We start from the raw sequence: 139376 nt of genomic DNA, 5'->3' as shown, positions 1-139376 counted from the left end.
TCCGCAAACTTTTAAATCGAACTGTCCGAATATTGTGGTTATCAATAAGTATATCACCTATTCAGAGAACAAACAATATTTATATCATGGAAAGGGTAAATAATGTGTGTGGCAAAACAAAAGGAAACAAAGTAAAATCTTGAAGTCAGGAAGAGAACTTTAAAAAGAGGGATCTGAGACATCGAACTAATAACCATAATATAAATAGTCTACCAGATAATGGGTCATAAAGGCGGAGAAGCAATTTAATAAGTGTCGTCTTTCCACCTCCAGAAGGTCCAATGAAAGCAACCGTTTCTCCCGCTTTGATGTGGAGGTTCAATCCATCCAAAACAAGAGGCATGTTGCTCCCATAGGCAAATGAGACGTTACAAAATTTCAACTCCCCCTTCAAACAGTTTAAAGGAATGGCATCATATGTCTCAATCACCTATCATTAGAAATTGAAATGCTCGATCCATTAATTGAATTGGTAGAAAGCTCATCAAGAAGGAACAAAACCACATAGATGACATCTTTATGAAATAGGACCACAGATATGGAAGAGCATTTCAAAATTTATAAGCAAAGATGACTTAACACCACAAAAATGATAGAACATTCAGACATTCGTTTCAAAAAACTATTTAAAATGAACATTTCAACAAAAAATATAACAACGAATTTGAGATGGAAATTGAAGATCATATTTGAGACGACAGGAAAAAAATAAGTGTAAATGCATCGGAAAATCAACAGAGGGAACGAACTAGTCTTTACGAGTCATAATCTGAACATTCATAAAAGTAAGAAAATGATTTTCACAAAAGTTACTAGTCATAAACTCGATTGCCTCCAGTAAAAGCTCACAATGCAATTATTTATCCAATATATTATAAAAAACAATAAACTGAAAGTAAATGTGTATTTCTAGACATAAAATTAACATCAATTAGAAATTTACCGTAGGCTTGAACTCAATCAACTCAAACAAGCGTTCAATGGCAGGTTCACCTTCCTTCAACTCATTGTACGCCTTTCCAATTTTCTGTATAATTGTTAAAAGAAAATGGAAAATCAAACACAGGACTAAAAAATTATATACAGAAGCTATTGTCATAACATAGTATATCACCTGAACTGGTTCAATGAGAAAACACAATGACGTGACAAATGAAACCATGCTACTACTACTAAATGAACCTCTTGAAACCACCATCAAACCAACACAAAGCATTGACAACGACACAAAATATAGAGCTTGTACAACATGAGGTACAAAAGCCTTCATCTTCTTCTTCTTTAGACGTTCATACAGGTCAGTGCGAGCAAGCCTCTGAAACCTGATATTCTCACGAAACTCTGCGCTGTTAGCTTTCACAAAAAGAAATTCTGGGAGGACCTATTACATTATGACAAAAATAACAAAAACTTAAGCGTTAGTCTCTCAAGGTGAATCCACAGACATGATTTAGATTAAACTTTCACCTGTGAAAAATACAAATTGAGTATGATTTTAGTGAAGCTATACCTCATTTAGATAGGATGAAAGATTAGCAATGCTCAGACTTGCCATTTTAGAAATTCGGCGTTGTCTCTCACCAAGATATGCAATGACAAGAGCTATGCATGGAATAACCTAAGATCAGGTAAAGACAATCAGACTCTCCATATGATTCCACTGAGATAACACAGCAAAGAAACATTCAAAACAAGATGATCCGAAAACTCCTGCTTTCTTTTCAATTCTTACCAAGGCTGAAATCAAGGATAGGACAGGGCTAATAGCTAACATTTGGGTCGCCATTGCTGACAACTGCAACAGACTGGGTACTACGGTCTGTAATATAAATGAAGCTACAAATAAAACTAAAAAGTTAAGAACCAAATGATTAAATTTCCATATCTAAAACATTCAATTTATACCCGTTAATTCAAATTCACAATACATGTAGTTAATTTTCCACAAGCTGAAGTTGAAAGAGAAATGTACAAAGAGAAAGATATTAAACTCGATTACACTCACATTCAAGAGAGAATACACAGTATCCGCCACATCCGAGGCCTCCGCAGTGATCCTATAAGCAATATCGCCAGAAGAAACACCAGTTCCACCTTCAAAAACATCCAAATCCATTGCAAGAACTCTCTCGAAAACACGAACACGGATTTCGTAAATGGCATTCAACGCTGCATCCCATATGAAGGCTTCTTGACAGTAACTCGCAACGAACCGAGCAAACACCAAAATCCCCAAAACCAGACTCTGATCCCACAACTTGATTGCATCGACCTTATCGATAATCGAAGAAAATTTCCCAATCTTAGGTACGATTAGAGATAGAGAGAAAACGGAGACAACACTACAGAGCCAACCAGCAAGGATATGGTTACGCTGAGAGAGAATATAGGGAATTAGGGTTTTGAAGGTGTGAAAAGTGCGAAGAAGTGGGCGATGCGATTGGGATTGAGAATGTTCGATTGTGGGGTTAGAGGAATTGATGGATTTGAATGGTAATGGCTTAGTATGGATACGAAGATTTGGGATTTTGGATTCGAATCTAGAGGCATGAAGAGAAATTGGCTTGAGATTGTAGAAGAGAATCTGAGGATTTGAGAGAAAGGGAGAAGATTGACGAGCGAGGAACATTTTTCCGTTGGAAAGCGCGCGAAGAAAATGAAGACAGGTTCTACGTTTTCAGGACTAGCTTGTGCTTCAAACGGGAAGGACGCGAGGAAAGCAAAAAAATTGGTATAAATAACCCTTCTAATTTTCACTTTTCACAAACAAACAAACCCATTTTGTAAGAATTTGTTATGATCCACAATTATCTTTTAAATTAAAGAATTTACTAAAAAAACAAAAACAAGTAATTCTTGTCTTTTTTAGTGTTCTCAATAACTTTTGAGAGGGTTGAATTCAATACCATAGCAAAAATAAAAATTGTCTTTAAAAAAACATGATGTTGATGTATGTAATGGTTTGTTTTCTCATACATCTATAATTTGTTTTTACAGTAATGAAAACAAAAATTTCTTGTATTTTATCATGTTTCTTCACTTGAATGTGATTGTCTGTGCATATAAAATTCTAAAAATGTTTTTTTTATTTTTATCAATGTGTATTTTTTAGAAAAATCAAAATGAAGACATCATTTTATAAATATGTATCTTAGATGGCAAACGATAATAAATAAAGTAAAACATGTGTCAAAGTCAAATTATCAAATTTAAACATAAAAATAATTAATATGTATGATTAGATTTTTAGTTCGCAAGAGACATACATTAATCCATTCTATGTTTTTTTTATTTATTTAGTACAAATTAAGCAACTAGAAGTAAATTAAAAAAAACACCAACAATATAATTCTCAAGTAGGGTTTATATATATTTAATAGCATAAAATTATGTAACAACATATATAAAAAAAAAATCTCTCTTTCTTTTGATATTCTAACAAAAGAAAACCTTTTTCTCACCATAAACTTTTAATTTAACCATTTTCCCATTAAACAACACACACGTCAAACAAAACAAAAAAGAGAAGAAGAAAGAAAAAAGACGATTAAGAGTGAGGGAGGATCGAGCAAAGTTGAGAGAAAAACGAATTAGTTTTCACGCAATTTCTTAACAATGGCAAAGGCCGCCACCGCTACGGCAGCGATGATTCCGGAGACGATGAACGTTGTCTTCAACGTCTGCATTGCTTCCTTCTTCTTCTTTGCTCTCTTCCGCTCTTCTTCCGCTGCTGTTCTCTTCTCATGTTCCTGAAATATGCGTGACGACACATTATTATTTTTCTCTTATTCCATAACCTTTTCACTGAACTATCTTTGCTATTAAGAACTTAGCTCAATGTATTTAATAAAATTTTCAAATCAAGAAAACAATGCATCACTCATCTTCATGTACAAAAAAAAAAAAAAGTTGGCTTGACCTTAGCTTCCAAAGATGTAGCGACTTGAGAGGAAATGGGATCGACTTCAACGTGCTTGTTATCTCCTGGATTTAACTCTCTCTCCACGTCCACAGCTGGAAACCCTTCCCCGTCTCTTCCTTGGCTTCCCATTCTTTTTCCTTTTTTCTTTTTTTCTTTTCTTTTTTTCCCTTTTTCCTTCCTTTGTTTTTTTTTTAAAAAAATGCTTTTTCCCTTTTTCTTCTTTTTATTTATGTTTGAGAAAACAGAAACGAAAACCAAACTTATTGGCTTCGGTCATTATATTCACTTCCATGTGAAAGGGTCACAGTGACACGTGGAGACAATCTAGTGGTTCGATTTTAATTAACTACCAATCAGGAACTACTTTCTTCTATTAACCGTCAACGTCCCGTGAATGCCGTACGGATTTCCCTGTTTTGCTGTTTTTCGTTATAATATTAAATTTCAGTAATTAAAATAAATATTTTAAAGCTTTTTTTGGATTTTTTATTTTATTAAGTGTGTGGACGAATAATTTGATGTAATCATAATTAGTTAAAAATTTGAGAATATTAGATTTGATAATTTGATTTATTATACCCATAAACTTTGTCATTTTCTTAAAATTATCTATTGTCTCTAAGTTGATATATAGATCTTGATCTTTCATGGAAGTTTCAGAACTATTATCCAAAAATAACTTAGTTAGGATTTTGGATAGAAATTGACATCTAAAACAGATGTGACGGTAACTCAAAGATTGTTGGTCCCCTTCGTTTTCTTTTTCTTCCATCCACAACTTAATAGAGTAGGTAGTTGGTCAATTCATAATGTATGTCAAATTCGACATTGAACTTAGATCTTAGGTTTAAATTATTAAGATGTCATTTAATAGCCATTTGATTTTTTTGTTCTCAAAACTTTTATTTAGTTTCTTTTAACTCTAGTATAGATTTTGAAAACGTCACAAGAAAGTAGATAACAAGATAAAGAATAAAAAAAACTTGATTTTCAAAAGCAAAAAATTAATGCTCATCAAATAGAGGCATAAACTAATCAAAATTGAACTGATCCAGCAAAATATAAAAAAAGTGAATCTGGTAAAAGAAAAAGGGTGAGAGGTTAGAGACCAATGAGTAGAGTGTTGAGCAGTAGGAATTAAAAAGAAGAGGTAGAAGAAAAGAATATGTTAGTTAGGGCTGTCAACAATACAAGGTCAAGAAACTGCAACAAGAAGCACATTTGAACGTACGTATAGATAAAACTCATACACACCATTTCAACAGCAACAAAATCAAAAGGCCATATTTTAAACAGTTATCACCACTCCCCACCAGCATAAAACGAAAGAGAGAGAACCACACGTGATTCGTGTAATATCGTTCAGTTCATTCAACGCCAAGCTTCAGCTAGCTCCGTCCTCGAATTCAATCTCCCGACAATTCCATTTTTCTTGCCTGTCCTTTGTGTAGCACCTGTTGTGTAAACCTTCACTGACTCATTCACCTTCTTGGTGCCTTTCTTCAGATTCAAACTGTTCGATCGATCAAGGTTATTCTTTCGACAAATTTGAGCTGTCCTGACTTGGCTTGCGAGACCCCTCTCCTGTTCTTCATTTACCAAAGAGTTTATTTCTGATACAATTTCGCAGGGACAGTTAGCTAATGCCTGGCTTCCTCCTGGAATGATGTTTTCAATGGAAGACAGAAGACTTTGTGACCCAGTTTTAGCGGTACAATTATTTTCACTTGGATGAAGAGGGCTCTCAGAAATAGGTTCTTCAGTTACAAATACTTGTTCATCTTCAGCTTCGACGTTCTCGATCTCATTTTGTGCGTCTAGATAAAACTGCGATGCACTTTGGTGACCGTCCTCGTCTGATGGATTTATGCGCAAGACAGGAGCCGACTCAACAACCAAATCTTCTCTGTCCTTTAGTGTCTTCTCAATGAGAGTTTTGAGGAAGTTCATCACTTTGACTGCATACATCAAGGCAGTTAAAGGATCTGCCATCTGCAAGAATAGTTGAGTACTATTACACATCAAATTGCACGCTCTTTCTATTATGTTGTCATGAGCAAATCAGAGCCTCGACCATAAGACCACAAATGCGATTAGGCCCGTGTGAACCAAGAACAGGATTCAATGAATAATGATAAGGGCAGCGTGTCCAACCACAGAATATTTCACATAAGATAATGGTCTTTTCAGAGCATAATTACCCAGCCTATTATGATTTCCAAGTTCTTGACCTTTCCATCCTCTAATAACTAAAATTATAGAGATGTGATCCTATCTTAAGTACAAAGAAGGGATTGAGGAAATGCCATACTCACTTGAGTCATATTGGGGGCAAAAACCATAGCAACATTACGGGCATTCATCTTGTTCTGATGTTCAAACTGCACGACATCAGCCATTAAGTTTACGGCCCAATCAAGAAGTGCAGCTTCTGTAGCGGGAAGGAGTCTTGCAAGATCAGCACATTCTTCTTCGGTCTGTGCCTCCATCACCTGTTCTGGTGAGAGGGAATCCAACACACCAGTTGGCAGTTCTCGAAACCAGGCCTACAATAATTTCTCAGTCATCTCAGTATTTTTTGTTTTTTTCTCCTTTCTATTCACTATGTTAATTCTAAAAGACAAGATGAGCGGCCAATGCATACAAGAGGTGAAAATTTGATAATCAATCATAAGATGACGGTTACCAACTGTTAATGATAGAAAAATTGTCATTAGTCATGAACCATGTAGTACCTTTATGAGACCTGCCAAGCAGTGGACATCAACCCCATCTGGCACCACACCTCGATTTAACTGGTCCCGAACAAATTCCTCTTGGCTGTTCCCAGCAGTAATCCTGAAAATTCCTTCTGCCTACAGGTTTAGATCAACAAGTCATTTTCTACCCGAAATTGTCAAATGACAAGGAAAATATAAATGAATAAAATAATAATCATAATAATATGAAAGCAAGAACATTGTAGATACCTCCAGGCCTCCTTGAGTATACAAATGTTTTTGCATTAACAGGAGTATCGTGGGGACGCTGTTTCCTCTTGAATCAAAGGAAAGCTGCATCGACTCTGTAGATACACCGAAAACATTTGCACTGCAAATAAAAGCTTTCATTGTCAAGAGGAGAAATACAATTTATATCACTGGTAATAATAGTAGTTTTTGTAAGATGAAACAGCAGAAAAGGAAGAATCGGATCTAGCTTTCTTTCCCACAACAGCAACCTAGAAAAAATTTCTACCTCAATAGGAACTCATTAGAGAACAATCACAGTCCTAAAATCCCAAAGGAACCACACAAAGTAAAAGACTACCTTAATAAGCAAACAAAGCACCAAGCTAAAGGAATGCTTATAGAAAACTGTGTACAAGTATTTCAGGTTTTAAACAATATGGGTACAATTTGTAATAAGGTAATTCTGCACAGGCAGAAGTAATAAGATATATTCCCTTGTGAAAAAGTGAAACATCTTATGATCTCAAAGTTAATCTTTAGATTATGTAAAGCCAATAAAATACAAAACATTATCACAATTAACCACTAGACAATTAAACTCTTGATTGAAAGTATCAACTGGCTTATCACCAAGCGAAGTTGAATTTAATACAAAATCATAGATTGTCACTAAAAGAGAAAATGTTATATAGCGATTTAACCACTCTTCCCTAAGCCAAGTTCATACAGTTTACATCCATCTATAATTCAATTAAAATCCAAAAAGAACAAAAGGTTTGTTCCCCACCCCCCCCCCCCCCCCCCAAAAAAAAAAAAAAAAAAACCTCCAAAACAATTACTGTTCATAAATAACAGAATAGATGATAAATAGACAAATCTTCATCAATTTTTCCAATCATTCAGAACGATTCTCTAGCTTTACATTTTCATGGTTCATGATGCAAGGTTTTGACACATCTTCATCAATTACAGACCAATCTTTCATCAATTATTCCAATAATTCAGAATGGTTCTCATTCAGCTTTACATGTTCATGGTTCAAGATGCAATGATTTGACACAAAGGATTAAAGCAATATGAACACAATTTGAGGTCAAAGTTACCTGAATCAAACAACCCAAAACTCAAAACCAAAACACATACAGAAATTCTTCCATCACATCCAGTATCATGTCCACAAAATCACGAATAGAGAATCAAAGAAATTTACAAAACCAAGACATGGGTTAGAGATAAAAGACCTCGCACTAGGAGCTCTTCTAGGAACTTCAAGCTCAAACTCAACAGGCAAGCCAAGGAAGCCATTGAAACGATCAAAGGTAACATGGGCAACATGCCTAACATTAGAAGGCCAACCAATTTCCATTGAAGAAAGGTTTTGTGAAGCAGCTCTAGCGCTTCCACTACTAGTACTTCTACACCCAATTAAAGACTTCCTAAAAGCAGCAACCAAAAGTGTCAATAGAGACAGCTGATCTCCCTCTCTGTCCCTTTCTTCTTCTTCTTCTTCTTCTTCTTCTTCTTCTTCTTCTTCCTCGGAACCCAAATGAAATTGAAGACAATGGTTTATGGTGGGACTGTTAATAAGGGTATGTGGGTGTGAACCATCATTGGCTGAGGAAGAACTTGAAGGTGAAGGGAAGTGAGATGGGGATCGTTGGAGTACGTCTGTCATTTTTAAAGAAAACCCAAAAATCAAAAAGAAAAAAGTAAAATAAAATTAGTTGGGTTGAGAGGGAAAGAGGAATTGGTCTTGGATTATTTTGTTAACCCTTTTAGAAAGATTAATTTGGGTGTAAGAAAAAACTAAGATTTGGGTATGGAAAAAGAAGAGTTGGATTGAAGAAAGGGCTTAGGAAGGTAAGACGTGACTATCATCACTTCTCTCTCCTTTTCTTCTCTCTCTATATGATGTTTTTCCTTGTTTTAAAATTGTTTGTTCTATTGGCTGGCTTTGGAGGAATGAAGAAGCAAGCAGAGAGAGAGAGAGAGAGAGAGAGAGAGAGAGAGAGAAATGGTAGTTGAAGAAGAAGAAGAAGAATAAGAAGAAGAAGAAGAATAAGTAAAAATGGAGCTTTAGAGAGAGAATGAAGGAAATGTATATGAGTAGAGAGAGAAACTTAGATTTTGAATTTTTTTTTCTAATGTTTGAAAGCCAACGATTTGCAAGCGAAGACGAAAAAGACCTGTTTCGTTCTGAGTAGTGGTCGTCTTCTCCTTCCTTTGGCTTCCTATCCTCTTTACAAACTTCCACACCTCTCTTGCTATTTGTGTCCATTCCACTTTCCTTTCAAACTAAACTTAGGATTAAAATACCATTTTCGTCACTTGCTTGTTCTTAGACTTTTCATTAATAAATTTTAAGTTTAAATTCTCAAAATTAATTTTTTATCGAAATCGATTAAACCATAATAATAATTTTCATTATAAGATTTCTCGATAAAAATACTATAAATAATAATAAAAAAAAGTCTTTAAAAACTTTTGTTTTATGTCAAATAAATCAACAACAAGTTCTACCATTTGAAAGATCATTTTTATATCAATATAAATTTAGTTAAATTAAAGTTAGCAAAGATTTTAATTACGTTTAGGAACTAAATTTTGTAATTTAACATTAACTTTATGTTAAAATATAAGTTTTAGTGGACTTTCTTTAGTAAAAGAAATGTTGTTTGGGAATCCTATTGTATTGTTGTTGGCATTTGTGTTTGTAATTGGTGTCCTATATTTTAGGGATATGCTTGAATTGGTATGTTTAGTACATTTATGAAATTGTTCGCTTTAATCTATTACACGTTATTGATTTATGACTTTTTCGGTTACTATTTACTTTTAGAATCATGGAAGAGGGATGGACTCACTCTATATTTGACCTCTCGTTTTCTAAATTTGATACTCTTTTATTATTAAGATTTGAATTTAATTTCTACGTAATAACATTTTTGTTTTGAAGGTTTTAATTTTATTTTTTCCTTGGAGTTTGGAAATTATTTATAAATTGCATGTCTAAGTAAAGTTAACTATTAGTTCACCTAAGAGAACAACGACATGATAGTCAAAGTATGTATTACCTAGATTTTGGCCTAGTTTGCAAACATTAGGGATTGATAAAAAAATCAAATGCACATCGCTAAAGATTGAACAATTGACTTTTGAAACATTAAAGACAAAAATTAAATTTAATTCAAATCTCACTAATAAAAGCGGTTAGTTTTGAAAGTTTAGAGACTAAAATAAAGACTAAGTTGAAAGTCTATGGACCACAAAGGTATATATTTTGTTCAGCTATAAACGTGTTTCATATCTCAATAAACAATATAGACGAACAAGTATTTGGATTTGTGATCAACAAGTAGCATAAGACATCCACACTGTGGTGATCTTTTTGCTATAATTTGTCTTCCATTGGACATCGTAATAATAATGATGGTTTAGGAATCAATTAAATATTTTTAAAAAATTTATATACCTAGTAAATACAAAATAAAAATTTAAAAACCTATATCAATCTATTAAAAATTACATCATTCAAAATTAAAATGAGATACTTCAAGGTTTCATTGCTCAAGTTTGCAATTAATTCTTAAATCTAATCGAGTTCAATTAATTCAAATATCATTATATTAGTAAATCGTAGGTTTAAATTAATCAGGTCAGATTAAAATTAACATATTATTCAATAACAAACATTGGTGGTAAGAATTTAACTAATGTATAAATACCAAAGCAAAATTTAGAACTATAATGAACAAATAAAATATTTTTATTTTTTTTAGCGATAGAAAGGGGCAAAGTGTAAGGATTGACTAAAAAAGAAGTTAACATTTAATGATAATAATAATAATAATAATATTTAGAAAAAGGTTGTTTGTTTCGAGAAAGGATTTTGAATGATGTTTGTGTCTAAATGTAATGGTTCAAGCAATAAGTTTGTCTATCCATACGAACAATAATTAAATTAGGTCGGAATTTAGTGCAACCAATCTATTATTAGAAGAGATTTTGCATACTAAATTTAATTAATGTGAGTTTGGCTGAATAATACAAACAACTATCTAAATTAGAACCATATGTTTCAATTAAGTTAAAAAATGTTTGTCAAAACATCAACGTGCATGGTAGATTGAAGTTTTTAGCATCAATATACATAATCTATCAGTTAAAAATTCGATTACTTTACTTACTATCTAATTTGAATGAGAGAACAACTTAATTGTTAATTTAAATATATTTATAATTTTTTTTAATTTAATAGTATATTAATTAGTATCGATATTTTATCAACACTCCGATCGATATATCTAAAAAATTGAAATTTCAATATTGATATATCTTAATTCTTGGTTAAGTCGGACTTCTCTCTATCTACCCTACTCTTAATTCAAGTAATTCTTCTTTGATCCTGTATGTACCTTCGATAACAATCATATTTTATTTTAGTTCTCAATATTAAAAAAAAAAAAAAAATTGACTTCGTTACCTCACAATAATTTCCCTATTTGGTCAATTTTATTTTTTAAAAAAATCACATTTTAAAATTACTTTTCTAAAGAATAAATGATTTGTAGAAGTAAAATTGAAAAAAAGAAAAATAGAATGTGAAAAATATTATAAGAAAAGAAAGAGAATAAGTGTTTAAAGTTAGAGAAGAATGGCAGGTGGTGACAAAGGGAGATGAACATAATTACCAATCCGAAATAGACACGTGTCCATAGAACTTGTCTTACAACGATGTCTTATCTGAATTTAGGGGGTGGGATCCTCTGCTTCCTAGTCCGCTGGTTTCACATCTTGACGTCACATCACAACCTTCCATCTCATCAACTTCCCTATCAATCCGTGCCTGCTGGCTACTCTAATTAACATAAACTCAATTATTTGATTTGGACTTTTTTTTTTTCCCTTTTAATTTTCATTCTCTTTCTTATTAATAAAAATATTAAATGTGTTTGAAAATTAGGATGTCTCAATCAAGGATTCAAGATCAGTTTTTAATTCTATGTGTGCTTCTCTACATTAATGGACTATGCTCACTTTACTCTTTAAAAACTATTTGTTAAATATTTTACGTTTCAAAACTCAATAAATATATATTTTAGGTAACTTATAATTTTATTATTTTTTTAATCTAGGTGAAATTTTTAACATTTTGATCATCGGTAAAACACAACCTAATTAATCAATGTTTTTTTCTAAAATAATTCTTAAATAAAAAGAATGTTGTGTGGGAGATGGAGTAAAATTAGTTATTATTTATCTATCAAAATTGTTATCTAATTTTTCTCATCATTAACAATAAAAAAACATTTATCCATTTAGGATAGCCACTTGAAATTTTAGATATTCTTTTTCCAAACAAAAATTATAGATAGTGTATGGAAAAACCTTCTTCTATTGTTTTAAAACACAAACAAGATTTTGCGACAAATAATTCTAACAATTTTCATTTTTTCTTTTTGAAAAATTTTAGCCTTCTTAACATTTGTTCTCCACACAATTTAACGAAAAGAAGTAAAGGAGGGCGAAAACGAGGATTGAGACATGTCATACTTGAAAATTCTTATTTCTTAATATCATAATACATATTTTCTTATTGTTTTAGATGTGACTATTCATATATACACTGAATTAACTAAATAAAAAGTTTAGTTTCATATTGAGAAACAATAATCTTAGCAACCGGATGATTGGTTTAGTTTTATTGAATTGAAATCATAAATACCTATGCCAATCCTCAAGGCACAATTTCTTTTTTTAAAAAAAGCGCCAAATTAATTTGATGTTACGATCATATCAATATGCAAAATTTTCAATATCTTCTCGTGCATTAGTAGACAAAAGCATATCTAAATATTTTTAAGTCATACGCATCCTTATTTCAAGAGAACTTAAAAAGTTACACGAGCAAAAGTTTGGTACATGAACATTTGGTATGATAATTATTTTGTGGAAGGAAATGATTAATTCAATAATACACAACATTATAACATAAATAATCAAGTTTGCTGGGCTGAGGTTAATTATAAAGGTATTTCATAGGGTTGTGATGTTGTAATCTAATTTCTTTTAGTAGGGTTGTTGATTAAGAAGAAGGGGAAAAGGTTGAATTTTGTTTAATTGCATTCTTTGGTTACACTCAAATTGAAGCAAAGTATAATTACTCTCATAATTAGGTAAACTTTCACTTAATAATTGTCGTCATCTACTTCTCTTGGTATTGGCAATCTAATGGTTGATCATGTTATTTTCACTCTTTGCTTGTGCCTATGAATTTGTTTCTTTTTATAGTGGGTGAACTTCCATTATTCACTTCACCTTCTTTTTCTTTTTAAATATATATTTTAGGTTAAATTTTATTAATTTTCATTAAGTTAACTAATTTTATTGTAATGTGCTTTATCATTTTTTCGAAAAAAAGACAAGTTTCAACGTTGGTTTGAAGTTAATTTTCTAACGAATTTGAATAAAATAATCACCATTTTAAGAAAAGAAAAAAAAATTTATAGAAGGAATACGATAATTTTATTTAATTTAAAAGTTATTCATGAAATTTGAGATTTATTTGAAATATAAGGTTGATATAGAAAGCAGAAATGGAATGAATACTAAAATAGTAATTAACTTTACTAATATTTTATATAGATTTGTTGTGGAGAAGATGATTGATAATTCCTTTTTGTCACAACAAGTTTTGTTTTTTTTTTTTTAATTGTAAATAATTAGTTTGATTATGTAATCTCGGAAGTAAATATTTCATGTCAGTCAGAATAATATTCAAGTTGACTACAATACTTGTCATAAGTGTATTCGCTTACAAATGTTGATATCCTTTCTATTTGTTGCATATATCTCTCGTAATTAAATAGATAATAATGTAAATGGGTTTATGTTCAAATGTAAATGGAAAACTCATCCATATTTTATGAATAATAAACGCTCATAATTTTTAAAAAAATATTAAACTAAACACAATAAAAATACAATCTTGAAACTTGTGAAACTATAGCAATTGAAAATAGAACTTTATGAACCAAATGGTTAAAGAGAGAGAAGAAAGTAGCTCCGATAGTTATCAGTGACGCCGACGACAAAATGGACTTTTACACTTTATCCAAAGCTTCCACATTCTTGGGTGGAATAAACCCGTTGAACGATTGGACGATTTATAATCTTAAATTACTTACCTTTGTTTCAAATTTAAATTTTACCCTCACTTTTTATATATTATTTTTTTCACCCTTTTTCCGTTGTGGAATTTTGCTTTTTGCTTTCTTTGGAGGTGGGGGGGATTTACTTTGCTTTTCTATTTCTTAAAAACTATTTTAATTCCACTTTCAATCATTGCAATTTAGGAACTAAAACAAGCTTAATTTTGCTGTTAAATTTTGATTGCCCATTTTAACTCTTACAAATCAATTACACAATATATGAATAATATTTATCTTTGTAAATTTCTAATCCTCTGTATCGGAGTAATTTTTAAAATCATTATCGTCGTTTAAATTTACAATGTTATATATAGACATTTAGTCACTCGTAATTAATTTAATATTTATTTTACATTATTTGTAGTGCAATCTCATATCATTAAAATTGATTTTGAATGAGAATTTATAATTTTAGAATAAACTTGAAAATGATAAAAGATAATTCGTGACCACAATAACGATATTGATCACGAAAAGAATTAAGAATGTTAAGTTGAATTCTAACACTTGATTTTTTTTTAAAAAAAAAAAAACAAAAAGAATATACTCGATTGTTTTAAGGGAAATATTCAATGTTGAGCTTATTTTCCACCTTCTAAACAAAAAAGTACTAAAAGAAAAGATTCCTAGCCATCATTATTTAATAATATAGCATTTAGATATTAGAAATATATGAGTACATGCCAAAAAGTATATATATATTTGGAAGCTTTTGAGATTGTTGAGTTGTTGTTATAAAAAAGATACTTAGATGTATCTTCATTTTTGTTTTATATAATAAAAAGTTGTGATATCTCTATTCTAACTTTTTCTTACTTAAAATAAACATGTGAGTATACAGATATTTGAAATTTTAACTACTTAATTAATAATAAATAACAAATAACAATACACAATAAATAATATACAAACAATTCTTAAAAGACATTATTTAAAAATACATTAATGTTGGAAAAGAAAATTGTGTTGTCACGTTGTGGGATTCCATTTGTATCTCTGTCAAGGTGAGGAAGAAGCTCTACAAGACAATTTGGGATCATCTTAGTGGAGAATCATTTAAAAAGATTAGATCCATTAATTACTTTTAATTCGATTACTTTAGATCTTTTAAAATAAATTTAATACTTTTTTTTTTTTTTTGAGAAATAACTGAAATGAGAGAAATAGATATAAAAAGGGAGAGAAGAGATTGATTTTTTTTAAAAAGTGTTTCAATTTTTAGCTTAAGTATGCCAAGTTTTGTTGAGAGAAAAATTCTAATATATTAATATATTAATTGAATTTAATTTTGCAAAAGTGCAATTTTCATTGAATTAATTAAACATCGTTTCTTTGACTAAAATTGGTAGACGAGTTTGAATGTAAATAAAAATGGTCATATTTATCTAAGTTTGGAAGCAAATTTAATGAAATTAAAAGTTTGAAGAGTTGAGAATTAATACAACTTAATTAGATTTTTAAAAGTAGAGTTGTCACAAATATGATACAATTAATTTTAAAATGTAACTAACTGTGTTTTTTTTTTTTATAAGTGTGTTAAATTGAGTATGGATTGATAAATAAGATATTAATTATGGATTAAAGGTTGACAAATCTTTTCTTTACTCTTATAGTTATTGAACTAAATATCTTTACCAAACTAACGTAGCTAACAATAGAATAGTGTGTACATTAAATAGAAATGCTTCTTACAAAAATACAATAATTGCAATTTTAATTGGTTAAAAGTAAAATAAGAAATGTAAAAGAAAAAACAAATGGGGTGTTGCGAGAATCTCGAACCCGAAGCGAGAATCATACCACTAGCCAAACATCCACTCTCTAAAACGTCAAATTACTAGCTACCTTAAATATCATATGTGTTTTTTGATAAGAAAATTTTCATATATATACTTTATGTAGTTACATTAAAGAAAATATATTATCTCAAAAATTTCATATACATTTCAAAACCATTGTGATCAGCCAGAAATTCAATTTGAAAAAAAGTTAGTCCTTGAAGGAATGTGATGATGACTGTAAAAGTGCAGTGATTCAAGTTTTTGTTCAAAAGTTATCATCACACCATTTCATGTCTTCAAAATTGTATTTAAATGATAATTGAAACATCGATCTTAAAGCTATAGTAAATTGAAATGTGTGTAATAGACAACGATCGGGATAATTTAGCGTATACTCATCCTTTTCAAAGTAGAAAAAGATCAATTTAAGAAACAAAATTGTTATGTGACAATTTTTTATTGGACAATTGTCTAAGCTATATAGTTACGAGTATTTAAATAATCTAACAATTCGGACTACCAAATCCAAATTGTAAGGATTGGGTTGGGTTTGTTTTTATTTTGGATTGGGTTAAGTTGAACTTTTTATGTTTTCTTTCGGGTTGGGTTAGATCATTTTCTTAAAGGTGCAATATGAACCCAACCCAAAATTTATAATATGATAATTCATACATATTGTTATGAATTTTTTTAAAAAATTTGTAATAGATATGTTGAATTTTGATATTTAACATTTTAAGTTTTATTTGAACTTTATGAAATTTTAGTTATTCAATTGTGTTGTAGATAGATTAAATACTTTAAGTTAATAAATAATATACTTAAAAAAATTGTAAAAAAAATAAATAAAAGTTGCGTATAAATATCTGTTTTATCACTCACATTTTATTAGACATCAAACTATACGAACATGTAGTCAACAAAGAGTTTAATTTGTAATCATATACGCTAATTGAAATTGACTTTGAACTAAGAAAACTATTGGTTATATTTTTATCGATGGGGATCCGAATAACAATTATATTCAACTAAATATCTTTAGTACGTTGATGAAAAAGATATGTTTAGTCATGAAGTTGTAAAAATATAATAAGAGAATTCAACCATGTGGCTAACACTATTCTTTATAATTATCTTTTTTAACTAAAGTGTGTGAAATAGTAACAAGAAGACTGAGCGTCCTATTAATAATTAGTGATAAGTTCAATTTTTTTAGAAAATATATTTTGTTTGATTCTTAAATTCGAGTGAAAAAGTAATAACAAAAACATATAAGTATAATAATCGATATTTATAAGTTTAATTTTTAAAATTAAAATTAAATAAATATAAAAAATTAGTTATTAATCATACTAGATAAGTAGATATACTCTAACTTAACAAATTTTAAGTATTAATTATGAATATTAAAAAAAAAAAGAAAATAACAATTATTATTTAAAATAAAAAAGCGTAACCAAGACAACAACGGTTGCAACTAGTATCTTGATAGTGAAAGATGGAAAATGACTAAACGACCTTTTCATTATACTTACTACTCCTTCTACATGTGCTAAAGGTTCAAATCTTTGAGACTATAAGAAAGAAATAAGTCATACAAATTTTAGCATTTTAATTTTTTTGTTCTATAATACAACAATACGATACTTACACATTGAACCTCTGACATCTAAAAAGAATGATCGTGCGTATTATCATTAGTATAAGCTCATTGAAAAATTTCATATGAATGAAAATTACTATTTTTTTTCATAAAGATTAATAAAACTTTCATATATATTAATTGAATTTAATTTCGAAATTTTATTATTACGACATCTTAATCCATACAAATAATGTAATTTTTATTGGAAGATTTATTAAAAATATTAATAAAGCTAAATTATTTCATAAACTATTTTTTAAATAAAATTTTAATTTTCTAAGATAAGTTTTCCCCCTCACTTTAAATTTTAACTTTAAATAAATCATTTAGAATGGATAATTTATAGTTAATGTCACACTTTATAACTTAAGAAAAAGAGGCAAAAAGTCCAAAAGGTTTTTTTCCAATAACAAACTATTTAAATAATGTTCTATTTATTTTTGTCAACTCAGAAATAAGCATCTAAGGATATCTATCCAGCAGTAATAAGCATCTAGTGATAGAGATGGTACATACCATCAAATTGAGATTGCAAAAGATAGTAGAAAGTGAAAACATATAAAAGTTCAAATGTATCCCACTAGTATTAAGTCTCCAAGTTATTTGTGGATTTTTATATCCCCAACTTGATAGGAAAAAAAAGGCCAAAATCAACGAGTAAGAAAACCCAACTTTATAGTCAAAAGCAAATAGATAATGGTTGCACAAACTCGTTGATTCCTCATTCTCTTACATAACAAAACGGTAGCAATTCAATTTTCTTAAAAGAAAAAAAAAATCAAATTCTTTTGTTACATGACACTTTTTTAATTAGACAATTTTTTAAATAAAATGCATAAAGATATGTGTAGTTTAGTTAGCACTCCAAGAAAATTCAATAAGTTGTAGAGTATTATTAAAACACGAGGGAAAAAACGTACGTTGAAAAGTGAATTTCAAACACAACCACTAGACAAGTGATAGAAAAAGGGGGTTGAAGTGGAAGTGGATGATTCTATTTTCACCTTTTGAAGGACTTTTGGGGAATAAACAATGAATGTTCATTCAGAAAAAAAAGAGGAGAGATTCAAAGGAATGGTTGACAATGGGATCAACTCCAAGAAGAAGATGACAAAAGTTTAGGGCTTAATAAAGGGTAGGGTGGGCCTTAATCTTAGGTCAAATATTAATGGGTCAATACTTCAAAAGGGACAATTACCTTAAAAGTCTGCTCTCTCTCATGTAGTTTCCATCATTAAACCATGAAGGTATCATCAAAAACATCATGGCAAGGAAACAAATAAACTCCATGTAAGGTTGAAGTTGAAATTCATGGTATTAAGAGCGTTTTTTATAAGACAACTTGTATCTAGGTTGATGCGTTATATTTTCACTATAAAATTATAGGTTTGAATATTTTCATTCCTTCGATAAAGTAAAACTAAAAAAGGAGGCACCTTTTAAAAAATTGTTTTTTTTTTAATCTTTTGTAATATAAAACACGTTTTTCTTCCGTATAAAGAGGTAGTGAAACGATCAAATCTTTTAACTTGAATTAGATATTGGATCTTTTTTTTTAGTACAAAAAAGATCTAAGTAGGAGGATTTGAACAAGATTGATAAATTGATTTTTTTTAAAGAATATCAATGAAGTAGGTTAATTTATAAGCAACATAAATAAATAAATGGAGTAATGACCAAATGTGATAAAATTTGCAAAATTGGAATATTACGAAGCATATGCATACATAAAAGTTATAAAAAAAATAACTTGAATGTCAAAATGAAAAGAACATCAAGGCCCATGCTGTCCACTAAACTGATATTGTTTTGAATTATTTATCAATAAAGCATAAGCCATGCATTCATTGGCTGATTTTCTTTTTCTTTTTTTCTTTTATCCTAAATAATATTGCGGGAGCTTTGAATTTATTTCTTTCATATATTTTTAAAGTTGTTCAATTTGAGAAATATATCAACTTCGTCAAAAATAGCAAAATATATTACTGATAAGATCGAATATGAAATTTTATTACGTTTTATAGATATTTTATGTAATTTAATTTTGACCGTGTACTTAAATCATGGATATTATTATTGAAATATATATATATATATATATATATATATATATATATATATATATATATATATATATATATATATATATATATATATATATATATATATATATATTTTGTTTCAAAGAATTTTATTTAGGAAAAGTAGGAGATTGTACATTTGACAGTTCTTAATTGAGAGTGTGTATATTTAGTTATGCATAAATATCTAAGGCGTATTTAATTATGTTCAGGTTTAAATGAACCAATCCATACTAATTAACCTTCAAAGATAGTTTTATAAGATCAGAGCTTTTAGTCAATTTTTTTATTCTTGAATATTTGGATCGGAGTATATTTAATTTCCACAACAAAACTTACAAATAAATTTATAAAAAATTATTAAAGATGATTTTCTTTATATATAAAAGAAATTATAATATTTATAAATAGTAAAACATTACCATCTATCTATAATAAAACGTGATAAACTATTATTTGTTTCTATCCTAACACACACATATATATAGTTAAATTTGTAAATATTTTGAGTAGTTTTATTATTTAAAATAATTTTTCAAAAATTAAACTCTAATTGAGATAATATTATAATTCTACTTTAATATTTTTCTTTTTAACATTTACAATAATTTTTCTATATCGAAATATATATTTTAATCCAATTGAACTAAGCTCAAATTAAGACGATCTTGCTCAAATTAAGACGATCTTAGTAATGTTAATACTATATTTCAATGTCTAGTAAAGATAATAATATAACTTTTGAATGTTTATAAACGTGGAAATAAGTAAAGATAATAATGTTTAAACCCGTTGATGGATAGTGCGTTGAAATCACATATCTCTTTTATCGCTAAAATATGTGAAAAGAATTAAAATATTAATATTTAAAACGATTAATCTTATATACTAAAGGAGGGTTAAATCGAGACAATTTTAAAATTAAGACAAACTAACATACATTTAATTTTCAAGTTGGAACATTTAGGCCACATACGTACTTAGACTAGAGAGAGCCCCCCTTGCTCTTTTGGTAGAGCAGGAGGCCATTGTAGTCAACTCACTCAAATATTTATTACACTCTCAATTAACCATGAATGCAAGATGGCGATGGTTAAAATATATAGACTTATATAGCAACATATAGCTTATGATAAATTATATGATCTCAGCAACAAAAATTTGTGTTTACACATATATATATATCCAATTGTAACTCGACATGTGGCTCGAGTTCATAAATACATTAGAAATTACTAAAGAGTAGTATACTAGACTTATGACGGAATTACTAATTACAAGAAAAATGAATTATGGGGCTTGTATTGTTGAACCTATGGAAGAGAATTTTAACTAACATGGTCTAATATATACGATTATTATTGAGAGTAGATAGATTTTGATTCAATTTACAATTGTTTGTAGATAATATTTGTTCAAAATAAATTTTCATATTATACCTTTTAAATATCCGCTGATTAACTATATGTATTACATATATTGTTTCCTTTTATGAATATAGTCAATAGTGTATACTAACATAACCTATAATTAGTTTGATGAATAAGAGTATGTATATAATAAAAGGTGACTGAAATTAATTAATATAAGGTTCAAAAAGTACCCACCAAGAGGTTAGATATTCATCTTTTTGTCTCTTTTCTTTAAAGTGTTTAAAACTCTAATAATTCTAATTTGCATTTAACCATTTTTGAAAAAGTCAATAGCTTTAGATAGTTAATCAAAATGTTTAGCTAAATATACATTAAAAAAGGTGGGGGGGAAATAATGGAAAAACATACACACACAACATTATCATATGTATCTTGTCAACTTGCTAAACAAAAAGTCAATGAAAAAAAGTGAAAGCTTTATGTTCTCCCTTCTCTTCTTACTTTCCATTATATAAATTTCCCCCACAATTTGCGAATAAAGATGAAAACAGAAACACCTTTCTCTTTTACACCTTCTCAAGAAAAAAAAAATGTTGAAGAATAGGGTGCCATCTTTGAAGAAACTAGCCAAAGCGAGTGGGGAGCGACGACCGGATGATTCTCTACTAGCGTCGGAGATGGAGGCGGGCGGGGGACGATGTCCAACACCGAGGGGGTGTGTGGCTTTGTATGTGGGAGAAGAATGCAGGAGATTTGTGGTACCAACTAGGTTTCTTTGTCACCCACTTTTTAGGATGGTGTTGGATAAAACCTACAAGGAGTTTGGATTTAATCAGAAAAGTGGTCTTGTGGTTTCTTGTAGTGTTTTTGCTTTCCAAGAGATTTTGAACACTATTGAAGCTAATCATGGTAGCTTCCACTTTGGAGAACTTGTTCATGAGTTCCTTTGATCCAAGGTTTATGGGTTTTTTTTTTTTTTTTTTTTTGTTAGTTTTTGAGTGGAAATATATAAAAAGAAGTGTATACTTTTGGTAATTTCCACTTTGGTTAAAATACATCTAAATCTCTCTACTTTTGGTTTTTTTAATCATTCTTGGACCCATATATCATTAGAGTTTGGAAGTTATTAATAGTATGTATTTATGATGCATACTTTCTTTTAGTTTGGGTTAAAAAATGATGAAATAGAAAGATCACAAAATCGTAAATATAATAAATAATTATAGAGGTTTCAAATAGTTTTATCGGAGTTAAAAAGGTTATCGACCAAAATATTGAATTGTTTTAAGACCTATCATTGAGATGTTATATAGTTTAGTTTTGTTATCATCCTTTCAGAAAATGAGGATGATTATATTTCTTTCTCTCTCTCTCTCTCTTTTCTTCTTTTCGTTTCTTTCTCTTTATTGGTTGTTCTTTTCGTTTTTTCTTTTATCTGTTGTTTTTACATCTTCAAATAAGAATCCCAATTCACATTTAAGCTCAATATTAACATTTTTTTAAAAGAAATTTAAATATAAATTTAATTAAGTATTTAAGTTTACATGTATTGGTTTCAAATGAAAACAAAAATATGAATATTGATAGACTAAATGTGTAATGTCGTAACTATAAATATTTAATTGAATTTAATTAAGTTTCTTCGTAATAATGAAATCAACTGTATAGAATGTATATTTTTCAATTATTAACACACCATATTATCTAATTAGCTCACAAATAAAATGGTGTGTTATAAGGAAATGTAGAAAATAAATATAAAATAAAATAGAGTTTGAAACCTTGGGTTAAATTATTATATATATGAATAAAATTGATTGGTTTGAATTTGATGCGTTTAAATAGGAATAGTTACGATAAATTTTTCAATAGAATATTTAATTTATCTATATAATAATTTTTAAATGTCTTATTCAATATATCTCATAAATGAGAAGATTTGAATTCGAGACCTCTTGTTCTCAGAAACATATATACGGCTGAGCTCACGGCTAGCCATTACTACCCCTCTGAAATTTATTTTTTATTTTTCTAGTTATGGAGCAAGAGAGCATCAATATGCATCATAAAATTACACAAAAAAAAAAAAAAAAGAGGCACATACACATTTCCAAAATCAACCAAAATTCTTAGCCTTCATTTACTTCCACGGCACTATTCACCAGAATTTTCTTCATCTCATCGAAAATTTGGTTCATTTGATCTCTGGAAAACAAAGGCGACGGGTACACACAAGCACAGTCCAACTGACCATCACGAATCGTGTCAAATAAGGCGATTGATGGCCCGACACCATGTGCAGAGGCATAGCCAATGTAGTCATTTAGGCCGAGGTTCTGGTGCCCGGGACCGGAAGTTTCGATGATGGGGTCTTCAAAGACCGAGATGAGGGCCGTTCTCATGGATGACGATGGAGTGAGGCTGGGATTTTCAATGGCTTTGCACATGAGGAAGTTCAAGTCAGACATGTCTGAGAAATGCTTGTTGTTGTCTTTGGCATTTGAAAAGGAAAAATAGCATCGGTTTGCCACTTCCCATAGTTTATCTTCAGCTGATATGTCATGTGTATTCAGAATGGCAGAGTGATAGAATCCTGAAATGTATTTCAGAAACAAAAAACAGAAACCAATCATGAGTTTCTATTCAATTTAACTGCTTCTATGGTTGTAAAAATGAGAATTAAGGTCATGTTCGATAGTTATTCGGTATTTTGTTTTTAGTTTTTATAGAGATAGCACAACGAAGAAAAACACTTATCTGTGGAAGCAGTGTTTATAAACATAATTTTTATCGAAATTGGTTGAATAATAATTTTCATTTCTGGAAGAGAAACATAGCAAGTAAAATCTATTCTAAAATTTATAGTGAAAATGTTAATAAAAATAATAACTTACTAAAGATGCTTGAACAACATTTGAAAATACAGAAAATGAAATTAAACAACTCCCAAAATATGGGAACCTAAATGGTATTTTATCCTACAACACTTTTAATTCAATAATTGAGAGATAAGGATTTGATCAACCTCCAACCTCTGCTTCAACCAGTTGAACTATCTTCCAACTGGCAAAAACTACGACGATTATAAGCTTAATCTACAGGACAAATTTTTTCTAGTTTTTGACACAGTAGCGTTCACATGGCACACTAAGAAGCATAAATACAAACACGAGAAACATATGCGACATGTACACAGCGAGACTCCTTTCTTTGAAGAAAACTGAAGTTTTCTCGTTCTTTTCAACATGCAGAGGAAGTCGAATAGAAGTAGATTAAATCGAGCGATATTCGGGAGGGCGAGATATTTCAAGAGTCCAAAAAAGAGAAGGGAGCTGAATGTTACCTAGATGGTGGCTTGTGAGGGGAGGGTCAAGGAGAGAACGACAATCGTTGAGCGTAACAACAGCATATTTCTCTTTCTGGTAAGGAGGAAGATGGTCCTTAGAACAACGAGTAGCAATCAATCCAGCAGCTGCTAGAGCTCCACACAGCTTAATGCCTCTCAATTTGCACCCCTTCAAACATTCATATCAAATCAGAAAACTCATACTCGTTTGTTAACTCTTTAAATTTTGAAAATTAAGTTTACAAATACTACTTATACAAATAAAAATTTAAAGGTTTCTTCGATAGAATATCTAAAAACAACAACATTTTGAAAACAAGTACTCTTCAACTACAATTTCCCCTTCCTATTCCACTATTTACTTCAAACACATCCTAAATGTTGTTTTTGACAGAGAGTATAAAATTAAGTGACACTTTTTTTATATAATTTAGCTTGGAAAAACAAAAGGATCAAACAAAAATATCTTTTAAAATTGGAGAATGAAAAAGTTTTTTCTTTTAGTTTTTGGGTAAAAGAAAGTAGATCATAAAAACACGCAAACAAAACAAAAACATTACAAATATTTAAAAGAAAAAGAAAAAGAATTCTTTTTATTAAATAATAGGTCGAGCATATTATAAAATGGATGACTTTGCAATAGAAAATAAATGCTTTATTATTTCGAGGCGACGTGTCGTCCCCACCACTTTGCACTTTACATCAAATGTACAAAGCCAAACGACAGTAGCTCCATGGACATCTCACACTACTAAACCTGACTCCCTATACCTAACCACACCATAATAAGACGCAAATTCCTTTCTTAAAATAATAATATCCTGTCTTGAGTCAAAATTAAAATATTGAAAAGAAAGGACATTAAAAGACAATTTACAATAAATGAGCGTTGAAAGATTCCATCATATGATTGTTATTATTTTCTTGAAACAATATGATTTCCCTTTTTTAAGAAATATGATTCTTTTTAGTTGAAGTTAGCAAATACAAATAACATATGCAAACATTTCAGTGATGTAATTACGACTAAAATGTGATTTCCCTAAAAAACAAAAATTTATCCTAAAGTTTATAGTTTCCAAAATTCAATAGAAAAATGACCATCTAGTCCTCGGACAAAGAAAGCCACATTACTTTTTTTTTTTTTTAAAAAAAATAATACATTATTTTTGTGGTAGAGAATGAATATCAAACTTACTACTAAATTTTAAAAAATGATAAGATTTCAATGAAAAGAAAAGTAACTTTTTTAATATAATAGAAGATAAGAAAAAGACTTGAGAGCATTATTATTGTTTGTCCTATTAATTATTCTCTAATATTCAATTCATTCCGGAAATATTCAAAGTGATTAATAAAAAAATTATTTAGGAGAATATTTTTTGTGAATATGCCAAAATTTAGGAGATAAAATAAAACATTAAAATGAAAATTTTAAATTCATCCGCTAAAGTTCTCAAATTTTAGTAGAAATTATAAACATTTTCTTCCATCTTTTTTCCCTTCAAACATTTGCTAATTATTATATCTAAAAAAGCTGTAAATTCATCGAGTATTATAAGGTAAATTATATATTCATGAAAGAATTTGAATTCCTACCAATAATAAAGGCCTAGCATAATTTTTGTACAACGAAAAAATAGACTAAGATTGATACATGTTAATATAATATATAATGCACAAGAAGGGCTAAATTCAAGCTTTATAAATAAAATAAATATAAAAGTAAATGAAAAAAAAGTAAAAATCATTTCCAAAAGTATGATAATAATTGTAAATATACTCTCAAACTTTCAATTCCAAAAATTGAACTTCGTACTTGTATATTAGTTGAGTCCCAGACTTACATAAAAAAACAATTTAATAAATCTTAGATTCGATGTTCATTGTTTAGGATCCAATCTTCGTAATAGAAAGTTTAAAGATTTAATTTCAACCATAACCTAAGTTAAGTTTAATTATAATCCTTTGCTATTTGTCCAAACAAATGGTACAAACTCAAAGCGTTTATTTAGCAAATTGGTTATAACTTATTAGTCTCTATTTGAAAAAAAAAACCAGAAAATGGGGAAAATACTAAAAATAAAATCGTAAATCAATATCTTTTTAGATTTAAAAAAAATCGAAATCTGTTTGGGTTTTACTATATATAGTGGGTCCCACTCCTGTTATCATGATTGATATACTCATGTAAATTAAAAAAATAAAGAACTCCCAACATTTTCCCGAGAAAATGAAGGAAAATTTGCGTAGAAAAGCCAAAGAAGAAGAAGAAAGAAAGAAAGAACTTACAGCGAGAAGTTTCTGAGTTTCATCGGAGTTCATCTTCAACCTAATCATCTGAGAAAATCTCTCCGAATTCGGATCTTTGAATTCCATATTCGCTAACCGGAACGAATTCAACGAGTAACCAAGCATGTCGAAACCACGCGCCCAAAGAGACTTATTCGCTTTACCGTTAGGGATTAGATCTTCAATCCCTAATCCAATCTCACCATTATCCCCAATCTCAAATCTTCCGCCTTCAATTTCTCCTCCGTCTGCCGCAAGCACTAGCAATTCTCTCAACAGTGCCGCCGCCGCAGCACGATCGCATGTCGCCGTGTGGAGGCTGAGGAATACCGCCCATTGGCTCTCGCTTACTGTGTAGACGGTAGCGAACATTACGTCGGTGTCGGAATACGACGGATGGGTCGGATCGAACCATATAACGCGGTTGATCTCGTGCTCGTGGATCTTGTGAAAATCGGAGACGGAAGGGTCGTCGGCATCGGGATGAGAGGCGATAGCGCGTGCAGTGGCGGCGAGGTCGAGGATCTGGAGATGGAGCGACGGAGATGCAGGGATGAGGAAGGAGAAATCTCGTCGTAAAGGATCGTGGTGGATTTTGGAGCGAAGGATTGGGTGGAGATTTTGGAGAGTGTGGAGGGAGGATTGGAGATGGGGAATATCGGGAGGTTTTGAGAGGAGTAAGCCGAGGACAGTGGTGCCAGTGCCACCGGGGACGGCGCGACACCAACTGTGTTCGGTGCCACCGACGGGACGGGATTTGGACTCTCCGGCGGGAGGAGGAGGAGATTGATCAGACATTTCGGAGGTGGTGACGATGGGAGTACAGAGAGTGAAGTGCCGGCGTGAGAAATCCGATCCCTTCGAAGAAGAAGAAAGGAATTTTGGATGTTTAAACGACGTCGGGTAGGGGGTTTTAGTCTGGCGTTGCAAGAGTCACATGTTTTTTCGTAATTACGTGTACATAAATTGTCTTAATTTTGTATCTCTTTTTCTTAAAATCTTTAGTCTATTTTATATATATATATTTTTAGTCCAATTGTTTATTGAAAATCGGGTTATTAATAATAATAATAATAATAATAATAATAATAATAATTTTTAATATAAAATGTAAATATATTTTAAAATTCTAGAGTGAAACATGCTAAGGAAATCATTTTTAAAGTTTGGAAAAAAATAATCTACAATAAGATTTTTGGGAGTAAATAAACTATTCGAAATATATGAACCGGACATATTGAAATAAAATTTAAAACAAAACACAGGATAGGAATGAATGTATCCTCTAGTTTTATATAGTCATTTTTTTAACTGTTTCTTTTGTATTGTGTATCACTCCAATAACTAATATTATTATTTGGGACATTTATTTTATGGGTATTTCAAGCAAAATATTGAATGGGATTGAGAGTTCTTTCCTTTCATGGAATTATTTCTTTGTCTATTTACCAATAAATTAGAATTAACAATAGGGTTGGAAATCTAAAATTAGATCTACCCGTAGATAAAATTGGATTAAAATATCAATTTGCGGTTTTTCTAGATTTTTTTTTTAATTTGGTTAGAATTCAATTCTTATATTTTAAAAATTGTAAATTATCGTAAGACTTGAAAGAAAAATAGACTTAATTTTTAGCTATCGAATCATGTCTTAGTTATATGTTTATTTTAGCCCCATCGGTAATGTCTACTTGAATTGCTCTTAGAACAAAAGATGTTCATAGGTTGATGTCCAAGCGCTATGGTTTTTCCACTTTCTTAAAATACTCAACTTGAACTTGTTCCATTTCTTCTTTCTTTTGGAACAAAAACAAATGAGAATTAGATTAGAAATTTGTTAAAACTTCAACACAAGAAGGAAATTATATCCCATGTTTACGAATAGAAATTAACCAATCTAAATAAAATTAGACAACCACGAAAAGGAAACTGTAGAAATTAAACCTGGGTATGCATCGTCCATTCCAATCTGAACTTTGACTAAAAGATGAGCCATCCAACAGAAAAGGCTTCATCAATCCATTTAAAATATCAATTGGTGTAAACTCACAATCAGAGAAAACTATAACATTATGATCCAGCAAGACCTATTATCGACCAGTAACATCTACTTGATTCAATATCATTGTGAATTTTTAAACCATCTGTTTCTCCATCTTTGTAAAGAGTACATATCCTTCAAAGCTACGTATTACATTGATAGTCAAAATAGAACGAGTCTTAGTAAATATAGGCTAAAATATTTAAAACAATCTATCTATACGTTACTTAATTGCAACAACACGTCTCGAAAGTGAAATAGTATTTAAACCCTTTTTTTCGTAAATCACTTAATTTAGAAGAATAATGTAGTGAAAAAAGAAAAATAAAATATGAAGTTCCTAAAACACCCCCCAAAATCCAAACCAATCCTTCATCCTTTAACAAGAAGAGTCTTAATGTTAGTAAGCAGGGCCTCCATTTGGTCCCGAGAGTGCAATGGAGATGGATAAATACACGCACAGTCTAGCCGTCCATTTCTAACGGTGTCGAACATGGCAGCGGAGGGCCCAATGCCATGGATGGAGGCGCAACCAACATAGTCGTTAATGCCAATATCCTTTTGCATTCCACCTGAATTGTCGAACACCGTGTCTTCGAATATAGTCATTAGCGACGTCCTCATTGCACCCGAAGCCGTCAGGCTCGGGTTCTCGATGACACGACACATCAGAAAGTTGAGGTCCGACATGTCGGTGAAGTGCTTGTTTGAATTCTTGGAAGCCTCCACTGTTGTGGAGACTTTCTCCGCTAGCTCCCACAGGTCTTCTCCTCCTTTTATGGTGTAAGAGTTGAAGATGGCAGCATGATAAAATCCTGAAATTTCCAAGGGTACTTTAAGTCTTTTTGTTATAATAATATTTGAATGTTCAAAAATAATTTTTTCTTTACATCACAATTATAACTTCAATTAGGCCTTATTTAATAACGATGTTTACTATTTTCAAAAACAGACATAAATACCAAACGTGCCTTAATTTTCCTTTTTGAAAAACTAAACTAAATTAAAAAAGGGAAGGAAAAAAGTGGAATCCCTTATTGAATAGACCATTTTAATTTCCAAACGTCGATTCAGAAATCGTAGTCGTCGTATATGTAATTAATATTCATAGCTACCAAAAGAGAGAGTTTCAAAGAAGGCAAAGAATGCGACATTAAACCTTGTAACTAAAACCCCCAAAATATCATAAAAGTGGAAATAAATATATGAAATTAAATTGGCCATTTCCTTTTAATGAAATGGAAATAATAAATATTACGTACCGAAATGGTGGGAGGTCAGCGGAGGCTCAAGAAATCGCCGGCAGTTTACTAGCGTTATGATACCGTACTTCCGGTGGTGGCGGTCGAAGCCGTGGCTGCCGGAGCTGTGAGCCGCCATCAGCCCCGCCGCAACCAACACTGAACTCAATTTTATCCCTCTCAATTTGCACTCCTGATCGTGATTTTGGGTTTCGGGAAAACAAAATATTAAAATGGTTATTCAAAGAGTATTTTTAGGTTTAATGCGGAAAATATTTAGGTTGCATTGCGCCTAATTGTTTTTAGTTCAATTAGTCGTCAAATCAAACGGCGGCGTTTAACAATTTTTCCTAAATAATATATTTTTAATTTTTTCGTGTTGTGTAGTTCGCTAGAAGATGAGTATAATTGAAGTGGACAACAAACAGATAAACAGATAATTGTAGTTTAGATGAACCAAACTATTGTTTCTTAACTAATTTGTTTTGTTTTTCTATTTTAAATTTTTAATACATTTGAGAAAAAAGAACCAACAATTTCAAAAGTTTAAATGAAAAAAACTACTAAAACCACCTACAAATATATCATAGTACATGTATGATAAATCACGAGCTCTCGTAAATAGTGGTTTATTGCAATCTATTATAGATAGATTGTGATATATTACTAAATTTATAAATATCTTGTCGGTAGAAAAATGCTTGATTTTGTCATGATGCGTAGATACTTTGTCCATTTTATTACTTCTTACTAAATGTTAGTAGATATAACATTAATATAAGTGGGCTCGACTTTATATCTAAAAGCACTTTAACCTAATCCACACTAAATAAAAGGAGAATAATTTTTTTCAGAATTAACATATATATTGATATGTAAGAAATCTTTTAGGGCTGCAATGTTTGTTTGGTTGGACTTAAAATATATATATATATATATATATATATGTTTCTTAAAAAACATTTTTATTGAACTTTTTTTATAAAAATTCTTTAAAGTATATTAAAAAAAAATTCTTTTTCGTATTTTGATTAATGAAAATATTCGAAAGAAAAAAAGGAGTCACCAATGGGTATAACGCAACGTTTTTAAGATTTATGTTTTATAAAATCCTAAAAGGATTATTTTGTAAGCAATCTAAAAATAGAAATATTGAAAACAACGTTTAATGAAAAATCAGAATAGAGTCCACATTATGGACAGGATGATGATGATGATCTCTAAAGAGAAAATGGTAGAACTTACGGAGAGAATCTTGTTCGTTTCGGTTTGGTTGATCTGAAACCTAGCCAACTGCGATCGTCTCGCAGATTTTACATCTTTGAATTTCAGATTCGTTAATCTCAATGAATTCACAGAGTGGCTAAGCATGTTCAATCCTCTGGCCAACAATGGCTTCTTCATTAAATTTCTAGGAACAAGTTCCTCTAATCCCCGCTCCACTTCCCCTTTTTTCTCTCCGCCACCACGTCCATCGCTGGTCATCAAAACAAGCAGCTCTTCCAGCAACGACACCGCCGTGGTCCGGTCGCACGCCGCCACGTGTAGTCGAAATATAGCGACCCATTTCCCTATCCCAACTTCGTACAAGTTAACAAACAAAATATCCGCCGCTGCGTCGGAGCCGGAGGAGTTTAGGCTCCGCCAGGCGGTGTTGTCGTTGAGTTCGCGTTCGAGGAGAATCTGAAAAGGGGAAATGGAAATGTTACCTTTAAGAGCATTTTGATCATTAAGGAGGATTTTGGAGGTTTCTGGAATCCCGAAAATCTTAAGTTGAACGAAGGGAGTGGGAGAAGTAAGGAAGGAGAAAGTGGAAGAAATGTGGTTGAAATGGAGTTTGGATTTAAGAACAGGATGAGAATTTTGGAGTTTGTGAAGGGCGTTCTCGAGACGTTGAAGACTTGGAGGTTCGGTGGAGGACAATGCTAGGATTGCGATGCCGGTGCCGCCAGGAACGGCGCGACACCAGGCGGTTTCGGTGGAGGAGGCTAGTCGACGTCGGGTGTCGGAATGCTCCATATGGGAAAATCCGGGGGCCGGAGAATTTGAAGGGGGAAAAGAAGGAAGAAGTTGTGTTTTGAAGAAGCGGCGGGTTTTGATTTTGTGCTGGGGAATTTATAGAAGGTTATAAAAGCTTTTTTTTTTTTGTTGGTGTGAGTATTAATGGCGGCTCATGGTTGTAGTTATTTCAGCTTCAGTATTTTTATTCAACTTTAAGTAGTATTTCTATTGGATGTTTGGCACTTTTTTTATATTAGAAAAAAGTCTATTATTTTTTACTTTAGGAGTACAATGTTATTAATTTATTATTTTTTTAGTTTATGAGCACACTATACTCTTTCACAATATGTAATAAATATTGGAGAGTAGTTTAGGAAGAAAAGAAAAGGTAGTAATGCACTTTGGTGCATTGATGCGCATTTGTTGCACAAATGAAATATCAAAATATGTAGATAAATGAGTGACCAAAGAGTAATCTGCAAATGTTGATGTAGTCTAAGATGCAATTAAGTTCTTTTTTTTTTTTTTTTTTAATGGAAGTATGGTTTGGAAATAAAAACAATACATAAATTCGAGAGTAGTGATATTTTCTAAAAAATAATTTTAAAACTCTAAGAAAAAAAAAAGACAGATATAGAAAGTTTAAAAATTCATAATTTAATCTAGATTTTCTTTAATCAATTTAGTTTTTTTTTTTTTAAAAAATAAGCTTTTGTTATTGATTTGTTAATTTATACGCATGTACAATGTCATGTAAATTGTGCAATGTTTAAGATTACAAGGTTGAAGTGAGTTGATTTTCAGCATAACATACATAATAAGTATTTAATTGGTTGACAGCTATCGACTTTAATTTTACTTCACACAAAATTTAGTGTTTAAGAATTCATTCTAAACTTTCTAGAGGACCCAATATTAAAAAAATAAAAAAAATACAATAATTAGATTTAATTTGAAACGTTAATTAAGAACACAAATTTATCATACTTTGATATAATTTTAAAAGTTAAATTATCAATTTATTTTGTTTTCTCCGAGTCTTCCAATAGTGATAAAATCTGTTTTTTTTTTTTTTTTTTTTAAATTTATTTACTGTCAAAGATTGACTACGTGATTACCAACAATTTAGACAAAAAAACGATAGAGAAAATATGGACCAAAATTTTTCACAAATACATATAAGATGATATATCATTAAGATTGTGAGCGAGTTATACTTGAGTGCATTTCATGATTTAAAAAAAAAAATATATATTCGTCTTTTGATTACTTCATTTAAGATTCAATGAAATCAACTTGAATTATGAAAGAAAAATAAAATAGAATTGGGTCCATATAAAAATATTGGTGGAATATCATCAATTTTTGCATATGGTTGAGTCTACCCTATATATTTAAACTCTCTCAAATATCCAAGGAGTAAAAGATGTTTTCCAACTCTTCTTTATTCATCCCAATCATACAAACACAAACACACAAACAATAATAATAAAAAGTTAATAATGAGATAAATTATGATTAGACTGCAAAGAAAATTGTACGTTTTATAATAAAATTTTCGAAACGTTGTACATATTTTCCATGAAGGAGGGGCTTATAGCTTCTGTTGGATAATTTATGGAAGCTTGTAAAAGCTTTGCTTTGGTGTGAGGATTATTAATGGCGGTTCGTTGATGCGATTGTTTCTCCAGTTGGGCTGGGAAAAAAATTTAATATTTGTATTAAATATTAAAATAGTATTTCTATCCAATGTTTGATATTTTTTCTTGAGCGATAAATATTATTTTTGTACTTTGAAAAAAAATATATCGTTTTAATTTATGAGTTCAAGATATATACTGTTTTTTTCTTTTAAAAAAGGCTTTAAATAACCCTAAACCCTACTTGTTGAATAGTACTTTTCTTGAGAGAGTAATAAATGGAGTACTACTATCACCTCAAAATAATAACAATGAAGTTAAAAAAAAATACTGTTGGTTTCATTTTACTCAATTAATGGGTCATGTTTTTAACAAAATTGCAATAAAGAATTAGGGTTCATAGTTTGATATATTTTGAAGATATTTTGTCATTTTTGACAATTCTTAGGGTATTGTTGCCTTTGCAACAACAAAACTCCACAGTCCATATTAATGACTCTAACACTCCACTTATCTTCAAATCTAAATCGCCGCCCCATTATTAAGCTTTATTCTTTAAACGATCTTTTTTTTTTTTCTATCTTGAATTTCTTCTCCCATTTCCTAATTTTGTGATAATTTCGCATTGTTCTCAATCTCCTTTTATTGATCTTAGAATTTTCATATTATTTTGCAACAACCATGACAAAATATATCGTGATGTGTTTAGTTGACAATTCAAATTTATTGAATTTAACAAATTTGTATTTAACATATAATTGGATTATGTTTTTGAAATTTATATTTGAGTTCTGCAATTTTTTTGAAACGAAATTTTTTGTTTCATGGCCTACACATATTTTGAATCTTGAAATTTAAAATAAATGATTATAGGTAATTTTTGATTACGTAACACAACAAGCGAGTTTAAGAAGGTCATGTGTTCAAGTTTCTAACATTTCTCTAAAGCTCGATAATTAGATTTTTTGAGGTAGACTATACTTTATTATTGGCGTGTGTTCTTCCAAGTGAAAAACATCGAAAGAGGTAAAAGAATTTGACGAACAACAATAGAAATTCCAACAAAATGGTTTGTACACGATAATGTCCTGTATAAGTTGTTGGAAAAAGGTATTGAGTGAGTTCAATCTACTAATTAATTATGAAAAATTAGTTTTACTCAAAACTATGTTATTCCCGTGTCATGTTCATGTCAGTTATGAACTTTGGGCCAATGCATTATTGTTCAAGAAAATTGTATAACCTAAGCCTAGAGGTATGCATACACATTGCTAGTAGTACACGATCAAGCCAAGCTACATTGATTACGTACAGTATTCTGATTCAAAAATAGTTTTTATAACTAACGAACGAAGTTAATAAAAGAGTAATGATCAATATTATTAACACTAGGTTTAGGTTATATACTATGTTTACAATCGTTATGACTTAATGAATACGTTCATTCAATCATAAATATTTTTTTTATGTATATATTTTTCATTTTTGGTATTTAACATTTATTTCTCATATCTATTTTAACATAAACAATACATTCTTATTAGTCGTATTTTAAGAAAAGTAATAAAAGAAAAGAAGTGTTTTTTCTTTAAATCACTGTGTTTTCATGGAAAAGAGAATTAAAGAGAAGAAGAATATAATCCATGGGGTCAACTTGGTCGATTGGTAAAATATGTTTTAATTATATCTTCCATTGAGGAAATAAAATATTTATCATCGTGTTTCGAAATGGTTGACGATTTGATCCTAACCTTCTTCGTAAATACTAAACTAAAAGAACATTAAATAACGTAGATTATTTTTTTAAAACAATGACAATTAATGTATTAACTAGAATTTAACATGCATAGGCTATACTAAAACAATTATAATAAAATACCAAAAGTTTACATATTATAGAAAATGTGAACGATTATTGAATATAGATAACTCTATTTAACACAAACTCAAATGTTTAGCCTGTTTGATAACATTATCATTTTGTGTTTATTATTTTCTGTTTGATGTTTCTTCTCTTTTACGATATATTTTAAAAATATAAGTATGTTTGATAATTATTTTTATTTATTAATTTAAAAAATAATAATAATTTACTCTTAAATTTGATTTGTATAGATTGTTTGGTCATTGTACTTTTAATTTTATAACCATTTAACTTTTAAATATATAAAAATTTAGTCTATAAAGTAAACAATTCATCACAATTAGATGCCAATTATTACTATTATTTTATGATGTATTTTAAATTTATAAAATATGGATCCTCTAATTAGCTTATCAGCCATTTAATAATAAAAAAAAATTAAATGTTAAACAGTAATTTTTGACAAAAAGTAAATTATTAACCGATTAAAATTAAACGAAAATGTATTTGAATTGACAAACCTACGAAAAATACACCAATTAAATCGTTGCATAGGAGGAGGGCGAAGAGAGTTAGGCAAAGAAGGCAAGATAATGGCCTCGATTGAAGAGCAAATGGGAAATTGACATCAAAATAGTTCCATCCCCGCAATTAAATTTCTTTTGTCTTTGTCTTTTATTATATTTATTTTTGGTTTAAGTATACAAATTTGTAAATAATATTTAATAATAAAAAGGGTAAAAAGAAGAAAAAGAAGAAGAAAAAGAAGAAGAGGAAACCATTTAATTCCATGGTACGATTCGGCAGAAAATAGAGTGCCCAAATCGCGAGATTTGCTCTTTTGCATTAAGGGTAGCCCTGCCCGCCTCTATATAGTTATTGATATTCGGCATCGGGCACGCGTTTTATTTATATGGTCAAAATTAGGCACTATAATGTTCTTCAATTCCTAACGAAAAATAATGGTGGATGAATATATTGTAATGTGCTTCAATTACAAATGTAATATTTATTTTCTTTATTTTACGTTTACTAAAGTATATTGTAAATGTTTATAATTTGATTGTAATCGAGATGGTTTACTTTATATTATATGATATCATTGTCTTCTCACCATAACGGTTGTCATTATCATTTATGGTCAATTGATAATGGTAATAATAATAGTAGTATGTTTTAGATCTTCTACTATAATGAACGATTGAGTGCCACATAATTCTCAAACACAACCTTGTTGACCATTTTTTTAGCTTCGTAATTGGACGACATTAATTTGTTAATTATGAATAAAAAAACTAAGGTTCATATTTTACTTTGAAATTAAGAGTCTAAGTTCGGTTTATTTATCGTGGAAAAAAAAGAGTACAAGGTTAGAAAAGTAGAATTAAGAGAGGGGTTCAAGAAAATGATCCAATCAAAGATCAAACCTCTCATCGTTAATTCAAGCATAACAAAAGCACGTTTCATCTTTCCTAAACAAAAAAAAATCATTTTTTTTTTTAAATTTAAAATTTACATCTAATTTAATTTTCTTAAATTTAAAAGTACATTATGGAATTTTCAATCCGTATCAAATAGATTCTTATAATTCTCTAAATTTTTATTTTGTATGTAATAAAACCTAGAGCATTTAATGTTATGTTTAATAGACAATAGTATATTTGTGTATATTTGTCTTAATCGACAAGTGTTACATCCCAATAAAGAAGAAGTCCTTGGGCCACTAGTCGCGTTCATCTCCTACCAAGCTAAGAGCATCCACAACTTTGTTTTGGGAACAAATAATATGTGTTTGAAACCTTGAACCTCCGTCAAAGATGCCAACTTGAACACTTCGTCAATATACGAACCTATTTGGTCATCTTAATTGAAGATAGGTTCATCCTCAACTCTGTGATTCGTTTTTTAGTAAGGATTTTTACATTCGATGGAGAACATAAAGAGATGCTTCTATCGTTCAGTGTCTTGATCATTTTTTTATTCTATCAAATCCTAATTTTTCAACTTATCTTGATATATATCTTGATAATAAAGGGTTGAAGATACTTACACACTCTTGGAAACCTCAAACCCCCACGTTTCATTCTTTTCTAGCAAAAGCAAAAAAGATGGGTTGTGAAAGAGTAGATACTTTACCTAACTTACATTTTTATTTGAACTCAACTATATGGTTGAGGGAAAAGGTTATCATTTTTATTGAACTTATTTGTTTAATAAGAAAAAAAAAATAAGGCAGGAAGATATATATATATATATATATATATATATATATATATATATATATCTTATAATAATATTTCATGAAAATGAGTTCTTAAATTCTACTACTACTTACATTTTTTCAAAACGAGCAATTACGTACATATATAGTCCACATAGATGTTTTTAAAAAATAGCGATAAATTATTTAACTTATTTATAAATGTAGCAAAATGTCACTTTCTATTTGTGATCAACCATGGTAGATTTAGATACGCATCTATAAAGTAAATGAAACTGAAATTTATAGTAGAAAAGATAAAAGATGATGTAGCTCACATGGAATATTTAATGAGTAATTTGACCTTTATACACGAAAGCTCGTGAATGAATGAGATGATAAATGAAATAACTTGACTTTTTTTTACCTATGTGTTTTATTTTCTAACAGCAAATAATTGACAATATGTTCATTAAAAGCTTGACAATAGAAGCCTCTTCCTTTTTCTTCTTTCTCAAGAGAAAATAAAAGTAACAACTTCACATGTAGTAGGGTTAAAATTGTCATCTAACATGCAAAAACGACTTTACTTTAGCAATAACTAACTAGCATACTTACTCCATCACTTTAAGTTAGTAGTTCGATTATCTGCCATCTCTATATATATTATATTAAAAACAATATGATTGTCTTATATTTGTAATATTAAATTAAAAAAGTGTAAAAACTATGTTTGATGAATATGAATTTAGTTACAATCACACACTTCTAGAATGGAAGGTTGTAATTTCAATTAAATTTTCAAAATATATGATTGTTACAAAAGTCATAATAGCAATTTTTTTTTTCTAGATCGAGTAGTTTAGAGTATTTAGAACAATCGAAGGAATTTAGTCCACTTAACCGGGAGTCCTTTGATGAAATAACCAAATTACTTTATTATGAATTTCACACATTGGAAGTCGTCTTTCAATTCCCCTCATTCCTTTGCTTCTAAAGTGTAGTTAGGATGCTCCCACGAAGGGTCGTTGACGTTACTTGATATGATCAGTTCATTTAGGGGTCCATATGGGATGGATTAATGAAACACAATCTTGGGAAGCTAATCATACACTACATCCCGAAGCAGAAAAAGGCGTTGGAAGAACAACCGTTGGGAAAGACCCATTGTCTCGATGCCAATTTTCACACGCCGGGCGAATGTCCTTTTTTCGATGCCGTGATATAGAAGTAGGGAATAATAACTTATCCCGATACGGCATGCAAGCATCGAAAACTATCAGACGAAAATTATCGAACGTTAATTGTGTTAGACAGATATTCCTGACGCATCCTTCATGACATCAGGGAATCCGTCGGGAGTAAGGGGATCTCTCGACGTTTCGTGTTGCATCAGGAGTTCCCCTATAAAATTGATGTTTTAGTTCTGTGAAACAAAAAACCGAAACAAAAGAGAGACAAAGAACGAGAGAACGATTTTACCGACGATCGAGGAGAAGAGAAGCGCCTAGCCGTTGCTGCCGTGAGCCTGCCATCGTCCCTCTCTCGCCGTCTTTCACGGGCGAACAAGGCTGCTAGACAAAAGTAGGCTTACAATCATAGCAGCTGGTTAAAGTCATTTCTACAATGACAGCACGAGCTCACTGAGCAAAGAGGGGAGCCAGTCGATCGTGTGAAATTGTTTCGACAGACACACGTTCGAGATGAGACGTTCGTGTCGCAGACCGCAGAGGGTGCACATGTAAGTTATCCAAGCAACACTTCTACCCTTATTTGTCCTCTTTGATAATATATTTTTGACTTGCTAACTTAGTTTTTAAATTTGTTGCAGAATCAAATGCTAGAACTCCAGTCTCAGTCTACCCTAAAGGGTAGTCAACCACTCTCTGGGGATGAGATATGCGAGACGGTTTTGGGTAGACAACTGAGTTACTCAAAAGGCCTTGGTTGGGGACCCAAGCTGAAGGCCTGCAAGATGATGAGTGCAAGCAGTTTCACGATGTCATGTCCGCAGTCCATAGTAGAGCTTCAATTATAGGCTAAGCTTGATCAAGCTATGCAATGGATTGAAGAGCAGACAAGAAATCACAAAACATTAGTTTCAGAAGTGGAACAAATGCGGAAGCTGATAGAAGACATGACTCGGGCACAACAAGGACCACCACATGATCCGTAGCTTTGCGGTACGTATATATGTTTCCATTATTCTTAAGTTTTTGAAATGACAATATATAGTGATGATATGGATATATATGTACTAAACTTAGCCACTTTTGTATCATTGTAGGACCCGCGGTGTAGAATGACGTACGAGGCTCGTTAGAAGACGTACGATTTTCTTTGCACTTTTTTGTATTATGAACATTAAATTTTTTGTATTATTAAGGCTATTACATTTTTTGAATTTCTTTGTATTATGAATATTGATTTTTTTTTGTTAAATTTTTGTTTGTATTTTGTAATTTACTAATTTATTTTGAATTTTCTTTAATTTAATCCAAAACGAATGTGAATATTTCATGAAATAGAGACTCATTGACAAACATTATAGGAAAATATTTCAGGAAAAAAAATAATGTATTTAAAATATAAAAATTACATATAAAAAATATTTCCTGACGTAATACAAAAATCGAGAATATGTTGCAAACGACACGTCGAGGATAGTTATTCAAGATGCATGGACGATGTCGGATTGGGAGTAGTTATTCCCGACGCATAGATGACGTTGGAATTGGGGACGTTGGGGATTACTTATTATCGACACCATCAAAGACGTCAGAAAAGACGACATCGGGAGAAGGTTATTCCCGACGCCTTGTTGATGACGCGTCAGGAATTGGTCTCCCAATGCGTTTCTTCCGACGGTCGTCTCGACGTCCTTTTCTGTATTGGGAATTCTTTTTTCAACGTCTTTAGCACTTTCGCCGACGTTTTTATGTGTCGGATGTCTCCTCACTTCTTGTAGTGATAGAATGATGTAATTGTATCTCTTTTAATTGAAGGAGGTCAACCTTGTCGAGGGCATTCGATAGTTGTTCGTTTTTTAGTGTTTAATCCATTAATTTATGCCAAGTATTTAAAGAAATATTGAGAAAGTAGACTTAATCTCAAAGTTAAAAATTCAATTGAATCTTAATAAATAAAATGTGACACCCACTTCTTTAGTGTATATTAAATTTTGAAAATGATTGAAGCAAACCCATAAATTCTTTTGGCACGATGCACATGTAATGCTTTTTGTTTTTGTCGCTTACCCAATTCAATTTTTTTCTTTTAAAAAAAATCTTCAATTCTTGAATAATTTTAACATTTTTTTAATTAAACCAATATAATGATTTTCACTTTCAACCTTTCAAATTACTTTTTAAAGGATCTTTAAATAAATCCATTTTCTCACCTATCTACCTTTTAATTCGGTGAAAAATAATGGTGAAATTATAAGATATCATAGACCAATTTACAAATTTAGTAAGCAAAGTTGTGTAAGACATCGTGACAATGACATCCAAAAGGACGATCAATTATTACCATTTAATAACTTATTAAATACTAGATAAGAAAATATAAAGAGAGATTAATAAATAACCGTGAACAGAAATATTTATAAAATACAGAACAATTTTAAATTTTATCAATGTTTCGTCATACAATTGATTTAAATACCTTTAAAGTCAAATTTTAAATTTAGTTTTAATAATAATAAAAAAATGAAAACTTAATTAAGTATAATTATCTTTAAAAAAAAGATATTAATACCAAAGACGAAACATGAACATTTAACAAAAATAAAAAAAATTCAAGATTAAGGGTATAAATTTTAAAATCTACCCACCAAATTAAGAAAAAAAAATAATTTTAATGACAAAATTTCAATATATCAAAATTCAGAGACTGAATTAAAATGAAAACCAATAATTTTAGGAATAAATATATAAGATTTTGAAATTTAATAGGTAGAAATGTACGGAAAAAAGAGGCCAATAATAATACCAGAATTGAACCCGAGAACAGGACACGTGTAAATAAATAGTTGGGGGGTGGTACAACACACCCAAACAACTTAATGCAAATACAAACCTTTCTACTCATTTAATTTAATAATAGACCATAATTCCATGTGATATCTACTCTTTTTGATGAGCTTAGAACCTCAATATTCTAAGCTTACATTTATTGTGCAAAAAAAAAAAAAAAAAAGCTACTTTTGGGATGTTGAGGGTATGTAATAAAAAAGAATTTTTCTTTTTAATAATGTATTTTTTTAAAATAATGTTAAAAATAGGATAGGTGAAGAAATATTTATTTTTGATCCAATATTTTTCCTTCTACCATATTTTTCATATTACTTTTTTAAAAAATACATTATTTGAAAAAAAAAATTTGTAATCAAATTCGTCTACTAACTTGGTATTCATATTTTTACATGTTTGGCATTGATTGTTTTATGAAAAAAAGGGTTAAATTATAAAAACACATTCATCAACTTTGTAGATTATGTAAAAAAAAAAAACTCATCAATTTTCAAATGTTTTAAAAATATTTTTAAACTAAAAAAACGATTCAAAAATACTTTTACCTTAGTTTTAAATGGAAGTGGTTAAAATTTTGTTAAAAAAAAACTTCTATAAATTATTGAAAAGTTTAATAAACACTCTTGAACATAATAAAATAAAAGAAAATGAAAATCTTGGATCGATTCAAATTTTACTCTAATTTTCTCATAAACAAAAAAATTAAGTTGAAACATAAAATTATACAAAATCTTACAAAATTCTAAAACAAAAACTTATCTTTAAAATAGCCAAATACACTTTATTCATTTGACTAGTTATTGTTTTAATATATTTAAGAGAAAATTTTCATTTTGAAAATGTATATGTGAAATTTTATGTTTTAACCAAGGATTAAAATATTGATGTCGATGGGTACATCGAAGTTTTAATTTTATGTAAACGTTGATAGAAATATCGATGAAATTTTGATTTTTCTATGAATATTACTGAAAAAAATATAAAAAAAAATGACTAAATAATGTTTTATTACTTTCAAATAGTAAATGTCTATGTCATATTTATATTAGTGTCATTCGATCTTTATTTTTATCTTATTTGTAAATTTTTCTAAATGTAATGAAAATAACAATTCACCTCTCATATTGATATAAAACCCATAAAAATGTAAAAATATTGATAGAGATATCAACATATTGATGAGATTTTAATACTATAGTTTTAACTTAAATTTTTAGTTTTTATTTTGTGTACTAATAAATTTGGTGTAAAAATTGGATCGATAAGAGTGTTTTTTTTAACCTTTTATTTTTAAGTTTACTAGTATTTAGGAAACTTCTAGTTCATGTTATTTTTTAAACAAAATTTTTAACCATTCCATCTAAAACAAAAAAGCTAAGAATTTTCTTCTTTTTTTTAAGTTTGAAGACATTTTTTAGACATTTGAATTTTTTACTAAGGTGAGGTCATTCTTTACGATTTAGAAAAAAATAAAAATAAAGTATAAGTAAAGTAAGCAATAAAATGGATAAATATCTCATAAACAGTAAACATATTAATTAACTCATTTAATAATTAAAAAATCTTTAACATTTATTCTAATATTTTCATAATTGTTTTAAAAAAAAAAATCAAGAAATCCAGTGACAAAATTCAAACGTTGGATGTTTGTTAGTAAACAAGAAGTTTATGGTTTGAATATTGTATTAAAAAGGAGGTGAATATCTGTTTATAACTCAAAACTCTAGGAGTTGTATTAATTTAAATTACAAACTAATAATAATATAAATTTAAACCATGAAACTTTGTTAGTGTATCAATTTACACCATCCTTTACATTTCGTTTACGAAAACGTCGTATGAAACTTACCGTTGTATCACTTAAACTATTGCACTCACATGAATAATGAATGTAATTTTAAACATATTTCTCTTTAAAAACCGTCTATGCACTTAGTTTAATAGTCCATCTTAACAAATTGAAATTTGAAGAATTTCACGTACATGAATGATTTTCAAGTGTAGCTATAACTAAAGTTATCAACCGACGAATTTGTAAAATTTAAAAATTTAATTGTCTCGAATAATAAGTTTCACACGATGCTGGTTAAGATTAAATTTAGATGGATATAAAATAAAAGTTTGTAATTTAAATAGATAAAACTATTAGTTAAATGTTTTAATCGATAGAGTACCAACATTTAGGGCTATACATTTGGTATTTGCCAAGAAAAACTATCTATAAATGAAACCATTAGGCATTGGTCCAAAGGCTCTAAACAAATCGAATGCTAAAGACACTATTCCCTTTCCCTAACATTGTTACCAATTTACATCAATAGCCTTTTCTATTTAAATAAAATAAATACTCTTCCATTTATTGATTTGAATACCCAACAAATCTCTACCTACACAAATAATTCCAGTATATGTTTTGAATTGATTTTCTACGTGGTTAAAAATTGAATATAAATGTAAAATGCAAAAAAAAAAAAAAAAAAAAAAAAAAAAACTTTATGAACAATTTAAAAAGTCAATCAAAATCTACAATTAAAGAATTCTTCTATTAATCTATTTATTGGGGAGGCTCAATGATGAAATATCTTTATTTATTTTAAAATCATCTTTTTAATACCACAAAAACGATCGATTGAATTGAACATTCGAAACCAAATGGTTATCGAATTGGGACATTTACATGAGGTGTAATAAGAAAAATTAATGTTGGGATAATCAATTTTTCTTTAATCACATCACAATTTTCTAACATGATAAATGTTATAAAACAATTGCAACTTATATAGAAATTTATGAGAAAGGTTATTAGACAGTTCCAATAATGGAAATGACGTTGATAAATGTAAGAGATAGAATTACATGAAGGAATGGAATAGAAACGTCAAATTCCTCAACTAAATTTTCATCATCTTACTGTGTAACAAAATAAATTTGTTTGTTTCATCATCTATACTCTCATTATAAGTAGATTTCTAATAGAACATTCAGCATATTGCAAATAGAAAAAGTGGTTTTAAGTAAAACTTCTTATATGTTTGACCTAATATTTGTTTTGGAAAGAGTTTCTAGACAAAGACGAAGAAAAAAAAAAAGTTTGGGACAACGTTTTGTAAATGGCATTATAAAGTTTGCTTCTGCTTGTGCAAGCAAAGATGGCTCCAAGGCAACATCTTCTGTGCATGTTGCCTTGCTGCACACAGTCTTATGTGTGGCCAACACCCTTACTCTTGCATTTTCTGAAAGTTTAGAGAAATGTTTTCTTTTTTAGAAAAAAACAGAAGTTCAAGAAATTTGATAAAGAGTTCGTAAAAGAAATTGAAGCGACATAACTTTTAGAAAATGCTTTTGGATAGAACTTTTAAAAGATAGATTTTGCAAATATATATACACACACATATACATATGTTCTGGAAAGAGTTTCTAAAAGAAAAGAGGAAGAAGAAAAAAAGTTTGCGAGAATGTTTTGTAAATGACATTTTATTAAGGTTTGCTTCCGTTTATGCAAAGATGACACCAAGACAACATCTTCTGCGCACGGTGTGCACATGTTGGCTTGCTGCTCATTGCTTCGTGTATGGCCAACACCCTTACTCATGCAGTTTTTTGAAAGTTCCGTGAAATGTTTTCTTTAAAAAAAACAAAAACAAAATGGAAGACAAAAGTTCAACCAAAATATTTTGGAAAGAGTCTGTCAACAAAATTTTAAGCGAGAAAAATTTTAGAAAATGTTTTTGGTTAGACCTTTCAAAAGAGAGACTTTGCAATATATAAATACACACACATATATACATATGTTCTGGAAAGAGTTTCTGGAAGAAAAGAGAAAAAAAAGCTTGACACTGTTTTTTGTAAAGGGCTTTTTAAAGCTTGTGCAAAGAAAATATCTGAAAGATGTCAAAACAGGCGAGAGAATGTTTTGGAAAGAGTTTTAGAAGTCCTTTAAGCTCTTTCCAAAAACGAAATTGAAGAGAAAAAGTTTGAGGAATTAGTTTTCAAAAGTTTTACTTGAAAACATTTTTGCAAAAACAAAATTGAAGAGGAAACTCTGGAATTCGTCTTTTAAAATAGTTTGTAAATAAAATTTGAAGAGAAAAAAGTTTGGAAAGGTTTTTTGTTTAATGAGAGTTTAGGCAGAGATAAAAGTTTGAGAAAATATTATGGAAAGAGATGTTGAAAGTTTTCTTTAAATCCATAAATAAACCAGAAAAAGTCTGCAAAAAAAAAATTTGAAGAGTAGTTTCAAAGCAAAGAAAAAAGGACAGAAAAAAGAAGTATGTGAGAAAAATGTTTTGAAAAATACTTTGTAAAGAGATTGTAAATATAACTTGCAGAGTCTTTGAAAAAATCTTCTGGAATGACATTTTAGAAAAATGTACAGTCATTATATGATTAGTAAGATGGAAAAAGATAGTGCACACCTTCACAGAAAAGAATATCATTATGTAATCACATTAAATAAACAGTTGCGTAGTTCTTCATCCTCCTAAAACCACAATTACTCAAACAGTAACAATCCACCCCTTAATAAACTGGAAAACCAAAGAATGTTGTGTGGTTGTGATAGTTGGCTATGGACTTATCACGTATATGTCGGAAGGAGTATTTGGTAATGATGTCAAAAGAAACATTAGAAAAGTAAATTGGCATTACCTATTAAAGTTCACATGAATGCAGGATTAAAAAGAATTGCATTTAACAGAACCTAACTTAAAGCTCGCAAGCAAAAATTCGAAAGTGGAACAGTTTTACCTTTTGATTTGGTCAAGCCTTGCTCCAAAATAGAAAGTCACAGAGAGCAACCAAGAGATAGCCACAGAAATAACTATGTACAGCAACAAGAGACGGCCAATATTTTATGATCATTTCATCTCTTGAAAGTTGGTAAGGAACCCCTAGAAACAGAGAAATGAGATCCACATCAACTACCAGGGTCAAAAATTAGTGTGCATTCTCTTTGAAACCTTTTAGTTTATTGGGATAAAGTTATACAGCAAAATGTGGTCCACATCAGCTATTAGGTGCAAAATTTAATTTGCATCTCTCTTTGAGACCTTTTTTTTGCCGGGGCGAGGGACAAAGGGAATTAAATAGTTCCCAAATGCATTCCTCAGGCAATTATCCACCAATTAAACTTATGTATCAACACGTAAAAGCAATGCATTAACTTACAGCTTAATAGCTTATTAGAAGCAACAGAGTCCAAGATCCATGTGGGTTTTACAACTGGGAGTCCACGGCTGAATGACCTGAATTAAATAACCAATAAAAGGAACTATCCTACTTCTTCACCAAAAACAAAACTAGTGCGAGTTTTTTCGATGAAGATAAATTCTGAATCAAACCTGGGATTCTTTATTTTACTGTCTGGTAAATTACTGCAAATAATATGAGAAACACTACGTCTTGAAAAATAATTCACAAATCTTCCACCGTACTTCAACATATAACCCCGCAATTCCTGAATTTTAACTTGTAATTAGTAACAATTGCCCACAACACATTCTACAGTACTGTCATTCAATTGAAAATAATAATAGATATGAATATGGACAAGCCTAAAAAGGTGATAATTTGTAATCACGAGGATTCCTTCTTGAAGGAAAGATAAATTGCTAAAACTGTGCTAGGCCCCCAATACTATTCATGTATAATAGAAGAAATAAGAAGATACATGAAGCCAATGAAGGGGGAACACGTGGGAGTAAGGAGAATAGCCATGAAGCCAATGAGGAGAGGCACGTGGGGGAATAGAGGAAAGCAAGGAGATTGGGGACCAGCAGGTGGGGTCCACAGTTAGTTAGAAGTGGGGAATTAAATAGAGTAGAGAAGAGCAGAAGAGATACGGAGATTTTGGGGTAGAGAAGAGAGAGAGGCTACAGGCTCCTTTGCGAAGGAGAGAGCAGAGTCCAGGTTCCTTTGTTCTTTGTTTTTGTTTACTAGTGTTAGGCCGTGTCTTTGAGTATTTCCAGATTGTTAGTGTGTTTTGTATTTTCAGCTATATTGGAATATTGCTATTGCTTTTGTGATTAAGACTTATCGTTGAGCATTTGATATTATATCAAAGTTTGGGTATTTTGGGCTGTACTTATTTGTTGAAGTTAATAGAACAATGAGGTACCAGCTGGTATCTTAACATTTGGTATCAGAGCATTAACCTGGGTTAGCGAACGTCGATGGCCAAGTTGGTGGAAGAGCGATTAGAGGCCGTGGAACAAGGAATGCAGAGGGTGCCAGTCATCGAGGAGAAAATTGCGTTGTTGTCAAAAAATATCATTGAGATGAGTTCACAAATTGATAGTCAGTATCAACAGCAACAAGTAATCCTGAAGTACATCGAAGGGATCATCAAAGACGATGCGTCAGGAAAGAAAATGGAAGAAGGGTCGACTAGCCAAGTTGCGAAGGTGGAACCCGAGCTTCAGGCGACAGCGACGGAAACGAAGGAGGGAGTTCAACGGAGGAGGAGCGGACGCACGATCGAAGCAAGTTTAAAAAAGTAGAGATGCAAATTTTTGATGGAACGGACCCTGACTCATGGCTGTTTAGAGCAGACCGTTACTTCAAAATACATAACCTAATGGATTCTGAGAAGCTCACAGTTGCAGTGATAAGTTTTGATGGACCATCTCTTGAATGGTACCGATCACAAGAAGAGCGTGAAACGTTTAAAGGCTGGGAAGATTTGAAACAGAAGATGCTAGTGCGATTCCAGGCTATACGAGAAGGAACATTGGTAGGCCGATTCTTAACCATCAAATAGGAGATGGCAGTTGAGGAATACTGAAACCATTTCGACAAGCTGTTAGCGCCGATGGCTTTCCTACCCACAGTGGTGGTGGAGGAGACTGTGAGATTCCTTACTTCTATAATACTATTTTGACTACTTTAATGGCAGAAACAGAGGCAGCACTCTGTAGTTATATATTTATAATGCCAAATAGCAGTAGATACAAGATGACGAAAGAAAATAACAAGGAAATAACAACAGAAAACAATAAAACATATCCTCAATCCTCTAAAGACTAGGGTAAACCTCCTCAGCTGCCAAGGGCTTTCTCATCATGAAACTCATAATATTTTTCCTCCCTCCCCTGATCCCTTACCTCTAGTATTTATAGGACAAGCTCCTAAATAAGACAAAAGACATTATCCTGTCGGGCCCACATGCTATTCCACTAACTCACTTTCCTTCAGGCGGGTGGTCAGATTGAAGTTGTTGCGTTAGTTGTTGGAGTTCTTCATCTTCCTTAACTTCTTTGGTGACTATTTCCATATCCACAATGCCTGATGTTGACATTGTATTCAGCTCCGGTAAGTTTTCAACCTTGGGAGTGCTTCGGCTGCCTTATTTTGTAGTCCGGGTTGGTACAGAATCTCAAAATCATACCCCAAAAGCTTGGTTAACCATTTTTGGAACTGTGGTTGGATCTCTCTCTGTTCCAGCAGAAACTTCAAAGCTTTTTGATCCGACATAATGGTGAACTTTCTTCCCAAGAGATAATGCTGCCATTTTTGTACTGACAACACTACCGCCATCAATTCTCTTTTGTAGATCGATTTGGATTGAGCCCTTGGCGATAGCTTTTGGCTAAAGAACGTGATGGGGTGGCCATTCTGTGATAGTACTGCTCCTAATCCGCTACCTGACGCATCAATTTCTACCATGAAAGGCAGGGACCAATCGGGGAGTGCCAGTACTGGTATTGTGGTCATAGCCAGTTTCAAATTCTCAAAAGCAACGGTGGCTTCTTCATCCCATTTAAAAGAGTTTTTCTGCAACAATTTGGTCAAGGGGGCTGCAATTTCTCCATAACCTTTGACAAAACGTCTATAATACCCAGTCAGCCCTAAAAACCCTCTTAATCCGGTTACATCCTTAGGTTGGGGCCATTGTAACATGCTGTGTACTTTATCTTGATCGGCTTCCACCCCTTTTTTGGATATGATATGGCCTAGATATTGTATTTGGGAATGGGCAAACACACATTTTTTTCTATTAGCATACAACTGGTTATCCCTCAATACTGCAAACACCATACCTAAGTGCTTCTCATGCTTAGTTATGTTTGAACTATAAATGAGTATATCATAAAAAAAACCAGTACACAGCGTCTGAGGAATGGTTTAAATACCTGGTTCATGAGGGATTGGAAGGTGGCCGGGGCATTCGTCAGTCCAAATGGCATGACCAGGAATTCATAGTGGCCCTCGTGTGTTCGAAACGCCGTCTTTTCAATATCCTCTTCTTTCATTCTGATTTGGTGGTAACTAGATTTTAGGTCCAGTTTTGAAAAAACTGTGGCCCCGTGTAGTTCATCGAGTAGCTCTTCAATCACTGTTATGGGGAATTTATCAGCTACTGTTATTTTGTTCAATTTTCGGTAGTCCACACAAAACCTCCATCCACCATCTTTCTTTTTTACCAACAACAGGGGACTTGAGAAAGGGCTATGACTGGGTCTGATTATCCCTGTCTGTAGCATATCTGCCACCAGTTTCTCTATCTCTTCCTTTTGAGCATGACCGTACTTATAGGGACGTACATTGATAGGTTTTTGTTCTGGTAATGTGAGGATGCGATGGTCTATATGTCTCTTGGGTGGTAAGGTTTTTGGAGTGTCAGGGAGGGATCACCCTTGAGAACCACATTGCTTTCCCCATTCCAAAACACCATTGTTAATGAGGGCCAATGGACTTTCATGGTGCCAGTCGTATCTAACCATTGCATTCCCAAAACTACGTCCACTTTTCTTAACTCTACGGCTAGGAAATTAGCTACAACCGTCAGCCCCTTCAGTTGGATTTCATACTCTTCGGCAAATCCCCTCCCTCTTACAACTTGTGCCATCCCCAATGGTAACCCCAAATTGAGTGCCGCTGTCCATGGGAATCTTCTTCTCCTTGACCAACTCATAATGGATGAAGTTGTGGGTTGCCCCACTATCGATCAATACGATTATCTCCTTTCCCTTGACTTCTCCCCTCAGTTTCATAGTTCCTTTGGTTGTCAAACTGGTAATGGTTCGGTATTCGACCACAGTTTCTTCTAAGTCGTCCACCTATTTGAGTTCCACTTGCTCGGCCTTTTGGACATCTGAATTTTCCCCTTCTTCGGCACTTTCTTCTTCATTTAGTATAAAGAGCATGAGCTCCCTTTTTTCTTTAATCATACAACGGTGCCCATGAGAGTATTTCTCATTACACCTAAAACAGAGTCCCCATTCCAGTCTTGACCTGAACTCTGCATCCGAAAGCCTTTTAACCGGTGGTTCCCCCTTGTGGTAACTTCCTTTTAGAGGTATTGTAATCTGTTTCATCTGGAATTCATTTTTTTGTATGTTTCCTTTTTCGTTGTTCCCTGGGATCTTAGTGTTAGCCGGTTCTCCTCCTTTAGACTCATGAATTCCCAGCTCCGCTCGTGACAATTTGAGAGCCAAATTGCGATCGTTCACCAATTGTGCTGCCTTCATGCATTCTTCTAATGTCTGAGGGTGGCGACTAACCACTTCCGCTTGCAATGCTGGCTCTAATCCTATCAAGAAGGCGTCCTGGAGTACACTCTCTGCCATGTGAGGGAGGGGTGCTGAGTAGTTCACGAACTTTTTGACATAATCAGTGTAAGATCCATCTTGTTGAATCCTTATAAGTCTGGCCCCCAAACTCTTATGTCCGGTATCCCTAAAGAACTCAAACATTCGGGTTTTTAAGTCCTCCCATGATTCCACCTTCTTATGGTTGTGACTCCATCTATACCAATCTACTTCATCTTGTCTGAAGCTCACCACCGCCACCTTCACTTTCTCAACTTCCGACAGATTATTAATTTCAAAAAAATGTTCTGTACGGCATACCCAGGACTCTGGATTTTCTCCCAAAAACATGGGCATCTCCAACTTCTTGTACTTGCTTCGATCGACTGTGCTTGTGTTCACCTCAGTTATCACGTCTAACTCTTCCATTTTGCCTTTGAGTTTCATGACGGATCCATCAGAGGTGCCTGACTCTTCTTTTTTCTTGTAATATTGGCTTTCTCTCATTTCTTTCGTCAGCCTATCCATACTTTTTTCATTTCGAGTATCATCTCCTTAAGGCTCAATACTTCTTTTTCCATTCCTTCCAGCCTTTCTTCCACTTGCCGCTGCGCCATCAGTCTTGTAATTATTCCCAGCTTGTCGTGGCTCTGATACCAATTGTGAGATTCCTTACTTCTATAATACTATTTTTACTACTTTAATGGCATAAACAGAAGCAGCACTCTGTAGTTATATATTTATAATGCCAAATAGCAGTAGATACAAGATGATGAAGGAAAATAACAAGGAAATAACAACAGAAAACAATAAAACATACCCTCAATCCTCTAAAGACTAGGGTAAACCTCCTCAGCCGCCAAGGGCTTTCTCATCATGAAACTCATATATTTTTCCTCCCTCCCCTGATCCCTTACCTCTAGTATTTATAGGACAAGCTCCTAAATAAGACAAAAGACATTATCCTGTCGGGCCCACATGCTATTCCACTAACCCACTATCCCATTCTAATTCTTTCTTCCATCCAGGCTGTCCTGTGGGATTACATTCTTGCCCTTTCTTTTATATACAGTAATAATAGGAGGCCTGATAGAGACCTTCATGAACGGGCTAAATCCTTGGCTGAAATCCGAAGTAGAAACCTTGGAGCCCATTGGACTGTCCCAAATGATGAAATTGGCTTTAAAAATTGAGAATAGAGAGTTGATCCAAAGGGAGTGTGGGCTGGTCAGCACGTATGACACCCAACCCAACCACAAGAATCCACAACCTCTGAAAGGGAAAGAGCAGTCCAAAAATGTGGCCCCAACATCCGTAAAAGAGTTAGTGACCGCGGGTAATTGGCCAATGCAGACTATCACATTAAGAGAGGTGGCGGCGGGAGATAACCGTCGAGATGGCCCGACTAAACGGTTGACTGATGGTGAGTTTCAGGCTCGAAGGGTCAAAGGATTGTGTTTTCGGTGTGGAGAGAAGTATTTTGCTGGTCATAGGTGCAAAACCAGGGAGAACAAGGAGTTTCGAATGCTGCTGGTTAAAGAAGGGGGAGAAGAACTGAAGATTGTGGAGGAAGAGTATTTTGATGCTGAGACTGAGATTAAGCAGGTGGAAGTTCAAAATGTGAAAAACCTGAATATTTAGCTATCTATCAACTCAATGGTGGGACTAACCAACTCAGGAACCATGAAGGTCGAAGGGAAGATAGGGAAGGAAGAGGTAGTGATCTTAATCGATTGTGGGGCGACTCACAACTTCATTGCCGAAAAGCTAGTGACCAAGCTGGAATTGATACCACAAGAAACGCCTAATTATGGAGTAATATTAGGCCAGCAGTGAAGGGCAAGGGAGTTTGCAATGAGGTGGAGGTTTGGGTAGGTGAATGGAAGGTAAACGACAGCTTCTTACCACTAGAGTTAAGGGGAGTGGATATCATCCTGGGGATGCAGTGGTTATACTCCCTGGGAGTAACCGAAGTAGATTGGAAGAATTTGTTGTTGTCCTTTTGTCACCAAGGCAGAAAGATCACCATTAGAGGGGACCCGAGTCTCACCAAGACTAGGGTGAGCCTGAAAAATCTGGTGAAGTCATGGGAAACAGATGACCAAGGATTCCTGGTGGAGTGTCGTGCCATGGAAGGGGGACCGATGGGGGAAACCACACAGGAAGACGAAGAAAGGGTAGCAGTGGAGGCTCCCTTGGCTGCTCTAACGGAGAAATTTGCCAGTGTGTTTGAATGGCCGGAGAAACTTCCCCCCAGCGCAGCGTAGACCACCATTTCTATCAGAAGAGTGGAACAGAAGTAGTAAATGTACGACCCTACCGATATGCGCATCATTAGAAGGAAGAAATGGAGAGACTGGTAGATAAGATGTTATCCTCTAGCATGATATGATCGAGCAAGAGCCCGTATTCAAGTCCAGTGTTGCTGGTAAGAAAGAAGGATGGGAGTTGGAGGTTCTGCGTAGATTACTGAGCCTTAAATAATGTAACCATTTCGGACAAATTCCCTATCCCAGTTATAGAAGAACTATTTGATGAGTTGAAAGGGTCCAACATGTTCTCTAAGATAGATCTCAAAGCCGGATACCACCAGATACGGATGTGCCTTGAGGATATTGAAAAGACGGCTTTCAGAACCCACGAAGGCCACTATGAATTTTTAGTAATGCCATTTGGGTTGACCAATGCTCCATGAACCTTCCAGGCCTTGATGAATAATGTATTCAAACCATATATGCAGAGGTTTGTTGTATTTTTTGACGACATTTTAGTCTATAGTTAAGGGTTGGTTGAACATGTGCAGCACTTGGAGGTGGTCTTAGGATTGCCGAAGGAGAATGAGTTATATGTGAACCTGGAGAAATGCAACTTTGCCAAGCCACGGATCGGGTATTTAGGCCACTTTATATCGGAGAAAGGCATAGAGGTGGACCCGGAAAAGATCAGGGCTATCGAGGAATGGCCGGTACCCACCAACGTGCGGGAAATACGTGGATTCTTGGGGTTGATAGGGTACTACTGGTGGTTTGTAAAAGACTACGGTACTATGGCCGCCCCCCTGACCCAGCTGCTAAAGGCAAGAGCTTACAAGTGGAATGAGAAGGCCGAGGCCGCTTTTGAAAAACTGAAAATGGCCATGATGACACTTCCTGTGCTGGCCATGCCTGACTTGCCATTTGAGATCGAGTATGATGCCTCAGGGTTTGGAGTGGGGGCAGTCTTAACTCAGGGTAGACGTCCAATAACATATTTCAGCAAAACGTTGAGCATGAGGGATAGAGCACGACCAATATATGAAAGAGAGTTGATTGCAGTGGTTTTCGCGGTTCAGAGATAGCGGCCGTATTTGTTGGGAAGAAAATTCACGGTGAAGACAGATCAACGGTCGCTGAAGTTCTTGTTAGAACAACGCGTGATACAGCCTCAGTACCAAAAATGGATCACCAAGCTACTGGGGTATTCCTTTGAAGTAGTGTATCAACCGGGCTTAGAGAACAAAGCGGCTGACACCCTGTCTAGAATCTCCCCCACTGTGCACTTGAACCAACTCACAGCGCCGGCCATAATAGATGTGGAGGTAATCAAGGAAGAAGTGAGAAGAGACACCGGGCTGCAGGAGATCGTGAGATTGCTGGAAGAAGAAAAAGTAGAAATCCCACATTACACGCTCCATCAGGGGGTGTTGAAGTTTAAAGGAAGGTTAGTAATTTCCGGTGCCTCCTTCTTATTACCAACAATTATGCATACGTACCACGACTCGATCTTTGGGGGTCACTCGGGCTTTCTGAGGACGTATAAGAGAGATATGGGCGAACTGTATTGGAAGGGGATGAAGAACGATATCAAGAAATATTGCGAGGAATGTGTAATATACCAGAGAAATAAGTCCTCAGTGCTGTCTCCAGTAGGGCTGCTGATGCCCTTGGAGATACTGGACGCGATATGGAGTGACATCTCCATGGATTTCATTGAACGCCTGCCCAAGTCAAGAGGATGAGACGTGATTCTAGTGGTAGTAGATTGACTGAGTAAGTCCGCCACTTTTTACTACTTAAGCACCCGTATACAGCCAAAACTGTTGCTAAAACGTTTGTCAGAGAAGTAGTGAAGCTTCACGGATACCCCAAGTCTATAGTTTCATAACAGAGATAAGGTTTTCCTTAGCCATTTCTGGAACGAACTATTCCGGTTAGCAAGCACCAAGCTGAATCACAGCTCATCTTACCACCCCTAATCAGATGGGCAAACCGAGGTAGTAAACAAGAGTGTGGAGGCATATCTAAAGTGCTTTTGTGGGGAGAAGCCGAATGAATGGAGCCAATGGATACACTGGGCAGAATATTGGTATAACACCACTTATCACAGCTCCATAGGAATTACCTCCTTTCAAGCCGTTTATGGTAGACTTCCCCCACCACTGATCCAATATGGAGACATGGAGACACCAAACTCCAAACTTGACCAGCAGCTAAAGGAGAGGGATGTAGTGCTGGGAGCGCTTAAGGAACACTTGAAACTAGCTCAAGAGAGAATGAAAAAGCAGGCGAATAGGAAGAGGAGAAAAGTGGAATTCCATGAAGGGGACTTGTTTACCTCAAGATACGACCATATCGGCAAGTGACCCTTAGAAAGAAAAGGAATGAGAAGTTATCCCCGAAGTACTTTGGGCCTTATGGGATATTAGAAAGAATAGGCGAAGTTGCATATAAGCTGGAACTTCCAGCACAGCAGCCGTACACCCTGTTTTTCATGTATCACAACTGAAGAAGGCTGTGGGAAATGGTGAAATGGTGAAATGGCTCAAGCGCTCGACCCTTATGTTAATGAAAATCACGAATAGATAACGCAACCAGAGGAAGTATACAGTTACCGCAAGAATTCGGCAACCAAGGAATGGGAAGTGTTGGTTAGTTGGAAGGACTGCCACCCCATGAAGCCATGTGGGGAAACTGTGCGGATATGAAGTATCAATTTCCGGAATTCCACCTTGAGGACAAGGTGGATTTAGAGGAGAGTGGTGCTAGGTGTCACAATCGTAACTTCTCAACACGATTGTGCGGCATTTGTTTAGCTCGATCAACAAGTCAGCCGTTCGAAATTCGGAATCCGCGGACAAACTCGCGGTACGATGTAGCCTCCCTCCTCGTTCTTGAGAAAATGTTTTTATAAAATGGGAAAGAGAAATTAAATAGTTGAAAACATCATAAAGAAAGCATTGAAGACTGTCAATTGCAAAGAAAATAGCTTAACTTGCAAAGAGTGCGACAAGGCTTGGGCGGGGGTCGGACTAGTCATGTACCCCCTATAGTACATATTGAGATTTTTGGCCTTGGCACGCTTACATATGAAAAAGCCGAAATGTCACACTGTGACTCAGCGACACCTAAACGAAAAAATTAACCTAAACTACTTTCAAGACATAAAGATAAAGTGATTGGCCATCGGTAAATAATACCTTGGACGATTATGCCCTTGACACTAGGCCCCCAATACTATTCACGTATAATAGAAGAAATAAGAAGATACATGAAGCCAATGAAGGGGGAACACGTGGGAGTAAGGAGAATAGCCATGAAGCCAATGAGGAGAGGGCATGTGGGGGAATAGAAAGCAAGGAGATTGGGGACCAGCAGGTGGGGTCCACAGTTATTTAATAGTGGGGAATTAAATAGAGCAGAGAAGAGCAGAAGGGATACGGAGATTTTGGGGTAGAGAAGAGAGAGAGGCTGCAGACTCCTTTGCGAAGGAGAGAGCAGAGTCTAGGTTCGTTTGTTCTTTGTTTTCGTTTACTAGTGTTAGGCTGTGTCTTTGAGTATTTCCAGATTGTTAGTGTGTTTTGTATTTTCAGCTATATTGGAATATTGCTGTTGCTATTCTATCAAAGTGTTTGGGTATTTTAGGCTGTACTTATTTGTTGAAGTTAATAGAACAGTAAGGTATCAGTTGGTATCTTAACAAATTGCTTAAAAACTGGAAGAATGTAAGTGTAAAATAGTAAATTTCAATTCATACAGTTTTAAGGCCTAAGCCACAATTTTATACATCAACCGTTTGGGAAGGATTTGAGAGCTTCCTAATCTCTCTGCACTTTTCTGACGAGAGTTCTATACCAAAATCATTCAGCAAAAAGATACCCTTACCTTCCCATACTACACTTGGCCCCACTCTAACAAACACATTCCTAAGAGCCCACACAATTGGAAAACTACCAACTAACTTTCAATCATTCTTACTTTCTATTCTTGCCTCTAGGGGAATACACCTTTACTAAGCGGGTTTATCATACCTTTTCAGTAGTTTTACGTTTACATTCACACCTCAACTCAAAATTCTTAGTTAGCCTACCTGACCGGAAGGAATCGTGAAACCGTCAACAAAGATAGACACACCCTGAAATATTTGATTTCCTGAGTTCATACCACTATATGAAGCACTTGAAGCATCAAGGTTAAACTGATTCTGCAGTTTTCTGTTCTTTTCTACCATATAACTGGGTTCAGATCAAAGTAGTTGAGGGAGAATTTCAATAAAGACACCACATAAGTTTGAATCACGACATACCAAAAATCCTGAACAAGAATTAAGAAGCTAAAGTAATTCAACTATAAACCATTGATAACGCCCCTTCAAGACACAAAAAATCACTTAAATTCATGTAGAATTAAGAAGCTAAAGTTACTAGAAAAACGGTAATTCAACTAACCAAACTTTCTTCCAAAGAGCAAAGGTGAAATTCAAATTACCGCTATTTTCCTTACAATTTAACAATTAAAAACATGTCAAAAAGAAAAGAGAAAAAAAAAAACCCTACAAAATCTGAAAGGGGAGATTTGCGAGAGGATGAAATGGAATTGGTTCGCCATGCAACAAAAACACCTCCCGATAGCACACGAAAAAAACAAAAATGGAAGACGAAAGCTTTGTAAAATGTTCGGTTAAAGAAAAATAAAACAAAAACAAAATGGAAGACGAAAGTTCAAGAAAATATTATGGAAAAAGTTTGAAAAAAGAATTAGAAGCAAGAAAACACTAAGAAAACGTTTTTGGATAAACCTTTTAAAAGAGAGATTTTGCTAATATATGTATATACACACACATATACATATGTTCTGGAAAGAGATTCTAGAAGAAAAGAGGAAGAGAAAAAGTTTGACACAATTTCTTGCAAAGAGCTTTTTAAAAGTTTGCTTCCGCATGTGCAAAGATGGCACCAAGGCAACACCTTCCGCGCACAGTGTGCATGTTGCTTTGCTGCACATTGGTTGTGTGTGGCCAACACCCTTGCTCGTGCAGTTTTTCGAAAGCTTTGTAAAATGTTCAGTTAAAAAAAATAAAACAAAAAAAAAAATGGAAGACGAAAGTTCAAGAAAATATTATGGAAAAAGTTCGAAAAAGAATTTGAAGCAAGAAAACAGAAAACACTAAGAAAACGTTTTTGGATAGACCTTTTAAACGAGAGATTTTGCTAATATATATGTATACACACACATCTATACATTTGTTCTGGAAAGAGTTTCTAGAAGAAAAGAGGAAGAGAAAAAGTTTGACACAATTTCTTGCAAAGAGATTTTTAAAAGTTTGCTTCCGCATGTGCAAAGATGGCACCAAGGCAACACCTTCCGCGCACAGTGTGCATGTTGCTTTGCTGCACATTGGTTGTGTGTGGCCAACACCCTTGCTCGTGCAGTTTTACGAAAGCTTTGTAAAATGTTCAGTTAAAAAAAATAAAACAAAAACAAAATGGAAGACGAAAGTTGAAGAAAATATTATGGAAAAAGTTCAGAAAAAGAATTTGAAGCAAGAAAACAGAAAACACTAAGAAAACGTTTTTGGATAGACCTTTTAAATGAGAGATTTTGCTAATATATATGTATACACACACATATATACATATGTTCTGGAAAGAGTTTCTAGAAAAGAAGACGAAGAGAAAGTTTGACGCAATTTCTCGTGCAGTTTTTCGAAAGCGCTATATAGTTTTCTGTTTCGGAAAAAAAATAAAAACAAAATGGAAGACAGATGTTCAAGAAAATATAATCGAAAAAGTTCAAAAATAGAATTTCAAGCAAGAAAACACGAATAAAACGTTTTTGGATAGAGCTTTTAAAAGAGATTTTGCTAATAAATATGTATACACACACATATATACGTTCTCGAAAGAGTTTCTAGAAGAAAAGAGGAAGAGGAAAAGTTTGACGCAATTTCTTGCAAAGAGCCTTTTAAAAGTTTGTTTCCGCATGTGCAAAGATGGCACCAAGGCAACACCTTCCGCGCACAGTGTGCATGTTGCTTTGCTGCACATTGGTTTGTGGCACCCTTGCTCGTGCAGTTTTTCGAAAGCTTTGTAAAATGTTCAGTTAAAAAAAATAAAACAAAAATAAAATGGAAGACGAAAGTTCAAGAAAATACTATGGAAAAAGTTCGATAAAAGAATTTGAAGCATGAAAACACTAAGAAAACATTTTTGGATAGACCTTTTAAACGAGAGACTTTGCTAATATATACATACACATATATACATATGTTCTGGAAAGAGTTTCTAGAAGAAACGACGAAGAGAAAAAGTTTGACACAATTTCTGGCAAAGAGCTTTTTAAAAGTTTGCTTCCGCATGTGCAAAGATGGCACCAAGACAACACCTTCCGCGCACAGTGTGCATGTTGCTTTGCTGCTCATTGGCTTGTGTGTGCCCAACACCCTTGCTCATGCAGTTTTTCGAAAGCGTTACATAGTTTTCTGTTTCGGAAAAAAAAATAAAAACAAAATAGAAGACGGATGTTCAAGAAAATATTATCCAAAAAGTTCAAAAATAGAATTTCAAGCAAGAAAACACGAATAAAACGTTTTTGGATAGAGCTTTTAAAAGAGATTTTGCTAATATATATGTATACACACACATATATACATATGTTCTCGAAAGAGTTTCTAGAAGAAAAGAGGAAGAGGAAAAGTTTGACACAATCTCTTGCAAAGAGCTTTTTAAAAGTTTGCTTCCGCATGTGCAAAGATGGCACCAAGGCAACACCTTCCGCGCACAGTGTGCATGTTGCTTTGCTGCACATTGGTTGTGTGTGGCCAACACCCTTGCTCGTGCAGTTTTTCGAAAGCTTTGTAAAATGTTCAGTTAAAAAAAATAAAACAAAAACAAAATGGAAGACGAAAGTTCAAGAAAATACTATGGAAAAAGTTCGAAAAAAGAATTTGAAGCATGAAAACACTAAGAAAACATTTTTGGATAGACCTTTTAAACGAGAGATTTTGCTAATATATATGTATACACACACATATATACATATGTTATGGAAAGAGTTTCTAGAAGAAACGACGAAGAGAAAAAGTTTGACACAATTTCTTGCAAAGAGCTTTTTAAAAATTTTCTTCCGCATGTGCAAAGATGGCACCAAAGCAACACCTTCCGCGCACAGTGTGCATGTTGCTTTGCTGCACATTGGTTGTGTGTGGCCAACATCCTTGCTCGTGCAGTTTTTCGAAAGCTTTGTAAAATGTTCAGTTAAATGAAAATAAAACAAAAACAAAATGGAAGACGAAAGTTCAAGAAAATATTATGGAAAAAGTTTGAAAAAAGAATTTGAAGCAAGAAAACACAAAAAAGATGTTTTTGCATAGACCTTTTAAATGAGAGATTTGCTAATATATATGTATATACACAGACATATATACATATGTTCTAGAAAGAGTTTCTAGAAGAAACGAGAAAGAGAAAAAGTTTGACACAATTTCTGGCAAAGAGCCTTTTAAAAGTTTGCTTCCTCACGTGCAAAGATGGCACCAAGGCAACACCTTCCGCGCACAGTGTGCATGTTGCTTTGCTGCACATTGGCTTGTGTGTGGCCAACACCCTTGCTCGTGCAGTTTTTCGAAAGCTTTGTAAAATGTTCAGGTAAAAAAAATAAAACAAAAACAAAATGGAAGATGAAAGTTCAAGATAATGGAAAAAGTTCGAAAAAAGAATTTGAAGCAAGAAAACACTAAGAATACCTTTTTGGATAGACCGTTTAAAAGAGTAATTTTGCTAATATATTTATATATACACACACATATATACATATGTTCTGGAAAGAGTTTCTAGAAGAAAAGAGGAAGAGAAAAAGTTTGACACAATTTCTTGCAAAGAGCTTTTTAAAAGTTTGCTTCCGCATGTGCAAAGATGGCATCAAGGCAACACCTTCCGCGCACAGTGTGCATGTTGCTTTGCTACTCATCGGTTTGTGTGTGGCCAACACCCTTGCTCATGCAGTTTTTCGAAAGCGTTATAAAGTGTTCTGTTTCGGAAAAAAAACAGACAAAATGGAAGACGGATGTTCAAGAAAATATTATAGAAAAAGTTCGAAAATAGAATTTCAAGCAAGAAAACACGAATAAAACGTTTTTGGATAGAGCTTTTAAAAGAGATTTTGCTAATAAATATGTATACACACACACATGTATACATATGTTCTTGAAAGAGTTTCTAGAAGAAAAGAGGAAGAGAAAAAGTTTGACACAATTTCTTGCAAAGAGCTTTTTAAAAGTTTGCTTCCGCATGTGCAAAGATGGCACAAGGCAACACCCTTGCCCGTGCGGTTTTTTGAAAGCTTTGTAAAATGTTCGGTTAAAGAAAAATAAAACAAAAACAAAATGGAAGACAAAAGTTCAAGAAAATATAATGGAAAAAGTTCGAAAAAAGAATTTGAAGCAAGAAAACACAAAGAAAACGTTTTTGGATAGACCTTTTAAAAGAATGATTTTGTTAATATACATGTATACACACACACACATATATACGTATGTTCTGGAAAGATTTTCTAGAAGAAAAGGGGAAGAGAAAAAGTTTGACACAATTTCTTGCAAAGAGCTTTTTAAAAGTTTGTTTCCGCATGTGCAAAGATGGCACCAAGGCAACACCTTCCGCGCACAGTGTGCATGTTGTTTTGCTGCTCATTGGCTTGTGTGTGGCCAACACCCTTGCTCATGCAGTTTTTCGAAAGCGTTGTGAAATGTTCAGTTAAAGAAAAATAAAACAAAAACAAAATGGCAGACGAAAGTTCAAGAAAATATTATGGAAAAAGTTCATAGAAAACAGGAAAACTTTTAGAAAATGTTTTTGGAAAGATCTTTTAAAAGATAGATTTTGCAAATATATATGTAGACACACACACACATATATACAGATGTTCTGGAATGAGTTTCTAGAGAAAAAGAGGAAGAAAGAAAATTTGACACAATTTCTTGCGAAGTTCGAAAAAAGAAATTGAAGCAAGAAAACACTAAGAAAACGTTTTTGGATAGACCTTTTAAAAGAGAGATTTTGCTAATATATATGTATACACACACACACACATATACATATGTTCTGAAAAATATTTTGTAAAGAGTTTGTAAATATAATTTGCATTGAATCTTTGAAAATACCTTCTGGAAAGACAGTTTAGAAAAATGTTCTGTCATTAATATGATTATTAAGATGGAAAAAGTTATTGCAAATCTGCACAGAATAGAAAAACAGTTGCGTAGTCCTTCATCCACCTAAAACAGCAATTACTCAGACAGTAACAAAGTTATTGAAGGTAAATCAACCTTAATAAACTGGAAAACAAAAGAATGTTGTGTGGTTGTGACAGTTAGTTATGGGCTTCTCACGTATATGTCCGAAAGAGTAATTGGTAATGATGCCTAAGAAACATTAGAAAAGTAAAATTGTATTGCCTATAAAAGTTCACATAAATGCAGGATTAAAAAGAATTGCATTTAACAGAACCTAATTTGAGGGAAAGCCAGCAGCTAAATAAACATAGCCTCGTAGCTAGTAGCTTTTAATTTTCTCCTCCCTCTACCGTACATGACATTAGAGAACTCCTGAAACCAATCACACCATCCATGATACGGGAAAGCTAAATAAACAACTTACTTGATAGACGCTCGCCAGGGTTGTGCAAAGCCTCCTCACGAAGGAACTCGTCAACCGAATTGATAGCATCCTTGGAAACCCTATCGAGAGAAGAAGAAGCCGAAGCAACGAAGCGGATGAAAAATGATACGCAGGAGCAGCATCGGCAACAGGGTGGTCCAAGGATTTGGAATTCTTCTTAGGGGGTGAAAGAAGGGAGCATCAACCGACTCGTGGCTACGTCCAAATTGGCGACCTCCCATGACTCCGGTGCTCCAAGACATATAAGATAAGAGAATGAAGGTCCCCACGACAAAGAAGAAGGAGGTAGTAAGATAACTTGTGGATCAGAATTGCATTTTCGAAATTAGGGTTTGGAGATTGGACGGAGAGTGAAGAAGAAAACTGAAGAGAGAAATTGGCCAACGGCATTATTTTGTTTTTGGAAAATTATAGAGAGAAATTGGCCAACGGGATTATTTTATTTTTGGAAGGTTGAATTGTTCAAAGACGTTGCGTGCATGTGCCCGCCCACAACAAATATCCAATATATTTGAGATTCATTTATGGTTCGTGTGTTAAAGTTGAAGTCTCGAGGTCTTTGTTGGGCCTCGTGGGCCAAAATTCAAAAACAATTTGAACCATCCAATAAAAATTGCCATAGAAGCCGGGTGAATTGGACCAAGCATTATCTTAGTTATTAGGCTATGTCTTCGAACATGGGCTTTATAACCTCAAGGCCCAATTTCTAATTTGTCATTTCCCCAAAAGGTTGGGGGGCAAAACAGACATTAAACTCGAATAAAACAGCGTAGATCGAAAGTGATGTGAGCCGTCGGATCGACATTCCCCAACTTCTATCCGTCGATCTAGTAGACGGTAGACACATAGCAAAGCGGCTCTCAAAATTCAAATTCTTCTCCTCAATCCCGCCTGTTCTTATTTTGGAGCGTCAGAGAGAGAGAGAGAGAGTGAGAAAGAAGACGCCATTAGAGAGAGACAACCGAGGAGGAATCAGAGCAGATCTGGTTTTGAAAGTGAAGAAACTCCTTTGTATTTGTTCATTTCTTCTTGATTCTCTGTTTCTCGCCGCCGATTGAAGGATGTCTGGTCGTCACGAGAAGGAGAAGGGCGTCAATGTTCAAGTCCTTCTTCGTTGCAGGTATCAAAAACGATTATGGCTTTGATTCTTGGTTTTTTTTTTTTTTTTTTGCTTATTTTCTCTGATGATTTTGTTGGATAGCTTTTGAGAATATCGTGTTCGATCTTGTTGTAGGCCTTTTAGTGATGAAGAGTTGCGAAGTAATGCACCGCAGGTTGTTACTTGTAATGATTATTCTAGGGAGGTGACTGTATCTCAGAATATTGCTGGAAAGCATTTTGACAGAGTTTTCACTTTCGATAAGGTACTCATTTCGAAAGTGTTGATATTTTGCTTCGATTGTTTTTAACATTCAGGAAAGAAAACTCAGACAGATGAAATTTATGGTTCTTGTTTTTAAATTTCTTTTGAGAGGAGCATTTCTTTGACGTAGTAAGTAGTCCGTACAAATCTTAAATCAATTTATGGTTCTTGTTTATTTGTTGATTCAGGTTTTCGGTCCTTCAGCTAAGCAGAAAGACCTTTATGACCAAGCTGTAGTTCCCATAGTTAATGAAGTATTGGAAGGCTTTAATTGTACAATTTTTGCTTATGGACAAACTGGTACAGGGAAAACGTACACAATGGAAGGGGAATGCAAACGATCAAAGGTATTTTGTTGAGTCATCTGATCTTGGTGGTTTTGGTTTGATGCTCATTTTGGTTGATTTGAATTGTTAATTTGACTTCGTAATCTACCAGAGTGGTCCAAATGGAGAGTTGCCTCCTGAAGCAGGAGTTATACCCAGAACCGTGCAGCAGATTTTTGACACCCTAGAGGGTCAGAATGCTGAGTACAGCGTGAAGGTGACTTTCTTGGAGCTGTACAATGAGGAAATTACTGACTTACTAGCTCCAGAGGAGATTACGAAAGTTGCTTTGGAGGAGAAGCAGAAAAAGCAATTGCCCCTAATGGAGGACGGCAAAGGGGGTGTTCTTGTGAGAGGTCTGGAGGAGGAAATTGTTACTAGTGCCAGTGAGATTTTCAGCTTACTTGAAAGAGGATCAGCTAAGCGTCGCACTGCAGAGACATTGTTAAATAAGCAATCAAGGTAGTATCAAAGGATGGTTCTAGGCTTTTAAGTTTCCTATTGACTTGGCATCGTCTTTGTCTTTGGTAGTTTCCGTAGATATATTAACAGTTTTAAAATGGTAATGTTCTTTTTGTGTTTCAGTCGGTCACATTCTCTCTTTTCCATTACAATACACATTAAGGAAGCAACACCAGAAGGCGAAGAACTCATCAAATGTGGGAAGCTAAATTTGGTTGATCTGGCTGGATCAGAAAACATATCTCGTTCTGGCGCCCGAGAGGTAGCGTTCAATCATTTTCTTTGTTGTTAAACTTAAGATGACATCCACCATGCTCCTTATTCTTTGTTATGATAATACAGGGTCGTGCACGAGAAGCTGGGGAGATCAATAAAAGTTTACTGACACTGGGGCGTGTGATAAATGCACTTGTGGAACATCTTGGGCACATCCCATATAGGTTAGCTGCTCAGTATTAGTGTTTTGATATATTCGTACGATGTTTAGTCTCTCTTTCATTTTACATTATAGTAATTTCCTACTTCAATGAACTTCAGGGATAGCAAGCTTACACGGTTACTCCGCGATTCACTTGGGGGAAGAACCAAAACATGCATCATTGCCACAGTTTCCCCTGCTGTTCACTGTCTCGAGGAAACCCTGAGTACACTAGATTATGCACACAGGGCCAAAAATATTAAGAATAAGCCAGAGGTTCGTCCTTCATTTCACTAAGCATCTATAAGTGTACTTGTGGTCTCTTGATTTCTGTTGTTTTTTGTTTTTATCACTAGTTGAGTGTGCGAAAGACAATTAAATGCTTATCCAGGAAAACTCTTGTTCTGAATTTTGTGGCAAATTGTTAGCTTTGAGTTTGACTTTCGGGTGTCATTTGAATTCGAAGAGTTTAGGTTGATTCTTTCTCTGCCAGTTTTAATCTTGTGTTTCTTTTTCCTGCCATTGTATTAGGTCAATCAAAAAATGATGAAATCTACCTTGATCAAGGATCTCTATGGTGAAATTGACCGTTTAAAGGCAGGTGAGATGGTTTGGATTTGGTTTTGATGTGTTTTTTTTAAGGAGTTGGATTTTATATTACCCTTCTGGTAACGGAGAGTGAAACATTGTCATTCTTTTTCCCCAGAGGTTTATGCCGCTCGTGAAAAGAATGGTGTCTATATTCCAAAGGAACGATACCAACAAGAGGAGAGTGAAAGAAAGGTTGGTCAAGTCTTTACTGCATGTAACATTTCTAATCATCTGTTGGTGTTTCTGGAATCTTTCTCATATTTCTCTTTTATCATGAAAATCTTCAGAAGTCTTCCTAACTAATATACTTTCTTTCTCTTAGGCAATGGCAGATCAAATTGAACAAATGGGAGTAACAATTGAAACTTATCAGAAGGTGACCCATTATATCCGAGATTAATATTCTCATTTTCCTTTTTGCCTTTGTTATTACTAATGGCCAATGTTTCAAACAGCAACTAGAAGAATTACAGGATAAATATAATATTCAATCAGTACAGTGCTCTGATTTGAGCAAGAAACTTGATTCTACAGAGGTGAGCTTTACCTACTAGCTGTGATATTTCATGTTAGCTCTTCAAGTAGCTAATTAGTCACTTTGATCACTATAGAAAACTCTATGTCAAACTCAAAAGTTGCTATCAAGCGCCGAGGAACAGTTGAAGAAATGTCATTATTACCTGAAGGAAAAGGATTTCGTTATTTCTGAACAAAGAAAAGCAGGTGCTTATAAATTTCTTCTTCATCCATTTTGATACTTATTCCAGTGTAAAGCTTCAATTTGAACATACAAAACAGAAAACGCTCTGGCTCATCAAGCATGTGTTCTGCGGTCCGATCTGGAAAAAGCTCTTCAGGATAACGCTTCATTATTTATGAAAATCGGTAAGTTAGCGGTATGGTGTACAGCTAGTGCCATCTTTGCTACTAGCTGAAATTGGCTAATTTATTTTTCAATATTATAAAAATATAGGTAGAGAAGATAAACTGAATACGGAAAATCGAGCAGTGGTGGATAATTATCAGATAGAGCTTACGCAACAAATCGGCTCTGTTTGCAATATTGTCTCAACGTCCTTGTCTCGACAGAATGAACATCTTCAATGTGTTGAAAACATATGCCATTCGTTTTTAGACAAACATGAAAAGGTATTATAAGAAAGTGTGAGTCCTGTCAAATATTTTTTACAAATGGTAATCGACATTTTTTTTTTTTTGTGTTGAATTGAACTTATCATCTTGACATTTCTTATTGTGTTTTGTTGTCTGTAGGCAATAATAGACATGAAGAAAAAATTATCATCATCGAGAACATTATATATATCTCATATTGAGGCTTTGCAAAATGTTGTTCGTTTGCACAAAGCCAGCTCAAATGCCACTTTAGAAGATATTTCCTCTTTGGCATCTTCTAGTGCAAAATCCATTGAAGAAGTACGTAGATAGAAAATTGTAAATTATTTATTTTTATTCAGTGCTCTTACATGATCGGTATATTGTACTCTAGTTTATAGTTATCCTTTTTATATGAAAAGTTACGATGAAATGACTTGCACTGAGTTGATATCTCTTGCAATCAGTTTCTGACAACAGAGGCTCGTGAAGCATCTACGATACTCGACAATCTTCAAAGTACTCTTTCAACTCAATCGAAAGAAATGGCTCTTTTTGCAAGGGAATTAAGACAGGTTCTTCCTTCTCTTAATTGTTGGCTGGCTGTTTATTATTCCGTGGTGGATTCTTTTTACATAGTTGTTCCCGTCGTATTTATTCAATTTCACAGTTTCCCCCCCTTTTTTTGTGAATTTCAAATCCAACAGAGATTTCACGTCACTATTGATCAAACGAAGGATATTTCGGAATATATTGAAGAATTCCTCTCTAAGTTGACTGAGGAATCAAAGAGATTGGGAAATCATGCAGCTGAGGCTGAAGAGATCCAGATGAAAAGCATTGCAGAATTTCAAAAAGTTTATGAGGTCGGGCATACATTTGATTGATGACTTTGAACAGGTCTAGGTTGAATTCTATCTAACGTTTTGTTTTTTCTTACAGGAGCAATCAAGATCTGATACGGAGAAGCTTATAGCTGATATGACCAAATTGGTATCTTGTCACATTCGTCGCCAAAAGGAATTGGTAAGTTAGTTATGTGCAGGAGGCTCACTTATAGTGTGAATTTTCAGTAGGGAAATAGACTCACTTAATGGTTTATGCTATAGGTCGATGCAAGGCTCATTGGTCTTCAAGAAACTGCCAGTGCGAACAAGACGTTTTTGGATGGATATATTTCCTCCATGGATGGTATGGCTACAGATGCAAAGCGAAAATGGCAGGTGTTTGCAACGCAGACCGACAGTGAGACAAGAGATAGTGCTGACTTCTCCGCTGCTAAACATTGTCGGATGGAGGCGCTCCTGCAGCAATGGCGAGTTTTTAGTCCTTGCAATGTTTTTGGGGATTATCCTTCTCCCGTTCTAATTTGATTTTCCCCACTTTCTTGTGCTGCAGCGTCGGGACTACTGATTTGGCTCTGAAACAGTGGAACAAAACACGAGAGTCTTTGACTGAGATGGGTAATAAGCATGTTTCGGATGTGGTGTCTGCTGTGAGGTTAGACAATAACTAAATTTCTTAACCTGGATCTTTTCATGCTTTTGAGATTTTGTTTTCTATCAGTGATGTAATTCTTCATTTTACTTCAAACAGAGGTGCTTGTGATAGTAACGAGCAACATGATACCGAGTTTACTTCTGAGCGTTCTGCAGCTGAACAAGACATGATGACGAACATTGAAGATACTCTTCAACATGTTGATAGTGAGTCGATTATCTACTCAAAAGTCATTTTATTTGAAATCGTGATACTTATTCGAGTTGATGTATTACAATATTGAACCTAAATTTGATGTGAAAGTTTTCCCTTGTGATAAGAATCCAGCTGTATAAATCCTATAATTGGCTTAAGTTGACCGATTCTGTAAGTTCTCAATGGTATATTTCTTGTATTAATAGTGTCATGTTTGTTTATGTTATCGTAGGCATTTCTAAACAAGAACGTGGTTCTATCTCTGGTATATTAGATGCTGTCAAAACTCATACAGAAACAATGGAAGCTTTCCGGACTGATCACTCTTGCCAAGTTTCTTCCATTGAAGAAAAAGCAAAAGAAACATTTCGGCAGCAATATGCGGTAAGTGATTTTTATACGCATTGAAAAATATATGGTTGCTTTAGTGAGAAGTTGAATGAACACAAACACTCTTAAATATTTAGGTTATATTTGGATTGACTTTCTAAGTACTTAAAAAAAAGTTGTGGTTTTTATCACTTAAGAAGTGATTCTAGACAAGTTTGTTATGCAACTCTAATACAATTCCTTCTTGAATGCTTAGGACTATGAGCCAACCGGCAGCACCCCAATCCGATGTGAACCTGACGTCCCCAGCAAGAGTACGATCGAGTCGCTGCGTGCCATGCCAATGGAAGCCCTTGTGGAGGAATTCAGGGAAAACAATTCTTTTGATTTATTGAGTAATGGCAAAGAATTGAATCCATCACTTATACCGCGAGCGCCGCTGATGGAGCGCAACTAATTAAAAGAAAGAAATCAAAATTTGGTGGGAAGTTGAACCTGTATCTGTGTAATATTAACTGTTGTTGTTAGTAGTAGATATACACAGCGAAAAGGTTGGATGGAAGGGTAAGTTGGGTCAAGAATGAATAAATCTTTTCTTGAGATTTACTTAAGGAGATCGGGGTTTTGGTCATGAATGAATGTCAATGTATATTAAGCAGAAATGCCCTCCATTTTTAAATTTTTTATTTTCAGAAAGATACAGGATTTGTTGTGTAGTGAAAGGGAGATTCTTGATTAAAAAGAAAGAAAATAGTGTTGCCTTTCTTCCGCTATTCATTTTGCCTATTTTCTTATTTTTGTTGTGTTTTTGAAGTAATGGATTTGATCTTCTCATTTGATTTGTGTTTTTGTGAACTTTTAAATGATGTTTCAATGGCAATTCACGTTGACATATGATCACAATGTTGAAATTAGAAGCAACATTGTATATTTTGGATCATCTACCATGTGATTTTAACTTATATGAGTAGAATATAGCACAAAAAATGAAAATGAAACTATAACAAAAATTTTAAATGGACCTTAAAGAATTGAATGAATTTTAATTTTGTAAATAGTTCCAAAATTTTGCTAATTTTAAAAATACTCAAATTAGTAATAAGCTTGATTGTTTTGGATTGGGTTGATGGTGAACCCATTAACCGATCCGATTCATAAAATTTTCATTCTTTTAACCAAATAGTTAACAACACAGGGGTTGATCGGATTTCTTTAGTGCAATTTTTTTTTTGAACACCCTGATGTTCATATATATTTCTTGAAAAGAGCTTTTGTGATTTTATATTGTGAACCGTCAAAAGCTTCTTACCAATGAAATATATTGTGTTTTTACTGATATAATCATGACCATATCACTAACTCCCATGTGAGATTAGATAGCTTTGCCAACAATCCTTCTCTCGAGCCTCGTCCAAAGTACCCTTCATCCTCTCCTCTAGTAGTCAGTAGTCATTTTCTTTCTCCAAGTTCTTATTCAAATCAATTCCTTTTACTGGAGCACACTACCAATTGAATTGTTTTCAACCACAAATCACATTATAACTACATTATTTGATGTTCATTTCCCCTTGAAGATTCTATCGACACGATTGTGTTCGTTGATACGGAATATATACAACAATTCCTCGATATGTGTTTACAGTTGTATGGAGTTTGGAACTAAATCATGAGGTGTAGTATATTTGGTTGCATTCACAATAGAAACTTTTAAGCAAAATTGGAAAAGCTACGAGAAGATTCGAACTTAGTGACCTAGTAATTAGAGTATAATATGTGCTCGAGACAGCGATGTGTTTTTGAAAATTAGTTGGCCGTTACAATTTCTCCAATTAACGCCATAATTCTGTTTCACATGCTCAAATCCAAATGCCAGCACATCTTCATCAACCACGGAAAGCTTCGATTTTCCTCGGCTTCTCTTTCCTGGCAATTTGACGTGAATTGCAATTCCAATGAACCAACCCCATGTACCCAAGAATCTGAATCTTCTCACGTTCTCCATTATGACCCAAAACGCTTTAGAAATTCTTTGTTGAGTTGCAGAAATCTCTTTCAAGTTAGGCAGGTTCATGCTCAGATTGCTACCAATGGCGCATTCAGAAACCTCGCCGTTGCTAATAAACTTCTTTTCTTGTATGTCGAACGTGGTGCCTTGGAGGATGCTCAGGAACTGTTCGATGGAATGTCTAAGAGAGACCCTTATAGCTGGAGTATAATAGTTGGTGGGTATGCCAAAGTAGGAGATTTTTTTTCTTGCTTTTGGATGTTTAGGGAGCTTCTTCGTTGTGGGACGCCGTTAGATGACTATAATGCGCCAATTGTTATAAGGGCTTGCAGGGATTTGAAGGACCTGAAATGCGGTAGGCTTATTCACTGTATCACTTTGAAATGTGGGTTGGATTATGGTCAGTTTGTTTGTGCGTCCCTTGTTGATATGTATGCTAGATGTAAAGTGATCGAGGATGCCCGCCAAATTTTTGTTAAAATGTGGAAGAGAGACCTTGCGACATGGACGGTGATGATTGGCGCCTTGGCTGAATCCGGAGTTCCTGTTGAGTCATTGGCTTTCTTTGATAGGATGAGGGATGAAGGTATTGTCCCCGATAAGGTGGCGTTGGTAACTGTTGTTTATGCTTGTGCAAAGTTGGGGGCCATGAATAAGGCGAAGGCAATTCATGCCTATATTAATGGAACCGGATATTCTTTGGATGTAATTTTAGGAACAGCAATGATCGATATGTATGCGAAATGTGGGAGTGTCGATTCTGCGAGGTGGATTTTTGATCGGATGCAAGTGAGGAACGTGATTACATGGAGTGCCATGATTGCAGCCTATGGATATCATGGACAAGGTGAGAAAGCGCTCGAGTTATTCCCAATGATGTTAGGCTGCGGAATATTGCCAAATAGGATCACCTTTGTCTCATTGTTGTATGCTTGTAGTCATGCCGGTCTTATTGAAGAGGGCCAGAGATTTTTTTCCTCAATGTGGGACGAGTATGGTGTAACACCGGATGTTAAACACTATACGTGTATGGTTGATCTCTTAGGTCGAGCAGGGAGGTTGGATGAGGCCTTGGAAATGATAGAAGGCATGACAGTTGAGAAAGATGAGGCACTATGGGGAGCATTGCTGGGGGCATGTCGGATTCACCGACGTTTAGATTTGGCCGAGAGGGTGGCAACATCTCTTCATAAGCTACAGTCACAGAACCCAGGGCATTACGTTTTGCTTTCGAATATATATGCAAATGCTGGCAAGTGGGACGATATGGCAAAAATAAGAGATCTGATGACTAAGAGTGGCCTAAGGAAGATTCCTGGATGGACATGGATTGAGGTGAACGAAAAACTATATCAATTCGGTGTTGGAGATAAAACGCATCCCAGGTCAAGTGAGATATACAAGATGCTGAAACGAATAGGTGAGAAGCTCGAGTTGGCTGGCTATCTCCCAGACACAAATTATGCACTGCATGATGTTGATGAGGAGGTAAAGCAAGGACTTCTTTATGCACACAGTGAAAAGTTGGCAATTGCATTTGGGTTATTAGTCATATCTCAAGGCTATCCTATAAGGATTACAAAGAATCTTAGAGTTTGTGGTGACTGCCATACATTTTGCAAGTTTGTATCATTTATTGAACAGAGAACAATCATAGTACGCGATGCCAAACGTTTTCACCACTTCAAGGAAGGGGTTTGCTCATGCAGAGACTACTGGTAATTTTGTTGCTCAGGGAAGGGGTTTGCTTCTACCTCTTGTTTGTAATACAGTTGCTCGAAAAAGAAAATGATTATAAATCTAGTTACAATCTAACTAATAGTTGTTTGACATTAAGGAATATGCTTAATATTGATCGCTAACCTATGAATTTAGAATTCGAACAAATTCTTTTTAAAAAGATCGTTCTTTTCATGAAAGGTAAAGGTATTTTTTAACTAACCCCAGGTACCGAACCTTTTAGCTGGATAGTTTTCTTAGAAATGCAAAATACACATGGTAGGATAACCTATAGAGATGATTAAGAACTTCCAGAGTTGGCTTTTGAATCCCAATCCTTTCATGTCTTATTGAAAATTTCTCCATTAGCTTATTCAAAACAGAACCAATGAGCTGAATGAATCCATTTTCCTTTTATTGGAAGGACAGTTTTAGGACCGTGTTAGCTAGCCATTGTCTTTAGGGAGAAGGTTTTGTCAACCCATGAAATTAGATCTAAGATATATCCCAAAATGAAAAACCTTTGATTCCATTTAGTGTCAACTCACAACATAAAATTCTATCTGATATACTGATTTGCAACATAAAATTCTATCTGATATACTGATTTGAAGTTACATTATCTATTTATTAAAGAAGATGTAGAGATTAAAAAAAAAAAAAAGACACCAGAATAACAAAAGCTTAAATGCTACCCTCCTAGATTTGGTTTGGAGCCGTCCTTGCCAATAGGTATTTTTATCATTGGTGGAAGGAGCTTCCAAATAAACACTTATTCAACTTCAATGGTAATGTTGATCAGGAGTCATCATTAGTCGGTTGATTTCGATTTTAAAGTGATCATCCAACAATCGATTATATGGATCACATATGAAGCCACTTTCTGAACTTATGCATAATCTTCATGAAATAGACTTTGTTACCGATTATAAAGTACTTATCTAGGCATCTTTTTTCATCTAATCCATTCTTTTCGCATTCATTTTTCCTCCTCTATTGTTTTTATCCTACTATTCTCTCTTATTATTTTCTCTCTTTTACGAATGTCAAATTGCTAATAATATGATTTCTAGAATTTGAAAATTCTTCCAAGTTTTTATGTTTCAAAAGTCTCAATCTGATCATTGCAAGAAATCTCACCTAAATGAGTATATCTCAATTGATTTAGCGTTTTGTTCTATCAATTTCAAAGAAGTCGGAAATTCGAATCCTTCATTCCACATGTCATTAAAAAAAAATGAAATCTCAAAAATCAATTACGTTAATAGTTATTAGTTGACTCTAGCTAATTAAATTAATGTTAAAGTTTAAGAAAAAAATAAAAGGAAAAAAAAAACTTTTTTTTTAGATTAAACAACAACTTCATGTTGATTTAAGTTGGAAAAATCAAGTATATAGCATCATTTTAAGTTTCATTTTGATATATTGCAAACCATGATATTCTTTTGATTTTTAGCAAAATCCATATGTGTCATGTGTATCATACTTTTTGAAATACTAAAATGTCTCATTGTCGATATTGTAATTAATTGCTAGAAGTATTAGCCAAATTATAAGGACCTAATTGAAACTCAAACCACATGAAAATCGCAAAAACCAATTCAATGTATACTTTCTCCGCCTCTTTTTCGAGATAAAATTTGAAACTCCAGATCTCTTGAAAAAAGATGTAAATATTAATACAATGTAATAGACTTACGATGGGTTGGAGAAAACTTATTAATGCTTACAAAAGTATTTTTAAGCCACTGAATGATCATTCAAATCCAATTTAATAGTAAATTAGAATCCTTGAATCATCAAACCTCCAGCTAATACACTTCAAACTTCTAACTCAAAACTTTTGAGGTAATGCTTTTTACTTTACACCTAACTTAAAAAAATAGAGTACATTTAAAGTAAATACAAAAACAATACTACATTATTATTTTTATCTGCCAAACATATTGTTTTGTGAATGAATAAGACAACATTATTTTTATTTCTAAAATTAGAAACATTATATTTTGAGAGTGGCTTCTAAATCCAACATTTAAACCTAATGTCAATGATGCTATTAAAACTCAATATATCATATTACAAAAAGAATTTAGTGGAGAAAATAGAAGCCACATGGTTCCTCCACTATTTAGTGGTTTAAATTTGGTAGAAAGGAATTAATGAAAAATTAAAATAAAAAAACCTTAGCATATAACTTAATTGATTAGGACATTAATAATTTTTTCATTACTCAAAGAATATGTTCATAAATTTGATTAGAATAATAACTGAGATGAAAAGAGAATCTCAAATCTTATAAAGAAAAATACTTCATTTGCTAATATTTATAGAAGAAATATTTATACACCTTCCAAATTTATAAAGATTATCAAAATTACCTTTCATGTTCGTTATGGCCCCCAACGAATCAACGATAATGACCCGATTTTCGGATTTTGACTATTTAGAAACTTAACTATGGGGTGTTATAAATTTTCATATAACATAAAGTTATAAATATTAAAAACAATAACTTTTGATGATCAAATAAAATTAGAAGTATTTGAAAACGTACGAAAGATAAATGTGTCAGCATAACCATTGTCATAAACAAGCATCCTCATCATCCACCATGTATGTCATCGTCATACCCTAAAAAATTAAAATAAATGTGGAGTACTAAAAGTATTTCGATGATTGAAAATATATATACATAGTTGACGACTGAACTAACGAAAACCAATTAAGATAGTAATAATAAATAATTTAAGTCCCGTTTGATATGTATTTTTGTTTTGAGTTTATGTTTTTAAAAATTAATCTTACCGCTACAACTTTTATTTATAATTTTCGTATTTTATTACAATTTTAAGCATGTATTAAGAATTCAAGTTGAAATTTTTTTGGAAACTAAAAAAAATGTTTGGAACCTTTTAATACGTAATTATTCTTTTTAAAATCCAAAATATCATGAACTAAAACATATATTTAAAAAGTCCCTATTTAGTACTACAATTCAAACATATTATAAGAATCCAAACTTTAAAATATTTAATCATTCAGATCTTCACCAATTAAAGTGTTTAGTATTTTTTTGTGGGGTATTCTATGTGCCTATTCACCTATTTAGTATGACACTTTTTTGTGGCTAAACTGCACTAACTTTTTCAGTATTATTTAGGTATTAAAGTTCAAAACACGAGAGGAAAAGTGTTTCGAATGGTAAAGTTGTTGAAGATATTTAAAGAGAAATTACAATCTATCAGTGACTAAACCGTAATATATAGTAGTCTATCGTGTTCCATCGTTGATAGAAAATGAAACTTTATAGTATTTATAAATATGTTTTTATTCATTTTGATATATTTAAAAACAACTCAATATCGAATAACATAAAAGAAAAGTTATTGATAGCTTAGTTCGTTGAGGTAAAGGTTGGAAGTTAACAGCAGTAGCTAATTGGTATGTTACTTTTGTATGGGAAATTAAATTAAAGCAAAGGTAAGCCACTATCTCATTTAGTCTTTTCAAAGAGCTTTTTAAAATAAACTAACAAACAATGGGCATTGGACACAATGACCCAACTTAAAAAGAAAGGAATATATGAGTGGCTCTTTGTCATTGGTGGGCAAACCAAAGCTCCCTTTTACTCTGCCCAATTTGCCACCTTTCACTTTTATAATACCCAATATTATTTTTCATCATCATCATCATATCATTTAATTTGGCATTGGCTTTTGTTTGTGGTGCTTGCTTTGTTACAAAATGCCACCATTTATTTGGAGAAGTACTAACCTTTGCCAATTGTCAACCTGTTTTTTGTAGTTGGGTTGGGAAAGTTAGAGCTTTTGGTTTGCAAGAATTAGAAATATGCTTTAAAATAGGACAATGTGTTCTTTAGGCGTGCATATAAGCTTGAGTTTCTCTTATGTTCAAATTTGTGAAAGTAGCATTTACTACTTTGTTTCTTTATTTTGTCACTATTCTACTTTTCTTTTTTCGTTATTTTTTTGTCGAATCGCATATTTAAAATTGTGATATGAGGTTTAGAAATGTTAATTGTAATTGTTAATAACAACGTTCAATCAAATATCTTTATGATAATTATATACGATATTTTTTATTTCACCAAAAAGTTCATCTCATTAAAGAGATCTTCCTCTTATTTAAGCTAATGAGAGATTTTGTTCGCATTTTATTGGATGATTGATATTAAATTTGAGATTTTGGGTTATTAATTGGTGATTTATCGTGTGGTATTAAAGTAGTTGATCTAAGAGGTTTTGTGCTCAAACATATTTCAAATCTACAAGTGTAGGATAGGGTTAGATGATATGATATTAAATTTATCTTCCCATGAGTAACAAAATTTAACTAGGTAAACTTCTTTTCACTTGAGCACATTCCTTGTCTCAATTAACCGTGAATCACAATGACGATGTGATCATGGCATACCAAACATGACTAAGTGTGAGACATGTGACTCTAATATCACTTGTTAAAGACAACGATCATCCAAATATTTTCAAAACAATATGAGATTAATTACCAACGTTAACATCATATTTTCATGTAACTTTGCTTTCGATTTCACAAAAAAAAAATTACATAGTTGAAGGTATTTATCCTCACTTATGTACTGCAAATTTTTTTTCTTTTCCTTATTTAGTCAACGTGATACTTTAACCTAAAAAACGATTCTTAAAAGTTCAAAGGCTACATAAAATCATTAACCAAACGTTTTCCAAAATTTCTTTTGAAATTAGACAACGTACCTATCTTTGTAGCTATGTATATTTTAAAAAAAAAAGGTATGAATAACGTAAAAGTATGAATAATTGAACAACGACGATTTTTTATTTGTTCAATTTATTTAATTTTTAAGTGAAGTTCTATAGGCCAAAAGAAAAATCAAATGCCAAAACATAGCCATTCCTTTCACCCAAAATACCCCCATCTATTTTTAGTAATTAATTTATTTATTTATTTTTAGTTAAAAAAATATTCTCTAATTTTTGTTTTATTAACTAACTAATAAATTAATATAACGCTATATTTAGGGTTGTATTAAATATTTGATTTTACTTTTGATACAAATGTTAAATTTTAGATATTAATTATCACGAACATCCAAATACAAACTTTAACTATTTCATATATTTAAAATTTAGACATTCAAATCTTAAATATTTGATATTTATGTTTATGAAACAATATTTACACTCCAAACGACCTTCTTTATTAAAGTGTAAGACTTTTCACACATTTGATTTTTTTCGTATCACATAATGTAATTGAAAAATTATAAAACCTTTTTTTGTTTCATTTTTTAATCATCGGAGGAGTTTGAAATGTATTAAAAAAAATTAGTCAAAAGAGAATTAGAGACGGAGTAAAAATATCGAATAATTATTAATTAGGCAAAAGAGAAGCCATAAAATGTCAGAAAAAAGGTGTGAAGCAAAGCATGGAGAAGAGAATTATAAATTAGGGCAAGTTGAGAGAATCTACAAAGCAATTTGAGAATCTTACAATTATAATAATTATATAAATAAAAAGAAGATTTTGTTTTATGTAAATATAAATATTTTGTTAGATTAGAATTTTGGTTTTTCATAATTAATCTAATAGCTCGAATAGAACTTTAATGTTATTTCTCTTGTTGGCGTGCATAATTTATTGTTTTTTATTAGGTCTTAGAATTTTTAATATTAATGTAGTACATCGACGAATATATTTATGTAACTATATATATCAAGTAGATTTTAAATGTATAGTAATAAAGTAGATTTCTTTTAAGGATGTTGATTTAGTTTGTAAACCTCTAATTTTAAAGTTGATAATAGGTATTATGAAAGTTGAAATGCATATATTTTTGCTTAAAAGCTATGGTTGAAAAATTAATATTTATAAAAAATTAAAAAGTTCTAGAAGACAAAATGATGGTTTTTTTTTCTTTATTATTATTATTTTTTTTATTTGATAACTTTTCTAAAATAACTTTTCATTTCCCTTCAAATAAGTCTAAAAGAGTGAGCCACTTATTTGTGATAAAATATTTATATTTCCAAAAAAAATATTATAAACTCTTAATTTATTTTATATAATTTTACATTCATGATAAATTAAAAGGTATAATCTTTCGCTAAAGCGAGGATAAATCAAGGTATTTAAATGTAATAATGATCAAAACGTTAGCAATTTTTTAATAATAAAATTTTACGTTATTCATTTGACATTATTACTATTAAACTAAAGATAACGATGAAAATAATTTATTTTGTTTGTTTAAAAAGTTTCTTTGTCTTTCATTAAAAAAATAGAAAAATAATGAAACCTTATTTAATCAAACAAAATTAATTAATTATAGTTTTTAACCCTAGTGAAAAATACTTGCTAAATAGCAAAAATAATAGCAACAATTAAATGAAGAAATTCAAAACTTATTTGATTACACAGATTTTCCTTCTTTTTCTTTTTCAACTCTTACCATTCATTTTCTTTTAATAGACGAAATATTACAATTTCCATATGATAAATATTTAAAAATGAGAAAAACTTATTTATGGTATGATAGTGATTATTAATTTAGAACCACACCGTTTGAATTTCAATGAATGATCTCGTGTTAACTTTAATTTCTATTAGATCTTAAAACAATCAAGGTGAGTCTAACGGTCGTTGACATCACATTTTATTTTAAGGACGTGAGTTTTAAAGGTACTTATAATGAAAAATCTAACTCGATTTATTTTTGAAAATATAAAAGCTGTTTTAATGTACTTTTAAGTTAATAATAGGGTTTTGGTCGATATAACTCATATATTTGTCCTAAATATATTGTATATAGTTGTGTGAAGTTTATGAAAGTTCAAAAGTTAATAAAGCCGAGGAGTGTATGGATATATTGTTTTAATCAAGCCAAGAATAAATAAATAACAACATGAACAAGTGTAGGCAATTAAAACATCTCATATTTATCTTTTGAAAATTTTCAATTTTAAATTATCCTATGGAAGAAGATTTCAGGAGTTAAACAAACATTCAAATCTTCATTTCCGATTTAGAAAATTTAGCTCCGTTTCATATATTTTTAAAAATATAAATTGAAAAACAAGTATTTGATCTACAAATATTTCTATTTTTCCTTAAAGTTGAACTAATCTCTTATCGACCCTTCGTTTTTATATATTTGTGTTATTTTTCCTTAAAGTTGAACTAATCTCTTATCGACCCTTCGTTTTTATATATTTGTGTTATTTTTCCTTAAAGTTGAACTAATCTCTTATCGACCCTTCGTTTTTATATATTTGTGTTAGTACAATAAGAATGTAAATCTAAATACATAAATCTTGACTTAGTAACCATAATTAAATTCTTAATTTTGTATTTGTATTAGATTAAACAGGTGTCATCAGATAATAAAAAAGCCTTATCAATTTTATTGTTTATTAATTAAACAGTGGGAGATTACATTAACAAATTTATCCTCTTTTTTAGAGCAATTTTTTTAAAAAATAAATAAATAAATAATTTATCCTCAGCCATTTTTCGCTCTATAAATAAGCATTCAAACTCATCGTAATTCGACGTTCAACTCCGGACTCCGCTACTGGAGCCGCTTATATCTTCTCACCGTTTTCCCTTTTCATTGGTTTTTCCATTTTTCAATTTCCTCAATGAATCTCTCCACTACTTTTCTTTCTCTTCTTCTCGGATTCTCCTTCTTTTCTCTGTTCATCAACAATGGCGTTGAAGCTCTCCATAAAATTTATCCTGAATTACAGTCTATTCAAACCGACGCCTCCGTAGTTAAACCACTCCATCGAACTCGTTTTCACTTCCAACCGCGCCGTAACTGGATCAACGGTTCGTAATTTCTAAATTCTCAGATTCCTCTTTTCTCGTTGTGATCTGATTTGAATTGATTTGATCTTAACTTATCTGATATATCAATCTGAAAATTCCGATTCTCTTTCTCTCTCTCTCTGTTTCACAATCGGAAAATTAGTAGAGGAAAATTGATTGAGTTTTTGGATCAAGTCGGAGCGTTTTTTTGCTTTCTTTAACGATCATGACTTGATAATTGATTGACGTCGACGCAGATTCCCATTATCTCATTCCGTTTTTGCTTTTTTTTTTTTTTTTCCTTTTTTGAAAGATAATGTTTATTTCTTTTTGCTGCTTTTCTGGCCCTCTGATTGGTTTTTGCTTTTGTTAGTTCTATTAATTCTAACCGTCCGATCAGTTTTTTTTCCCACTTTCTATTTCTGCTTTTATTTATTTGATATCGTTATTATTATCGCCTGAAAACTACTTACCTTTTTTTTTTTTCCCTTATCATCTTAAAATGTATCTCTACCACTTTCATTTTTTCTTCCTTTTGTGTGTGGTTAATAATTTTTGTTAATTAAATTTAACATCTATGCTTATTAATATACTTTTTGAGGATGATATTGGTGTATTGAATTAGGGTGCAAGTTTACTATTAATATAAACCTTTTTTTTGTCACCATCTAAATCTTCATTCTTCTATGTGGGTGATTTATTTGTGTATGTTTGGCGTCCAAATAAGTCTAGGTTATTGAGGTTATAAAATTATGAAAATTTTGACTTCTGTTTGGAACTTTGGAAAGAACTAAATCATATAAATTTAGATCGAGAGAAAATGTTAATTAACTAATACAAATAATAATAATATTAAAAAAAGAATGAAGTTTTTGAGTTACAAAAACTTAATTTACAAAATTCTTTGGTCTAACATCTTTTTAAGTATTTCATGTAAAATTATAAATAAGAAAGAAAAAAAGAACCCATTGAAATTTTGGAAACTTTTTATCCTGCTCTTTTTTTTTTTTTAATTACTTTTAGTTTAAATATGGAATATGGTGGGACCTTGAACTAAATATGTTTTCAAAAGAATATTAATTAATGAATGGATGGGAAGTGAGTAAATAATAAGGATTATGCAAATTTAAGGCATATTTAATTTAATTTAGATTATTTTTGTGTTAGATGTCACCTGTGTTTCGTAGTCAAACATGTAACTCTCAATACCAAATTCGGTTTGCCACATTTTGGAATAAAGTTCAATATAGTAATGAACCATACAATAGAATAATCTACAAGTTAATATGAACAAATAAATAAATGACATTTGTTGAGGTGATATTATGACGTAGGATACACGTAAGCACTTTATTTTTTATTATTATTTTGATATGGGGTCCATAAACTCACTATCTTATTGGACATTTTATAAAAATGAAATGTGTAAGTTTTGGCCTTTTTTATTTTAAGAGTTGTTATTATTTATTACCTACTACATGCCCATGACCTTAGAGGAATGGTGACCATTATTGTACCTCTAAGGTCAATCAACTTGAGATTTTTTTAGGGTAATATCTCACCACGTACAATGATAATCTACCACATCTCAATCAAGATGTACTTTTTTTTATGTATAATATAATATAATATTATTATATTACATAGTCTGTCCATTAATTTTTGGCCCATTGACTAGTTCACAACCAAAAACCTCACCATGTTTTGTTTGTTGCTCTATGTTTTCTTGTTTTACTACTTATGTGATACCATGTGTTAGGATGTGGCTCACAATCTTGATGGACAAATATTAAGATTTGAGAAAATTTGCATTTATTGTACTAAAGTTGTTATAATATTATATAAAGTAGTGTAGGTATAAGTCTAAGTGAAATAAAGATTCACATGCGCAAAAGGGAATATTCTTAGAAGTAAAGTTTATATATATATTATGTGTTATTATGGCCATCTTTTTTTTCTTTTTTTTCTACTGGGTTAGTTTGGTCGGTTTTTCTTAAAAGAATCGAAAATATTATTAAAAAAAATTAACTTATATAAGTGGTTGGGAATCTCTAATACATGTTGGAGTTGGCTTTTGAACTTTTTCCTTGTTTGTATAATATTCATAAATATATAAATGACAAATTTTGGTTGTAACATTCATAAGAATGTGAGATTTCTCCGTCCCTCTTTCTAGAAAAAGTTTGGCAATTCTCTTGCATTAAAAAAAGCCTATTATGTATATAATTGATTTTATGGTATGATAATGTTAGAGCTTTTACCATGAGTCATGTGGGTTTCCAAATAAAACAAATGTTGTTTTTGTTATAGCAATCTCTATGTATATATGATTAAACTCTCTATGTATATATGGTTAATTTTATGGGAAAATATTAAACTTTTTTAAATTTTTATTTACGCTCTAAATTTTTATATTTTACATTTTTATCCTAAGTAGTTAATGCTCTCCCATAACCAATTTTCAAAAAATATGATCGTTATGTTTGAAAATTTATAAAAACTAATTTGAGATTAAAAAGTGCAAAATATATAAACTAATGAACTAACTTATTTACCAACATAACAAAATAAGCAAATAAAAAGTGAATATTTTCAATAGACTAAAATAAAAAGTAACATTTTAAAAACTAGTTTTTTTAAACAAAATATTAGGGCCAAGAAACATATCAAGAAAAGAGTGTTGAAAAAATGTTGTGAATGTGATTGGTGAGTATGAATGTGTTATTCCTTTTTTAGCCTAAAGTTAAAGAATGTATTAGAAATATTTGTAAACATAGTCCTATAGTTTGACATTGCCTAATTTAGATGTTTATTATGCTATAGATGTATGTGAAAAATAGTGGATTTTTTTTAGCTATTTTGTGTTTGTTTCCTAACAAAGATTCCTAACTTGTTTTTTTTTTTTTTTTTTTTTTCTTTTATCGTGTTGCCTTTTGGTGGTGCTCAATCCTGTCCACAACAAAACCAAATGCAGATCCAAATGGTAAGTTATTGCAACATCATAAGTTTTTTATTTGACAAATTGTAATTATATCCTTAAATTTTCTATCATTTAGTCAATCCAAAATTTTAAATTCAACTTTCAAACTGTAGTAATTATATAAATTTTGTAATTCAATTTGAAAAAGAAAAAGAGCAAAAATTGACAAAACATTTTACAAAAATGAACAATTTATGTAGTTAACTATTCTTTTGACCAACTTTGTTGTGAACAATGAACAGGACCAATGTACTTCAATGGAATTTACCATTTGTTTTATCAATACAATCCCAAAGGCGCAGTTTGGGGAAACATCGTTTGGGCTCACTCAATTTCCAGAGACCTAATCAATTGGAAGCCATTGAAGGCTGCCATTTACCCTTCAAAGCCCTTCGACATCAATGGCTGCTGGTCCGGCTCCGCCACCGTCCTCCCCGGCAACAAGCCCGTCATCTTATACACCGGAATCGACCCCCAAAACCGCCAGGTCCAAAACTACGCCATTCCGGCCAACCTTTCGGATCCGTATCTTACCGAGTGGATCAAACCAGATCACAACCCGATCGTCGACCCGGGTCCGGGAGTCAATGCCAGCGCCTTCCGGGACCCGACGACGGCGTGGCTGAGCAAAAGCGGCCACTGGAAGACTATCATCGGCAGCAAGAGGAAAAGGAGGGGAATGGCGTATTTATATAGAAGTAGGGATTTTGTGAAGTGGACGAAGGCGAAACACCCTTTACATTCTGCCGCTAATACGGGTATGTGGGAATGCCCCGATTTCTACCCGGTTCCTCTCAGGGGCAGGCTTGGATTGGACCCTTCGGTGACTGGGAATTGGGTTAAACATGTGTTGAAGGTGAGTTTGGATCTTACTAGATATGAGTATTATACAGTAGGGAAGTATTTTCCGAAGAAAGATAAGTACGTACCGGATAATACATCGGTGGATGGATGGAGTGGGTTGAGATATGACTACGGCAATTTCTATGCTTCGAAGTCGTTCTATGATCCGTTGAGGAAGAGGAGGGTTTTGTGGGGTTGGGCTAATGAGTCTGATAGTGCGCAAGATGATGTTTCTAAAGGATGGGCTGGAATTCAGGTCTGTGTTTTTTGATAAAATTGTGCTTCGTTTTGTTTTGTTCCGTTAGCACTTTGAGAATGATCCTTTTATTTTTCTTATTGCAGTTAATTCCTAGGACGGTGTGGTTGGATCACAACCAGAAGCAGCTCATACAATGGCCGGTTGAAGAGCTGAATACGCTTAGAGGGAAGAAAGTTGTGTTGAGCCATCAGAAGCTGTTGAAGGGACATACTGTTGAGGTTAAAGGAATTACTGCTGCCCAGGTTTGTGATATCACATTTTACTGCTGTTGATTTTCTTGGAATAGGTCGTGATTTGGTGGGTGTGTGTTTGGAATTGGGACTGCTTTTCTAAGTGCTTTGGCTCCATAATCATTTGATTTTCTGTTTTTAAAAATTGTATTTGTTTCCATAACGAAGAATCTATCTTAAAAAAACATGAAATGGTACATTACAAGCTTTTGATCCAAACACTTTAGTTGATGCTTTTAGCATGAATTACCACATATATTTCTGCTTATTGATTTTCACTTTTGTACAGGCTGATGTTGAAGTTATCTTCAGCTTTTCAAGTCTAGATAAAGCGGAGCCATTTGATCCAAGATGGGTAGATGCACAAGCCGCATGTGATCAACTGGGTTTAAAGTCCCAAGGTGGAGTTGGGCCGTTTGGGCTTCTAACCCTGGCTTCAGAAAACCTTGAGGAATTCACTCCTGTATTCTTCAGGATCTTCAAGGCCCATCACAAGCACGTGGTTCTTATGTGCTCTGATGCCAGAAGGTACAATTTCTTCTCTATTCTATCAAATGAACTTAATTATTCAATTCTTTTTCACTTTATTTGAAATTAAGCTGCAAATGGAAATGTACCTCAAACACTGACTTATTTTTGCCTTCCCTTCTCTCTTTTTTGGTGGTGTAGCTCTTCTTTGAAGGAAGATGGATTATACAAGCCAGCATTTGCCGGCTATGTCGACATCGATTTATCGAGTAAAAAGCTCTCATTAAGATCTTTGGTATGTTTAAAATCATAGTCAAATAAATGCCCTTCTCTTCCCCAATGTTTATAAATCTAAACTACAGGTGACTAATTCTTTTATATATGAAATGGCTGTTTGTACAGATTGATCATTCGGTGGTAGAAAGCTTTGGAGGAGGAGGAAAAACATGCATAACTTCAAGGGTATATCCAACAAAGGGAGTGTTTAATGATGCTCATTTGCATGTGTTCAACAATGGAACAGAGGCTATCACAGTAGAATATCTTAGTGCTTGGAGTATGAAAAGTGCTAGGGTGAATTAAGTCTTTAAATTAGAATCTTAATTAGAATGTGTTTGTTTTGGCTTTTTTTTGGGCTTTAAATTAGTAGGGAAAATGGAGGGTAGTGAGGGAGGCAGGTTAATTTAGGTCGTAATGAGAGATGGCTGCTTTTCACCTTCTCTTACTTTTGTCTTGATGGATCTTGAATAAGAGTTGATCTTGACCCTTTCGGTTGAGATTTATATCCCTCTTGTTAAACTTGATTACTTATTTATTTTAGCCCCATCCTTTTGCAGAACATATTTGAAAATGATTGTAGTGATATGTTGATAAAAAAATGTCTTCACAAGACATGGTTTAATTTATATCTCTTGTTATTAATAACAAACTGTGGGGTTGATTGTTTGAATCGAATCGAAGCTAAACTCATACTCATCAATAAAAGATAGATAAAAGAAATGAAAAGTATTGATTCGGTATATGAAAATTGGAAATTTGTCCAATAGATTTTGGTGGGTTATTTATCAAATTCAGCTCCAAGAAGCACTTATGGGACTTAAATGTGTTTTCAACTGTTACAACTTATGGATTTGGAGATCTATTTTTAATTCAACTCGAGCATTTGAGTTGGTTAGTTCTATAATCTATATCTATAACTAAGTTGGATAGAGTGGGCATTGGGAAAACCCAATGTAACCCGACCTATATACTTATATGTATGTTGATTATGGTCAGGTGAAAGTTGAGTTGAAATTTTATTTTAGGAATCCAATAATCGAATTGGTTGACTCTTTGAAATTCCAACCCAAACTTCAAGACCTCTTAATTCCAATCCTACTCTTTCCTTTGTACTTTCTTTTAAACTTTATTTTAGAAATCCAATAAATCGAATTGGTTCAGTATTTATTTAATTTCTTTTAAATCTTTTAAAGTTTATAAAAGATTTAAAAGAATTAGAGGTATTTTTGAAAACAAAATACTAACAATTTCGTCACTTTCAAGATGTAGTAATGCCCTTAACTTGTTAATAATATATAAAAGAAATATCAAGCAGAAAGAGATCCATAAAAAAGAGAAATAATAAAATTAAAATCACAAATGTTAAGACTCAAAAATTCTAATAAGATTGTATGTTGGGTAACTGGATATGTATTAATATGTCAATTGGCTCAGCTTAATACACGAAGAAAGACATATTGGGAGAGACGTGAAAATAACCCGGATTGATAATAATATTAATATTATTTTTAGCTAATCTTTAGTGGATGATAAATTCCAAAATTTAAAATTTAAATGGATACGACATTTTAATTATTATACGTCACTTCGTAATTGCAGTCCAATCAACAAGTATCAAGTAATGTTATAATCACGTTATCTTTTTATTAGTCAACTAAAGTTGTAAAAATAGAGTTTCAATATTTTGATAATGTTCCATCCAATAAGTTCGACTAACTAACGGTCAATATTTTGATGATGAATTTTCCTAAAATTGCTGTACCGAAAAATAACGTCAATTTTACCCTAAAACTAGTAGATGAAGATACCTTATGTCGATGTTGGAGGGCTTGGGGGCAAATTCATAATTTGTGCATATTTAGAGGGTTGGACAATGAAAATAATTTTTCCTCCGCCCCCATTCTGAAAACCCTAACTAATAAAAATAAAAGTATACATCTCCCAGCTGTGGCGGTGGCAGCCTAGAAGGTCTCGAAGGTTCAAGCTAAGTCTCTGAAGCCTTAACTTCATTTACAAAGTCCGGTCATATACTCTCCACCATGGTATTTCATCGCTCTTTTCCATTTTATTTCTGTATTAAGTTCATGGATATCATAGTTTCAATCCGATTATAATTGTTAAATTGAAAGAAAAATGTCGGAAACCTTATGGAAAATTTTGTCATTAGCAATCGATTCAAGATTGGAAAGGAGAATGGAAATTTGTATACCTCTGTTTATTTTTTTCTCGTAACAAAGTCGATGCGTTGATTCTGCCTGCATTTCAACTGTCGTTCCCTCATGTTTGCCTTCTAAACGCAAAATTGGAAGTTTACGACATTTGTGATGTGTACTCTGTAGTCTATAGGATTGGAAGTTTACGACATTTGTGATGTGTATTCTGTAGTCGAGAAGGAAGACTAGAGAGCCTAAGGAGGAAACTGTCACTCTTGGCCCTGCTGTTCGTGAAGGAGAGCATGTCTTTGGTGTTGCTCACATTTTTGCTTCGTTCAATGACACTTTCATTGTGAGTGATCTTCGTTAGATTCTTCATTTAAGAACTTATATGGTTTTTTTGTGTAATCGACTCATTGTTCTATGGTTGAATTGCAGCATGTGACCGATCTGTCTGGTCGGGAAACACTTGTTCGCATCACTGGTATATAATCTCTTCCGCTAACTGTTGAAATTGATTCTGGCATAGCTAATGGTCTGCTTTTTGAGTGATTTGATTACACTAGTTGATAATTTCCCTGTATTTTGTAGTTCATTCTCATTGTGATTTAGTATTCTGTCTTTTGAATTGTTGGACTGATGATTTATCTGTCTTTGTTCAGGTGGTATGAAGGTGAAAGCTGATAGAGATGAATCGTCGCCTTATGCTGCCATGCTTGCTGCCCAAGACGTTTCTCAAAGATGCAAGGTTTGATCCATTATCAGCTTTATGTGTTTCTCTTCGTTATAGTGTACTTAATCTAAATGTGAGAATCGCCATGTTGCCAAGAGATGTGCATTTGTATTGAATCACTTGGTAATGTCTGACAGGAACTTGGCATCACTGCTTTACACATAAAGCTTCGGGCTACTGGTGGAAATAAAACCAAAACTCCTGGACCTGGTGCTCAATCAGCTCTTAGAGCCCTTGCACGTTCAGGCATGAGGATCGGTCGTATAGGTGCATATTCTTGCTTTTCGGCTATGTTTGTGCATAGAGTTGTGTAATTGACTTAGGCATTCTTAATGCATGTTAGGAAGCAAATTTCATACTACTAAAATTGATTATAAATGATTAAAATCATTTTTGGAACGATTTAGAAAATGACAAGTGATCAAACCATTTTGGTGGGATTTTCACAAGGTATTATACTTCAACTTTTCAAGGTCTAATTATTTCATTAACCTAATTTGTTGGTCTTCGCAGAGGATGTAACTCCAATACCTACCGACAGCACTCGAAGAAAGGGTGGAAGGAGAGGAAGAAGACTGTGATTCATAGCCATCTTCAAAATGGGTTTGCACTTCTTGCTGCTCGACCATTGAGTTCCATAGTTTTAGACAACGTAGCATGTTCAATCGATAAATCCGGTGTTTTGGTTTTTGGTGTTCATCAAGATTTTTGCTGTGTTTTGATTTAAATCATTTAGTCAATTGAGTTTGATACTTTCTTTTTTTGGCTGCATTTTATAATTAATTAATGATTAATATTGATGTGTGGGACTCGTCGCATATAGCCATATAAGTCTGATTGACCGATGGTATCATGTGTTAGTTTTATATACTAGACGAAAACAATAATTATTGTCACTCTTTGAATATACTAACTGATTTTCTCATCCGATTTGAAAAATCACTTTTATTTTCTTCTATTACGACAATTGCATTTTTTAAATAAAATAAACATTCTGTAATGTGCTTCAATAAAAGATGTATTCCTGTTTTGCTGTTATTTGTACAAATTTTATGATAGGGAAGTATTGAAGATAGATTACTATATATACCTCTAATTTAGTAAATATTTTGATCGGCCAAAGAAAATATTTACTTAGAAATTTCAATGTTTTTAAAAACCCAATCCTCATCTCGTATTGTCAAAATTCGGAAAAAAAAATATCAATTTGGACACAATTGTATTAAAATTTTAGAGATATGTTCATGTGAGATAGTGTGTGTAGGAATGTATATTCTCATCCTATCATAATAAGATTTATAAACAAAATGTTAGTCATTATTATCCCTAAAAAAGTTACTAATTATAATTTCAACAATGATGAATGGGTCAAAAATAAAATATATTTACGTTTCGTGGAAAACGAGAAGCCTAAAAACGAGGGTATGTATCTTGCTAATTTTACTATTTTTATTCTATAATATTGCATTTTTAAATCTGTTTTGGTCACTGTCTAAACTCAATTTAAAGGGTCTGCTCATTTTTAAAGGCATTCGGCCTGATATAGACTCCAATTGTTTTTCTCTTTATCGTCATTTGTTGATTTTGAGGTCTAACGAATTCTCCAAACCATGATACGTTGACCATCTTGGACGGCTGTGTTTAGAGATGGTAAATTTGATTAACAACCAATAAATTTTTCACTGAAGTAGCTTTTGTTGTGTATGAAAACAAGAACTCGGCTATAAACTCAGAAATTTGTTTTAATTAGAGTCAAAAATGTATTAACTCACTTTTTGGCTCATAAAGGTATAGAGAAGAATCAAATTGATCTTCCTCGTATCTCTTACCCACCCTGATGAGTGATTTCATAATTTGGTGAAAAAAATCACACATAGATGATAAGGTTTCAAAAATAAAACATGGGCATTAGACAAATTGACAAGAAAAAAAAAACGAGGCTAAAATGTTATTCAATCTTAATTTTCAGAATAAAGTTTTGTAATCCTTTTCATATTTTTCCACAAGTTTCAAATTACAAAATGGAATAATCTAATTACGCTCAATTTTGGTCTTCATACACCTCTTACTTCTTCTTTCACCATGTCTTAATAAAATTCTTGTTTTGGAAGGTGTAAACCTGTGTCCTCAAATTCTATGACATTTTGTTTGCATTTGTTGGTTACTTTTGACACTAAGCAATTTCATTCCCATGAGATTTTATGTGGGACGAATATACAAATATACTGTCCTTAATACTCAAGGCACGTTTTCAAATAGAGCACCTTAATACTTTTTAGATTACTATGTGCAGATTAAAGTGTTGAAATCTACACTAAACTTAGTAGACATTCTCACTCTTTGTGAGATAGATAGCTCTTTGATGATGTATTTGGTGAGAAACAAGAATCATCTTATATGCAACAATACTTCAATCTACAGATCTTCCTCAAACTGATAGGATCGCACCTTACCTTCCTCAAATTCCTAGCCCTCAGCATAACATCTGATTCAAAAAACAAAAAGCAAAAAAAATATGCAATCCGTAAGCTCAAAATCTCAAAGAGAAATACCAAAAATTAAAGTCCCACAAAAGTAAACCAGGTTAACTAAGTAAATCTCCAGATGGAAAAGCAGCCAGTCCAAATTCAATGACATGGGATAAATGCATAGAACATAATGAAAAAGGAGTATAAAAGTTATAACCCCGTTCTAGTTCTTCCTCAAGTGTGTTAATTGAGTGAGGGTAAGGAAGTAACTCAACAACAAATTATAGCTTGTGTTTGAGTAATGTACCAAGAACTATTAAGGCAACTGCAAAAGATTTTATCAGTTGACGGAAAGTAAAATAATAGATGGAATCACTTTAGGGAACCTGATGCCCTATGTTGCATTTAGTTGCAAAATAAGGTTCAACTATTGTCCCATTTGAACAGATTACAAGATCTGTATAATGAAATTATGAACAAATAGGTGTCCCATTCATTGAAAATCAACTGCAAGTGAATAGTTCAGCTGACAAAGTCGAATGGAAATCAATATTGGGAACAAACATATCGTCTTCAGTACATTAACAACAAAAGATGATGCGAGATTGTTCCCTTCACAAGATTAACAGTTAAGCTCTAAATAAAACAATAACCCAGAGAAAACAAAACAGAATTCATTGAACTTCAAAGAAGAATCAAAGTCGAACCTCTTTGAATGTAAATATTCAATAGCGTTCGGCCATCTTGAAGCTGCTTTCCAGCGAAAATCACTGGCTTCGGATTCCGATGGAATTCCTGTTTATGGCTAACATTTCATTTCCAATTTTCAATCCCCAAAATGAATATTAAACGAAACCTTCTTTGTAATGGATTGAATTTTGGCTTAGACATTGTCGATGGTTTTGCAGCTCTAAGCTTCGAGATAGAAATCTTCCCCATGTTTTAGGGTTTGAAGGAAATTGTCTGTACAATTTTTATTGCACAATCTTCGCTTTGAATTTATAGGATTTCAATTTTTTAGGGTTTCATTTTTTACGATTTGGAGCTTTTCGGATCTTTACCGCCTGATCCGACCCGACTAGTGTTGATTTTTACCATTTGAAATAATAATTAAATAAACTTCCAATATTTATAGAAATTGTTTTTCCAAATGAAATGTAAAACGACGTTAATGGATATATATATTTATTTTTATAACTAAAAAAGTTTCAATTTTTTGCAAAATCCCCCTTTAGTTCTTTTTAGTTTTAGAGATTATCAAAGCATCAATTTCTGAGATAAGATTAATGTATTTATAATCAAGCCAAAACTTTTAAAATGCGAGTTAAAAAATAAATTAAATTAATTTGATAAATACAAACGTCTTTTTCTGTTTGCATATTATAGTTTTGTATCCAAAAACATCAATTTTGGTCTTTATATTATACTTTTAAAAGCGATAATTTTAATTTCAAATGAACTGAATCGTTGGAATTAAAATTAACTATACTTAATGGCATAGAGATGTTTTAAAAATTAACTAGAGATAAATAATATTTATATTTTCTTTTATTTTATCCAAAAATCATATGACTTAAATGTGATTTAATTGTTAGATCAGAGAATGGAAGGGCTACATCTAAAACATATTATTATTACTATATATAAAAAATATTGGACAAACATGGATATTGTATACCTCTAAAACTTGGAGGTTGAATTGATAGAACCCTAAGTTAATAGTTGTATCTATTTATATTGAAATTTTGCAACTATATAAGTTCACACTCTCCTCTAAAACTGTATTAAACTTCTAATTTTATAATTAACATTAATTCTCAATTGAACTTCAACTATCAATTTTTCAAATTAAACGATTGGAATAAATCAATGAACTATTCTCAAAAGAATATGATGATAAGCGGCTAAACTGATTAATTGATTTACAAATTTCACATCAGAGAAAACGTAATGGTGTAAACTAATGGAGATACCATCACTAAAGTTTGGAGGTATATCATGTGTGTGTGTTTATAGGTTTGAGGTTGGAATTAGAAGAAATCAGACTAATTGAGAAGCCTTATATAGCAATCATAATGATGAACTAAAAACGACCAAATTGGTAATTTAACCCTTCTAAAATCTCAACCTTAAACCATCAGCTTCAAACTTCAAATCATACTCCTTGCTTTCATTTTAGATAAGAACTCCTCCATACTATCTTATCAAAGTAGACATTTGGAAGAACTGAAAGTAAAATTTCTTCGAACTTGGGAGGATTAAATTCAAAGATTTAGAATTTTAAAAAACAATCGAAAGGTAAGTTCCAAAAATAGAAATGTGGGTACAACAAAATCAGAGGACTAGAATGGATACCAAATAAAAACATGCAGAACGGATTCGGTTAAAAGATATCAATTTTCAATCGTAATCACAAAGAATGATGAAGTGACAAATTGGAGAGAAGACCAGAAAATTGAAAGTGAGTAGGGCGTGTTTATGCGAACGAGTCATGTTGATGTCTAATAGGCAGCAAAAAGTGAACTATACTCGTTGTCTTTGAAGGTATTCCATGAATCAAAATGGCAAAAAAAATGTTGGTAGAGAAGCAATTACCAGAACATTAAGGTTCACACAATTTAGCAGATAAGTAAGAGCAACCTTTCTTCTAAAACTATGGTATTCAACTGCCACCACATCCATGGTAAGAGATCGACAATTTGTAAGGAGCCTAGGAATTACAACCTTCTTCCTCTTCTGCCACCCTTTCTACGAGTACTGTCTGTGGGGATTGGAGTTACATCCTCTGGAAAAATGGAATAAATCGTGTAAATGCAACAATCTCAGATGCTAGCCAGTTAGTTTGAAAGATAATAAAATTCAAAACTCCATGGAATTAAGTGTGGGACAAAATGGGGATTGACAAATGTGTTCCCTGGACATTCATACACCACTTTAACTCTATGCATGATCACACAAGGAATCATAAAAACCAGAAATAGTATGCAGTCAGTAGGAATATGATTGGGAGAATTAAGCCTCTAATATGGAATATCTATACGTGTATACCAAATATTGTAGCAACTAGCTTGAAATGATCCTATATTGTTGACTTTTGAGGAATTCTTTCATATACATTTCGTTTGTAGGTGAATGAAATGTATCAGTTACATATATGGGCTAATAATCACAAGTGAATGAAGGAAGTACGAATATGATGTACCTATGCGGCCAATTCGCATGCCTGAACGAGCAAGGGCCCTAAGAGCCGATTGAGCACCAGGTCCAGGAGTTTTGGTTTTGTTTCCACCGGTAGCCCGGAGCTTTATATGCAAAGCAGTAATACCAAGTTCCTGTATAAAAGTACTCAACAGTCAGGGAGTTCATCAAATAATGTATTGTTTCACAGAATAGACAATAACAATACTACAGAGCCTGTTATCTCAAAAGCAAGCCAACTGCTGTGAGCATAACACAACTGCTGTGAGCTTGACCAAAAAGTTTGAGGTTTAAATCAAGCAGCCCAATCCATACAAATGCATTACTCTCGGCATGTAAATAGCAGCTTTTATCATTTAGACTGAGAAAATTCAGATCAAAATAAACGTGAATCCAATGCATGACCAAACCTTGCATCTTTGAGAAACATCCTGTGCAGCAAGCATGGCAGCATAAGGGGACGACTCATCCCTATCAGCTTTCACCTTCATACCACCTGAACAAAGAAAACATAACTTCAAGTACAAAACTCAGAATATGGAGAATAGTAAATTCACAATGACAGTCAATTAAGAAATTCAGGAGCCATGATCAACCAAACAGATCAGTCACATGCAGCAAGTGAAGTAACTCGAAAAGCACCCCAAAGCAATGCCAGAATCAAAACATTGAATGGAATAGATTTCGTACCAGTGATGCGGACAAGTGTTTCCCGACCAGACAGATCAGTTACATGCTGCAATTCAATCATACAGCACTCAGTTGAGTACACAAATAATCAACTAACGGCTTAAAAGAAGAATCCAAAGAAGGTCACTCACAATAAAAGTGTCATTAAACGAAGCAAAAATGTGAGCAACGCCAAAGACATGCTCTCCTTCACGAACAGCAGGGCCAAGAGTGACAGTTTCCTCCTTGGGCTCTCTAGTCTTCCTTCTCGACTAAAGAATATACAGCACAAAGGGAGTAAACCATCAGCCAGCCTTCAAAATATAATGCTACTAAAGGGAAACTTGAAGGAATGCCAATGGAAATGCAGCGAAAATTAAACAGAGGTATGAATTTCTTTTTAATCTTCTTTCCAGGGACGATTCAAAAAAAATCATAAGACTTCTCACATTTTATTTGAATCTAGCAATTATAATCTGCCGGTGCTGAAACTATTATTTCAATGATTGAACACGGTAATCAGAACGGAAAAAAAAAAAAAAAAAAAAAGGACGATGAGAATGATGAAATACCATGGTGACGAGTAATAAACTGGAAGATGCAAGTGGAGATTAGGGTTTTCGAGACTTTGTCTGAACCTTCAACCTCCCTCGACGTGATAAATCTCCGGTGGAAGAGGATGTGAGTTTTATAATTAGGGTTTTTAGAACGAGGGCCAATGTAAAATAACATGATCGTCCTCCGAGTTTCCTTTAATTGTGAATTTGCCCCAAATCGTTGTTTTGTTAATTATTTTAGTATTTCCAAAATGCTAATTATTTTAGTATTTTTTTTTTTTAAATCTAATAAAATGAACCAAAATATTTATAGATGACAAGATGTAGCGAATAATGTTAACTGTTGATTAATATTTATAAGCTTTGAAATTTGTATTTAAAGAATCTTCAAATTTTATAAGTTTTCCAAAGAAATCTTGGGGTCATATTGACAACTTTTTTTTTAATTAAATCCATTTTATATTATGTCTTAATTTCCTAAACAAAATCGAAAGTTACTTTTTTAGTTTCTAAGTTTTGACTGGTTTTTAAATCATTTGTAGAATATAGATAATAAAAAAATAAAATTGAAGATGAAAATAGTGTTGTAGACTTAATTTCAGATAACAAAATTATAAAACGGGAGTTAAGCTTTTGAATTTATATTATAAGTCTAAACCTATTCACTAATTTCGATTACACAAAACTATTAGTAATTGTAGTTGGTCTAGTGAAGAATAGTTACATGTAAATTGAATTAAAAAAAAAAAAGGTCAAATAGGGCTTATAGATAATAGGTTTAGACCATGGTTGTAAGTCGTAATATCTTAGGAGTTATTTGTATACATATCCGCTATTCTTATTTGAGGTGGCTACACGACTTTACGATACATGATACAAATTAGTTACACTATGCCCATTCACACCTTATTTAATGACAACAAAATGGAAGAAAAATGTAATAAGTAGAAAAAGAAACCAAAATCAAGAATAAGTAAGAAAGAAATCAACTATTGATGCCAAAAGAATATAATCTCAAACTTTCATATTTTCCACGTGAAGCAAAATAACTTAAAACGAGAGGCTTTAAGATCCTTAATATCTTTCGATAATATGTTATTTTAAGATCACCACAACTTAAACACGCAGTAATCTAGATAATCATTAAGATAGGAATCTTTTATTACCATGAATCAAACGATCTCTAAAAAACATGTAGCAAATTTTGGACTTTTCCATTTTGTATTAATACTACTCCAATGTTTCTAAGATTCTTAACCTCGACCTGACATGAACTAAAAACTAACCACAATGACAAGGGTGTGCATGTTCATGGCCCAAAATCATGTATCATATGAAGGCTAGTCATGAGAAAATAAAGTTGGATACAAGAAACCTCCTCCTAACGGTTGAAAGCAAGATTTTGCTAAGACTAGTAGTTTGTTTGGATGGATTACAAGTATTGAAGCGTGTATGACTCAACTCTACACTTCAATATGTTTCTTTTGGCTTATAGATCGAGTCAACTAGAAAACAAGATAGTTCAACTCCAAAAGTTGAATGTAGAATTTTAAAAAAACCATACTTAATAGCTTAAAAATTAACTTGAACATAACAGAACAATTAAGAGTTAGTAACTTCTTCCTCCATTTATAAGCAAAATGGTTGGAGGTTCGAATCTTTAGGAAAATTATAAGAAGATCGATATATATTAGTTAATATTTAGATTAGTTCTTAATTTAGAATTAATTAGTGTTTAATCAGTATTTTAAAATAGTCTTACTTGTGGTAAGACAATAAATAGCTAATTTGTTCTTAGAGAGAAATCTTTCAAGTTGGAATGGACTTTTTTTTCATGGTCACGAATGCATTAGAACATCATGTCAATTAACATTATTGTCGAGTTAAAAGCATAGTATAGCTAATAACTTCTCTTAAAACACATCCATCAAGCTCACAATATTAATCTAAACACAATTGAAAGAATGAGACATTACTAACTTGAACTTCAGTTTGAACTTCAGTTTGAAAAACTCAAGACATATACGCTTAAGGTGGCCTTGCCTTATCTTGCAAGATAGAGAAATCAGTAATGAAAAGGAAATTAAGAAAAATGAAGGAACATAAATTTAAAACTGAAATATGGAACCAAGTTCTTGCATGTGCTTTTTGGTTACAACCTTTCAGATGACTTATCAACTCGTAAATGCTCATCGGAATTTGATATTAATTATTGGGGTAGAATTCATGATCTAAACAAATATTTGGTTTGTTTGATTGCAGAGAATTAATGACTCGAAAACGAGTAGATTCAAAGGGATGAAATTTTTGGAGCAACTAGGTCAAGGAGTCCCTTTGGGTTGTCCACATGAACCCAGTGACCTGAATTTGGAAGAACATGAGCAGAAACCCGTCCTTTTGATTCCTCTGATCCCTTACTGGAGAGCCTTTCAAGTTGCTGAACAACATCACTGCTCCAGCGATCGCTATTTGCTGCCCGAACGATCGCAATCTCTGTGTCTTTTGGAGGATGCTCCAGAAGAGACCAATATGACGTCTCCCTATTGAAAGTGCAGTTCAAAAATCAACACTCGATTGCCATCCTTTTAAAAAAGTGGCTTGGGATTGGTTTCAATAGATACCTGAAAGAATTGAACATCTGTACAGCACCTTCAAGATTGAAACTCCATGTTTCGTGCTCCCCAGATTTCTTCAGATTACTGCCTATCCAGTCAGATAATGACTTCGAGAAACCAAGTTCAATCATATGAGTAACAACCCACCTGATCACCAAAAAAGATTTACCATTTAACCACACGAACAAGAATACTTCAAAGAAGCACAAGCAAATCATTGAAGAAAAATCAAAAGAAATCCAAGTGCATATTAAAACCAGCAGCTAATGATTCAATGTTGAGCTCAACTGAAAACTAACTGCACAAGATAGGGATAAAGAAGTTTTACTTCCTCGACGGTACTAATGAAGGTAAACCCTGCAGTGTTTTCAAAACTTTCTCTACTTCTCCATCGCTATTTTCGGGGTTCACATTTCCAGGGACTGAATCAAGCACCCATAGCTGCTCTGCATCAAGGAATATGAACAAAGGAAAATAATTCCTTTTAATGTGGGCAGTGTATAATTCCTCAGCTCGTAATAATATGAAACATTATGCTCACAGCCAAATCGAACATCAGGTACTAAAATCAAGCTAAGAATTCCCTTGTATTATATATATATATATATATGAAACGTATAGTAACTACATATTTTGCGAGTGACAGAGAAATATTCTAATTCAACAGAAAATCAGCAAAAGAATGTAGTTCTTTGATATCCACGAAGCAAAGTCAGTATCTAATCAACAACCTGCACTGTCATCCTTGATCAAAACAAAAATAAATCTTACTGGCAAGTCCTATTTCTCTATGAATCACAAAAAAACATAACCTTATTCTCCTAAAGCGTTGAGAATCATGAACATATGTAAAACTGAAATTAGACCTATACAGAATTTTTCAAACGCAAAAATTTAGCGTTGAACACGAGAAGGTTAAGCAAACCTGCTTGGGCAATGAAGCTAAATTTCCATAATCACCACGATTACAGCTCTCCAAAAATTGAAGCGCGACCTTCCCACCCATGGAATGACCCATAACAACATCCGGCCATGCCCAATCTTGAGACTCGATTAATTTCGCTAAATCCTTAGCAGCATTCACCATATCATGAGGAGGATCAAAACCTTCCAATTCAGCTGATTTCCCATGGTTCCTTAAATCCACAAGCACCACTCTCCATTCTGTTAAACCACAATCAACACAACCAAACACTCAACCGTCTAACAACAGTCGAAAATTCCACAAATAATCAAAGTATACTCCAAGATTAAAGATATTTAATAAGTACCCGAAGACGAGGAATTAGAAAGCCTTGATAGAAGATTCCGAGAGAAGGACCTCCAATTTCTTCCCGAACCCAAGAGACCGTGAAGAACGAAAGCGGTTGAATCGTAAGGTCCGTCCGGTGAAGTTCGAACCTCTTCGTAGGCGAGAGTTTGTAGAGATCTCCATGAGTGGCCATTAAAAGATAAATCCGGCGAGTTAATGATTCGAGAAAGGAGGCGGATGCCGGATTTGTTTCTCAAAATTCCGGCCATTTTGAACTGGAAGAAGAAGAAAGAACTTTCCCGTGTAAATTATTAATTTCGTGTGAAAGGGTAAGAAGGGAATTATGGAGAATGGAAGGTAGAAAGAATTGATACGATGCCGTATGGAAGGATTTGTTGGGAACAAAAATAAAGGGAAAAAATTGACAGCTGTGGGATTTGAACCCACGCCCTTTCGGACCAGAGCCTAAATCTGGCGCCTTAGACCACTCGGCCAAACTGTCAAATTGTTGTCAGTGTTGAGAGAATTTCATTATTTATTCGATCTAACAAAATTTTATTTTAAAAGGTGGGCTTTTTTATACTAAGGATATTGAAAATAAAGTTGATGACAATGATTTCTTTTCCATTTAAAAGGCATGTTGACATTTGGTAGACAGAATGCGTCAGAGAAGAACATCGAGGACGCCGACGGTCACGAACTTTCGGTGCAATTTTTCCCAATTTCCCAAAATTCACTTTTTCCCAAACTTCTCCTTTTCCTTTCTTTAATTCCCCATTTCCACCCTCTCTCTTCGCCGCATCACACTCATCTTCCAAATCCCAAATGGACCTTTACACCGCCACCGCCGCTTCTCTTCTCCGCCACTCCTCTCCTTCCTCCCACCACTTCCTTCACTTCTCCTCTTCCCCTCCGTCGCAAACTCCCCCCGCAGTCTCCCCCTCCGACGAGTTCAACGAATCCGAGCTCTTCTGGACTGCCGATTTCGTCTCATCATCCAATAACTCTTCCCGCTCTAGAAGAATCTCTAGCGATGATCGCGCCTCCAGTTTCATTCCTCCTCCAAACTCCGGCATCCTCGCCGCTTTATCTGATGATTCCAGTTACAATCGGAAAAAGAGAATCGGAACGATTCTGACTCGAGATACTTCAATCACTAAATCCCCATCGTCGTCGATGCGATCAATTCCAAGGCCGGTTCAGAGTAATAGAGATTACTCACAATCCGTACCTTGTAGGAAATTTCAGCAATCAGCTCCGATCAAAGTGCCGGAAGCGATGAGGAAAGACAGGAATAATGGGGAGCATGTTGAGAGAGAGGAGGAGGAAGAGGAGCAGATGTTACCACCGCATGAGATAGTGAGGAGAGGCTCCGGCATGTCGCCAAACACGACATTTTCGGTGCTGGAAGGAGCGGGAAGGACGCTGAAAGGGAGGGATCTTCGTCGAGTTAGAAACGCCGTTTGGCACAGAACAGGTTTTGTTGATTGAAATTTGGGGTTTGGTTTGACTTTGAATTTTGAACTCCGGCGATCTTCTTCCTCAGCTACATCCGCTTTTTTTCTTTCTTTTTTGTGTAGAACTGGAAAAGGGGAAGCGTTTTTCTTCCTCCTCCTCCTCCTCCTCCTCCTCTGTTCGATCAGTTTTTAGCTTTTCATAGATGTGAGGAATAAAAGGAATCAATCCAGAAATTTAGCTCAAATTATAGGTCGCCGTCTGTGATCGATACTTCTTGTTCTTTTGTTCTTTTGTGTTTTTCTTTTTCCAATTCTTACCGAATACATTACTATTGATCTATCTATTGCATTAATTTCAAGTACATATTTGTAATTTTTTATTAAGCTTAATTCCTAGTTATACCAAGAAGTTATATACTCAATTACACCAATTGTTGGTTTAAGAATAAATTTATAATAAAAACAACAGGTTTTTTTTTTTTTTAAATGACAAATTATTTTAAAAACACTAAAAGACAAAATACTTGTAAATATCTTGTCAATTCTTCTATGTTTTTTTTTTTTTTTTTTTTTTTTTTTTTTTTTTTTATCGATTTTCCTAAAAAATAATTATTTGGAATTTGACCATTCCTCTTTAAAATGTTGATAGAATATGTTGATTTTAGAAAAATATAACTGTTCAGAATTGATTTTTGAATAGTTAGTTGAAAGGTAGTTCTTTTATTTTAATGTTTAATATTAAACGCTAAATTGATTTTAAATCATTTTAATATTAATTTTTCTGCTACATTTAGTATTAATTTTACAAGCAAATTAAAAAAAAAATTGAGCCATAAATGTTTTACCAATTTCATAAATAATAATAGTGCACTCAACCTTAAAGTGTTAACAAATAAAATTTATTTTCACAACAATTTCACTAAATAAGTTGTTTACATTTAAGAAGTACCCATAATTTATCGGTTTAGCCCCTCCAAATAATAAGTTTCAAAACAACCAGATAATTTTTTTTAATATAAAAAAAAAATACAATTTTTATAAATAAAAAAAAACCCAAAAATCAAAGTTACAAGATATGTTAGAGACCTATTCACTGGACAAAAGGAAAAGGTTAAAAAATCTATCCAAAGCTGTTAAAATATAGACTTGATAGAATCCATCCTCCAAAGTGCAAAGCGAAATATTAGAAAATGAACAAACCCAACCTAACCAAAGCTCTGTTTCAATTCCAATTTCAGAAGATTTCTCGTACCGAGAAATTCAGACATGAATAGTGAAGACAAGGACCTGAGACATGTGAATTTGGAAGACCCTCAATCTCATATTTGTTATAAAAGGAGAAGTCAGTCAAATGCTAAGTATTTATGAATTTAGAATTAGAACACCGTTTTATGAGATTGAAAGCTCCTTTTCCCTCCTCTTTCTTCGCCTAACTAACATGGAAAATTTTCTTTTCCTTTCCTTCCTTCTGTCATGAAACACACAACGTGGTTTTTATTGCTGCATACAGTGTTGAGATACAACAACGAGTGTGTCAAAAGTCAATAACTGAAAAGCTTTAGTCTTTAACTGATGCCCGCAGTATTTTCACATCATGGATGGGTCTGTATCAGAAGAAAACACAATGAGTTAGCCTCAACTCACTTCTGCTAATGATAGAAACTACTGTTCCTTCTAAAATTACAGCTTTTATCAAATCATCGGCTCGAATACTATAATCAAAGCATGATTTTATCTTTACCTCAAGCCAAGCCTTTACTATCTTGATGCAAGAGAACTCATTGACGAGATGATGATGAGAAGCGGACACCAAAGTGTATTATATAAGATGAGTTGGAAATACTTTACTGGGACGAAGTAGCCTCTTAGAAAGTATTATTTTTTAAATTCACACCACTTTTTTAAAAAGGTTTAATGAAACTATAGACTTGATAGAAAGTAATATAGGTAAAAGGAATAAAATTGGATATTTAAAAGACTAAAGATAAAATTCAAAGAGAATCCATCAGCTCATCGACACAATGGTATGACAGGAAGATCAAAGATGGTACCATAATTCAAAAACCAACTGGCTTCAGTTATACAGTGAAGTAAAATACATAAACCAAAGGAAGTCTATAACATTTTGAGTTTGAAAATCAACCTTTCTAATAAGTTTTTCATCTGGCATTGATGTTGAAAAGTCTATTCTCAAGAAGCAATCTACGAGAATCAGACGTATTGTACGGAACTAGCCCCTAAATTATCCTGGGATGCCTTAAGAGGAAAAGTTCTTCCTAGTGATTTCTAGAAGCATGTAAATGTTAGACTTTTGAACAAACCGATGAAACAATAAAATATGATGATTATCACAAAGGATGGAAAATTGACTTCGGAATGGCCCGTTACAGCCAATATCACTAGGTTTTCAAGTGTTGAATGATCTCAATTTTACCACAGAATTGGAGAAAAGTTTCTCTTCCTACACAGCAAGGAGATTTTGAACTTGACAATCTAAAATAACTGAAACTAACTTATCTCTGAGTGGAGTTGGAGATTTCGTCATGAACTCAAGAGTTTTATGGCAGAGATCAGCGTTCACAAGCTGGGATGCATCAAAATGGCAGGCTTCTCAAAGACATGTAAGTTGGTAGTATAGAAAGAAGCCCACGTGGGTTTTAGTTTCTATATGTACTCGGGTAGATTAGTTCTATTAAATATTAATTGGAAGTAGAGATGTCTCTAGAATTTCCTTTTCAGAAAACAGATGGGTGGGAGACTCCAGATCTATGACTTGATAAAGATGGCGATCAAGGTAGAAAATATCAAAATTTAACTTTTTTAGACGGGTATGGAATAAAGAGCTTGAAGAGTGATTGCCTCTTTAATATTGGCTTTCAATTGTATCATTGATTACCTTGTTTGACACATAAATTGAAATCACGTTATTGAATTTTTCTTATTTATTTAAAAAAGGTTCAACGTGGTCTCTAATGTTCCTAATTGAAATCCTTTGGGATCATATACCCTTTTACGACTTCTCCTTTTGTCAGAGCGGCACTTGTTTCTAATTTGAAAACGATGTTTCTCTTTGGTTTGCAATGTCAAACATTTCAGTGATTACTAATTAATAAGCTTTACTGATCCTGAGTCAACAGGGTTCCAGTTTTCTTTAATCAAACTGCCAGAAATTCGAAAACATAGCGAAAGAGAAGGCTAAGGCACCATACCTATCATTGTTATCAGTTTGTACACTGCCAAGCCTTTTGATAATTTCCATTCCCCTACAAACTCTTCCAAAGATGGAGTGCTTTCCTATACAAGGAGCAGAATGAATTGAAGAAATATTATTCAATTTTCAAAGAAAAATATGGACGAATCAAAATTTGCACCATTTCCTCTTTAATTTTATTGACGTAACTTTAAAAATAGTGCAAGAATAGCTAGAAGAGTGCTTACCATCTAAAGATGGGCAAGGAGCAAGAGTTATAAAGAATTGGCTTCCATTTGTATCAGGACCAGCATTTGCCATAGATAGAATGCCAGCTCCAGTATGCTTCAACTCTGGTTTTATTTCATCCTCAAACTTCTTGCTGATAAACATCAACGTGTCAAAAAAGAAAAAAAAAATCCCAATTACTAAAAACATTGCCATGAAAATTTCAAGGACATCAGAATTCAATTCAAGCACTTAACCATGTAAAGGCAGCAAGGGAACCACATGATAAAATGAAGAACGATTTTTGAAAACTATAACTATTGACAGAAAATCAAATAACACGTACCCATAAATAGATTCCCCACCCCGTCCAGTTCCTGTGGGATCTCCACCTTGCACTATAAAATCCTACACGTAATGTCCAAAACCCCATTGAGTAAAAGACTGCAGCACCTTCAAAAGATCAACCTCCAGCTAAACAACTACAACTAATAAAAGAGGGACAAACCTTAATAATCCGGTGGAATTTGACATTGTCATAATAACCTCGCCGGGAAAGCTCGATGAAGTTTCTACATGTTCTCGGTGCGTGTTTGAAGTAAAGCTATAATCATACATCAACAACACAAGATTATGTGAGTTTAGTTAATTTTTCTCTAAGTCTCGGTTTTGCACAAAAGAAAAAGCGAGTTCTACCAACAAGGAACTAGAAAGAGTAAAACTCAATTCGAACTTAATGGAGCAAGAAGTTAAACAAAACAAACAAAGAAGACGAAGTATTGAAGAAAGGAGAAGAGCAGGAGTTACCTCAACAGTGAAAGAACCCATGGAAGTCTCCAGAGTTACCTCCGGCGGCCCTCCTTCGGCGCTTGCCCACATCGTCGCTTCACAAAAGAATCACAGAAACTTTCGCGCGAGGGGGAAGGGAAGAAGAAAAGATGGAGCGAAATGGGCTGTTTTCTTATTGGGCTTGATATGGGCTTTTTGCTTGTTGGCCTTTTATTCAAAAAGAATTATTATTTTAAATTTATGTTAAATTTAAAACTTGTATTGTGATTTAAAAGTTTCAATTTTGTTTTTATTGTTTTAAAAGTTTCATTTAAGTGTATTTTATATTTTTGTAATTTCAAAAACTTCTCCTTTTAACTGTTTTGTCAAGACTACCTTAATTTAGTTTTTTCTTAATATATTTTGTTTTAAGAAAAGATTACGATAAGATTTTGTTGGTGAGACAAACTCCTTAAATTATATTTTTTTTATTTAAAAGTTCACAAATCTTTTCTTATGGTTGCTTATTCTTAAACAATTATTTAGATAAATAGCTATGAACGATAAGGATGAATACCCATCGGTCAAAGTCTTTCAACTAAATTGTTACTGAATTAACATGATTGATTTAAACTAACTCCGATTACGAAGGAATGTTAGTTTAAGCTTTAAAATTATTTATAAAAGACAAAAAATATTGGTTTGAATTTTTCTCAAATCGACAGCAATCAAACTCTTTCTTATCTCTAGATCACTTTTAATTCGATCAATTCGAATGTTTGGTCTATCATCATAAAGACACCTTTACATTGTTACCAACATCGTCTAAAAATAAAATTCTCACCTCCTGTATTGTAAAATTAACAGTCTAACACTGCTTAGGAGACTAAGAGTAGTCGCCTATTGATGTAAATTCTAGTTGGTTGTTAAAGTAAAACTTCTAATATATTATATTATCATAGTCCAAATCCGCAAGAGGAAACTTTACTAACATTGTAATTTAACCTTCAAATTTTGTTCTTCGTATGACAAATTACAACTTTTCTAAATGAGACCGATCAGACTCCCGGAACCTCCGAATGGATCATTCGGCGTGCCGGAGATTTTCAACGGCGGGATCCACGGCGTCATCAGGAGGGCCATTGTAATCGGAAATGGCTTCCCCGGCGCCGAGAATCAGTGTCTCGGTTTGGTCCGAGCTCTCGGCCTTTCAGGTCGGCATTCTCTTTACGTGAGTATATTGTTGTTTCCGGAAATTACTTGAATAAATTATGCCTTCACCAAGTCAAAATTTTGGTCGTCACCCATTTCCCAAATCGAGTTTGATCATAACTCAATCAATTTCAGAGTTCTATGGGGTCTTGTTGTATACTATATCTATTATCGTCACTCTACTTTGTGTAATTTGCTTTTACTTTCTGAGATTTCTGATGGAGATTGTATGGAAGACACGTTAGTGAATGCACATCAAAAGTTGGGTAGGATTTTTGTGTGCAAGCTTGTGAAACTTTTAGCTTATTTAAACAATTCATTGACTGTAATTGGGCTATGTTTGTTGGTGCAGCGGGTTATGAGGCCACGGGGAGGGACCAATGCGTGGCTTCGTTGGCTCCCAGTCTCTGTCCACAAGAAACTGGACTCTTTTATCAAACAAGTTTTTGGTGATTCTAGCAGAAAAGTTGAAGGGAAGAATGGAATGCCTCTGATGACCAAGAAAACAGGTAATACTTTATAATTCTTCACAACTCACTTTGAGATTACGTTGAGAGCTAGTTAGAACTCAGGAAGTGGACTGCTCATAAAATGATTCTTCGAAAGTGAAGTTGATATAAGGGTCAGTACCATAGTTAGCCTCGATACAAGTATGTGTTAGTTATTGGAGGCTCCCTTGGGTAACCATTTGGGATTTGAGATATTTGGTTAGGGTTTTTGAAAATTCTATTTGTTTTTACATTTATCTCAATTTCTATTCAAAGGCTTGATTCACAAAACTTCCTATTTGTCCCGAAGACCTAAAATCTCTAATAAATAATTAACCAACATTTGTATTCGTGTAACAAGAGAAAGGTTTCCCATTCCTTTGCTGGAAAATATGTGGCCAATTTAAGATATATATGAATGAATTCATTTTTATTACAAGAAACTAAAGCAATCATTTGGACTTGGTCCTTTCGTTACCCTACTTCAGATTTTGAAAGGTAATCCTGATGAAATTGGTATTTGCAGGCTTATCCGACATTTTAGAAGCTGATGCCAAACAAATTGCAAAAGTGGCACGTGAAACATTTGATATGTACGTTCTGTATCTTTTTCGAAATGGCTTGTTAGGAAATTTGTGGGATATCATACATTTCATGTAGATCAGTAGATGACCTCTAGAGGTTTTGAACCCTTGACATGTTGGTAAATCCAACGTCATTACCACCATGTCTAACTCTTGAGTTTATGGCTACTTTTCCTCTAATAAAAGTTTTACTCTGTTATCGTATATATATAGTTTGATAATATGGGATATATTTCCGGTAGAGTGGATTTATTCAATTGAATGATATTGATTAGCTCAGGCTAAGAAAAGAAGAGAGACTTAATATTGTAATAGTTATGATGTAGTCATCCTGTACTGATAGGCCTGATCCTTTCAATTTATTTATGTACACCGGGGAAGATTCGAGAGCTTCCCAATCTTTCTAATTCTCCAAGAGAATTCTAGTTACAAGGTGATAATTCCCTGATGCCCTCACCCCCCAAAGTACAGGGCATCTAAATAAACAAAATAACAAAAATATAACAAACTCCAGCCCCATAACTAATTAGTATTCCTAAGGGCCCCAGTGAAACGTTTTATCTCACTCACTTCCTCCTTTCTTATGCCTACGGGTATACACCTTTAAACCCAAGACATTATCAAGTACTCTGTATACTTTGTGATGGTGGTGGGCTTTGTTAAATTTTTTGATAGTAAGCTACTAAATTTCATAGCCAAGTCATGATCATATTTTTAGGGCTTTCCTCTAATTGCTTCACTTCATGTGCCAATCTATCATTTTCCATTGTTAGGGATGGTCCATTGCTTGTAATCGCATCTGGCAGAGACACAATTTCGGTTGCTAGCTCAATAAAAAGGTTTGCTCCAGAAAATGTTTTTGTTGTCCAGGTGAAACCCTTTTTTTTCTGTGTAATCCTCCTTAAAAATGATTACTATCAGTGGACCAAAGTTGTTGAGATTGTCATGTCTGAGATTTTATCTTTGTATATATGGAGTCTTAATCTGTATATTGTTTTTAATCATTAATCAGGTGCTTAAGATTTTCTAACAGCTGGCTCTACTGGTTTCTTGCAATGTATTGATTCAGATTCAACATCCGAGGTCCTGGTTAGATAGATTTGATTTGGTGATTACTCCTCGTCATGATTATTACCCTTTGACACCTCATGCACGACAACAGATTCCTTGGTTGCTTCGCCCGTGGATTACTCCTTGTGAACCTCCTGGAAAAAATGTGGTAAGTATCTAACCTCTGCATATTTTCTTCATGCTATAAACCACTGAAAAGCAATGAGGGTATTGATTGTTGCATTTGTTCATCCTTCTGGAACCTTAATCCTTAGGTTCTTACTGTTGGAGCTCTTCATCAGGCCGATGTTGCTGCACTTAGGAGTGCGGCCTCTGCATGGCATAATGAATTGGCTTCTCTTCCCAAACCACTCCTTGTGGTTAATGTAGGAGGCCCATCAAGTAATTATTTACTTCTGGTTCTAGATAATATGAAATTGGTATTGACCGATGGCATGTGCAAATCTTGATTGGAATCTCTTTATATTGTGTGATTTTGTTTCCTTTTCAAATCTCAATTGTTCTTGCATTAATATTATTCTCACCTACCCTACTTTTGATAGATTGGCCCTACCATGCATCTATATGATCTATACAGGCAATTGCCGCTATGGCATCGATCTTGCAAAGCAATTAGCTTCTATGCTGCAAAACGTTCTTTGGAGCTGTGGAAGTGTTAGGATCTCATTTTCACGCCGGACCCCGGAGAAGGTACTCATTGATAGCTGATCACTTGAATCTATTTATATTGGATTTGATAATCATATCTCCGGGTATGATGCTAGGTATCCAAAATCTTGGTAGAAGAATTCAGAACCCATCCTAAAGTCTACATTTGGGATGGTGAAGGTATCTCAGTTGCCTTGTTTTTCAGAAAACATATATGATTATTAATATATACCATAGAAGCTTGCCTAAGATTTTCATTCATATGGTCTTGCATAGGACCAAATCCGCATCTTGGGCATCTAGCATGGGCTGATGCTTTTGTAATAACAGCCGACTCTGTAAGTATGTTGAGTGAGGCTTGCAGTACTGGGTATGTTTGAACTTTTAAGTACAAGTTGCATTCTTGGAACTAATATGGTTCATAACACTATTTACATTGAAGTTCTTGTTTGTTTGATGTTTTTGTAATTTCGAAAGGAAACCCGTCTATGTGATTGGAAACGACCGATGCACGTGGAAGTTCGCAGATTTCCAAAATTCCCTCGCTGAACGAGGAGTGGTCCGGCCATTCACTGGTAAAGAAGATGTAAGTCCAGTAATCTTTCTTATATTTTCAGGATTCATGCATTAAACTTCAGCTTTGATACAATACAACTTCATCTATCTGTAACTAAATTGCCTATAAGATGACTTCACTTTATATTCTTAAAACTCCCCCGTCCTCGTATTATTTTTATTTACGAAGCCCTAAATCTTAAATCTTCAGTATCGAATTGAAGACTTGTTCTGTTACCTGAATTACCTTGAAAACTTAAGCCAATATCTTAGGTTTATATATTTTCTTAACAAATGTGCACTTTTGACAATCCAGTGGTCATTTAGATCATTAATATACTTAGACATTGCAGAAGAAACCTTTTTCTGATAGATTGATCTCTCAACTGACAGATATCGGAAAGTTGGAGCTACTCTTCCCTCAACGACACTGCAGAGGCTGCAAATCGGGTAAATTCGGCACTTGCTGCACGTGGGTGGAGAATTCTTACATCGACTAAATGAAACCAAGGTCTACCTTAACTGAGTTCTCCATACCTGCCTGGAATTTTTTCCATCTCCGGGCAGTTTTTTATGCATTCATTCATTTGATTGCTGACTCCCTTGTTCGGGTTCTTGTATCGAGAATGTGTAACATTTCCCGCTTCTGTTCACTTCATCCCTGGGGCATCTGAATAAACACAGCTACATAAAGTTGTCTACAGGATAATCTAGCAATTGTATTGCTGAAATTTTCGTGTGGTGAGTTATTGTTCTTAGCTTGCTTATTCTAATAAGCAATGTACCTTAGTTCTAGAACTAGCTTAACATCTTTGTCGTCATTGTAACTTAATGAGCTCACTAGATAATAAAATTTAGTCTGTTTTGGAATACTAAATTAAATATATGGTATTTGAACATTTTATTCAAACCAACACGAACGGGAATTTTGGTCTGCCTCTATATTTTAATCAAACTCATCCTCACCCATCGGTAAAATTACTCTTTTGTTAAAATATTTGGTGGGAGTGAGTTTAATGCATGGTAATCATATATATTCAAGATTCAATCTTGTGAGATTAGTTGAAAAAGGTAAAATAATTTTCTTGTCATATCGACCGAGATAGATATTTGTAGATCTAAATTATTAATTAAATGATTAGGAAGAAGTTAACAACAATAACTAAAAAAAAGGGTATTTTCATGCAAAGGAGGCAGGGACTAAAGCAGAATATTTAAAATTAGTCAAGGGCCAAGGAGAAAAATACTTAAACTAAAATTTGGAAACCTACCAAACATGGTTTATTCAAATCAAGCAGGAATTAGTGGCTTCATCAACTACTTTGCATGAAGAAAAAGTGAAATGAATTGCTTTTCAAACATTATATTATACAAAAGAACTTAAATGTGAGTGATCAGAATAAGTTTGTTTGGAAGACTTTGGAGTTGGTTGGTTCTATAGCATGGCTGGATAAGAGAATAAATATATGCCTGTGGTTTAGTTGATTGATTTAAATAGATTTAAAGGACTTCTCAATTAAGTGGTGTTACATGCATATTTTGATCAAACTTGTAATATTACATACTTTATAAAAATTTGGTAATTACAACAAATTTAAGATAAGTTTGTATTGATTCGAGAAAACGATGATTTTCAAAAAAACTCGTTTTTATTTAAATACTTTTAATAAATAAAAACACTTATTAAAATACCACTTGAAAAATTATTTTGAGTAGGTGTTAAATACTATAATTTTTTCCCTAAAACGACTTGTATAGAAACAACGAAATTGTTTAAACCAACTAAATTATTTGTCGATCAATTTGTTTGGCTCGATTATTAATCAATTTGACAAGTCGAGTTTTACCGAGGTTAATTGAATACAACGTGATTAATATTTCTTAATGGTTTGATCAAATTTGACGACCAAATTAGTTAAATGTTGAAATCTCAACCCTACACACAAGTTAAATTAGCTTTTTCTTTAAATAAATAAAAATGGAAAAGTCTCCTTATATAATACTTCATTAATTGAGCTAACCTCAAAAAGAATATTATATAGTACAAACATAATTGAGCTTAACTAAACTAAACATTATCAATAACATTTTTCCTACAAATCTTGATGTTCTAATAATTTTATCTAACATTATAGAAATTTTCAGCCTGGCCATGCATGCAACCACATATTTTCAATAATAATCCACCTGCTCTATTATGGTAAAAGGAAAAAGCAATAATAATAAAACACTTTTTAAGTCAAACAAATAAAGAGAACCTTCTAATTAAACTTGCATTTTCCAACAACTCCCCCAAGTTTCTTCAGTTTGCTCCATTATTATTTCTCACTTTTTTGTTTTCAACGAACCTCTTACCATGTCATCCTTTTTCCTCCATTTATAGCCCCATTCCGAAGCTTCCATTCCTCACCATTACACAAAACCCATCTAATTATTCAAACAAATTTTCTCTTTGCATTATTTTTCCTTCTTTAATTCCCAATATGAAGAACTCCGGCGATTCCACTGTCATCGACGTGCCCCCAACTGCTGGCAGCAGCAGCAAAAAGAAAGCGGTTGTTTCCACAGCTGCTCCCCAGCAAGCCAGTGGAGGGGTGAAGCGGGGGCTCTCCATATTCGACTTCGTCATCAGGCTTGGCGCTTTGGGCGCCGCCTTGGGAGCCGCCGCGGCCATGGGAACAAGTGATGAAACTCTCCCTTTCTTCACTCAGTTCTTCCAGTTTGAAGCTAGCTATGATGATCTCCCTACTTTTCAGTGAGTAACTTATTTATACTTAGTACACCAATAATTTGGCTTACTGTTTGAAAATTTTAATTTTGTCTCTATAATTTAATTTTATCTCAAAATTTTATAATCATTGCTATATATATATATATATATATATATATATATATATAATCATATCATATTATGTGAGATTTTCCGTAATAAGGACATGTTTTTTTTAACTCTTTGAAAAAAAGTAGTTGTTGTGTAATGTGATATACTGGGTACCATCAATTCTTGGAATTTATTATAATAATACTGTTTTTATTGAATGATATAGGTATGATTGTAGGTTGGGAATTTCTAGTAAGGATTAAAACTTTTGAATTCAATATAATGGTAATAAAGATGTGGTTTTGATGTAGATTCTTCCTCATAGCAATGGGAATTGTAGCAGGCTACCTGGCTCTCTCGTTACCTTTCTCGATCGTTTGCATTGTCCGCCCCGGTGCAGTCGGACTCCGATTGCTTCTTCTCATCCTCGACACCGTATAACTCCGATCAAATTCAATTTCATTAACATTATTATTCTATAATTAACCACTTTCAATGGATATAAGATTCGATATAAGTTTTAAAGTTCACTATATATTTATATACACACATTTTGCAGGTGGTTCTCACATTGGCGACGTCAGCAGCCGCCGCCGCAGCCGCCATAGTGTACCTGGCCCACGACGGCAACTCCAGCACCAACTGGCTGGCGATCTGCGACCAGTTCGAAGATTTTTGCCAGAATATTAGCGGTGCGGTGATCGGCGCTTTCATTGCTGCCCTTCTGATGATGTTCCTCATCTTGTTATCTGCTTTTGCCATCAGAAACACTCACTAAACGCCGCCGGCGGGGGTAGCGGACGTTCACCGGTCCGATCTTTGTGTTAAATATTTCGTATTGAATGTCTTTGTGTTGTAATTTTACCCTTTCCCCCTTCTAATCACTCTCTGTCTTGGTTTGGTTGGTCATGGAAAATTTGGTTAAATATTAAAAGTGTAATTTTTGTGCTTAATACGTTTATATTAGTAATGTTTGATATCAATATTAAAATGCACAAATTACAAAAACCATCCAAATTAAAAATTAACTCATCCAAAAATTTTATATATGGGACATCAAAAACTAAATAATAAACACACTAAAAACATTAAAATAAAGTACGACAATATCTACATGATTTTTTGTAATATAAATATATTAATTAAAAAATTACATCAAAAAATAAAAGAAAAAAGAAGGAATAATACGAAATATTTTACTTTAGATATCGAATTTGTTGGCGTTTCTTCTAAATATTTGTTAAATAACAAATGACACGTAGAAAATAAGTTAATATTTTATTTTAGTTTAATTTTTTTTCCACTTTGTGAAAAATTATCTTCCTTTCGGAAATCATTAAAAATTTAATTTTATCTTAATTAGATTTTTTTTTCTCTATTTAGAAAATTTTGATATTTGGGATAGTTTACGAAGAAAATTGATATTTGAGAAAAGAGAGGAAAGAAAATTATTGATATAAGAATAGAAACTATTTTGTGAAAATAGTTGCAAAATCAAACTTTCAACCTAAAAGTTATAATGTACGGACACAACCAATATACTAAAGCTATATTTTTTTAAAAAAAGTATTATTTAATATGTATGTTAATCCAACGGTTCAAAATTAATATTAAAATACAAAAACCGATAATGTGGAGGGAGACATGTGTCTCGTCCCCTCGATAAATCCGTTTCTACTTCAAACTCATTTAAGTTATAAAATTTAACCTTCAAACTTATATAGTTGTATAAGTTAAACCTTCAAACTTTAATAATTATATAAGTTATATCGATAAATTGTATAAGTTGTATCGATTATATAAGTTGAAGGATCGAATCTTTCATAAAAAAATTTAGCACGTTTTCTTCTTAAGACATAGGAATATTTCATTTTTTTAGGATAATTATAAAAGGTAGCAATTTTTAGAATAATTATTAAATATGTAACGATATTTTAAAAAACTGCAAATATAGCAAAGTCTATGAGTAGACTTCTATCGTTGATAGATCCTCATGGTTTATCATGATAGACCAACATTTGCCACATGGGCTATCAGGGATAGATTCCTACATTGATAGATTTTGACAAATTTTTCTATATTTACAATTTTTTAAAAATGTTGTCATTTACTTAATTATTTTGAATATAATTATTACATTTACGACCATCATTTCTTTTTTTTATTTGTTGGGATAGTTGCAAATATAGCAATTATATTCAAAATAATGAAGTATATAGCAATATTTTAAAAAAATTGCAAATATAGCAAAATCTGTCAAAATCTATCAATAATAGGAGTCTATCAAATGTTGATCTATCATTGATAAACTTTAAGAGTCCATCAGCAATAGAACTCTATCATCGATAGACTTTACTATATTTGTAATTTTTTAAAAATATTATTACATACTTAATAATTTTTATAATTTTTATAAGAATCGTTAGTTTACGATTCGGTGTTAGTGTTCCAATTAAACTTCGGCCTTCACAAATTGGGCTCGGCCCATAATTGGGCTTTCAATCTTTACTACTCGTTGCCGTCCCTAAAATGTACGTCCGCCGTTCTTTCCCCCGCTCTCTCGACTCGGAAATGGACGCATAGCATCACTCTGATACTACTACCATGGAGGCGATCAGAAAAGCGATAGCAATATCCTCCAACCGTCGTGTTCTTCCCTCTCTATTTCCTCCCCCGTCTCGGCTCGTCTCTTTTAGAGGCATAGCTACGAAGCTTTTTGTTGGTGGTAAACTCAAAATTCCTCCTCTCTACTAACTACTCTGTTCATTTTCCAATTCATCGTATCTACTTACCGTTTCAATCTAAGTTTTAGAATTGAATTAGACTTTTTGTTGCGTTTTTTCTATGCTGATTAACTGTGTATTTATATTCTAAGGTGTCTGCGACGACCGTACGTTAAGTTTCGGAAAGTATAAACTTCGTTTTAATCTTACAAGTGAAAGTACGACTGTCTTAATGTGAGCTAGTGAGTTAATTTACTTCAGGAAACCACGATCGTGGAAAATTCTGGAAAATTCTTGATTGTAAAGGATAAGCATCTGGTGGATTTGCATACTTTCTCCTAATGTTGATGTCAAAGTTCAAAATGACGGATCAATTTGAAAGGAATGTTTAGGATTTCTGCAACGTTTCATTCTTAATCTTAGCTCGTATTTACTTATGGAGAGACAAAAAGTAGCAGAACCAATTAACCTCCTGAGTAGCTTCATCATCCCCTAGGAGTGAAGTGTGGCATGTCTTCAATGCTTTTATTCAAATAGTTACTTCCTAACTATCTTTATGTACGTCTTTATCATTTTCTTTAGCAATTATGCCGAATCTGAAAAGCGACTTGCTGTAGTACATACAGCATCCATGATCATTTTAAAGCCATCTTTGAATTCGAATTTGTGTTAGGACCTTAGGCGGGGTTTCCACATCCTTACCTGAATAAGATCTTTTACTTAGGTTGAACAACTATGCCTACGAGTTTCAAAGGTAGCTTTCCAGAGGCAATAGGCTTCTTCAGCGGGTTTTGAAGGAATGGTCTTTTCCCTGATGTCTTCCTAGTGAATCTTTGCTTGTGCTCTGGCCCTAAAGTATCTGGTAAGGTAATGAACATTAGGAAAGTGGATGGAGGGACTTGAGAGAGTAGGCATTTTTTGGAAGAGAGTAAAATAATTATGGAATTTTACGATAGTGAACTTGGAATTTTCTGGTTCTTGATGTCTAAGAGGGGTTCTAAGGATGCTGTGGGTTCTTGAGGAGCAAGGCTTTGACCCATTTTAATGATTCTATCTAGGGATTTATAATTTTTTTTTACCTTTCATTCTTAAATTTTTTTTTAATTTGTAATTTTCTCTCTCGGGTTCTAATATTATTGGCTCTTCATTTGGGCTTGTGTTTTTGTACGATCCTTAGTTTTGTTATTTCATTTAACCTGATGGAAATTGCTTATTCTGGGATAAACTTAAGACAGTGGTGGATTCGTCGAGGGCAATGGTCCATTTGCTAAGAGCCTTTTGTTTTCTGGTCCTGAAAATGGAAGAGAACATGTATTGAAAGCTTTAGTATTCACATTCTTGCGTCAGAGAATGTGCTTCCTATCAAATAAAACGTTATTGGGTGGTTATAGACATTTCCCCACTAAGATACCTCTTTCTAGTTTGCTACAATTTCTTCATAAACTATCGTGGCTTGTTTCCTTATTCCACGTGCCCGAACTCCCTAAATCCTTCTGCAATTGAATTGGAAAACCTACTTCGCTTGCCATTTCTCGTTGTACGTGATCACGGACACATCAACTTATTCTGTAACAGGGTTGTGAATTTTGAGAAACTGAGCCAATATTTTTCCCACTTTCATTGTTAACCTTTGATCTCAAGTATCTATGCATTTCTGGAAGATTTTTGCATGTCACATTAATTAATAGAATTGTTTACTATTCTCGAAAAAGTACAGAATCATTTGTCTACGAAAATTCTCTTCAGATTTTTGCTCTTGATTTTGTCAGTCAATTCATAGGACAATACCTTATTCCATATTGGAAACCCTCTTTCTGGAATATTCTGCAACAGGACTCTCATATTACACTACGGACAAAGGACTGTCAGAAGCCTTTTCCCAATACGGTCAGGTTATTGAAGGTGACTTCCATTGACATACTTTAGCTTTCATGTCTAACCATGGCAATTTAGTTTCATGGAGCATAACACAATCTTTTCAACTCCAGCTACAGTTGTGATGGACAGAGTCTCTGATAAGTCAAAGGGATTCGGATTTGTCACCTTTGCATCCATAGACGAAGCGCACACGGCACTATCAGAGATGAACGGAAAGGTCTGCAAGTTTCTCTATCATGCCTACTACACTTTAAGAAATTAAGTCTAATGGTTGTTTCCTGCAGCCTTTGAACGGAAGGGTTATTTTTGTGAACTATGCAAAGCCAACAACCTCTACTCGTGGTTCAATTCCTATAGCGAGAGGACCTCCCGAGGAGAAAACTGATAAATGATTGCTAAAAAAAATTGTCTATCATTTATCAAAAAGAAATTAGCTGAAAAGAAGAGAACAATCATTGAAGCTGCGCGTAGAAAGTGTGATTCAAACGTGTCTTTTCAAGAATTTGCTTCATGTCAGAGACATGTTTAAAGCTTCGGGAAAAAGAGGTCAGCTTGCTGGAATTTTTAAAAATATTCTTGATTTTCTTATTGGTTAAGTAGTGCTCTGTTAAGTATGGTTAAACTGATGTCCAGACATCTGTCCATATATTTTCTCAGTTTGCTGATTGCCATATTGTGATAATAATATTTCTTTTTGCAGCAATTAGTCTCACGGTTTAGAATAAGGTATAAGTCTGATTTTTATTTTCAATTTTATTCTATTTCGGTGACTTATCTTTAATACTTCTTGAACTTAAAAGATAGAGAACATTTCGGTCCTTCTATTTATTACTTTCGCCTAATGTCTACTACTTTGTGTCTTTATTCAGCATGTGTAGTGGTAATGCATCCTCACATCAACACTTTAATACACATATTCAAAATTATTATTCAATTAAAAAACTGAATAGAAACTTTGAAAGTTTAGAGATTTTATTAGAACTTAGAAAGTTTGGGAAGCTGAGTTTAGGAATTAAAGCCTTTAGATTAGGAAATTTTCCTTTCGAATAGTCCATATTCCATTTCCATGTGACTTCACATGAGCTTGATGGGATGGAAAAGATAATGTCACTAATTACTCACGCAATCGCTGAGGAAAGGCGAGAGTTGCTAGCTATCACATGTAGTTGTGAGAGATAAGACTTAGGTTAGTTTAAGGGAGAAATTTTCTTTATTCTTAAGTGGTAAAATAACTAAAAATATTTAAACAACTTATAGTAAAATTTCATATTTTATCCGTGTCTATCATTAATAGAATCGAAATTTTACTTTATTTTGTTATATTTAAAAATACCCTTATTTAATATACTAAATTTTCACTTTTGAAATCCACAGCAATATTATTGCCTAGGAAATTTTAAAACTCTATTATAAAAATATGACATGGTTAATCAATGAACTAATATAAATATAATATTTATACTTAATAAATTTGAACATATACTTTACAAATTAATATGTTATGCTATTCTATTTAATATACATTTTTATTATTATTTAGAGATATTTTCGAAAATAACAAAATATTAAAATTATTTACGAAATATAGATGAACCAATTTAAATGATGTTAAATTTAATTGATTAATTGATCTTTTATCTTCAATTAAATGATTATTTAATTTTGGTTTCTATATAAAAGTTTTGTAAACCGATCGTTTCTATTTAACTTTTAGTTATTAATTATCTTCCACATTTAAATATAAACTAATTGTTTCAAACATTTATAATCTAGTTATTTAAATCTCAAATATTTAATATCTATATTCTAACGGTAAAATATGAAGTTAGGGTTTTGATATACATAGAGTTATAATCTCTGATTTGGACATTGGAATTAGGTTAAGGTTTAGGATAGAGTGGTCTGAGTCGGGTAGAAGTTATTCAAAGAGGTCGCTGCCGACTTGGTTGCCAATAAAAGTTAGTATAAATAATAACAATGTTCCAAAATGTGTTTTGGTCATGGTTTTAATAGTCAATACAATATTTATGACAACCCAATGTGGTAGGATGATATAATTCTCACGTAAAAAGTAGTTCAAGTATAGAAAAGCTGGCTGTGTGTCACTCTACTTGTGCATAAACATTGACCAATCGAATTGGCACTAAACTTGATATGGAGGAAAGTAAAATGCCCCTTTGTCATATCTACTTGGTGGGCCATTTCGATATCCTCTTTTCTTCTTCTTCTTCTTCTTCTTCTTCTTTTCTTTTTCTTTTTTCCTCTCTTTCTTTTGGAGGAAATTTCGTATACATTATAAATTAACTTATTTAAAATGGTTCAAATTTTAATTATTTCTACTAGCATTGGACTTTGACTTCTAATTAGCACAGTGACCTATGTTTATTTTATTTTTAACAAAGCCATTTCTTAAAAGTTAGGTAACACTTCACATCTGGAATAATAATAATAATAATAATAAGTAAGGCTCAACATGATTTATAAAAAAATGACCCAACATTATTTAGAGTTAAACTATATTGCATTTGTGGTATAGTAGGTGGGAAGGCAACTCACCTAAGACTTAGTTCAAATTTTTTTACTACAACTAATTGTACTACAGAAGCAAGTATGATTGAATATCTACGATTGACTTGAATCGATGATGCTATTTTATTTTATAGTTCTTAAATATAAGATATCAATATCAATGCCAAGAATTTTAATACTAGTACATATTGCAAGTATCAAGAGGGAAATTCTATTTACTGTTATTATAATATTTATTTCATAAGTATTATTGAAATCTTAACTATTAGGTTCATAATCTAACCATAAACATAATCTTCTTAAGAAATAACTTATATTCTTAAGAACAATTAAAAGTAACCCTAACCAGTATTATCATATATATCATGATAAAAAAAAAAAAAAGGCAAATATAATTGTTGTTTTCTCTTTTCTATTGGGGTTGGGGTTGGGGGGGTTATTTTTTGGGTTTTAAATTTAACTTTTAGTTTTGTTCATCTAAACAAAAAACAAAGACACAAAGTAGCAAACCCAAAAAACCCAAAAGCCAAACACATCATATCTAAAGTCCCTTCTCTTCTAACCTTCATTTCTTTCCTTTCCTTTTTTTTCTCCATAAATTCATCCAGCCTTTTTCTTCCCTTTCTACCCTCCATTGCTCTCTCCAAAATTACCAAACTTTCCTTCCCGTCTAGAAAGGTTCCATCCATGTCCTCCACCTGCAAATTCACTTCCCTCACTTGCAAATTCCCTCCCTCCCATCCTCCACACGTCACCGCAATCCCACACTTCACCCATTCCGCCGCCGTTCCCCTCTCCCCACCCAACACCGTCCCGAATTCCACGTGCACCTCCCCGCTCAGCCAGTGCCGCTCCACCTTCACTGCCCTGTAACTCGACAGATTCACCGCTCTCCGTCCCGCACCGTCGATCACGATCCAGCTTAAGGTCAAATCCTCCGCTAGCTCCCGGCAAGTATTTCCATCGCCGATCGGAAATCTAATCGTTGTCGGAACTACATCCTTTGGATCGAGCATATCGATTCGAAACGGAGAACAACGGAACCATCCGGAAACGGTCTCTGTTTCCACGACTCTGCTGAAAATCATCTCTCCGCGGTAGTAGATGTCGACGGCGGAGATTAGTTCCATCGGAAGGTGGCGTCGGCGGCAGTATGTCGCCGGCGATGGAGAAGATGTGGAAGTTTCGGAATGATTAGAGCCGCGAGGGAAGGAATCGTAGAAGAAGGACCGAGGACCGTCGGGAAATTCCGAAATCAGAGCGTCAAGGCGTGGCGTGGTCGTCGACGGCCACGTGGAGTGACAGATAGCCGCCCAGAGTTTTGGCTCGGCAGTGAGGCGATGGAGTTCCGACGAAGTGCAAGCGGCGGCGGCGAGGTCCGGGCCGTCGAGACGAGACAAGATGTGAGTTCGGAGAATATCGGGATGGATGTCTGAAATAGAGGTGGAAGCGCCGTCGACAACGGCGGAAGGGGAAAAGGTGTGATTGGGCATCGGAGCACTTGAAATCCCAACGGTATAAGTTGGCATTTTCTTTGAAACTTTTTTGGGATTTTGTTTCTACATTTTCGAGGGAAAAGTGAGATATTTATATACACAAAACAAATTTGGTGAACCTTTGAGAGCAACAAAAATAAAATAAATAAACCCCAATTTGATTTTTTTTAATGAAAACATTTTAATTTTAAAAAAATTAATATATTGTCTATCAACACGTGTCTTTATATTCATCAAAGCATGTCTGTTTCAAAAATAATTACAATAATAGAAAGTTTATATGTCCAATTTTCGGTTTCAATTTTAATATCGATGAAAATACTACTAATGTTTGATTAATGGTTATTATTTCTGATTTCTCTATTTAATTATATAGTAAAAGATATGTATACTTTCGATCATTTGTAAACAAAAGTTTTTACTATACCAATTATTAAACGTTGCTTTCCTAAATTACGTTTTTTTTTAGTTCTCTTTATATTAGAACTCAACAGAATTATTAATGGCTTTCTTCGCTTCATTAAATGATTGTCCAAATACAATGTGAAAATAGTAAAATAGACCGTTACAATGATAAACTATATCCAACCGACTAATAAATTCTAAACCTTTTAACTAATTCTTTAACATTCTTACATTGTTTAGAAAATAAAAATAATTCTTTTTTTTTTTTTTTATTTTAATTTAAGGTTTGTCAAAATAGGATCTCTTTTAGAAGTGTGTGCCAAAAGATAATGTCTTTCCAATAAAATAAAATAAAATCATATACATAGATATACATATTACCTCTATTCTATTGTGCTCCTTCTAATGATTGGAAAAACAAATAAAAAGAATTGCAAATGGTAATTATATACTATAGGTTATCTTTTGTGTGTAAATACAACTTAAAACCCTTTCTAATTAATTTAATCGTAATGCTTTAGAACCTATCTAATTTGTATAACTACAACAGAGAAATTGTCTAAACAATTTCAAAATTCTAATTTAGTGTTTAAACATATAAAGTATATTAAATAGATAAAACATTTTTAAAGTAAATCGGATAAATAAGGATTGTTAACCTAATATTATAAACCTAACTTCCTTAGAGGTTAAAAACCGATAGAACCTAGGCCAAATTTAACAACTGATTATTAAATATCTTAGTTTTTAGTAATTAATATTTTATGTATATATATATTCGAGTGAAACTGATATTCTTTTTTAATAGAAAAATCGTAAAAAAAAAAAAGAAAAAAAAGAACGATCTATTTTATTAAAATTTGGAAGTACTGTATTTTGAAGAGAGGAAAATGAAGTGTCATAGACGAAATTAAATAATGCCAATTTAAAATGAATGTGATATTTCGAGCCACGCCATCTTCCTAATACTAATAAAGAAATATAGTTATAAAAATATGTAGTTGTGGAGGCCATTTCCCCCTTAAATGTACCCCAAAAAAAGGGTTGTTGAGACCATTTAAATACCTAATAATTAAGAATAATGTCTACCTTCAATCCTACATGAACTAATTTTATAAAGTTTGTGTACATAATAATTCAAATTTCTTTTGCAGTTTAATGTACTATTTAAGTTTTTTAGATTTAGAATTTATGTACTTTTATATGTTTAATTTAGTACGTACAATTTTAGAACCTCTAATTCTAAAGTTTTGAAATTAGATAATGATAATAATAATTTTATGTATATTTTCAATTGTTATATTATTGAATGTACGTAGAAAAATAGGTTTTCGTAGAACATCGTTTATTTATTCAAACCTAATTCACTATTTTTCATGAACTAAGAAACCATAAATTTTTTGGTATTCAATTTACATAATTTTTTAGTACAAGCATGGTTCATTTAATAACAATAATACCAACATCAATAATTTTATATATAATTATAATATGTATAGGAATAGAGTATTGGAGTCAGATTATATTATATGTCCAACAAATCTTATAACTATTTTGAATAATATAATTAAATTGATAGCATAAAAGTTAGGTTTCGATCATTTTCGATTGCCTTCGTGACTACTCCACCAACCATATCATCTTGAATATATTTTTTAAAAAATTCCCTCACATCCATTTTCAAACTTACACACTTTTGTTTAATATTATAATCAAAGTTTTCTTTAGTACAATGAAGTAAAAAAGTTTTTACATTGTATGACATAAATTATATTGTTGTATTTTGCATTTTTTTTTTTAAATGTTGACTACCAAATTAAATAGTTTATGAATTTTTAAGAATTTTAAATTACACTCTAATTGTTTGGAAAGAAAATTTTGACCTAATACGTTTAAAAGACAATATGTTAACTAGTTAAGTTCGGTACAAGTTGAAATATATTGATGGAGTACGTAGCCTACATATCCTATAAAATTTCGATAACTTTTAGATCAATATACAAATAATTGATCTTTTAAGATCAAGTAGGCTAGTACCTTGAACTCTATTTTATTTTAACCTAACTATGTATTATAATTTATGCTTTCAAATCTAGTTGACATTATCACCATTAATAAAATTAAAGAAGAAAATATTTAAGGGTGGTTTGGGTTACAAACTATCCTAAGACTATAATAACCACCCCTTGTTAAAATAAATATACTCTTTAAAACGTTTCTAGCTAGTTAGCTACGGTCAACAATACTTTAAAACCCTAATTTGCTATAGTATTTACTATTTTTTTACCGTTGTTTGTCATTTTTTTATTCTTTGTTACAATATTTACTATTTCATTCCCAAACTAAAATAGTTTATACCTCAAACACATATAATTATAATTTAAACTAAAATAATATATACTTTAAATATAAATACAATCTACTAGAAATTAAATTTATAATTTTAACCGATTTATTAGACAAAAGAATTTTCAAAATTACTCTCAGTAGGGACAAATATTGAGGGAGTAAATTCACAAGTAATTGACAAATACTAATTAATTGTTAGTTCACAAGAAACAAGAAACTGACCTAAAAAGATTATTGATTACACATATTATTAAAAGTCAAAATTCCAATTTGATGAAAGAAATTCATTACACTAATATGCAAAAAAGTTAATTCCACCCTAATTAGATAGATAAAGACCCATTATATATCCTAATGGTTTGGTCTTTCGATCTTAGGTTTGAATTAGTTAAAAAACATACGCTTATGAAATTGAATTAACGAGACCATGTAATTATATATTTCTATTGTCAATACTAAAATTAAAAACAATTATTTAAAATTTAACATGGAATTGTTAATCCACGTTAAAAAAATTAGAGGTTGAATTTGTGTATCATAAATTAGAAGACATTTAACAAATAATCAATTAAGAATTATTGAATATTTATAATAACATTGAATAGAAAGTTTACTTCGAGTAGTTGAGTAAATTGCATATTATTTATTCTATTTATCATTGTTTGTTCATCAATCAACAACATCAACATTTCTTTGTGTATATTTTTCCATAATATCTTCCTGATTGAGAAGCAATTGGGAAGAAAGAGGTGATTGCTACAAAATGTTTTTCAAAATCTAAGCTATGATATGATAAACCTTTGATTACAATTTTAAAAATATAATAATAAAAATAGTACTTTATTTCTTTAGAAAATTTTGATTTAGTTTATTATTAGACCATTTCAATTTTTTTGCTTTTGTAAATTAGTTCCAACTTTTTGCTATTTATATATATAAAAAAAAATTCTTATTATTATATTACCATTTGAAAAGATTTGATTTAGTTTAGGAAAAAATGAATAATAATAATAATAATAATAATAATAAGTTAAACCAATGAAAATCTGCCACGTGGAGAGCTGCAATATTTACACCTCATATACAATTCCTCACTTATTTATAATTTGTCACCTTATTCGATTGAAAAATTGTGTACTTTTTTTTAGAGGAAAACGTCAATTTCATATGGATATATTAAAGTGGGTCAGTTGATGATTAATATTATCTACGATAATGACATTATCTTTTGTTGTTCTTCGTCTCATGCCATCTCATTCTAACCATTCTCACGTCATTCACAATTTATTAATCCCTTCAAGATATTCCTAGATTTTTAAAATTTTACAATTCTTCGAAAATTATTTATACATAATATAAATTTAATATAAAATATCCTTTCTTGACTTTGCTTTGTGAAGGAGAACTAAAGATATTAAAGAAGAGAGGATGTGTTATTCTAATTTTTTAAACTATTTTCCTTTTGTTAAGAATTATTATATGATTTTTCTATTGATCCCTTTCGTAAGAAGAGATGAGATTATTCAATAATAACTAGATTTGAATGGTGTTATTTCAAAATACGTATTCTAGTATTGAATTACATTATTGTACCTATCAATCATCGTCCTTATATATATATATATATATATATATATATATATATATATATATATATATATATATATATATATATATATATATATATATATATATATATATATATATATATATATATATATACATGTGTATGTGTGTGGAATTTTGTTGCTAAAGTTTGTAAGGTCAATAGTCAAACTCTTACTTTATTTTTCTAAAACCCGAGTAAACATTATAATACATATAATATAATCAACTTCCCATTGGCTTTTGAGATGAAATTATTAAAAAAAAAACATAAAATATTTTTAATAATCATATTTGACTGATTCTTTTCAGACCATTGGAAGATTTCTGCATTTGAATTTTTGAAATAAAGAATGTATTATTATTGAACTTATGAGATATGAGATATTGGTGTAAATGATTTTAATAATGAATTCAAATTTTGTTGGGGGAAGAAATTAAGTTATGATGATAATTAGTTAATTAATTAGTAAGTTCAAAGTTTTCAGGGAATCTTTCAAAATACGCCTACAAATTCTTTCATGGAGTTATTTTGACTTATGGTAATAATTTAATTAATTACTATTTGTATAATATGAAATTCCAAAGTCTAAAGTTGAATTAGTCAATATATTTAAGAATTTTGTGGATCTTATTTAGTGAAAAAATTAATTAGAAATTTATGTTTATTATTTTATTTACGAGTAATTTACATTTTAAATCAATTTAAAGATACAAAACAAGTATTTTGATTTTAAGTAAACAAATCAATTAGTCAAGTTTGAGTAAAAGCAAGAAGCTAATTTTTTTTCTTAAAATATTTTGTGGTGATCATGACATGAAGTGTATATCTTCATTTGTGTAATGTTTCTTTAATCAAATTATACTAATCTATCCATATAGGAAATCACAAATAACCAATAATATTTTTTCATGATAAAGATCAAATTATTACAAGTTGTTACGATGCTAAAGTTTTGAAATGAAATTGTAAAAAAAGAAAAAAAAAAAATACAATAACAGAGCTATCAAACTAAAATTTACATACTATAATGTCGCTTCCACGATTATCTACATATTAATTATTTGTATTAGATACATACTAGCTATATACTATACCAATTATTTTCTTTAAACAAAGAAAATATAATTGTTCGTACAAATGTAAATGTTCCCATCAATATTTGTTTTCAAACAACAAAATATAAATATAAATATATGTATGTACATATCAATATGTGTTGGGAAAAAAAGGCATGAAGGAAAATGCAAAAGTTGGAACTTAGCTTTGGTTGTGGTATCCGTTGCCAATGGGCCTTTACCTAATTCTATACCATTTTCTTCTTTTCCGGTACTAAAAAACAATGGAAAATTCGACTACGTGAATTTTTTAAAGATGACCACGAGTTTCATGACTAGTTCTATTTACATCCTCCATCCATGTTTAATGAAATTCGATATCAAATTATTATGTATTTAGGACGTTTATTGGAAGCTCGTAATAAAAAAATTAATATTTGTCATTGAACGTCTTGGACCGATCAATTTGTAATACAACTACTTTTTTCAACCTAACTATTTTTTGTTCAAAAGCATCTATTGGTTAAAAGAAATTGTACCACAACTAATGGTTCTCTTCCACCTATATTACCATAGCTGTAATTTACTATTATTCTTTATTTCCTTCATCCCTAAATTAAGGATTTATTGTGTACAAATTACTAACCTTACTCATTTTATATCAACAGGAAAAAGTGAAAGAGAATTTCTCCCAGTATTTCAACTTTCTTAGACCTTATTTTGGTATCAGAACCCTAATGGTCAATGGCCAATACCGCCTCTGCTACATTTTTCTTTTCAAATTCTCTATTAAATCAAGTTCTTTGACCGGCTAACCACCGTTAAACTTAGAAGAGGAAATTACTTAATATAGAAAACACTTACTCTATCTATCTTAAAAAGCTACAAACTAGATGACTATCTCTTACAAACGAAACTCTTTGTCCTCCTCCATTTATTCCGTTGTGAGGGACTCCAGCACCACTGTCACATATACCGTTGAAAGAAACTAGAGAAAATTTTTCAAAGTATTTCAGCATTCTTCAAATCCTATTTATATAATCAAGATTAATGTTAAAAAATGTTCGCGATAAATGAAATGGGTAAGAACTCAATTTTATAGACCGAGAACTTTTGAAAACTATTTAGAAAAAGAAAAAAGGAAAAATATTAAGTAAAATATATAGTTTGCAATAAGTTATATGATTGCATTTTACTTTGTTTTTGAACTTTTCATCGATTTTGTATGATATTAAAAAAAAAAAAAAAAAACAATAGTTCATGATTACATGATTGTCAGACTTATACTGATATATGAAAATGTGGATAGAAATATAGATATAAAATATATAATAAACTTATGGAAGAAAATATTTAATATACTATGGAAATAAAGTTCATGTTCTGTTTGGCTTTTAAAGTGCCTTTTCTTTTAGTTCATGATTTTGTTTTGGGAATATGGAAAGCCTGAAAAACGTGAATCACGTGCTCTTCCTTGTCCTTTTTTATTGTGAGGAGAAATACAAAGGTTATTTAAATTTTAAAATAGGACTTTTAGCAATTTTGGTAGACATTTTATGAAATGTTATTAAATTATAATAAATTTTTAATTTTGAATATAACTTAAGATTGCGTTAGATGGAATTGGAAGGTTATGATGAAAATTAATTAATTTATCATATTGTTCATAAAAATTAAAAAGCTAATTTCATTTGTTCATAAAAATTAGGAACAAGAACACACTCATCTACATTTTCTTACCCCACGTTTAAGAATCCAACGGTGACATCAAAAGGAAAATTATTTATATTTTTAAAATTAATTATCTAAAAAATAATTCTGATTTATTTATCGAATTTGAGTTTCAATCAAGAGTTTAGCCCAAGATACTCGAAGCCCAAGCCCAAGCCCATATACTTTTTTTACTTGAAATCACTCCTCTTCATAAAGTGGATCAATGGCCCATATTGTTTTAATAGCATCTATGGCCCATATACCTCAACGGCTTTGTGGAACAAGACTCCTCCCTTTGACTTTCATTCATCAATACCCACATTATTCCTCCAATTTCAACCCTTAAAAGAGAAACCCATCAAAAATTTAATGGAGTTGCTAACAATGTTACACAGAAGAGACGATGAAAGGTGCACAAAGATTCAATTTATTTATTTATTTATTACTATTTGATTTTATAAAGCAAATTAAGTCTCGGAAAGAAAAAAAAAATGACTCGTTAAAAAAAATGATGTTTCCAAATATAGCAAAATAAGCCAAACTTGTTTGCAAATAGAGTAAAATTTTAATTTCTATACGAGGTAAATTGTGATAGACCCACTTATATATCTACCCATTTTAGACACTAACATATGTCTTTTTTTATATATCATAGTCTATCATACATAGAAAGAATAACTTTCCTATATCTATAAATATTTTTAACTATCTTTCTTACTTAAAATAATTGTCATTTAAAAAGTGTTAAATCATACAAATACTCTTCGGCTTCTCTACTTTATTTTAAAAAAGCTTAATTTTCTAAGTGTTTCAATAATGCACTTAAAGGCATTGAAAATGATTAAAATAAATTAGCAAAACCTCTTAGTATATTTTATTTTAAAATCATTAAAGAAATAATGGAAGTTTGGAAATATTATTGAAACAGAGTACGATAGATATTATATATATACATAGATATAATCTAGCCAAAGAAAAAGAAGAAGAACGATGCCATCACTATAGACGATTCCTAAAGAACCACGACAATTTGTCCTTAGTCTCATCCCCAATGGCTCTCATGCATTTGTCTATATTGTATTGTTCTTTCATTTTCTATCTTTTTTTTCTTCACCGTTTCTTTCTAAATTTTGAAAAATCCTTCAATTTTTCTTTTTTTTAGAATAAAACTTCTATTTGAATCTAAATGCTATTTAAGGTTAGAAGAAAAATAAAGGGAAAAGGTTGTAAGAAAGATGAATATATATGAATAAAAATGTCACTTAAATCGTCCTTGATACGAAGAAAATTAAGTCCGTGTAAAATAGTATTTCACATGTGTGAACAATAGAGAAGATAAGGTTTAATGATCTTCATTGTTTTGTTTGCAAGAAAACAATAATAATATACATAGGTCCATTTACAAAATTGAAATATGGTCCCCAAAAAGTAGCTTCATTATTAAAATTGGAGATTTCTTTGCACTTTCGCACTCCTAACCATTTCCATTTTTTGTTCCTGTTTTTTCAACTTTTTGTTTATTAAAAAAATCATATATATTTGGTAACATTTTTTATTTTTTATTTAAAAAATAAAATATAATTTTTTTAAGTTCTGTTTTTTTCAATTTTCCTTACTAATTTTAAAAACAAGTTGTTTAAAAAAATAATAAATGAATTAATTATCAAGTACACCTATTTTTTAGAAGTGTTTCTTTCTTTCTTTTTTTTCAAAATAGAAAAAATTGACGGAATATGTACACTCCACATAATAAAATCACTAAAAGAAAAAAATTCGTTACAATAAATTTTTTTATGAAGTGAAAATATTTTGTCAAATGTTCTACTTTTGACAATTTTCTTTTAAAATTTAAAAATTAATTTTTAAAAATAAAAAACAAAAGACAAATGAAGTGCCCTCCTTTTTAATTTAAAAATTAACTTTGAAAAATAAAAGATAAAATACAAATGATTATACCTTAATTAATCCATTATATTTGCCTGTAAAATAGAAAATAAATATATACAATCTAAAACAATATTTATAAAAGAATATTTTAAAAAATAGTAAAATATTAAAATTATTTATAAAATATAGCAAAATTCATCAAATTTTCTATATTTTGTAAATAGTTTTATTTTGTGAGTTATTTACGACAAATTCTCCTTTTCTTTTTCTTTTATGCATAATTCGAAATCATTTTTGCTTCGTCTACGTGGCAAGACTTAATTGGATAGTTTATGTTTTCCTCTCCTCTTCTATTTGCCATGTTTCTCACGTGTGTAGATAAGGTTTCACCTTATAATTTAAAAAAGAAAAAGAAAGAGAAAAAACTTACTCCTCATATTATATTTAATTAACGTTCATCTTTCACAATAAATAGGGAAGCCATCTAAAGGAAAAAAAAGCAAAAGAAAAACTTGCGAAAAGAGTTAAAAAGAGAAAACACAAAGAGAGCCAAGATGGAGGGGAAGAAGCTGGCTTTGGTAGTGGTGATGACGACAATGATATTTACGTGTGTCTTTAGCTCATGTTGCCTTGAACGAAGAACGTCAGTTCGAGGAAAATGAAAACAAGGAGTACATTCAGCTCTTCTCCGACGGTAGTAACAACATCGGAGAAGGAGTAAAGTACAAAAACAATTACTCGAGGAAGATGATAAAAGAGGCACCGACACCGACACCGACACCGCCGCCACCATCTATTTGTTATGGAAATTTCTGTGGTGGTGGACTACTCCCTTGTGATGAACCATGCTTTTGCAGTATTCCACTGGGTGCAACGAGGGGAAATTGTGTTTTGTATTAATCCCCTTTTCCATGTTATATTATTATGCATGTAAGCTAAGCTTAACTATTTGCTTTCATATCGACAAATGTGATATGCAAATAATTATATAAATAAAATAAAAGTGGAAAAGGTCAGCTACGTTATTGATCTTTTGCTGGCTATTAAAATATATATGATTTGTTTCATCTTTGTAAATCTTCATTTCAAAACACGGATTCACGTTCTCCACGTGAATTCTTTAAAATTTGAAATAACTTTCTAAATATGTTAGTCATAAAAATATCAATTATAATAAGTTTTTAACGTTTAAAAAGAACATGCTAGAGTGCCATTTTAAGAGAGTTAAAAAATAAATTTTGCTATATTCAAAATGATTATGAAACGCGTCTCTATTCACTTAAAATTATTTTAACATTAAATCTTACGCTTTTAAATATAATTGATCGTAGTTTTATTTTATAACCATTCGATGTTTGTTCTTAACAAAGTTTCAAAGCAAGCTCAAATTTTATATTTTGTTTTTTGTTTTTTTCAAATCAAAGCATAAAACTAAACACAAGTGTTTTTTGAAAAATTATTTTTATTTTTAGATTTTGGCTTAAAATTTCTAAACTTTCATCAAGAGATCAAAAACTACAACTAGAAATTTAAGAAGAAATTAAAACAAAGTGTAAATTCTAAAAATTGAAAATTAAACACAAAATTTATTAGAGCCTATTACTTTTTTCTACCTTAGTGTAAATGAGGTTTAAGGACGTCTTCAAATTCAAATTTTGGGATTTTTAAAAATTAAAATAATCAAATGTATATTTAAAAAATTTCAAAAAATAATAACAATAACTATTACGTTTTTTTTTTAATATCTCGTTCTAAAAAATAAAGCCTATCGACTATTATTTATTACACAAATTTTACATCTTTCTCAAGTATAAGATAGCCAAGTATTTTTAGTCAATTCTAAAAACAAAAACAAGTTTATATTATTCCATTTTTAGAAACAAAAAACAAAATAGTTATCAACCGACACTTAAGCGATGAATTGTTATCAAACAAGTCATAGTTTTAGAAGTGAGGAGAGAGATCGAGGCAAGAAAATACAGACTTGTGTCCATGTCATAGTGGGGTAGACAATTGCATTAGTAACACGTGACATAAGTTTGTATAAATTCTTTCTTTCTAAGAAAAAAAATGTTCGTACTCAATTGTTTTCAAGAACAACAACATTTTTTTTGTTAAAAGTAATAATGACGACAACAACAAATAAATCTTCACCTCATACTGTCACTCTTTTACACGAAATTAAAAAAAAAATGTCAATATTTACCTCTAAACTAAAATGTTACATTAATTTACATAGATCATCCTGGTAGAGAAGGATTGAAAAGGAAAGTTTTTTTTTTCTTTCTAAAAACAATATGTGAAATAGGAAGATGGAATCTCAATTTTTGATGTCGATAATATTAATGCGTAACAATTGAAATTTGCTAATACTTTTCAAGTTGCTCAATCGAGATGTGCACTTAAGTAATGCATTAACAATATCAAAATGAAATATTAACTAAGGAACTAAATTTACTATATAGAGCATAAACACATTTGACTTTTTTTTAATTAGTATATCTATCAATCGTTGAATATGTTTAAGGGTCGACTAGAAGAATAGTAATTGTAAATTAGTTGTCATTTTGAAAAATAGCAAAATCGTTTCTTTTTCAAAAATGGTAAAATAAAAAAAATTACAATAAATAAGAATTTGCATTTTCCATAATTATAGCTACACACATGTTCAATCAAAGTTAGAACATTCGTCTCCATTTTCCAGATTCGTCGCAATGATTTGTATTTTCCATTTTTGTTTTTCGATTCTCCATCTTCCATTTTACGATTCTCCATCTTCCTTCATCTCTCATTTTCTTCAAGCGAACAAACCCTAATCTTTCCACCTTAGAGATGACAAACCCCAATTTCCACCCTCCCTTTTGCAAGTTACCATTCCATTTGAAGTTTTAGTTTCATCTTCAACTTTATCGATCATGCATTTTCAAGAATAATAATATAAACATTTGAAGCACGCAAATACTATCTTCATTTTCCATCTTCTTATCTTTGATTTTTAAGTCTACAACCTACAATCACGCTTGGGATGGAAGAACAAAGACCGTCACTCATAAGAACAAAGATAAAAGTTGCATCTTCTTTGTCTCCAAGAAAAATTTTAGCTGATTTTTTTTAATTTTTTATATTATTATTTAATTAATAAAATGTAGATGGAATTTGTGAGATTTTATCTAAAAACACAATATCTTAACTTATTTTGTTGGAAAAAAATTAAAATTAAAAAAAAAAATCAAAATTAATTTTAATTTCCAAATTTTAAAAATAAATTAAGATATAATAAAAAAACTAAATTTAATTTCTAAATTATGAATGGTTGAAAGATTCAAGTTTATTTTGAAATAAAAAAAATGTTGAGATTTAGCTAATAAAAAAAATAATAACATGGTTATTTAAAAAAAATTGAATAAAGTTGTTTTAATCTTCAACAAAATTGTTAAATCCCGATATATTAGAAAGAAGTTATGATAATTATGGTATACCTTGTTAACACGACGAAATTAATTACAGGTTCATAAATATATATCATCAATTAAAACTTTTGATAAGAACACATATATTGAAATAATTATAGTTCATGAATGTGAGTATTTTTTTTTATTGTATAAAATACCATGAACGTATGGCATTCTAAAATCATGTTAGTTGTTTGTTATTTCTTTCAATTACATGAAAATTCTTATAGACATCAAACCAATATTGATAGAAATTAATGTTATTCATGTTTTAAAAGTCTTTCTAAACAAAATTAATGCAATAGTTTTCTGGTTTTAATTCATTTCTACCATTGTACAAATTAATAGTACTGAACTAATTATATGTATACACAATCCTATATATTTTTAGAATAAATTAATTTGAATTTAATAAGAAAGATTGAGAAAGAAATAGGTAAATTCTCACTTAAATAAAAAGGGCATGAAAAAAGAAAATTGATAAAAGAAATAATAATTTGGTTATTTTAAAATTCAAGTACCGATGTTTTGAAATAAAATCAATGGTTGAGATTCTCCCAAATTCAAAATAATAATTTTATTATTTTGAGATTCCCAATTAATGTTATTTTGATATAAATATATCGTTATTCCCCAATTTTTAAAAAATAATAATTTTGTTATTTTGAATTCAAGTAGCTAATTGGTAAACAAATCAACAGCGGAGATTCTCGAAATTAAAAATAATAATTTAGTTATTTTGATGATCAACAAATTAATGTTATTTTAATATAAAATCTATCGTTGATATATTATTTTAATATAAAATCAATTATTAAGTCTCAAGATGTTAAGAAGACTTAGGATAAATCAATTAGTTAAGCCTTATGATATTAAGAAGAAATTATCATATGAATCGCGATATCTTTTTCACGCCGAAAAAAATTAAAGACTCGTAAATATATAACATAGATTAATTATGGATTGAAAACGATCCCTGAAAAGCATGCTCTATCTCTTATTATTTCAATTTTTCATCAATAATCGAACCGAATCTGATATATCATAAGGGATTTACCTTTTCTATTGATTCCTAGGATCAAAAACAATTCTTGAATGAGGTATTCAACTTCAGGTGAATCGAAAAAGAAATATTTATTGGTTCTACCTTGATGAATCTTTTTATGGAAGGATGAGAAAAAAATGGGTCCGGACCTCCCCGGTTAATCACTAAGTTGTTAGTCCAATATACAACAACACTTGGCCCATCGGCCCATTAGCCAGCCCAATTTCAAAAAGTAGAAAAAGATCGATTAATTAATTAATTAAATCGTTCCTCTCTGTTGTTCACAGCAATCACTGCCGTCAAGCTTGCCTCTCCGGTTTGTCCTTGCGTCGTCGTTGTCTTCTAAATTGGACCTGCGAATGCATGGAATGGTGTAATATAAGTGAGCAAATCTCTTGCAGGAATGAAGGCGAAGATTGTTTTCAGGAAGATTTATGACTACGTTCGGTATGATTTGAAGGAAATTGCATTTCCCTCGTCTTTACCGGATCCTCCACATGTAAAGAAGCGCCCAAAGCTTACATGGCATGATCGATTCCTGGTATATTCTTCTTATCTGGATGTTCTCATTTTCTTCTGTAGCTTTTGCTATAAGTTCTAATTGGTGATTGAGGGGAAAAGTTAGTAGCGACAAGATTGACTTACATACGAACAGTTCAAATTTTGATTCTGCTCTTATTCTGTGTGTTTCTTCTGTTCTTATACTGTTGATAAGTATGTATGCTCGGATGGTGAGTTTAGGTGTTGAAGGAGGCTTCCAGGTTATACGCTGCAAGCTGGGTGCGGGACATTGGTCCTGAACTGCGACCACATGAGTATAAGGTGGAAGAAAGCGAAAACAAAACAAATTCACCAAAAAGTGCGCCTAAAGAGAAAGAACCTTCAACACTTGAAGACCTAGGTAACCGACCTTTGTGTTATTGTTTGATTCGGATGCTTTATACTGGAATGAAATATTTTCTCATACTTGTGATCATGTATTCACGGTCGGGGGAAAATCCTTGTACACTAACTTCTAGATGGACTGCTAATTGATTTTTAGTTCGAACATGGTTTTCAGTGCAATTGTGATTGGTGTATTTTGTTTACCGACTTCTGGTTCCTGGTCAACGAAACCCGTTGAAGCATATGATAGAATTGCTTCAGGTTCAAGTAGTGCTCAGTGTTGAAATATTCCTTAATATTTAATGCTTGTGAAAGAAATAGTGATAGGTAAGGCGTACTGGTTTTGTAACCTTGTCATGCATGTTGTGCTATCGATGGAAATAGCTGAAGATGTGAACAGAATAGTCAAAAGTACTCAATGTTCAAGGGGAAGGGTCTAATCCTTGTTTTGTGGTTATTCTTTCCTCCCCTTGTTTAAAGTTTGAAATGGGATTGTATTTGCATAGAGGATTTCTTACACTAGATTATGATATTTAGAATTTTTTCTCTGTATCTATTTGAATTAGATTTAACGCTCATCCCATCCCGTGGTTGTTGATGTCGATGAGATATGCAACAATGAATCCTTAGTATAGAATGAGCAGCCTAGTAACATCAATCCTTCGTATAGAATTAGCGGCCTTGTGTAATCAATTTTCTCTCTCTTAATAGATTTCTCTCCATACATCCCCATTTCCATTCACCATCTTTAACTCTTTTTTGACAATGGCATGTCTTGCTGTTTCTCCTCCCCCTTTCCTTCCTTTACCATCGACTACGAGACCTTCACTATTGTTCATGATCATTTGGCTCCAGTTGTCTCTTCAGTCCTCCCCATCCACTCTTCCATCAACTTTTTTTCACAAGTGTCCCTTTCCCAATCCAAACAAGAAAGGGAGCGTGGATTTCAGCTCCATGATCCTCTATCCTTTCTATGGGAACACACTTATTGCTACCCAATTCACAGCACCTTTCTCAGCATCCAAAGAAGAATCAATCTTGGTTAATACGTGTATGGTATCCAGTCTGGTCAGGCTCCCTATTTTGAAAAGCCAAAGGCTGCAGAAGCAATTATAGACAAATGGGATCAGGCTTAAGGTAAAAGAGATTTTCAGGGCCGGGTCTAATTTTGCCACTCTGCTGCAATACTCTTATTGGGTACACAGTAATTGCAGTTTGATTGTTGGTGGCCCTCCTAGTAGGGTGCTAATCAGAAGTAAATGTAGAACAAAACATTGGGACCTCATTTAAAAGAACTATCATGCCTATGCATCTGATTATCTGGTGTACTTTGGTTGTTCGTTTCTTTTTTTATTTGAAGGATTTGCACCAGTTTTCTAGCTTCTTGTCAAATAAAATAACATTAAAATAGCTGATTTTTGTCTCTTCTGTTGCAATTGGATTTTCTATCCGTGTTATTTTACTTTTAACCGTTTTTTATGTTCTTTTCTGGTATTGATTGAATAGTATTATTCCTGATTAGATTGCCATTTTTCTTCTTTTGCAAAAATTAAAATCCAGCTGTGGCTGCAAGAGGAGGAATGGAGACATTAAAACCAGCTTTGCAGCGGGTGTATATGACTAGAGCTGCTGCATATAGAGACGCTCTAAAAAATTTTATAGATGGGTATCAAGAAGGTATTCAGCAAGTCATGGAGAAAAAGGACGCTTCTGATTCCCAAAAGGGAAGTGATAAAATCTAATAAAAGTCTGACAGTATTTATGCTTTATGTAAAAGCTGCAGAATTGTGACCAAGATAGTTTAGAGGATACTGGTGGTTCAGTTTCCGTTTGTAAAAAGTGGTTGAATTGAGATTTTTAGTGTATTTTTCGCCAGTGCATTTTGAAATATATACAGTTTTGAGCATCTTCTAAATATACACAAACAATCATGAGAAAGGACGCCTAATCCAGCTAAACCAGCAGGATTCCTATGTTTGTTTTCCCCTGTTATTGTCAGTTATTTTAGAGTCCTTAGTGACTATTACGTATTTGCTTACAAGTAGGCATGGAAACAATAGTATGAAGGACGGCTTTTGGCTGCGAAATGAATAATTCAGTAGTTCTTTTCTTTTGTCTTCGGCCTTTTTGAGATGTGGATTGTCGATTCAATATTATTCCCCGCACATTTGTGAAATGTTTCAAATTAGCAAAGATCAGAGGGAAATAACTTCAGCTCCCGTAAGGTTTGGTTTACCATTTGTTTCAAGTTCGATAACTTTTCCTCGACACTTCAGATGTGAATTCTATTGCAGCTGGCCAATGCGTTTGCATTAAGATCACTCCGGATTTTCAATCATGTCTTCAGGTATCTGCATGGTGGATTGAATTTACAGTACAACCATAACTCTATGATTTGACATCAAAGAGTTGGACGTTGATTTTGCAAATTGAAGATAGAAGGTAGTGGCATTGTTTGGTCAAAAGATGTTGCGGAAAGGAAATGCTCAAGTACGCTTTATTATGGTGAGAGAGAAGGCTGAAAATGACTGGGCATTATGGGGTTTGAAGGGCCCATTTAGAATTGGGTTCTTGCTATTAGCAGATTAGCTCCCAATGTTCGAGCTACCATTTGACTTTTTTGAAGCCTGAATTATTGAAAGCGAATGAGGTACCAATTGCTCCATATTTTATATGCTCTTTTTGGGACTACGACTACAGTTATTAAAAAAGGATCAATACTCAATAGTGAGGTTGCTCAATATCACGTCTACTGTTCAGTTTCATGTTTGGTGTTGCTTCTAATATTTTTTTTCAGCTTCAAAGCACAGGTTGTTGCTTTCAAGGCCTATTGTAATAATTGGTTAGAAGTTCTATGTTGGGAGAGAATAACCAGGTGATTTCCCTAAAAAGATAGCATGAAAAGACTAGAGAATGATTTCGTTTATACAATAATATTTTCCCTCGAGTCATTGCGGGTAAAAGAATCAATTAAGGTTGCATGAGTCGAACTCCCTTATTGTCTAGACTCCTCTCGATTGTCCAAGTATTGTTGGACCGAAAAGTTTTGATTTTGTACGTATCATGAGTATTCAAGATTTTGTCAAAGAACCAAGTGGGTGTTATCTTTGTTGATAAACTAATGATTTTGTTGTAGTTTCACCATAACTTATGCAGGCATTGAAATGTCATCAATTACTTTAGGATTATGAGTTTAAAAATTAACTATGCTGATTTTGGTATTGTTGGCTTGAGTCACAAATGATCTGATCGTTGAAAAGATAAGTGGATGGACCATGGACGAATTATCATTTGCTATTACTATATGTGTACTGTACTTAGTCATGCATAATAGAGTGTTGCTTTCCAAGCACATCCCCTAAGTAGGAGTCCTTTCATTCCTTTGATTAGCCATTTCTTCAATGCCAATGATAGCTTGCACACATATCTGGGGACCCCCCACTTTCAAAGCCACTGATGAAGATTGGAAAACCATCGGCCGAGGTCAATGGCTATCTCTTTTGTCTCAACATTTATGGGCCCCGCTAGCAAGATTTCCTAACTCATCTTTTCATCATTTGCACAGGTAGTAATAATATGCTTATTCTGTGTAATTCAGCCACTAGTTGATAATATGTTTATTACAATTCCGCAAGTTGTACTGAACATTTGAACCACATTGATGGCTGTAGATACAAAGTAAATAAGTTGACAGAG

General features: G+C 32.4%; 19 protein-coding genes, 1 long non-coding RNA gene and 1 other non-coding gene across 27 annotated transcripts in view; 9 read left to right on the top strand and 12 right to left on the bottom strand.

Moving 5' to 3' along the window:
* The window catches only part of LOC103486620 (ABC transporter B family member 29, chloroplastic), a 4397-nt gene extending 1676 nt beyond the window's left edge, over positions 1 to 2721 (bottom strand). Inside the window, exons 1-7 of one of the 3 annotated variants that reach the window (XM_008444628.3) lie at positions 2006 to 2721; positions 1733 to 1819; positions 1511 to 1618; positions 1115 to 1381; positions 944 to 1027; positions 214 to 430; positions 1 to 57 (exon numbers count right to left, since the gene is read on the bottom strand). The exon at positions 1 to 57 is cut by the window's left edge and continues 29 nt beyond it. In XM_008444628.3, the coding sequence (XP_008442850.1) occupies positions 1 to 57; positions 214 to 430; positions 944 to 1027; positions 1115 to 1381; positions 1511 to 1618; positions 1733 to 1819; positions 2006 to 2629 (1444 nt within the window). In that variant the 5' untranslated portion in view covers positions 2630 to 2721. Of the gene's footprint in view, positions 58 to 213; positions 431 to 943; positions 1028 to 1114; positions 1382 to 1510; positions 1619 to 1732; positions 1837 to 2005 lie in introns of all 3 variants that reach the window. The other 2 variants (XM_017044136.2, XM_008444629.3) reach the window with 2 other exon arrangements.
* A 625-nt stretch (positions 2722 to 3346) lies between these two features.
* Positions 3347 to 4159, bottom strand: LOC103486621 (uncharacterized). The gene is made up of 2 exons (XM_008444631.2): positions 3920 to 4159; positions 3347 to 3749 (listed from the first exon to the last, which is right to left on the bottom strand). Exons 1-2 carry the CDS (start codon positions 4049 to 4051, stop codon positions 3591 to 3593), a joined length of 291 nt encoding a protein of 96 aa, XP_008442853.1. The 5' UTR covers positions 4052 to 4159; the 3' UTR covers positions 3347 to 3590.
* Positions 4160 to 5073: 914 nt separating this feature from the next.
* On the bottom strand, positions 5074 to 9149 carry LOC103486622 (rho GTPase-activating protein 5-like). The gene is made up of 5 exons (XM_008444632.3): positions 8115 to 9149; positions 6892 to 7012; positions 6658 to 6777; positions 6238 to 6468; positions 5074 to 5914 (listed from the first exon to the last, which is right to left on the bottom strand). The coding sequence occupies exons 1-5, from the start codon at positions 8546 to 8548 to the stop codon at positions 5294 to 5296; spliced, it is 1527 nt and encodes a 508-aa protein (XP_008442854.2). The 5' UTR covers positions 8549 to 9149; the 3' UTR covers positions 5074 to 5293.
* A 13676-nt stretch (positions 9150 to 22825) lies between these two features.
* Positions 22826 to 27646, bottom strand: LOC103486623 (uncharacterized). The gene is made up of 3 exons (XM_008444633.3): positions 26603 to 27646; positions 24308 to 24479; positions 22826 to 23557 (listed from the first exon to the last, which is right to left on the bottom strand). Exons 1-3 carry the CDS (start codon positions 27398 to 27400, stop codon positions 23094 to 23096), a joined length of 1434 nt encoding a protein of 477 aa, XP_008442855.2. The 5' UTR covers positions 27401 to 27646; the 3' UTR covers positions 22826 to 23093.
* Positions 27647 to 28697: 1051 nt separating this feature from the next.
* Positions 28698 to 32053, bottom strand: LOC103486624 (uncharacterized). Its single transcript, XM_008444634.3, has 3 exons — positions 31130 to 32053; positions 29906 to 30077; positions 28698 to 29458 (listed from the first exon to the last, which is right to left on the bottom strand). Exons 1-3 carry the CDS (start codon positions 31901 to 31903, stop codon positions 29016 to 29018), a joined length of 1389 nt encoding a protein of 462 aa, XP_008442856.2. The 5' UTR covers positions 31904 to 32053; the 3' UTR covers positions 28698 to 29015.
* A 13951-nt stretch (positions 32054 to 46004) lies between these two features.
* LOC103486626 (DNA repair protein REV1-like) lies at positions 46005 to 63194 on the bottom strand. Its single transcript, XM_008444636.3, has 4 exons — positions 63059 to 63194; positions 46963 to 47078; positions 46790 to 46866; positions 46005 to 46512 (listed from the first exon to the last, which is right to left on the bottom strand). The coding sequence occupies exons 1-4, from the start codon at positions 63125 to 63127 to the stop codon at positions 46382 to 46384; spliced, it is 393 nt and encodes a 130-aa protein (XP_008442858.1). The 5' UTR covers positions 63128 to 63194; the 3' UTR covers positions 46005 to 46381.
* LOC103486627 (kinesin-like protein KIN-5C) lies at positions 59182 to 70152 on the top strand. Its single transcript, XM_008444638.3, has 23 exons — positions 59182 to 64199; positions 64314 to 64443; positions 64631 to 64789; positions 64881 to 65230; positions 65354 to 65492; positions 65573 to 65670; positions 65768 to 65924; positions 66180 to 66249; positions 66355 to 66431; positions 66562 to 66615; positions 66695 to 66775; positions 66851 to 66962; positions 67038 to 67124; positions 67213 to 67388; positions 67512 to 67673; positions 67820 to 67927; positions 68060 to 68218; positions 68295 to 68378; positions 68462 to 68667; positions 68751 to 68852; positions 68949 to 69058; positions 69280 to 69431; positions 69634 to 70152. Exons 1-23 carry the CDS (start codon positions 64141 to 64143, stop codon positions 69832 to 69834), a joined length of 3033 nt encoding a protein of 1010 aa, XP_008442860.1. The 5' UTR covers positions 59182 to 64140; the 3' UTR covers positions 69835 to 70152.
* Positions 70153 to 70660: 508 nt separating this feature from the next.
* On the top strand, positions 70661 to 73197 carry LOC103486628 (pentatricopeptide repeat-containing protein At2g33760-like). Its single transcript, XM_008444639.3, has one exon. The coding sequence runs from the start codon at positions 71230 to 71232 to the stop codon at positions 73102 to 73104; it is 1875 nt and encodes a 624-aa protein (XP_008442861.1). The 5' UTR covers positions 70661 to 71229; the 3' UTR covers positions 73105 to 73197.
* A 7465-nt stretch (positions 73198 to 80662) lies between these two features.
* LOC103486629 (beta-fructofuranosidase, insoluble isoenzyme 1) lies at positions 80663 to 86613 on the top strand. Of its 2 annotated transcripts, XM_051084120.1 has the most exons (6): positions 80663 to 80949; positions 84151 to 85007; positions 85094 to 85252; positions 85530 to 85768; positions 85910 to 86003; positions 86111 to 86613. In XM_051084120.1, exons 1-6 carry the CDS (start codon positions 80760 to 80762, stop codon positions 86288 to 86290), a joined length of 1719 nt encoding a protein of 572 aa, XP_050940077.1. In that variant the 5' UTR covers positions 80663 to 80759; the 3' UTR covers positions 86291 to 86613. The 2 variants fall into 2 exon arrangements, with proteins under 2 accessions (XP_050940077.1, XP_050940076.1); XM_051084119.1 differs by lacking the exon at positions 80663 to 80949 and having other exon boundaries at positions 84121 to 85007.
* A 1207-nt stretch (positions 86614 to 87820) lies between these two features.
* On the top strand, positions 87821 to 89673 carry LOC103486630 (40S ribosomal protein S14-2). Its single transcript, XM_008444641.3, has 6 exons — positions 87821 to 88029; positions 88373 to 88492; positions 88579 to 88624; positions 88803 to 88888; positions 89011 to 89140; positions 89387 to 89673. The coding sequence occupies exons 1-6, from the start codon at positions 88027 to 88029 to the stop codon at positions 89452 to 89454; spliced, it is 453 nt and encodes a 150-aa protein (XP_008442863.1). The 5' UTR covers positions 87821 to 88026; the 3' UTR covers positions 89455 to 89673.
* Positions 89674 to 90821: 1148 nt separating this feature from the next.
* On the bottom strand, positions 90822 to 92645 carry LOC103486631 (uncharacterized). The gene is made up of 2 exons (XR_537110.3): positions 92049 to 92645; positions 90822 to 91358 (listed from the first exon to the last, which is right to left on the bottom strand). It is a non-coding gene; the product is annotated as an uncharacterized LOC103486631 (long non-coding RNA).
* Positions 92646 to 93796: 1151 nt separating this feature from the next.
* On the bottom strand, positions 93797 to 95966 carry LOC103486632 (40S ribosomal protein S14-2). The gene is made up of 6 exons (XM_008444642.3): positions 95781 to 95966; positions 95361 to 95480; positions 95230 to 95275; positions 94950 to 95035; positions 94544 to 94673; positions 93797 to 94126 (listed from the first exon to the last, which is right to left on the bottom strand). The coding sequence occupies exons 1-6, from the start codon at positions 95781 to 95783 to the stop codon at positions 94059 to 94061; spliced, it is 453 nt and encodes a 150-aa protein (XP_008442864.1). The 5' UTR covers positions 95784 to 95966; the 3' UTR covers positions 93797 to 94058.
* Positions 95967 to 97848: 1882 nt separating this feature from the next.
* Positions 97849 to 99963, bottom strand: LOC103487144 (uncharacterized). Its single transcript, XM_051084118.1, has 5 exons — positions 99652 to 99963; positions 99306 to 99544; positions 98709 to 98821; positions 98387 to 98527; positions 97849 to 98305 (listed from the first exon to the last, which is right to left on the bottom strand). The coding sequence occupies exons 1-5, from the start codon at positions 99899 to 99901 to the stop codon at positions 98056 to 98058; spliced, it is 993 nt and encodes a 330-aa protein (XP_050940075.1). The 5' UTR covers positions 99902 to 99963; the 3' UTR covers positions 97849 to 98055.
* A 91-nt stretch (positions 99964 to 100054) lies between these two features.
* Positions 100055 to 100134, bottom strand: TRNAL-UAG (transfer RNA leucine (anticodon UAG)). Its single transcript has one exon. It is a non-coding gene; the product is annotated as a tRNA-Leu (tRNA).
* A 118-nt stretch (positions 100135 to 100252) lies between these two features.
* On the top strand, positions 100253 to 101429 carry LOC103486633 (uncharacterized). The gene has a single exon (XM_008444643.3). The coding sequence runs from the start codon at positions 100458 to 100460 to the stop codon at positions 101121 to 101123; it is 666 nt and encodes a 221-aa protein (XP_008442865.1). The 5' UTR covers positions 100253 to 100457; the 3' UTR covers positions 101124 to 101429.
* Positions 101430 to 102295: 866 nt separating this feature from the next.
* Positions 102296 to 105463, bottom strand: LOC103486634 (peptidyl-prolyl cis-trans isomerase CYP18-2). Its single transcript, XM_008444644.3, has 6 exons — positions 105315 to 105463; positions 105016 to 105111; positions 104854 to 104915; positions 104528 to 104661; positions 104299 to 104383; positions 102296 to 102693 (listed from the first exon to the last, which is right to left on the bottom strand). The coding sequence occupies exons 1-6, from the start codon at positions 105384 to 105386 to the stop codon at positions 102648 to 102650; spliced, it is 495 nt and encodes a 164-aa protein (XP_008442866.1). The 5' UTR covers positions 105387 to 105463; the 3' UTR covers positions 102296 to 102647.
* A 795-nt stretch (positions 105464 to 106258) lies between these two features.
* LOC103486636 (mitochondrial fission protein ELM1) lies at positions 106259 to 110564 on the top strand. Of its 3 annotated transcripts, none has more exons than XM_008444645.3 (11): positions 106259 to 106506; positions 106840 to 106996; positions 107502 to 107568; positions 108333 to 108429; positions 108629 to 108778; positions 108885 to 109011; positions 109208 to 109320; positions 109395 to 109458; positions 109555 to 109648; positions 109756 to 109864; positions 110227 to 110564. In XM_008444645.3, the coding sequence occupies exons 1-11, from the start codon at positions 106324 to 106326 to the stop codon at positions 110335 to 110337; spliced, it is 1272 nt and encodes a 423-aa protein (XP_008442867.1). In that variant the 5' UTR covers positions 106259 to 106323; the 3' UTR covers positions 110338 to 110564. The 3 variants fall into 3 exon arrangements, with proteins under 3 accessions (XP_008442867.1, XP_008442868.1, XP_008442869.1); XM_008444646.3 differs by having other exon boundaries at positions 106293 to 106489; XM_008444647.3 differs by lacking the exon at positions 106259 to 106506 and adding an exon at positions 106589 to 106753.
* A 1614-nt stretch (positions 110565 to 112178) lies between these two features.
* Positions 112179 to 113607, top strand: LOC103486637 (casparian strip membrane protein 2). The gene is made up of 3 exons (XM_008444649.2): positions 112179 to 112588; positions 112966 to 113089; positions 113214 to 113607. Exons 1-3 carry the CDS (start codon positions 112317 to 112319, stop codon positions 113430 to 113432), a joined length of 615 nt encoding a protein of 204 aa, XP_008442871.1. The 5' UTR covers positions 112179 to 112316; the 3' UTR covers positions 113433 to 113607.
* A 1501-nt stretch (positions 113608 to 115108) lies between these two features.
* Positions 115109 to 117958, top strand: LOC103486638 (small RNA-binding protein 11, chloroplastic). 2 transcript variants are annotated; one of them, XM_008444650.3, is made up of 4 exons: positions 115109 to 115379; positions 117211 to 117279; positions 117366 to 117472; positions 117540 to 117958. In XM_008444650.3, the coding sequence occupies exons 1-4, from the start codon at positions 115259 to 115261 to the stop codon at positions 117645 to 117647; spliced, it is 405 nt and encodes a 134-aa protein (XP_008442872.1). In that variant the 5' UTR covers positions 115109 to 115258; the 3' UTR covers positions 117648 to 117958. The 2 variants fall into 2 exon arrangements, with proteins under 2 accessions (XP_008442872.1, XP_016899606.1); XM_017044117.2 differs by having other exon boundaries at positions 115180 to 115379; positions 117372 to 117472.
* A 2021-nt stretch (positions 117959 to 119979) lies between these two features.
* LOC103486639 (probable F-box protein At2g36090) lies at positions 119980 to 121486 on the bottom strand. The gene has a single exon (XM_008444651.3). The coding sequence runs from the start codon at positions 121311 to 121313 to the stop codon at positions 120258 to 120260; it is 1056 nt and encodes a 351-aa protein (XP_008442873.2). The 5' UTR covers positions 121314 to 121486; the 3' UTR covers positions 119980 to 120257.
* A 13574-nt stretch (positions 121487 to 135060) lies between these two features.
* LOC103486641 (uncharacterized) lies at positions 135061 to 137586 on the top strand. The gene is made up of 3 exons (XM_008444653.3): positions 135061 to 135336; positions 135537 to 135696; positions 137241 to 137586. The coding sequence occupies exons 1-3, from the start codon at positions 135199 to 135201 to the stop codon at positions 137420 to 137422; spliced, it is 480 nt and encodes a 159-aa protein (XP_008442875.2). The 5' UTR covers positions 135061 to 135198; the 3' UTR covers positions 137423 to 137586.
* Positions 137587 to 139376: the final 1790 nt, after the last annotated feature.

The sequence above is a fragment of the Cucumis melo genome, chromosome 4 (genome assembly GCF_025177605.1).
Source record: "Cucumis melo cultivar AY chromosome 4, USDA_Cmelo_AY_1.0, whole genome shotgun sequence".
Classification (NCBI taxonomy): Eukaryota; Viridiplantae; Streptophyta; class Magnoliopsida; order Cucurbitales; family Cucurbitaceae; genus Cucumis; species Cucumis melo.
The sequence above is the reverse complement of the archived record's forward strand: the minus strand, read 5'-3'. Positions and strand labels throughout refer to the sequence as shown.

Coding starts and splice junctions, on each gene's coding strand:
- LOC103486623 (XM_008444633.3), bottom strand. CDS start 27,400: ATGTCTGATCAATCTCCTCCTCCTCCCGCCGGAGAGTCCAAATCCCGT. Junction 24,480..26,602: donor AAACTCAGAAACTTCTCGCT/GTAAGTTCTTTC, acceptor GAATGTTTGAAG/GGGTGCAAATTGAGAGGCAT. Junction 23,558..24,307: donor CCTCACAAGCCACCATCTAG/GTAACATTCAGC, acceptor AATACATTTCAG/GATTCTATCACTCTGCCATT.
- LOC103486636 (XM_008444645.3), top strand. CDS start 106,324: ATGAGACCGATCAGACTCCCGGAACCTCCGAATGGATCATTCGGCGTG. Junction 106,997..107,501: donor TCTGATGACCAAGAAAACAG/GTAATACTTTAT, acceptor TGGTATTTGCAG/GCTTATCCGACATTTTAGAA. Junction 109,012..109,207: donor TAATGTAGGAGGCCCATCAA/GTAATTATTTAC, acceptor TGATCTATACAG/GCAATTGCCGCTATGGCATC.
- LOC103486621 (XM_008444631.2), bottom strand. CDS start 4,051: ATGGGAAGCCAAGGAAGAGACGGGGAAGGGTTTCCAGCTGTGGACGTG. Junction 3,750..3,919: donor CTACATCTTTGGAAGCTAAG/GTCAAGCCAACT, acceptor CGCATATTTCAG/GAACATGAGAAGAGAACAGC.
- LOC103486628 (XM_008444639.3), top strand. CDS start 71,230: ATGCTCAAATCCAAATGCCAGCACATCTTCATCAACCACGGAAAGCTT.
- LOC103486630 (XM_008444641.3), top strand. Junction 88,493..88,578: donor CGTTCAATGACACTTTCATT/GTGAGTGATCTT, acceptor GTTGAATTGCAG/CATGTGACCGATCTGTCTGG. Junction 88,625..88,802: donor AACACTTGTTCGCATCACTG/GTATATAATCTC, acceptor GTCTTTGTTCAG/GTGGTATGAAGGTGAAAGCT.
- LOC103486626 (XM_008444636.3), bottom strand. CDS start 63,127: ATGCTATCAATTCGGTTGACGAGTTCCTTCGTGAGGAGGCTTTGCACA. Junction 47,079..63,058: donor CCCTGGCGAGCGTCTATCAA/GTAAGTTGTTTA, acceptor GTTAAAATTCAG/GAATTGCGGGGTTATATGTT. Junction 46,513..46,789: donor TTCTAATAAGCTATTAAGCT/GTAAGTTAATGC, acceptor CTCTGTTTCTAG/GGGTTCCTTACCAACTTTCA.
- LOC103486624 (XM_008444634.3), bottom strand. CDS start 31,903: ATGGAGCATTCCGACACCCGACGTCGACTAGCCTCCTCCACCGAAACC. Junction 30,078..31,129: donor AAACGAACAAGATTCTCTCC/GTAAGTTCTACC, acceptor AATCACGATCAG/GAGTGCAAATTGAGAGGGAT. Junction 29,459..29,905: donor GCTGACCTCCCACCATTTCG/GTACGTAATATT, acceptor TGGAAATTTCAG/GATTTTATCATGCTGCCATC.
- LOC103486641 (XM_008444653.3), top strand. CDS start 135,199: ATGAAGGCGAAGATTGTTTTCAGGAAGATTTATGACTACGTTCGGTAT. Junction 135,337..135,536: donor CATGGCATGATCGATTCCTG/GTATATTCTTCT, acceptor TGGTGAGTTTAG/GTGTTGAAGGAGGCTTCCAG. Junction 135,697..137,240: donor TTCAACACTTGAAGACCTAG/GTAACCGACCTT, acceptor ATTAAAATCCAG/CTGTGGCTGCAAGAGGAGGA.
- LOC103486627 (XM_008444638.3), top strand. CDS start 64,141: ATGTCTGGTCGTCACGAGAAGGAGAAGGGCGTCAATGTTCAAGTCCTT. Junction 67,389..67,511: donor TTTTAGACAAACATGAAAAG/GTATTATAAGAA, acceptor TGTTGTCTGTAG/GCAATAATAGACATGAAGAA. Junction 67,674..67,819: donor GTGCAAAATCCATTGAAGAA/GTACGTAGATAG, acceptor TCTTGCAATCAG/TTTCTGACAACAGAGGCTCG.
- LOC103486638 (XM_008444650.3), top strand. CDS start 115,259: ATGGAGGCGATCAGAAAAGCGATAGCAATATCCTCCAACCGTCGTGTT. Junction 117,280..117,365: donor ATACGGTCAGGTTATTGAAG/GTGACTTCCATT, acceptor TTTCAACTCCAG/CTACAGTTGTGATGGACAGA. Junction 117,473..117,539: donor TATCAGAGATGAACGGAAAG/GTCTGCAAGTTT, acceptor TGTTTCCTGCAG/CCTTTGAACGGAAGGGTTAT.
- LOC103486629 (XM_051084120.1), top strand. CDS start 80,760: ATGAATCTCTCCACTACTTTTCTTTCTCTTCTTCTCGGATTCTCCTTC. Junction 85,008..85,093: donor AAGGATGGGCTGGAATTCAG/GTCTGTGTTTTT, acceptor TTCTTATTGCAG/TTAATTCCTAGGACGGTGTG. Junction 85,769..85,909: donor ATGTGCTCTGATGCCAGAAG/GTACAATTTCTT, acceptor TTGGTGGTGTAG/CTCTTCTTTGAAGGAAGATG.
- LOC103486637 (XM_008444649.2), top strand. CDS start 112,317: ATGAAGAACTCCGGCGATTCCACTGTCATCGACGTGCCCCCAACTGCT. Junction 112,589..112,965: donor GATGATCTCCCTACTTTTCA/GTGAGTAACTTA, acceptor GTTTTGATGTAG/ATTCTTCCTCATAGCAATGG. Junction 113,090..113,213: donor TTCTTCTCATCCTCGACACC/GTATAACTCCGA, acceptor CACATTTTGCAG/GTGGTTCTCACATTGGCGAC.
- LOC103487144 (XM_051084118.1), bottom strand. CDS start 99,901: ATGGCCGGAATTTTGAGAAACAAATCCGGCATCCGCCTCCTTTCTCGA. Junction 98,528..98,708: donor TCATTAGTACCGTCGAGGAA/GTAAAACTTCTT, acceptor TTTGGTGATCAG/GTGGGTTGTTACTCATATGA. Junction 98,306..98,386: donor CAGATGTTCAATTCTTTCAG/GTATCTATTGAA, acceptor CACTTTCAATAG/GGAGACGTCATATTGGTCTC.
- LOC103486639 (XM_008444651.3), bottom strand. CDS start 121,313: ATGCCAACTTATACCGTTGGGATTTCAAGTGCTCCGATGCCCAATCAC.
- LOC103486634 (XM_008444644.3), bottom strand. CDS start 105,386: ATGTGGGCAAGCGCCGAAGGAGGGCCGCCGGAGGTAACTCTGGAGACT. Junction 104,662..104,853: donor GGTGGGGAATCTATTTATGG/GTACGTGTTATT, acceptor GATGTTTATCAG/CAAGAAGTTTGAGGATGAAA. Junction 104,384..104,527: donor TCCTTGCCCATCTTTAGATG/GTAAGCACTCTT, acceptor CTCCTTGTATAG/GAAAGCACTCCATCTTTGGA.
- LOC103486633 (XM_008444643.3), top strand. CDS start 100,458: ATGGACCTTTACACCGCCACCGCCGCTTCTCTTCTCCGCCACTCCTCT.
- LOC103486622 (XM_008444632.3), bottom strand. CDS start 8,548: ATGACAGACGTACTCCAACGATCCCCATCTCACTTCCCTTCACCTTCA. Junction 7,013..8,114: donor AGAAGAGCTCCTAGTGCGAG/GTCTTTTATCTC, acceptor TTTTATTTGCAG/TGCAAATGTTTTCGGTGTAT. Junction 6,469..6,657: donor GCTTGGCAGGTCTCATAAAG/GTACTACATGGT, acceptor AAATTATTGTAG/GCCTGGTTTCGAGAACTGCC.
- LOC103486632 (XM_008444642.3), bottom strand. Junction 95,036..95,229: donor AACACTTGTCCGCATCACTG/GTACGAAATCTA, acceptor TTCTTTGTTCAG/GTGGTATGAAGGTGAAAGCT. Junction 94,674..94,949: donor ATGTTTCTCAAAGATGCAAG/GTTTGGTCATGC, acceptor ACTTTTATACAG/GAACTTGGTATTACTGCTTT.